Genomic DNA, 128,293 nt, shown 5'->3' with positions numbered 1-128,293 from the left:
TACATAGCAGCCTCTGAAACCCATTTAGTGCCTGCTGGCTGAGGCGATCTACGGGACCAGCTCCAAATCTTTCTGTACCAAAATATGTAAAAATACCAAAATTAAATTCTAACTTGAGTATTTTAATTATACGCTTCATTAAACTTCTACTCTCTTTTATTATATATGTAGTTACTTTGCAAATCGTATCTGATAAACATGACTAATATGGATTGTTGTGGTAAAGAACGCAGTAGTAGGTAAAGGTACAATAAAGCTGTTTCCTCATGCATACACTAGTATTGATGAATGAATGAATGATACTTTGAATGCAGGACTTGTAGTTGTAATGGACTATTAAGACACTGTGGTATTGCTACTTTTATGTACTGTAAGTTCAGCATGGTAATACTTACATGCAACACTACTTTTGATCATGTTCAATTTCCATTCCCCCGCTAGAATGCCAAACAAATAAATTGGACTCGACAACACCCTTGGCGTACACACTCTCACATATGTACAACAAATGTGCACAACACAGGGTTTGCAGGTATAACTGAACCCAGACTTCAAAAGTGGGCACTAATTCAAGCCCGTCTGTCTTAGCGTTCATATTCTCCCTCTAGCGCTGCTGAATCATAAAGGCTAACAGTCAATACACTGGAACGGATGAGAGTTTGGAAGGTGGCATCTGTGGTCGATTTTTGGTTCACACCACCTGACGAACACATGCGACGGCTCCGCTGAGTGTGGTCCTTGTTTTCTTTTCTGCACTGCAAATAGGTGCAAAGAGCCCGTCTGCTCCAGAGAGGACCTAGAAGTGATGCAGCCTCCCCTGCCCGGCCACCCAAGTGTACAGGATGTGAACTAATACTTTACAGTAAGGAATCATACTCCCTAGAGATAAAAAAAAAAAGGCTCAGGGATGAGTCTGGAAGGCACCCAAAGGTCTGTCAGTAGTTAATGCTAACTGACAGGAAAGTCCAACAGTAAGAGCAACAGGAAGAGGAAACTCTCCCCCACAACATCCTGGATGGCCTGCCTATGTGTGAATGGATATTTTCAGACACTGCGCAGGGTTTCCGAGTCTGTATTTGTGCTTCACAGCTGGTATTGACATGGCAAAGCTTTACTGTCTCATTAGTGATTTAAAAGGATCTGTGTTCCAGTTTGTGTTTGTCAAGTATTACGCAGTGGTTTGGAAAGTAATGTTGTTCTACGGACAAATATTTGCAGTTTGTCTTGAACATTTGTGACACAGTTGTCTGACTGCTGCTTTGCTTATTTGTTATTGCTGTCTCACCACATCACATCTCAGCTATTCACGCCACTTGAGACAATTCAGCCCCATTATGGGAGGCTGGGGTGGTTTCCCTCATGATCCGTCTCTCTTTCCACCTTTTTTGAAGGGCTCTGTGGAAGTCCTGCTTCCCTTTTAAGTCCCACAGTCATCTAATGGTCAGAGTATGCGCAACCAGACATCCTGAGTCACTTATGATGCTGGTTCCTTTCTGTGGGGAAGCTTGACCATGTGTGCCGTGCTCGACCGTTCGTTGCTCATAAACAGTAGGAGCACAGCCTGTGATGTAAAATAAACTAGCCGCCACAACATGTCGACGCTACCGTTAACTAGCGTGAAAACAACAACCGCACTGCCAGATGAAAGGGCTGCAGCGCCGTCACACAACTGCTCTGCCAGTGTCGCTTTGATAGATAATCCAAGGGCTCTGTCTTGTTTTATGAGCTCGGCTGCTAGAGGGTTGCCGTCTGGCACATTAGTACAACTGTGGGATGTGGGTGTGATGCAGGACCTGTCACAAAGCTGCTGTTAACTCCAGGTGACACGAGCAGACAAATACTGCACTGTCTGACTCCAAATGAGCTGTTGGTGTCCAGAGAATGAGAGAAATAAGGTGATCTGTGACTGGGCGAGATCATGTTTACAGCTACAGGGTGCATATTATGCAAAAAGGACTTTTAAGTATCTTTTCAACATAAATATGTCTTGAGACAAATCCTTTGTCTTTTTTTCCTGTTCCATCTTTCAGTGAAGGTGTGCTGAAATGCTCCGTTTTAGATTCAGTCTCGTTTGTCACACGTGTTTATGTATGATTATTATACTTGGGACTGCTTTCTTAACGCAGGCTGTAAGTGGTACGAGCTCCAAAATGGATCGTCACCAGCTATCTGCGACCTGACGTCAGACCGTGAAGCTGTACGTTTTACTGTGACTTATGTTGTTTTGCAGTTTATTTTGCAGGTTAGTCTGTTGAACCTAGTGTTAGCATGACGATCGGCTAATGTGGCTCCCCTTCGGAGCTCAGCTTGTGCTCTGGAGACGCCACAGCTGGTGGGCAGTGCCTTCTTAAAGAGTCAAAAGAGCAGTCTGCACAGTATGAGAAAAATAAAGTGTTTTTTGGAACATCACAGCATGATGTGAAGATTTTCTGCCTGAAAATGAGCAGAATATGTCTCCTTTAAATGAAAGTTTTTGTCGGCTTTAGTAGGATGGTTGATGTCATAGGGCGATGTGGTGCAGCGTCTGGGGTGGTCATCGTCTATAAATATCGTATTCGGGGTGTTCCTCCTCCGTCTTTCCTCACGCTCACGTACAGTGTGCGACAACCTTTTCACCTCAAAACATTTGCAGCCTCTTGATTGAAAGCGTCTATTTCACATCCTCCACCGTCTGCCCTGATCTATCCATCTGCATTCCTCCCTGCGAGTTTCTGTCTCTTTCTCCGCGAGGCACACAGACTTGGGTCTATTTGCTTGAATTTCTCATTTCCTGTTTGGGGTGTGTATCCGATCCCTTGTTCTCGTGCCCAGCACACATCAAACACTCTTGAAATAAGAAAAAAAAGAGACACAAAAGGAGGACACGCAGAACGCATATAAATGAGAGAAAGATGGTATAAGTGCATGTGAATGGGAGAGAGGTGTGTTTGTGTGTGTGTGTGTGTGTGGAGAAAATAGGGATGAACATGTGAGGACAGTTGAAGAGAAAACAATGACTGATGACACAGACACAGTAAAAACCAGTAAAATACAAAGGTGGTAATATCCACAGATATGACCAAAGAAAGCCAAACGTTCTGCAAAATCGTTTTTTATTCTAATCTAATTTATAAGGAATCTGGGCTGCTTTCACTTCCCGTAGCAATTTAATTTTATCCATTCTAATTATCTGTTTAGTTGGTCATTTTCTAAATTTCCTTTAACAAGGCTGTGGTGCCAGTCGAGAGGGGGTCTGCTGGGTATAGGCCATAAAAAAAAGTCTGCTTCAAATTCCCACCGCCAAGAACTGATTCCATTCAGGCTGTGTGTGGGCTCACACTCAGGTATGGAGCCGTGGTTTCAGTGGCTAATGCAACTTCACTTATTGAATTAGGTTGTGAGTCCAAACTGCCTGTTTGATTGGGGAAAAAATTCCAAAAAAAATGAGCCACATGCCAGAACAAACTGTCAGACTGTTCTAGCAGCTAAGATAATATAAAGCCAACTGTTCTGGGTTATCAAAGTTACAGCCCTGAAATGAACTGGTATGTTAATGATGAAGGATGGGAGAGTCATTAGAGATTTTCAATTTTTTACGAATATCAACTTTTTTTAGTGGAGAGAAGTTTCTCTGTTTTTACAGTGGAATAAAATCTGATCCAATATCAAACAAACTCCTCTGAAACGTTCATTGTTTTATCAAACTGTGGATAAATACGAGCAAAACTCATATTCAATCCTCATAAAATGAGCATAGAGAATAACTGGACTGTTATTTTGGGTTATTTGTTATACTAAAGAGCAGTGGTCACTGCCCTTTACTACAGCCCTACTGAATATCCACATACGCGTCTAAAACCTGCAATTAAATGCAAAAGTTTGAAAACTTTTATGAAAAAAAAATCCAGATTCTTCCACGATCATATCACCTCTCCAGGACTTAGACTACAGCCGATTTTACTGCAGGCACCGAAGGTAACAACCTCACTTTATACTTAAAACAGCCCTATGAGAAATGTAAACAGACGCTCAATAAAATATAAACACAATTGCTTTCTATACCCTCCTCCAGTCCCCATCCAGAGCCACCCTGGTTACAAGTCCAAGAAACACAGCAGGACACAGAGGAGGTTTTAATGTGGAAAGGTAAAGCCAGCAGCAAGCTTTTTTTAGGCAGGTATGCATCACGTTTCTTTTTCCAATTACATGGAATTTCCAGCTCCTCACTCCCCTGTGGCGCAAATAACTTTAGTGAACATGCGATGTGTCATTTCAGGATGTTGATTTGCACACTGGCTGATGGCTGCACTGATCAGCAGGAGGCTCCACTGGGACACGGAGGAGAGGCTTTGTAACGCTGCAGACTGATGTGAGCGATCGCTGCGATTCATCGATGACCCAAAGTGACTTTCACGCTAGAAAACACTAGAATTCAGTGCAACCAAGCGTCCTCACCAAGCAGGGGCACAGCAGAGAGGAGGAATAAGAGGAAGGGTGGAGCTCAAGAAGATGAGTTTTGTTTCCACCGAATTATCTTTCATTTTACTTGAAGTCCTTTGCCCTGCCCGCTAGAACAACATATGGCTCAAATAAGTGCGACCCCCCACAGACGGCCTACAGTCATGCTCTCATTAGTGAATTATTCGGACCGAGTGGAGGAGAGGAGGGGAGACGACAGCGCTGCGTTTTCAGCTTCTACCAAACACCGGCAAAGGCAGAGACACAACGGTTAAAAGGGTGGAGTAAAGGAGTAAAAGGGGGGGTTCAAATCACTCACTATGCAGTGGTCTTACATGCTACAGGATGATAAATAGTAAGAAGGTCTGGTGTAACATACACTGCACTCACTCTGAGGCCTCATCATTCATTGGCTCGCGACCCTGGAATGTCACTCACATTCCCCCTGACCTTCATCTGTCTCTTTCTCCGGTTGCTCGTATATCTCTGCGCTCCTCCATTTGTGTTTGTTTTAACTTTCTCAGGACCCCTCCAAAGCCCACGCTCATGCATCGTGCACCCAAGAGGACGGCAATTTCCCCCCTCCGTCCTCCCAGCGAGCCAGATTTTCTCTACCTCTCTCCCTCCCACACCGTCTCTCCCACTCACTGTCTGCGTTTACTCTCAGGCTGTAACGTCAGCTCGTTCTCAGTCAACCCCGTCGTGGTTTTTATGTTTTTTTTTCCGCCCCCCCCCCCTCCTCACTTAAGCGCTACTAGTAAAACCATCACAGAACTAGACGTGTTATGGCTCAGAGAAAAAGACGAGTCATAGGTGATCTTGCTAAGAGAAAGTGAGCTCACGCTCTGGGGTAAGTGTTCGATGGGGGTCACGGTGAGTCACCCGACTGTTTGGCCTCTTACTCTTCACTGCGGGATGCTGCTTGTGAGTCAGGCCAGCAGACTGGACTGGGCTGTATCCTCTGTGTCACTCTCTGTGCTACTCCTCTTATTCTGGTGAACTCCTAACCCTAACCATCTAAAACCCAAACACACCAAACCACAAACCTACAGCTTGACTGGTTGACTTTTCCTTTCTGCTACACAAGACAGATGTCCCTCTCCTGACTCCACTGACCCACGGCGCTTTGTGACTACAGACACTGGAGAGTTTCTGGCAGAGGAAAGATGTTTCAGGATGTGCTTCTCTTCTCTTTAAAAGTTGCGTGATGTTTTTGCAAAACTACTTATTTGGGGCTGGGGTGCGTCAGATGCCATGTGTGAGTGAGTAAAGTTGTGGAGATGTGCACCTGTGCCATGTTTGTCCCCTCATTGACATTTCTGTGGTGGCTGGAGGCCGATGCTGCTGCGTTTCAGATGGCAGGAAACTTCCACTGCAACATCCTCGAGCCTTGATGCATCTGGAAGAAAACCAAAAGGCCCTGTGAGTGAGGCGGTACTTTTGTGTTATACGAGCCTGCATTTTCATTAATTAGAATAGTACTGCGGTGCAGTCAGAGAGGCGGAGACTTAAGGACAGACTATTACTCTAAATTAAAGTAATTACTCCTGACAAACCATGGAAAACTGGCTCCCACATGAATCATTTACCTAATCCTAAACTAATGATTCAGTTGTAACACATTACTCACCATCAGCAACATTTTTCTGGTTAACCTCACATGAACGTATTCTCTCTATCAGCACTCTTATGGCTGCCTACAAACCCAACCGGTTATGCTGCTCAATTTCATGAGCATTTCAGGGGGAATTTAACGAAGGTCCCACACTGACCTCTGCTGGTCCACAAACCAGAAGAACTGCATTGGAAATATTCATATATTATATTTTCTACCTTTAGTTTTTAAATGTCATTGTCAGTGCCTCTCAGTCTCATCCACACATTTAGCTTTTATTCAAATAAGAAAGACTTTTATTGGACAAGCAAACAGAAAACTTTAACCTAAAACCTGCAGGTTCCCTCTCAGGCATCAGGCCGCAGTTTAACCTGAATTGGTGTGTTGACATATTCACATTAGGTTTAACAAGATTCTTCATATTTGCTTATGCACATCTTGGTCTTATCTGCCCTCACCTGTTCCCATTATGCACATACACAGTCAGATTTACATTATATTCCACTTTATACACACTGTATTTGGTTTCTGTATTCTAACCCATGCACTATATTTAATTTAGATTCTTTTATTTGCACGTTTCTCTTCTTTATACATGTTGTTTGAGCATTATTGGAGGCTCAGATTTAAAGATTTCCATTGCCACTGTGTGTTTCTCTGTAATTGCTGTGCACGTGACAAATAAAGAACCTGAACTCAAACTCATTAAAGTTTTTAACAACAAAGCACGTTTGGGTTTTTCGAGAAATAAACATTTCAACAACACTTACCGCTCAAATAGTCCTGCTTTTCCGCGCAGAAAGACTATTTCACACGGACCTTTGTGCTATTTTAACATCACAAATTGCTGGAGAGCGACAGAAGGGGGAAAAAAGTTTTACGACCTTTGCGACAGTTCAGTCAATGGCGCACGAATCGGAAAACGGCAGTGACAAGAAGATGGCGGAGGGAGTTAATGATGCAGAGCTGCTGAAGGAGAAGGCGAATACGTACTTTAAAGGTATTTTCACACACCTGTCAGGTCCACAGCTTTCACCAGCAGCGTGTAACAGACACAGGTGTGAGCACTGATTACAACAGGGGCTTAAATGTGTCGCGACACGCTCCAACAGCAGCCGGTCGCTAATGTTGAGCTAAGCTAACGTTGCTAACTGTGGGACCCATTCATTGGATTACTGAATTGAATCGGCACTTAGCATGTTAAGCTAGCAGCCTGTTCAGCATCAGCGCTGCTGTTAACCCACGCTGTCGCCAGTGCGCCGCTAACTTCAGCTCAGATTTGGTGCTTTCTCCCGGTTTTAACCGCATGGGCCCCCACCACCCCACCGCCATGTGTCCCCATCCATTGTGTTTGTTTTCACGTGTGCTGCCAGATTATTGTGTAGTTTGAACTGAGGCTCAGAAAGAAACTAGAATTTTCTGTCAGGCAGCGGATCCATGTGAGCCGAGCCTCCGTGTGACAGCAGCACGATGCTCAATTCTGCTTTTAGCTGTTTTTTCCCTTTTGCACTCACATTGTAAAATAGATGTGTCCACACTGCTCATTTTGAGAGGAGGTTTATACTAAGAAGGATCAAATGAAAATGTAAACAAAAAGACAGAAAAGATATACATTTGGAGCATTTTAATCACCCTGCTGTTAAAATTAACACAAAAGATTACAGGTTTTTATTAATGTTTTGCTATAAAATACTATAAAAAGTTGAAGTTTGGGATATGTAGAGGCCTGGGCACTACCAGGACACCTGACATCCTGCTGTGTTGTCCTGAGATTGCCGGGTTTTTTTTCCCCCTGAGATAAACTGAATTAAATAAGCATCAGAACAAGGGGAGACACTTACTCATAATCACTCAGTTATTGGGCAATTGCAGATTGAATGTGCCGTCATGTACCCCAATATAAAACGTGTGTCTTCTTAGTCTTCACGCGTCAATCCAGTAAATTATGGCAGTTGTTGGTGTTGACTGCTTCTGTACAAATGCCGTATTTTGTAGATCACCATGGAGTTGTTCCCCTTACTGGGAGACAATGAGGACTAAGAGCGGTTCAGGATCAGGATTTTTTTTTTAGGCCGATCACTAATTGCTGGAAGCGTTATCGACCAATACCAATCACCCAGGATCTGTTTGAAGCCTTCCGTTTATCTTGTGGCATTATTAATTAAACTACTCTTAACAACATTGTGTAGTAAGTATCAAAATATCATGAACTGACAACTGTCTTTCTCTTAGAGACACCTTAAACCACAGCAACTTACTCGTATTTATTGGGGGCAGCTTAGAGCTTAACAAATAAAACTTTCCTCATAAAATAATTATATATATACTGAGGCAGCAAAAATCAATTTGAAGTGTGTATGATCTGCTGCATAACATTTGCTAGTGTGTGGGTTAATATTAGTGATTTTCTGCACACTAAGTGAATGCTGTAGATTCTTGAGACAACCCGATGCTACAGTTTTCACAACTGTAACTGCACGGCTCTGTTCAGTGGCTCTACTACTATACGGCTCAATAGGTTTGCCTAAATGACATGTTCTATCAGCTGAGAATCACTCATAGAGATTATCATCAGGGAAAAGACGGTGGTGCTTTGTGCAGCTGATTTAAGGTGCAACTCCAGCTGAAGTAATGGGGATTTAGCCAGGTTAAAAGAGAGGCACCTTCATGACATTGTAAACCCGACTCTAGGCTCAGCATATCTCGCAAACCCACTAATCTCGCTTTGTAGTCCACCCCCATGGGCTAGCTTCTGTTGTACAAAATCTGTCCTCTGTTACCGGACTGGAATTTAAACGATGTATACACACGACAAATGTTAGTCCTGTCGCCGTAGCCTACAAGGCTAAAAACAAACTTGAGCTCACCATTCCTCCGCTCACCTCTGCACCAGGATGCAGCAGCTGTCTCCTTGTTGCCCGCCTCGGGACCAAATTGCCCACTGCCTGTCAGTCAAACTGGAGCTGTTGTGCATCATCTGTTCGGCCTTTATAGAAACCAACGATCAACCTGTTTAAACAGGATATTGGATGATAATAATAATTGTTGGCTTTACCAAGAACAGCACGCATCATGTCAGTGATATGAGCCACTGCACTGTTTGCATCCCACACAGCAGGTCACACAGAGAAGCCTCCATGGCTACGGGGGCATGAATACACAGGGATGGTGGTGTCTGCCTCCTCATCGTATGCATGGATTAAAGGAAGTTTTACATCAGGGCTTATGATTTAGTTTTTTCCCCCAGCATAGGGTGCAGAGTTGTCCATGCACATGTGTTAGAGTGTGTGACCTGGAGCTGAAATATTGTATATCAAAGCTGTAAAAATGATAACATGAGCCCAGATGTCATCAGGGTTCCTGATTATTGTGACATTGTGATTCAGGTAAAATGTTTTTTTCCTGGATATATAATATATTTCCAGATAAGTGAAATGAATAAGTTCTGCTCTACTGACAACTCTGATACACCCCGCCACCCTAACCGTCAAAAACCCAAACATATTCAAGTCACAATGATTTGAAACTAGGAAAGCAAATCTTTTTGAGAAACTGATACTATAAAATAAAAAAATAAAAATTCTTTAATGATTTGTTGATGGTCATTGATTAATTATCTGTTGATTGACAAGTCATTTGACTAATTGTTTCAGCACTCATTTTATTTTGAGCATTATTATCCAGCTCTAGTATCGACCCAGAGGGGAAATAAATAATGTACCTGTTCTGTCTGCAGTGTTTCTGACATTTCTTAGAAACTTTCTAGAACCACAAACTCTGTTTTCCAGTGAAGATGTGGCGTTTGTTTTTCAGAGAAAGACTATGAAAATGCAATCAAGTACTACACAGAGGCTGTGGAGCTCAATCCATCCAATGCCATCTACTACAGCAACCGAAGCCTGGCATACCTACGCACAGAGTGCTATGGCTATGCCCTGGCTGACGCTACGAAGGCCCTGGAGATAGACAAAAACTACATCAAGGGTTACTACCGCCGTGCCACCTCCAACATGGCACTGGGCAAGTTTAAGGCTGCACTTAAGGACTACGAGACGGTAAGAAATGTTCCATCTTTGATTGTTAGACGCTGCACACATATAACTGCCATGTAGTCTAAACGTTTCTGATGGGCCAATTGAACAATTGACTCCTCCCTTCTTCCAGCCTTTGTCTACTCTCATTGGCCCATAACCCTTTGCGTGGGTCCTCCACCCTTCCTTGACACTAGATATTTAGCCTTCTCGATATCTTTCAGGCTTCTGCACACACACATTGCGATTGAGCACTGATTTGTGAGCTCTAAGCGAATCATATCTGGGGCTTTTTATCTGCGATCTTCAAAAACTGTCAGCGAGTGAAAAGAATCAGGGCTGCGATCCTGTAGTGTGAACGTGGCACACACTACACACGCAGCCAGCCTTAGTTTAAAACTCGATAAGTGCTTCATTTTATGATAACATTATATCTCAGTAACTAAAGCAAAACAACCAAATCTAAAGGGAGATTCACTGTTGTACATCTAACAAGTCACCAGAATTGTAGAATAAAGAGTTAATTTTATTTTCTGGCTGTTGAGCCACTGAATAGACCCAAGGGGCCAGTAAAACCCTGATCTTCTGGTCAAGAGGGCCAGTGGGAGAAAGAAAATGTTAGGGTGAACCCTGGCCTGATTTTCTCAAAAGAAAGCACCCTCCAGCCCCATCTGTTGATGTGTCACCATGAGTTAGGCTCCTCGTGTTGCCTTAACAGCCTGAAATGGGGATCATCCTTTAATCCAGTCATGATGCCAATTAGATCCAGTGTGAAGACCCTCATACCGCAGCTAATTTGGTGTCCATTGTTGCTTGTGCTGTTCTCACAATAAGCAATATAAATATAGCAGGGCTGTGGCAGCAAAGACCTCTGAAGCTCAGCCACAGTTGTAGCAATGCACTGCACCAACTAGACCAAGCACCATGAGAGAAAATGAGTTAATCCTTATTAAGTTATGAGAGGTTAGAGGTAGATTTACATGTATTTATAGTTGTCTGGCATGTATCAGGCGTAGCAGTGACTGACAGTGTGTTTTTACCACAGTACCACACTGAGCATATTTCTCATACTGATTACATGATTAAGAAATTGAAACCGTAACATACTTTTATTACCGCTTACATCCTGGTCTTTGCGGATACGCCGATCAATTTCCTTATGTCTGCCTCAGTGGTGGTTGATGATTAACCAGTGTGGTTGTGTTGTATCATTTCCCTGTCCTGATGATAGGTGGTGAGAGTTCGACCAAATGACAAGGACGCAAGGATGAAGTATCAGGAATGTAACAAGATTGTGAAACAGAAGGCTTTTGAGAGAGCCATCGCCAGCGACGAGATCAAAAAATCTGTTGTCGACTCTCTGGACATTGAAAACATGAGTAAGTTTCCTGCCTGTCTGTCTGTAATGATGATGAAATGCACAGACGTGAGCGTTGTGTGACACATTTGATCCGTTAACTGTACTATTTGATTTGTCATCTGAAAAGATCAAAATAATCTTGTATTGCAGCGATTGAGGATGACTATGTAGGCCCCAAACTTGAAGATGGGAAGGTCACATTGACGTTCATGAAGGAGATGATGGATTGGTTCAAAGACCAGAAGAAACTGCACAGAAAGTGTGCTTATCAGGTAAACATGATTGTTCATATGAAAGACACTCACTGACTGAAGCTCGTGTGGAGTTAATCGTTTTGTTTTTGTATTCTTTCAGATTTTGGTGCAAGTTAAAGATGTTCTATCGAAACTACCAAGTCTTGTTGAAATCACATTAAAAGAGGTGAGGACTTTTCAGATGATAACCAGATTTAAAGTCGCTGTCAGTTCATGTACAATGAGTGCAACAGTATATTCTTTATGTAACAACTCTATGATCTGACAAGCAAAACAGGACTGTAATAGTCAAGCACAGGAGTAAATATAACAGAATATTCCTGTGACTCTGAAAGATGTTTTTCATGCTTGTTTTAATGGAGTTATGTTGTTTTTTACTGTTATTTAAAGTGTTCTTTTTTTCTTTGTCACAGACAGAAAAAGTAACCATTTGTGGCGACACCCACGGGCAATACTACGATCTCCTCAACATCTTCAAGCTGAACGGCTTACCGTCAGAGACCAACCCTTATGTATCTTTAATCTTTGCAGACAGACTTTGATATTTGTGTTGAGTGCGGTCATCCTCCTTGTTTGTGCCGTTCTTTGTCTAAACAGCCAAAAGTCTCAAATCCAGAACTTGTGCGTCATAATGCTTAACCACAGAATTCAGCTGTTCAATGGAGACTTTGTGGATCGCGGCTCTTTCTCTCTTGAGGTCATTCTTACCCTCTTTGGCTTCAAGCTGCTCTACCCAGACAACTTTCACTTGCTTAGGGGTGAGAGCACTCAGTGTGTCTGTGGATGCATGTGATTAATGTGCACATGTGTGCTGTCGCACAGTTCAAAGCACAACACTGAAATTCATTTATTTCATGTTCACAGTATTATTTTGATTGTAAATGTTACATCTGGTACACGACAGGCTTTGTACTTTGTATGAAGCTCTCTAAACTGCATAGCTTACCATTGTTTTTTACCTGCAGGTAACCATGAGACAGACAACATGAACCAGATGTACGGATTTGAAGGAGAGGTCAAAGCCAAGTACACAGCCCAGATGTTCCAGCTGTTCAGCGAGGTCTTCCAGTGGCTGCCTCTTGCACAGTGTATCAACAGCAAAGTACTGGTAAGCAGTGGGAGTTGTGAGTTGACAAGCGGTCACAGCATCACACATTTAGTTTGTTCTTGTTCACACGGTCCAGTCTGTGTTAGACAGCAGAAGTCTGTAACCAGGTGAGCTTGTGTTGTTTTTCAGAAGGATTTTGGGATCGAGTAGAACCTGAAAAGGGGGTTTGGGTTTATAGTAGATGAATGAAACTAAGAGGAATTATTTTATTTATCCTGCAGAGATGAATTATAGGGGAGAGGAAAGCAGATGAAAATAGCAGACTCCCACTGGCTGTCTTCATTTAGAGTCCGTGTGTCTAAATGCATGTTTCCTTCAAGAGACCTTTACCAGGCAGTGCACCTTGTGATGGATTGTTATTATAACAAAGTGACTATTAGTGACCAATACTGAAGACAGTGTGGGTTTACTAACAGCCATAATTTCCTGTGTCTTGCTGATGATTGCTGTCATTATTAATGACTTTTGCAACCCTTAACGGATGCAGCAGTTTGGTATTTTGAACCATGCACTCAGTGCTAATAAGATTCTCCATCCCAGGTTATGCATGGTGGACTGTTCAGTGAAGATGGCGTCACATTGGAAGACCTCAGGAAGATTGACAGGAACAGACAGCCTCCAGACTCAGGTGGGGTCACACTCTGACTGCATCACTGCCATGAAACTAGTCTGACTCACAGGATGTGGGCTGCGGGTATGAAGCCAACTATTTCAGCCGGCGTTCTCCTCCATTCTTGGATCTGTGCGTTGTCATTTTCAAAGTCCCTGTTCGTTAACATGAAACCCCTTTTACTGTTATTAAACTGATGTCACCAAAGCTTTCTGAAGAGGAACAGATCAGTTTGTTGGTCTAGTCGGCATTAGTGGTGCATGCCGCTGCCAGTTAAAAGATGCAAAATCCACCCTGACTGATGATGGTTTGTCAGAAAACAGATCAACATTGAACTTGAAGGAGTTTGGGCTTTTCCGAGGTGCGATCATAAATTGTTGTGGTCCATTTCACTTCGCCCGAGCTCCTGTGATACCAGTTTGATAGCGCTCACTAAGTGCTGCTGTTAAAGCTATTTGCCAATCTATTAAGTCTGTGGTTTTATGAGTCCATTGAGCTCCTCCAAGGCCAAAATACAGGAATACTTCATCTTTAAGGCACCAATGTTTTAAGCAGTGTTACTGTCTTTTTCATCAGTAAAAGTTGTATCACATAGTCGACACACTGTACATCTTTCTGTGGTGTTTCCGTTGGTGAGGATTTAGCTGTTTTAATGCCAGGACTCCCTTCCCCACATCCAAATGTTCCCCTCCAGCCATATTTTGCAGGGGGCAACCTGGGCTGTGTGCTGTCCAAGACGGTTCAAAGAAATAAAAACATGCCAGAGTGATGTGTTGAGTTCTGTGTGAGACTATTATAGAACTGGCTCTAAGAAACCATCCGTAGAAAGGAAAACAAGTACATTTCAACACCTTCTTCTGTTCTTTCACAGGTCCCATGTGTGACCTCCTCTGGTCGGATCCACAGCCTCAGGTCAGTTCACGCTCACCCACTACCTCATCACGTCTATTTGCTCTAAATGTCCAGTGGTTTGTGTTCGAGCAACATTCAGTCCACTTCTACTTTAGATCAAGAATGAATTTGTCCGTCTCTCTCCGTCGTGCAGAACGGCCGGTCAGTCAGCAAACGAGGAGTGAGCTGTCAGTTCGGGCCAGACGTGACTGAGCGCTTCCTGGAACAGAATAAGCTGGACTATATTGTGCGTAGTCATGAGGTCAAAGCTGAGGGCTACGAGGTCACTCACTCAGGGAAGTGCATCACCGTGTTCTCAGCACCCAACTACTGGTACGTAATCGTGCGGGCTAACTTGGAGGTGTTGACTCAGAGGTTAAAGGGTAAAGCTTTTCACTTTAACTGTTGTGTGTTGTCTTCTGCCCCCCCCCCCCCAGTGATCAGATGGGAAACAAAGGAGCTTATATCCACCTCAGGGGATCAGACCTCAAGCCAGAATTTCACCAGTTCACTGCTGTGGTCAGTATCATGTCCTCTAAATTGTTACGGTTAAAATATGTATTTATTGAATGCTGCCGACAAAGAGTAAAATTCAGTCCATGTGCGCAAAGTCTATGTATTTAACGTTTGGTGAAATCAACAATCCTTACAAACACCTGCAAACATTCCAGTTTCTGTGGGTTTACTTTCTCTCCAGCGCTTCTGTTTAGCCGCCTCATTCATGCCACTTCACCCAACTCAAACTGGCGATTCGCGCCACACTGTGCATCACACATATCCTAGTCAGAATATACATACAAGGAACAATGTTGGCGGACAAATGTGTGGGACACGTTGCTAGGGAAGTAACCTACCAACTTCACCAATATTTTGGTGAAGCTGTAAAAAGTAAATAAAACGTTGTAATCAACAGGAAACAAGACACAACTTTGCAACAGGCTATTAATGATTAATTTGTGATTCTCCTTCACAGCCTCATCCGAATGTCAAGCCCATGGCGTATGCCAACACGCTAATGCAGTTGGGGATGATGTAGAAGCCACGCGAATCGGTCTGTGACACTGACGACCTCCCATCTGACCTGAACCATCCCAGTCACCTCACTCCCTCCAGTGCTCGGACATGCTCTCGTTCATGCTTAGCCTAAGGGATCCCTCGCCCCGACAAACCTCCGCTAGTTGTACGCAGAAAGCACGTGGTGTAGTTCAGATGGGAAGAGATCACTTACACCAGCCCAGTTCAGAACTTGGGTGTGTTGTTTCATGTTATCAGTTAAAACTGGAAAAATCCCCATTTCTGTCGTCTACTTGCCCGTTCATGTGTTCCATCACTGGGTAAAGAAAACAACCCTGAGAATTTCAGATGGAGCTGCTTGGTTTTTAAATATTTGATATACTCAGCAGATGGGATCGAGCTGGTATGTACCAAAGATCTGTAATGAAAATGATTGTTCAGTTTTACAAGGAGCATCTTGTGACTGATGCCTAGCATTGTACTGTTGGCCTGTGTACACAACTTAGAGCATTGTAAAATGGGTTAAGAGCAGCATGTCTATCAGTGTTTCTCAAACCATCCTACAGTTTCTTTCTTTTTTATTTTACAGGTATACAAATTATGGTTACATGTATGATCCCAGTCAAAAAATAGAGAATGATTGTCTCTGGGTACACTCTTAAAGGTGCTGTTTGCCATTAGTGGTGTATTTACTTGGTTCAGTCATGTAGCTGGTAACATTTATTTTGCACTGCTGCACTGCTCCCTGTTGAGGAAGATTCTGCTGCTCTCCATGTTTTCATCCTTGACCGTCATTGTGCCACTCGCCCGGCAGCTCCCGCACAGTCTACTCTCCAAACTAGCTTTGGTGTAAGGCAAACACTGATGGCACTCTTAGTCCCCGATACATGTTCGATTACTGGTGATCCTTTCCTCCTCCTCCCCCTCATACGTGGATTTCTTCTGTACACAAACGTCCAAAATGCAATCCCGTCTTGAAACGCACAGCTGCATTGTCCAACGGCCCTCAACTTTTTAGATAATAAAGATACACTGATGTGTATGTATATATACTGTATCATTTAAAGATTCCGTGTAATGTTTGGAGAAAATTATTGAATAAAAAAATCCAGTCCAGTGATTTTAGAAACTGGTATCTTTTTATTTATGTCAATTAAAGATGGTCTTGTGGTGTAACACAATGTCCTTTGAGGGGGGGAGGGGGTTAACAGCTTCATCTACATATGATTAAAAAAAAAATTACTTCATAACGAATGAAAGAAGAGCTATTTACGGCTACTTCCTGTATTTTTTTTTTTTGAGCAACTGTCGCGTTCTTGTGACGTCACGAAGCGGAACAGCTGATCGGCGTGTCGTCAGCTGTGCGCCGCAGCTTGACGACAACACAGCACGAGTTTCACCTTGTTGTGAACCCAGTTGGACACGAAGCGACAAACACGAGCGGCCTGAGATGCCGAAATATTGCTCGGTCCCGAACTGTAAGAGTGACTCCGGCAGCGGCGCCGACAGGAAGAGCTTCTACAAGTGAGATGATTGTTTTTAACTTGGTGATATTGAGCTGTCTTTTAGCCAGTTTGGCTAACTTCGCCGCTCAGTTTGTGGCAGTAGCGTCATGTAACTTTAAGCAACTAGTTCGTGTTTGATGAGTCACCATCTCACAACGTCGAAATGAACCTCTACAGCCATGAAATAGCATCTGAGTGGCCTGATTTTGACCTTTTAAGACAGTTTGGTGCCTGATTAAATCATAATTTGTGATTGTTAGATGTATTTTACATATTGTCTTCTGGATGTCTTCCTAATCCTGGAGCTGATCCGCAGACAGAACACCTGCTGAGACAATATGACAGCACTCATGAGGGTTTTACCTGCAGTTATATCTGTAATACTTAACAACAGGTGGCTCTACATTCAAACTAAAACCAGTGCTCACAGCGACCAGAAGAATAGAAACCTATTTATTATAATATGAAGCATTGCATTAACCAATTTTGCTGCCTTTCTTTGTTGAAAACCAAGAGAGATTCCAATATTCTGAATATTAGAAACAGGTCTCAGTGTTAATGTGACCACCTACAGCACGACCACCAGCCAGGGCCTCAAACATGAGCAGAGCTGAGTCCAATGACGCTGCATTACAAGCCAAAATGTGATGAGTCCTCAGAGTCTGTCCGTCACCTGATCAGTTCTGATGCGCTGATATCTTGTTTGCTTTTCTGTCAAATCATTGGAACAAGCACACAGTCAATTCTGTACTAGCTCACTCTTTTTTCCCTCCCGTTTCTTTTTTGATTACTTGAAGGAGCCCAAATGTCACATCTGTGGTCTTTATGGTGTCCTAGGTTCCCTCTACAGGACCCGGTCCGGCTGCAGCAGTGGCTGAGGAACATGGGACGTGAGCACTGGACTCCCTCTCGACACCAGTATATTTGCCACGAGCATTTTGCACCCTCGAGCTTCAAGGTGCGATGGGGGATCCGATACCTTGAGACTGATGCAGTGCCTACAATCTTCCAGGAGGCAGAGGTAAAACGAAAAGAAAGAAACCTACCGCTGTCTTATTCTGGCTGCACTTACACAAATAGGCCTGCACACGTATTGACTGCATTGATTATTTGCAATGTACAAACAGCTTGCTTTAGCTTTAGCTAAACCTGATGACGTCTCTGAAGTCAGTAGGAAAGTTTTATGTTTGCAACACTGCAGTAGCTCCCGGTTGCCTTTGATAAACACTCTCCTGCTTCTTTCTAGAAAAGGAAAGCCACGGATCACAGTGAGAAGAAGCCGAAGCGGCTCAGAGCTAACGCTCAAAGCATAGCGGTGTCGGATGACAGGACGCTGGCCGTCGACGCTGTAGAGACGGGAAGTACGTTGCATACGGTGCACCTGTATGAGATCACTGTGGACCCACCGCAGCAGGGAGAGACCAGCCTGGTGGAGTCGAGTGACGTCGGAGAATCTGACTGCTCTTTTCAGAGAGACCTGAACCCGCTTGCATCAGTGGACAGATTGGAAATGGAGGCGAATTTCCCTTTGACTTTATTCCAGGCAGTAGATGGTCTCAGTCACAGTGGGGAGAACACGGAGGTGGTGGTGATGTCTGAATGTCCTGCTGGTGAAGGGCAGGATGAGCTTGTGAACGGAATCACTGCTGCCATTTTAACTCAGGGCCACGGGCTGGTCGTGAACGACTCGGTGCTCACAGATGAGGGTGGGGCTTCTCTCGGTGTTGAGGATCTGACTTTTACCACAGAGGGGATCCCGGCCGTCCAGGAAGGCCACGCAACTCAAGTCATCGCCTACTTCGAGACCATACCGAACGTTTTCCCCAGGGAAACCTCTACCCCGTTCACCTTCTCCCCGGACACAGTGCTGTCGTCTGCTCTGAGCTCCAAGCCCATCACATCTACTCTGCCTATAGTGTCCAAGCACGTGCCGCCTTCCCCCTCGTCCCTGGTCCTCACTGTGGAAAGACTGGACACAGACGAGGGAGAGGGAGATGACGGTCAGTCGGAGGAGGACAGCGCAGAGCGGCAGGATCACCAGCTGGAGGAGCACTGGTGAGCAACAACTAAAATCAGCATCTGACCATTTAAATGACTCCTTGGTAGCTTTTCCCTCCAATGTTCTCTTCCTGTATTCCAGCTTCAACAGTCTCTTTTCCATTTCTCTCCTCAACAGCTACCACAAGAACAGCCTGAGCAAGGAGCAGCTGGAGGCGATTGTGTCCGAGCTGCAGAAGAAGGTGAAGGTGCTGCAGCAGCGACACCGCCGACACCTGGAGAAACTCCTGGGCCTGGAGAACACAGTCAGCCAGCTGAGGCAAAGCAACCTGCTGAACGAGGAGCGGCTGCAGCTGCTGGAGAGGGTGAAGAGCTCGGAGTGTTTCCTTGAAATGAACCCAGATTTATTTTGAAATCCAACTTCCAGTCGCTATTCTGAAGTTGATTTTAGCTTGAAGAGCTGTTGAACTTACTCTAAAAACACTCAGCGCAGGCAGATGATGATTAGACGCTGAGGTTGAATTCTTGTGCAATCAGTTTTTTTGCGTAAAGTGAATTATCTTTTTGTTTGGGAACAGTGCATTCACTCGTTGCTCTCTCTCTGTCTCTGTCTCTCAGGCATACATACAGACCAGTGCAGCAGTGTCGGACCCTGCTGAGACTGTGACCATCATCTACGAAGAGGACGACGCTGCGTACTTGTACACTCCGCTGAATGTTGATGAAAAGCTGTGACACCTCAGCTGTGCGTCCATCTGCTGCCCACTGTGCCAAAAAGCGTCGTGGTTAAACAAAGTGCTAACTAATTGTGATTTCAGTTTCTTTTTTCCTCTCAGCAAAACGAGATGTGTGTGAAATGTGTTGTCGGGGAGTAATATGGGACAATGTTGAATGTGTTTTTTATGATTTTTCACCCCCTATCCCTTTCTTCCTTCCTCCAACCACTTTTTGTTTGACTTACAAAGTATTTGTTAGTGATGATGTACATATCAAATTAAAACTAACTTCTGTTTAGGTTTGTGCTTCGTTTCTAGACTTACTACGTATTTCAGCTATTTAAAGAATCAAAGATCATGCCATCAATAAAGTACGGTCACAAGAGAAAGACTTTAATCATCATCACTGACAGCTTTGATCTTTTCTCCTTCAGCAGCAGAAACAAAAGAACTGAGTGAACTCTGCTGTCCCATCCTGTGTAGTGGCAGTGAACACATCACCAGTCGCAGGTTTGGTTTGATGAACTGCTGGTTTGATGCCTGCTGCTACATAGTGCCTCACTTCAACAGTAGCAGAGAGGAGCTGCTTGAAGGTTGTGTCAAATAATTCAGTGTTGAGAGCAGTCAGCAGTAGTTTTCTCCGGTGTTTGCCCTATTAGGTAGGTAGATAGGTACTGAAATGTGAAAGAACACCATTTAAATAGTACAGCTGTAGCTGTGAAAGCATATTTTTCCTTAATAAATGTTCAGGAAAATATACTAAAGGTCCCATATTCTGCTTGTTTCAACATTCATACTACAGGTCCCACTAGAGCAGGGGTACAGCGTTTAAACAACTGAGAAGTAGGAAAAGAAATAAACTGCTGTTTACAGAGTGGGCAGAGATCAGGGTCAGTCACACCAGGAAATACTTCAACAGAGATGAAATACTCAACACCTACATCCAGATCCTGAGCTGATTGAAGTCACCACAAACCTTCCTGCACGATCTCATCGATGTCTGAAGAAAACGTGAAAAAAATCTATTTCTCTGTTTCCTTAAACTAAGTTTCCTGGATCTACTTTAGCTCAACCATCAATCCAAGAGTGCCTTTCAGTGTCAGTAAACTGTTTTCTGAATGAGTCATAACAATGGGTGATACATCATAAAGTCTGTCAGTAAGTGGGTCTAATGGCCTTGGACATGCTAATCTGACATTTCCTTGTTTTGCATTTTCAGCAGTAGCTTTCATGACACTTCTCATTTCCTCCACCTCCTCCATCCTGTCTATGAGCAGAGATATAGCAGTAGGTCCTCAGCTGTCTGGCTCCCAGCTGGTCCTGGTGGTGGGTGTAGGGGTGAGGAACAGCAGATGGGTGAGGAGAGACAGAGAGGCGGCCGTTCTCTTGGCAGTGGGTGGGCGGCAGGCAGGGAGACAGATGGTGGCACTGGCTGGATGGTGGCACGCTGGCGCCAACCTGTAAAAAAAAAGATTTACACGTAATGTTTTATTTCTTTGCCCAAGAAAAACAAATGAAGAAAAAATATTTTGTTTCTAGTCATTTTCATTGACTGCACTCAGCTGTTTGAACCCATTTATCATAGTTACAGTCATCTATTATAAGACGCAGTCACTTTAATAGCAAACTCTCTATAAAAATAACCCTGTGCTTGACTTTGGCTTTGTTTACCTTTTCAAAGTTGTTCCACTCGTGCTACATTTATATGTAAAAGTACCATCGCTCTAAGCCAGATCAATGACTCATTGTGTAAACATGTGGCTGTGACTCATGTGGACAAACTATAGGCTGCATATTGTCTAATGCCAGTTATTAGTTTCAAATGATGGCAGATTTTAAACAGCCCCCCCCTCCCAAAAAATAAATTGTGTTATAACACCTACCTCCCTCAAATCTAATAGAAATGGGGGTTTCATAAATTACTTGTGAACAATGTGAATTACAGGAAAAGGGCTTGCACAAGGTTAATCCACTTGAGTCCAGATAATCAAAGGATGTTTGTTATACAAGCATAGTTTCCACGTTTACAAGTCTGTTTGTCTCACTGGCCTTCAGACAAAGAATTTGATTTAGAGCTTTTCTCAGATACACAGACCACTTAATATAAATGCAGCAAAATAGTTTATTGAATAAACATTTTGTACTAATTTACAGCACTAGTGCAGCGCCTGTTTGGAGCAGGCTCTCTGGAAGTGCTGCTTGCATGGCACTTTAGAGCCGCTCACACAAACGGCCTCACACTGCCCTCCCCTGGGTCCTCAGCAGTACACCCGCCGCCATGTGAAGGACAGACGGATAGACAGCAACAGTGTCAGATAACTCTTCCTTTATAGTTGGACGCTGCTGCTACAGCGCCATCTGATGGCCAAATGGCACCATATCTACACCTTTTGCAAAAGCACAGTGTTCAGGTGTTGAGACATTGTTTTTAGAATATAAGCCCATTGCATCTGAGAAAGGTTTCAGGCCCAGATAAAGCACTGCTGTACTGAATATATATATATTTAAAAAAGTAACTTCTTCCAGCTCTGTTCCAAATTTGGTGAGAATTGTTCAAAAGTTGTTGGAGTGGTGAAAAGGCCAAAGGTCAAAATGGTGGGAAATTGGCTTGTCTGGGAAAGATTTTGTTTCTGAAACTAAAGCTTCGAAAGTCAAAGTTTGTTGTTATAGTGCCACCATCTGGGCACCAAACTGCACCAAACTTTACACTGCACTCCCTTGGGTCCACAGCAACACGCCCTGCAAGCGTGAAGCCAATCAGCTGGACAGGACAGACAGACGTACAGAGACTCCTTCCCTCGTAGTTAGATCTACTGGTTTGACAGGCAGCAGCGTTGGCGCCCACCTGTGCTGTGTTGCTGCCAGTGTTCCTCAGGTCGTCCAGGTCGTTCATCCCCAGCTTCCAGCTCTGCCATTTGTTCTTCATCTCTGCCTGCACCTGCAAGGAAAGGATGACAGCGAGAGGAAGGAGAGAGAAGTCGGGTTATTCTGCAGCAGTCAGTGAGTCCATCAGATGTATTTCAAGGCAAAAGGACTTGACACACACACACACAGATGCACCACTTACCTCCTTATTGACAAAACAGTAGAGGATGGCGACAAGTGAACCCTGTGAAGACAATTAAATGCACAAATACCATGAAATATATTTCGTGATGCAGCTGTTAAAGTCTTCTGAGTGCAGGTGGGAATATAATAAGTCCTGACTGTACCTGGAAAGAGTTGAAGAAGAGCTCAAAGAAGAGGTTTACGTTGCGGACGACGCCCTCCGAGTGCTCCTCCGTCTGCACTGCAAAGATCACCTCGTGGATCCCCAGCAGAGGGATCAGGGTCAGGGTGGATTTGGCCAATCTAGAGAGAAGGACACAAAACACACGTCGTTCTTTTGGCCTGCACCTCATTGGGGGAGCTACAGAAATGCACTGATGCCTTTAGATCTGTTACACATTCAATGTTTTGCTCAAAGATACTTCAGCAGGGTCGATGCTTTGCTTTGTTCGTTGAGCAGCTGTTTCCCAGTTAAAGGACAGTCCTGCTGCACAAACCCAGACCAGACAGAGATAAGCAGCAGCTCTGCTTAATAGAATCAGTCTATTTCTGCTAGATATCCATCAGCCTGTGCGTGATGCTGGTAAATGTTATGTCAGAGGCCTCTCCTGCTTCTGCTCTTTGGCCTGTCGCTGCCATATTGTCGCTCAGCTGTAGAAATATAAGTTCCTCTCACCACAGCTCCATTTCCATAATTAAAGTAACAGATGATACTGTTTCGGAGGCTTCCTCAGTCCACCTGGATATGCAGATTACTTTTTGGCTTGGAAGTACAAATACTGACCCTCATAACCCCACACAGGTCACCTGAAAGCCCTGCGAGCCAACACTTGTCAGCCAAAGACTAGAAGGTCAAGTCAAGCTATCAAAGTGCTGACATGGGCTCTGTGCACCTCCACTAATGGGAATTCTGCTCTGATCCTTTAATGCCCCAGTAAGGCGGCTTCCCACACTGCTGGCCCCACAGTGCTCACACGTTCACCCTGTTATTAACTTGACCCACTACGAGTGCCACTTTCCTGGAGCGTGGGGAGTGTGTGTTTGCGTCTTTTACCTGTCTGTAAATAGAACCGTACAACAGCCACGTCCACGTGCCTTACCTGAACTTGTAGTCAGTGTATCTCATCTGATGGGCTTTTAGTTTGGACACAAGAATATGGATGATGCGGATAAAGATGAAGAAGTTCACCTGAAGAGATATTAAAAAAACAAAAACATTGTAAAAGCATTCATGTCGTCAGTGATCATATTTCATAAGAGATAAAATGACAGTCAGGTTTACATCAGTCTGTAAAATAATTGAGTGTCTCCTTGAATGCAAATCTACAGCTTATGACGACGACAAGGTCAGGCACTGCACATGTACACCACTTCCTGAGGGTGAAATGTGAGGAGACATGACGTCAAAGAAGAACAGCACGATGCAGATAAGAGGAGAGACGTCACAGAGAGACACCACGTACAGACCACATGTGCTGCAGCCCACAGGCCTGTGATGTTTCTGCCTGCATTTATATTGACTGGAGAGGCTAATAGACTCTGAAACATCCTGCAGCTGCCACTTCAGCTGAGTGTCTCTATTTGTACGTGCCTGTGTGTGTGTGTGTGTGTGTGTGTGTGTGTGTGTGTGTGTGTGTGTGTACCAGAATGGCGAGCAGGATGGGAGTGCGGATTATCCACCAGTGTGCCTTGTTCCCATTTATCTCCCAGCACCTACGAGCACAAACAGACAAAAAGGTCAGCAATAATACACAAGATACTATTAAAAACTAAAAAGCTGGATGAGGAGCAGAGTGAGAAGTCACAGGTGTACTGGTTTTCCTCAGATGGTGAAATCTAATCCACAGCCGTGGAGCCGGTGCAACGGAGAGGAGGATGAAGAGAAAAAAGGATGGGCTCCTGCACACTGACGGCACACAACTTACTGGTGAAGCAAAAAATAACGATGACTCACCTCGTGTTCTCAAACAGGTAACGTACAGTAATCCAAGGAGCCACAAATAACACCGGGGTGCCTGACACAGAACAGACATGTATTTAAGCATAGACTGTTGAGAGCAAAACTATTGAAACAGAACATGTTTTATTGCCAGTAAACTTCATTTGATTAAAATTATATTAAAGCAAGATTTTGATTGGTGCCGAGCATGAGGGAGCTTTTGAACGTGCATTAATACGCTTTTAATCCCAAATTTATTTCACTTGCAATAAAATATTTTTTGTTTGCAGTGTTTTGCTCTTAAACCTTTTCTGTTTCATAACATAATTAAGACAAATATAAAGGCATAAAGTAACCAATAATTCAATAATTAAGAGTTAAACTGTTTCTTTAAGCCACTTCCTCTATTTCAGCTGTGTGTAACTATTTCTGCATGATTATGTGTGTGTGCCCATTACAGAATTATAAGAATTTTGGTTTCAAACCATCGTTGTGAGGACGTTACTTCAGTGTGAGGACCATTTGTCCAGCCCTCACAACTTCAATGTGCCCTTTTATGGTTAATACTTGGTTTTAAGGTTAGAATTAAATCCAGGTTGAAATTAGAATTAGATTAAGGTTAGAAACGTTTAGGGTGGGGCATGTAGTTATGATGGTTAAGGTTATTTTAAGGGGCTAAGGAATGCATTAGGTCAACTAGCATACTTAGCAACATAGCAACTATAGAAATACAAGAATTTGTGTGTGTGTGTGTGTGTGTGTGTACCCCAGCCTATCAGTAGGTATCCATAGAAGAAGCGATTTTCAGGCGACACCATCAGCACCAGCAGGTTGTGCAGATACAGGCCCTCCACCAGCAGCCAGTAGTAGTTGGCTCCCACACAGTACTGCATCAGCACCTGAGCCACACAGCAGCCAGACGCTGCCTAACGTGTGTGTGGGAGGAGAAAATCAATAAGTTCTGAATGGGTGAGAAGTGACACGTGTTAAAGCTCTGCTTGGTACCAGCGGTGGTCTCACAGGCTTTAGTCTTCATGAGTAGACACCAAGTCAGGAGTCTGTGGATGCTTATCATTTAAATGGCATAACATTTCAACATTTTATTCTCAGACCTGTTTTTAACATGTCTGCCTGTAGTTGTCCTAATTCTTTTTCATGTTTCTGGGACTTTAACACTTTCAAGTCTTTATGGAGTCATGTTTCAATAGATTTAGACCCACAGCAGTCTGTCTGATTTAGTTTAGATAAGTCTGATTTACTGTACGACAAACTCCTACAATGTTAATAAAGTATTAGCAGACTATCATCTGACTTGTATCATTAATGCATTATCAATTTTTATGGCCGGGGGGAAGGCTAACGGTTGAAAACTGCCTTTTGATGCAATGCAGGAATGGAACTGGTTGGAAAATACACTCCGCTCTGTTTTCTGTAAAGTAATACATGTTGCAGACATGCCTGAAATAATCTGTTTCCTCCACTGATAGTATTTCTCTCTGTTTTTCTGTGTGTGTGAGTGTCCCAACCTGCTCACTAAGCACTTCTGAGACGTCCCTGTTGTCTCTGAACTCAGGAGTGTCTCTGCTCAGCAGAGCATCTCTGGTCAGGATGGAGACGGCTCGCAGAATAAAGGATGCAAACAGGTTGGTGTGGATGTAGTTTCTGGTGCAGTGCAGCTTCCTGCAGCCATCGGTGAGGTGAGACATGTCAGAACAAAGTTTTACATTCAGTCGACAGCGGGGGGAAATTTGAGCAGCCCTTTTGTTTAGTTTGATCGTGTAAGTCAGCGAAGAAGCTGAGAAGACAAAGGTTTGTGAATGCAGCGCTTTTGACTTTGCATCTTGTGAGCATAATGTTAGCTCTGTAGCTAATAGAGATCTATGAGGGGACTAGAAATATCTCCCACTGCCAAGTTGTATCTATTTACTGGAGTAATGAGCCTTGTGGGATGATAATGATTGTTCCAGTTACCAGTCGAGCTCTTACCAGGCAAAATTAATTATGGCTTGACACTTTAGATTTTGATTGCAAAACATTTTTCTTTTCTTTGGCAAGCATCCCATGGTCACTCCCTTCAAGTTGTCCATAATCAGGAGTTATGCCTCCACCTCCATTAATTCCTGATAGTGGACACCTCATCGGGCATTGAATGAAGAAAGTAGCATAAGACTTAAAGAACCAAAATAGGTTGAAATAACAAGAAAACAAGGCAAAAGCATGAAGCTGATTATAGAGATGCAGCTTACCTGAAGAACAGCAGGATAATGAGAGCCAGAGAGAGACTGGCCAGACTAACGCAGTAACCCACTGTGTACATGACTCTGAAGTAGGCCAAGATCATCATCTGCTTCTCCTGCACAGAAGAACCAAGATTTAACTCCATTCTCCTATTTCAGCCCAAACTGTGTGTGTGTGTGTGTGTGTGTGTGTGTGTGTGTGTGTGTGTGTGTGTGTGTGTGTGTGTGTCTGTACTGGAGCTTCCTGTTGGCTCTTGTCCGTGTTGCACTGAGAATGGTCCCTCCAGGTGCGGCTGGAGTTGCTGGTGGTCCACTGACCATCAGGGCCGCACTCCCTCAACACGAAGCCGTTGCGCACTACACAAACACACAGCAGAGGCTGAAGCACACACCCCCGATCACACACAATGACACACACCGAAAGTGAGAATAACGTATGTGTGTGTGTGTGTGTGTGTGTGTGCAGGAGTGTGTGTGTGTGCAGGAGTGTGTATTCCTACCTTGGTTATACCAGGGCAGATACCAGGGACACGGCACCTTGACAGTAGAGTTTGGTTTTCCGTCTGGCCAGCAGGCGTACATGTCAAACAAGCGAGCACAAAACACTCCTGAGGAGAGGAGAGGAGAGGAGAGGAGAGGAGAGGAGAGGAGAGGAGGGGAGAGAGGAGAGAGGGGAGAGGAGAGGGGAGAGGAGAGGAGAGGAGAGGAGAGGAGAGGAGAGGAGAGGAGAGGAGAGGAGAGGAGAGGAGAGAGGAGAGAGGAGAGAGGAGAGGGGAGAGGAGAGGAGAGGAGAGGAGAGGAGAGGAGAGGAGAGGGGAGAGGAGAGGAGAGGAGAGGAGAGGAGAGGAGAGGAGAGGAGAGGAGAGGAGTGGAGAGGACAGGAGAGGACAGAAGAGGAGAGGAGAGGAGAGGAGTGGAGAGGACAGGAGAGGACAGAAGAGGACAGGAGAGGACAGAAGAGGACAGGAGAGGACAGGAGAGGACAGAAGAGGAGAGGAGAGGAGAGGAGAGGAGAGGAGAGGAGAGGAGAGGACAGGAGAGGACAGAAGAGGAGAGGAGAGGAGAGGAGTGGAGAGGACAGGAGAGGACAGGAGAGGACAGGAGAGGACAGAAGAGGAGAGGAGAGGAGAGGAGAGGAGAGGACAGGAGAGGACAGAAGAGGAGAGGAGAGGAGAGGAGAGGAGAGGACAGGAGAGGACAGAAGAGGAGAGGAGAGGAGAGGAGTGGAGAGGACAGGAGAGGACAGGAGAGGAGAGGAGAGGAGAGGAGAGGAGAGGAGAGGAGAGAGGAGAGGAGAGGAGAGGGGAGAGGAGAGGAGAGGAGAGGAGAGGAGAGGAGAGGAGAGGAGAGGAGAGGAGAGGAGAGGAGAGGAGAGGAGAGGAGAGGAGTGCTCAGGCATGTGATATTTCATCCTTTACCTTGTATCTTATGTATTTTCTCTGGTGTTTGATCTTTATTTGCATTTGATTCATACTGATATATTTTGTGACTGGTGTCTGTGGAGAAGGAGGGTGACTGAACAGAACATTTAAAAATAAAGAAGAAGAAGCCAGTTTTGTGTGTGATACCTTTGGGTCTGGGTTCTGCATTCATCCAGAGAAGACATTCATTCCTGTAGAGGCTCCATTCCTCCACTGTCTCCTTCACAGTCCTCCCTGTCACACACTACACACAAGCATGAGAAGACACTTAAAGTTAATATCAGTCAACGTGTTATCTATAAGATGTAAATGCAGTAGATTTTGGCTCGCTGGCCTGCAGTCGTGTGGTTAAATGTGTGTTTTTGGACTTCTGTCTGAGCCGGATGCCACAACTGTGAGAACGCTGAGATGCTGACTGAAGCTATTTTATCACATCCTCCAATATTATGCACTTTAAGACATCATCTGCTCCTCATAAGCTGCTGTGTCATCCATGAAATGTCCCTCTTGACACATACCAGAATGATACAGAAGAGGAAGAGGATGAGGAATATGTCACAGGCCTTCATCACTCAGATGTGTCCCAGGATTTCCGCTGGAAGATCATGTCAGAGCTTCAGAGGACACCACAGGGTCACTGAGAGGTCAGCCGGAGGTCGAGAGGAGGACAAAGAGAGGAGATAAGTTACAGATTAATTACCGATCTTCTTACACTCTCCCTTAAAAATCAGTCACTTAAATGTTTTAATCTTATGGCTGCTGCAGCAGGTCACCTGATTGTCTGAGGCTTCCTCCTGTTAAAGGGGAGTTTTTCCTCCTGGTGCTTGCTCATCTCTTAATTAAGTATGCCGTGGTTTTGATTTACTCTCTATCAGGGGTGTCCAAACTACGGCCCGTAATTCTAAAAATGTATTGTAACACGGCCCACACATGGAACCTGCGCTGGACTGTGTTGTACTTCTTAGTCTCACCGCTAGGGGGAGTAACTGTCTTGAACGAGGCAGCTGCTCTATAAAATGAGTAATAGAAGAAGAAATGTGCTACAGGTGACCCAAGATGGCAGAATTAAGAGAGCAAGTGAGTGCAGAAAGTTTCAGACGTGGTGTGCGATGAGAGCACAGCTAATAACTAATGAAGATCACTTCTGCATTACGGAGGAGCTGCTTGATGTTAGCAGGCTAAAGAGCACCACGACGGGTGAGGATGTGTTTGAAGCTGTGCCAGGTGCAGTTGGCATGATGGGACTTAAATGGTATGAGCTGTGTGGAGGTATGACGGATGGAGCTCCAGCTGGGACAGGTGAGCGAATAGGAATCTACGGTGTCCGCCGAGGGACAAGAAAGTGGAGGTAAGTCTGTTAATTTGAGCACCAGAGCTGTAGCACAGACTGTTTCAAGCTTCCCTCTCTGATGCTGATGCTGGTGCTGGTGCTGGGGGGCCCTACCATTCTCATGTGTGCTGGCTAAGTCGTGGCTCTGTGCTGCAGCGGTTTTATTCCCTGAGATCAGAAATGGACCAGTTTTGAAGAGAGCAGGACCTCTTCATGAGCTCAGTGACCCTCTCTGGTTGGTTTTCTTGAATCATATTCAGCTATCAAGCAGAATTTACCTACATTTGATTGATTTTGCCAACTTTAATCCACTAGAGGTGAGGCGATGTACATCACCTCTAGTGGATTAAAGTTAGCAGCATAGCTCACTTCTAGTGAGTGGCCCAGCCCTTTGGATGTTTGTCTGTATGTGGCCCTCAGTGAAAAAAGTCTGGACACCCCTGGTCTATATGAAAGGTGCCTTGAGATACTGTTCATTGTGGCTGGTGTTTGGCTGAGATTGATTGATGGTGACGTAGTGTGTGAAAGCTGCTCGATTGAATTCAGGAGCCAAATGTGAGGCCTTGAGGTAAATTTTCATTCAGTAAAGAAGACAAAAAAATCAAGACATTTGTTAAATGTCGATCAGTCTCAATGAGAGTCATCATGTTTACTTTCTTCTCTCATCATAATGTGCCCAAAATACAAAGTTAATGTTGGTCACTGTGGGGTGAGAACTATGTGCATATGGGAATAATATTGTGGGTACAATTGAACTGGAACTGTACGTGGACACTTGTCAGTCTTTATCTCAAGCTGTACCTTCCAGCCATTGAAGCCTAAAGAGGGAGGAACATGAAACACTGCAGAGTAATCCTGTCTCTAATCCTGCCAATATCGGCGGGTAGCTAATGTAACTGACCAGGAAGTTTGCAAGCTGGCACGTGACCTGCAGAGCCTGCTGTGGTGGGACGAGGGAGAGGATGGAGCACAAGAAAATTAAAGAGGCGTCTCAATCTGCCGGATGTCATTAAAACACAAATCGGTTCATAAAGGATGAGGGAGCGCCTTCTGCATAAAGTTGGACTCAACATTGTTTAATACTTCGTGCATGATTTCCCTAAAATTGCTGCTTGCATGGCACAGCGCAGAGTTAATCAAACAGGATATTTTGGGAAAACATATATATGGCTTTCCTGTACCTCAGCGTTCCATCAGGGTTTTCACATGTTAAAAATGAAGAGAGAAATCTCGATGCAAACTTTGATTTTCCAAAATGTTTCATATCAAACTGAAACTGTAGACCAAGTATTTATAGAAGAAGAAGAAAATACCTTTATTCCAAAAAGACATGAAACCCCTCTTCATTTAATAAGAATAAATGCAGCCATTTGTATTATATATATATATATTAAATGAAGGGGCCTACATAGGGCCCTTTAATGGGTGTAGTCAACCACAACCACAATATTTGTCATCCTTAGTGTCGCTGACAAAAATTCTGATACCTGCATCAGTCATGCAAAACAAATATCACTTAGCTGCTTATCTACGTGTTCCTTAAAGCTTTAGCTTCAGTTCAGACACACAACAGCACAAACACATGCAATCGTATTTTAATCATTCACTTAAACAGCTCCATCTCACCGAGATCCTCCACCAGCCTGGAGATTATAACCAGACTTTTCCAAATGCACACAGCTTTTTAGAAAAATCTACTATTCAGATGGAGCCCAAGAACTGATTATTCAAGTCAGTAATCATGACCCAATGAAAGATTTTTAAGCTAAACAAAGAGAAGCACGTAATAAGGACAGTATTATCCAAGATTCAATATCTCTGAATTTAATGAGCACTGTGAATGCAAACGTGAACCAGCAGTGCAGTTCATCATTATTGTGAGAAAAAGTTCATTAAGTATAAACTATCTAATCATAACTCATACGATATGGAGGGAAAGATCTTAAAATGCCATTTGAATAGAAGGTTTTTCTAATACACGAGGAAGAGCAGCAGCTCTGTGTGACTGAGGTGGTTTGTAACGTCGCCTCCACAACAGAAACTGTGGATTATAGATTAAAATGATGCAAAACTTCCTGAAAATCAACTGTGAATTTCTGCTGTGAATGTTTCTTTTGGTTGGCCTTTTTCTTTTTGTCTCTCAATCACACAGACCCACACACATTCACCACACGATGACAAATTCAACTGCACCCATCTCCATCTGTCTAAACGGAGATAATAAGCTCTTTCCATTTTTAACGAGATCCAAATGCTCACGATTTCCCCTTTCCTCTACTCTACATGAGCCACCGAGGGAAATGTGTTACAAGAGTTAAAGGCGTGCTTGTCCTCATTACACTGATTACTACAAGGACCAGGGTTTAAACAAAGTGAACTAGTACATCTGCTGTCCACTAATGTGGATTTGTTTTATTTGGGTGTTTCCTTTAATTCTTCACCTACCTGTACTTCTAGCACTAAATCACTGTGTATCCCACTTTTATTTTTGCAGGGTCATTTTTTGATCTTATGGTGCAATTAAAAGGACATGCATGCAGGAAGGAGGCAGGCAGACACACACACACACACACACAAGCTGCAGCCAACAGGTCTCTTATGGTTTATGTAACAATACTAGCAGTCTCTCTCTCTCTCTCTCTCTCTCTCTCTGTGAGAGTGTGTGTGTGTGTGTGTTTTTTTTATGTTTTGTTTATCCTGATGCTGTCAGGCTTGCAACTCTGGAATTTCTTTCTGCTTTGTTTTCACTCTCTTTCTTTTTCCATTAAATGCAGTCAGCAAGTTTCTGTTCGATGAAACTCTGAACTTAAAATAAGAATCAAACACTTAACTAGTATTTTACATAAAAAGTGAACTTGAGCCCACAGTTATGTCTTAAAATACCTTCGATTAATAAGTGATAATTAAAATGGTGAACTTTAAAAGGACTCTTCATTCACCCAAACACACACCATTCTGATCCTGTTCGCTGTCTCCCCTCCAAACCCACATTTTATAAGATGAGCAGTCTACGTAATGGTGTAAAATTATTAAGTTATTTCATCGTCCTCGTGCTTCTTAGATATTTATTTCATTAGGAGTTTTGTTTCCTTGTTTACATTTGTTTATCCTTTTGTTTCTGTCACGTCTGTTCATCCTACCAGTTAGCACGCAGTTATCATAAACAATCACAATGAAGGATTTACCAGTTATCACCGGAGGGAAAAGGCACCAAGACACCAAACAGAGGAGAAACTAAATGTTAATCAGAGAGACGAGCGGAGAAGAGGAAATGTGGACCTCACCTTTGGAGATGCCATCTTTGCACTGTTTGCAGCCAAACCCTGCTGAGCACGTCTCCGCCCTGTTGTCCTGAAGGTGATCACACAATGTGATCAGTGAGGTCTCCCTCCCTCCCTCCCTCCCTCCCTCTCTCTCTCTGTCTCTCTCTCTGATATTCACTTGGCGTTATAGCCATGATGTTTTGATTAAAACATGTTGCCAAAGCAGTAAAGTCACATATAAGTATAGACAATAGCACATAAAACAGTAAATGATAAAATGAGATAAAAAGGAAAACAGATAAATTAGAATAACAATATCCTGCCTGCTCTACTAGAAGGATCTCAATGAGTCTGTCTTTTGGAAATCTGATCTCTTTTTGCATTTTGGACAATTTGTGAGAAAACTCTCTTTGTCCTTTCTAGTCATTCTCTCTGTCTGTATTTTTTGAGTCCCTTAAATTATAGATTATATATATATAAAACATGTGCTTTTCTTTTTGATTGCCTAAATATGCAGTTTTAATTTAATACTCATATATCACTGAGATCAGCTGACTAAGAAACTGTCCTAAACTTATAATAACCATACTAATAAAACCAGTTGTGACCACTATCAGCTGTTAGCGATGATGAAACCATGCTCAGTATAGATCTGGATCTATTATGACCCAATGTGATTAGTAGACTTACTGCAACAAATGCTGTGGTGCAGGTGGTGAACATGTGACTGATCGTCTGACTGTATTAGTTGTTATTCAAGGATTTCTCATACTTATACCAAACCAAGAAAGCAGCTTCCCCCACATATTCCCCTTTCGGAGAATCTCCTTTCAGGTTTTTAGTGTGACCACTTGAGGGCAGCAGTTTTCTCTGATAGTCACTGTCAGTGAGACCAATTCTTCTTATTCCACTCCTGTCTTTTGCTGCAATCCTTTCATTTTTAGAAAGAATATTACATGTGTTCAATCATAAACGTCTTGTTTAAATTGGATAAAGAACCCTAAATCTGACTGAGAGGGATTAGCTGGTGAACCATCTGATGTTCGCACTACATTTGTCTTGTGTTTATTAGCCGTCACTCACTTTAATCTCCCACCTACATTTTACCACTCGTGTCATGTTGGTGTTGCTCTCTGAACTAGTATGAACCTCGTATGTTCACCTCCTCTCTCATTAGGCTTCTGTCACCCTACTGTGATCTGTTTCCTTCTACTGGGAAAAATAGAAAAGTGATGCTGGTGAGCCGTTTCTCATCTCTGCTCAAGTGGAGGACATGCTGCTGGAATGCACTGTTAGGGAGGGTTGTGTTCTTTTCATCTGACTGGGAACTTTATCAGCAGGTACGTTACCTCATATCTGCCTCAACGATGAGCTAATAGGCCGATGTTCTACCAAACACACACAAACAGATTTTGCCAGTACAACCTGACCCAAGTAACCCCGTGACTCACATTAACTGGCCTCATCCGCACTGATTTATTGTATTTTTCTTAAAAACAAGTCAGAAAAAAACACCAGTTAGTAGAATAAATAAAGGAATTTAAATTCAGGGTTGTTTATGTCCGCGAAATAGCATCCAAAATAGTTATAACAGCCAAGTGTGCACATTTTGAAGAGAACTACAGTAGTTATAAGGTTATAGGCTGACTGTGCTTCTGTTGATCGTCATTGAAGCTCAGAGTAACTTCCCCCTGACAGAAAGGGGTATTCAGGTCTTTATGTTAAACACTGTTTCTCAGCATATGCATCTTCTGCTTGAGTACATTGTATGATTAAGTGACATTTATTAGCTTTTTTAAATTTTTTTTTTTTTTTAAAGATTCTTGTTTTGGCCTTTATTGGGTGAGAGGTGCAGGCTGGACTCAAACCCAGGCCACTGCGGTTAGACCTAAGCCTTAATGAGACACCAAGTGAGCCACCGGGTCACTCCTACTAATTAGCTTTAACATAGAAACGACTCAGGAAGGTTAGCTGTTAGCTGGTTGGTTGAGATATGATGTAGTAATGATTAATGCTATCTTTAAACACTAACCATGTCCTTTGCTCATGAATATATGTAAATGTTGTGTTTTCCTGCAGTTCCCTCCTTTTAGTGCTCCACCTCTCAGCTCCAACCTTTTCTCTTTCTCTGACTCCACACTGTGACTTATTGTTGTGTTTGTGCTGTAGAATATAACACAGTCTTGTGCGACATGAAGAAGAGTCGAGTATGTGACGCAGCTTCGGCGGTCTTTGCTACAGAACTGTCGTTTTGTGCCAATTTCCTGGACGAGTAGCAAATCAGATTTGAACACAAGTCAGCTCTTTGGCTCTACAGCTGGTAAATATAATAAGAGACTGATTCACAGTCGAGAAACCTTATTGATGTTTTATGTTTTGAATATGTGTTCGACAGTGACAGACAATTATAAAAAGTAAAGCAACAGTAGAGTAAACTTTGCACTTACCAACATGCAGCCATGTGTAATAACTTAGGTGTGACATTTAAAATCAGGGGTTTGGAAAAAAAGGGCCTGATCAGGAAAATGAGATGCGTACTTATGTGTATGGGTATGTTTGTTTATTTTATTTTTTTAAATTGATGTGTTAGAGTCTATAAATCTCCCCTCAGAAGGGAAAAAGTTTCTTTTATTAGGGGAAAGAGAAGCACATTCCTTTGTTGTTCTGCTGTGGTTTAGATCTGGATTTAGATTTCTTGCCGTTGAAGGTAAGAAGCCTCGGTGAGTTTCTGTTCCCACTGAGAGGACACAGTGAGCCTGTGTAGTTTTCGGTGAGAGGAGGTGGGGGTGCGGTCTCTTTCTGACTTCAGGTGCCAGGCAACCTCTCTGCCCTTCACATTCCCCAGTATCGGTCATGTGACCAGAGTTTGGCCAAAGCCAGCCGAGCATGACCACGGAGACTTCACAGAATGCCTTTTTTCTCCCCTCTCTTTCTTTTTGACTGTCAGCCAGGTTTAGGTATTTGATAAGATTCAGTTTCATCATAGACTCGAGATGTTTACTGTCACTTTATAGGTTTTTTACACACTTTAAACACTGAAAAGTGTTTCATACATATAGGCTGTCTCCCGCTGAAACCTAGAGGCAGACTTTTATGTTGAAATATTATATTCGAATGCATTTTCTTGTATCATGGCTACAAGTGCAAAACTTCCTCCTCCCACACCTGTATGGTCGGCACCTGTTCAACATCAGCAACAACATCCACCATTTGGAAACAGGGGGATGTTTTGGGCTGGTTGTAAATCATTCCTGTGGAAGGATCAATGATTAGCTTAATGACAGGTAAACATGCCAGAGGGGCTTAAGCTGGTCACTGGAACAGCACACAGGAAGTGCTGCTCAGCGGTAAACATGCTCAGCCATCATGATGCTCTGTCACGCCTCCGTGAAAAGAGGGATTTATCGGCTCTATATTTTGTGAGTAATGTTTTGGTTAGTTGTTATGTGATGTCCCACACAGGTTTGTCATTTAGTCACAGAATAAAAGATTTAAACGAAGACATTAGGCTCTTTATCATTTAGAAAATCATAATCACTACTTAAGAATATTTTAAAATGTGGAGTTGTGTTATAGGTTGAGTCACCTTGTATTTCAGGATGAGTGAGATCAAGACTTTCTTTTCATTTTTCTTGCAATCAGCAAGTAAATAATTGCATCCTAAATGACCAAATGCCACAGTTTCACTAACCGGCCATAGCATTAGACAGTCTGACCCCACCTGACCACAAATAAAAAAGAAATTGCAAAATGCACAAACCGAAAGATGTTTTCGTGTGTGTCAAACTGTCTTAAAAGAATCTCTTCCTGGAAATGTTAGGAGGTCACCGTTTTGAGGCTACACACATAAAAAAAGAAAAGTAAACTTTTTGAATACACATTGGAATCTAAATGAGCTCTAATCTGTAGTGGCTGTAATCATGACCAGATGTCAAGCAGTTCCTTGTCTTTTGTTAGAGGCGACATTGATATGGGAGCAAGAGACAACAGTCAGGAAGTAATGCGATACAGCACTGAGGAACCTCTCCCATATTTACTATGAGATGTTCATTAATATTTCAAGTGTCTGCTTTTGTCAGGTGTTACTGCATGTGTTTTTGGAACTAGACTGAGAGGCTCGAGTCATGTCTATCATGGAAACACTGGCTGGTAGGTCAGATATATCATCATTAAATAAAGACGCAGAGGTAGCATGTAAAACAGGACAGCAGACGAGTTAATTTATGTGGGAAACTACCAGTCGGCGCCATGCTGGAACAACGTAGGCCGGTAATGAGGAAGAAGCGCTGTGTGTTTTTGCGAGGCTAACTTTACCAGTTCAGTGGCCAACAGTATGTCTGTGGTGATACAGGGCAGCTCCCACAAACAAATGTGTGTAATGGTATAAGTATGTTTCAGGGTGTTGGAAAGATGTCTGCAAGCTCAGCCAAGCATCCGATGATAACTAAAGTCTAAAGGGTAAAAAAACAAATTAATCATGTAACCTGTCTGGAATGACTCCTCTCCTCGGCGCTCACACTTCTCACCTCTGCCCGTTAACTGATCCTGTGGCTAATTGTTTAGAGCGTGTGTGGTTAAGTTGCCAGTTTCTGGTAACGTGGCCCTGTGGATTGAATGTCAGGGTACTCTTACGAAGGCACCTGGATAGGACGCACTCCATCATTTCTGTCACCAGTTTACTGACTCATGCGGGAGTGAATTAGCAGTTGGAAAATCTGAACTGAAGCTTGATCTTAAGCGTGAAAAAATAAAAAGTACAGTTACGGACTGCTGCCGGTGTGCCACAGTGACTCACTGTGATTACTGTGCACACAGAGACACACACAAGCATATAAACAATGCACATTTGCACTTTAACACACACTATACATTATTTAGATCAGCTATAGTCTTATTATATCGTATTGCAGTAATATCAAGGAGCCAAAACCCCCAAATGTTATCCTTTTATGCCTGTAAAAAGGGATGTAACTGTAAAAGATCAGCAATCTTGAAAGTTAATTAATGTTTCTAAGGAATCAAGACACTCAGTATTGTAAAAAAAAAACCAAATGTTTATTTAAAAAAAAAAACATTTATGAGATACATGTATTGCAGTTGTATATAATACACAAAGATAATTCCTGCTATGGATGAACCCAGCTGCTTTTGTGCCGCCACAGTGCACAGTGTAAAGCATTGTCACCTCCTCATCCCCGTCCTCACCACACTGCACTACAAGCTGCGTTGAATACAGTTCAGTCATCTGTCTGGACTGTTAGAGTTGGTAACCCTTACTACAGTATTTACAACATATAATCCTGCTGATAGTCCTGTCGCACCTTTTAGCACGTCCAGTTCTTCCATTTCTTACATGGTAATGCTTTATTATTATTATTTTTTTTTTTTCAAGGTGACACATGAAGCAGTCATGGTGGGTTGTATGACATGTATTCAGTGGTAAACATTAAGAAGCCAGGACTGTATAAAAAGCATGTGATTAATGATAGCATTAGCGTGTTGACCTTTAAAAAGACAAAGTGTAATTTTCTTTGCTTTTCGTTATGAAACATGATTACAGGAAATTTCCACTCCAGTGTCCATTGAATGCTTTTTCAGTCTCTGAAAAACAAAGAGCCTAATTCAGAGATACGTAACATTAAAGGTAAAATCAAACACATCCTTCATTGCGGAGTCTCCTTGTGTCCTTGAGCTCTTTTTCTCAGTACACCCTCAGTTTGGTGTGGAGAGCAAGTTTAGATTCAACAATGTCTTTTCCTCTTTGACCTTCATTCATACATAGTCTTTCCTTTCTAACCCTGGGCCACCTGCGGACCGCGGGGCAGAGTAAGCCATTCGTGAAGAGTTGTATCTGGTCTCACGAGGCGGACAGGAGCAGCAGAGCAGTCCGCCACCAAGAACCAGGAGGGCAGCAGCCGCCCAGCCGATGTAGAGCGCGGCCCCCAGCTCCCTCCGCTGAGCATCAGTAAGTAGAGGGTTGTAGAAGTCCCTGATTATGGTGTTGGCCGACCAGGAGACAGGAATGAGCTGCATGACCCCAGAAACAATGAAGAACACTCCGGAGATGATCATCACCTTGGCCTTGGACGCCTCGTCGTCAATGCAGTTGGTGCACTTGGCCCCAGCGATGGCGATGAGCACGGCCAGGATGGCTAACAGGATGGAGATGACGGTGAGGGCGCGGGCAGCTTGGAGGTCTTGGGAGAGGGCGAGCATGGAGTCGTAGACCTTGCACTGCATCTGGCCCGTGCTCTGGACCACGCAGGTCATCCACAGGCCCTCCCAGATGATCTGAGCCGTCACGATGTTGCTGCCGATGAAGGCCGTCACCCTCCACATGGGGAGGGCGCACGCCACAATGGCAATAATCCATCCCAAAATGCACAGGGAGATGCCTATCAACTCCAGCCCTATAGACATACTGAAACGTCTTCCTCTTCTGCTGCTGAATGTGTGTCACACCTGAGAGGAGATCACAGGAAAAAAAAAATCTGCAAAGAGCAAGAGTCAACCAGAGACCCAACTGCTAATTAAGTTAATTTCAGGCCTCGCATTTGTGAGTGTGTGATGATCTGTTGCCTCGACTTCACCAGTATCCTTTATAAGGCAGATCAAGTGGAGGGGAGGAGTTGTTGAAGGAGCTGACATCACCAAAAGGGGAGGAAGAACGTGGACACACTCTGCTATCATCTTACATGACCGGCTTCACAATGGGCCTGGCCACAAAGAGGCCTTTTACAGCTGAAAGGGCACGCAAGTACAGCATATGTTGTTATAACCAAAGAAACAATTCTAAAGTAGATTAAGGTTTATTGTATGATTTGAAAATAAAGCTTTTTAATTTAACTATACAAGAAACAGTTGATTTATCTAACTCTTTTCCTCGTCATATAAATGAAACAGCCATAAAACTATTAATTGTTGACGTTTTGATGTGTTTGTGTGTGTGCATGTGTACACAAGGATGTATTTAAATATATAGATGTAGGTCATCGTGCATATATGTGCACAATGCAGGTGTTTGTCTTTACACATATTCTTTCTTTCAATATAAAACCAGTGAAAAAAACCTGAAACACTGGACTGCACCAGGCTCAAGTAACTCGTAGATCACTTCCTTATAACTGCTTTTGTAAGAATGGCTGATAAATGAAGAATTCCTGACCTCCATTCCTCAGTAATAGCCTCCTAACCTTTTTATCATCACTTTGTCATCAAAACCTCGTATCTCCAAAATGCCAGAGCTTGTTTTCATTTTAACTGGAGTTCTTTTTTTAAATCGCGGCTAAAGGTTTTGTCATAGGAATACGGACTTTTTAAAGCTTTACAGAAGATGCAGCTTGAGTTTGAGCATCATTTCAACACTCAGAGGTTGGAGTTACAAGGCTCCAACAACAGTGTCGTGCTTGATGGGCTTTAATGACTCTGTCTGTCTGCAGGCTGCCCTTGAAATTCTTCAGGGCCCGGACTGTCTCCCAAGAAATCCCCCCACCCACCCCCAAGCATTCAGTAACCCAGTGTTGACAGACCCCCACTCTCCCCCTCTGACATGAAACAGGTCCATTGTTTGGGAGGGCAGTTCAGATAGTTGAGTGTGGGGAAGCTGACAAAGTAGCGGTTCTTGTTATCATAGAGTCAACGGACATATGGGAGACAGCCAGGTGGACGGCTGCTGTCATAGAGACTCCCAGCCATCAGCCGAATGGCTGCGTATCCACTGAATCTAGTGTTTTTCCAATTTCCCTATGGGTGTCAGTTTTATCATGGTATCAAGGTATGAGTGAACGAATCCACCATGACCTGAAGGCATATATCTATATACACTGTTGCCCATAAAGTTGGAATAATTGTTCAATACCCCCAATTTTGTTAAAGCCTGAATACACAGTTTGCAAAGATTAATTGTGGTTTAAGTTTCACTGTGATATGTTTGGAAGAGTTTGATCAATAAAGTTGAGAAGGTATACACTTTATTTATCAAGAATAAATCACATTTCATGAGAAGAGGTAAAAAACATTTTATTCCAACTTTATGGGCAACAGTGTGTATATACACACGATGGACTCATATTGTGTAATAGAGCAACCAGGAAGTCTCAATAGAATATTTGAACATGACAAAAAATAGACCTGAAAAAGTTACTGATTGGTGCATATTATATGATTTTCCTCCACCTTTAAAATGAATGAAAAAGTCTCTCAGCCTCAAATCTGTCAATGAAACAGGCACCCTGTCAAAAGTATAAATGATCACGATAACTTAAGTTAAAAAAACAAGGCCTTTAATCGAGAAAGTAACACGTCAGACAGGAATTTACAAAAGCTATGGATAACAAAATCCAGCATCATGTGGCTTTATGACAGGCTTCCTCGAACCTCTTAATCAAAACCTGAAGGTAGACAGTCAACACAGTATAAAAAAAGTGGATCACAAAATATACAATTATTTTCAAAATAAAATAGAAAATAAAATATGAGATAATATAGAATAAAATAGGCCTCAGTACTTCCAACAGCTTCAAAGTTACACACAAATTATATGATGGCACGAGTATGGGAGTTTTCTCCATCGTAACTTAAAGACACATATATACGTTTTCCCAGAAGGACCGTCCTCCTCAGTTCTCTTTGAGCAGTATTTTCCATGATGGCAGAGACGTGAGAAAACAGCAGGTGCTCAGACATAGTCTCTCCTGTCGTAACCACTTGGGGCAATCGACCTGGTTTGGGAGTACATCATCTTTGACGGATACCTTTTCTCAGGTTGTGGGGGGCAGCTGGAGCAGAGAATGCCCCCTCCAATGAGCAGAAATGAAGCTGCAGCCCAGCCGAGGTACAGAGCTGCCCCTATCTCCCTCTTCTGTGCCTCAGGTATGACTGGGTTGTAGAACTCCATGATGATCGTGTGCGCAGACCACGACACAGGGATCAGCTGCATCAGCGAAGCCACGATGAAGGCCACCCCGGAGGCTATCATCACCCGAGCCTTGGCCGACTCTTCTTCCACGCAGTTGGTGCATTTTGCTCCCATCATGGCCACCAGGACTCCCACAATGCCCACCACGATGGAGATGATGGTGAGGGCGCGGGCGGCCTGAAGATCTCCGCTTAGAGCCAACATGGAGTCATGGATTTTACACTGCATCTGGCCTGTGCTCTGCACCACGCAGTTCATCCAGATGCCTTCCCAGGTGATCTGGGCTGTGACTATGTTCATCCCAATGAAAGCTGACACTCTCCACATGGGCAAAACGCAGGAAACAATGGCTGAGATCCATCCTAGGACAGCCAGAGTCACTCCAAGTATCTCCAGTCCCGCCGAAGGCATGTCTGAATCGAAACGCACAGAAGTCTTCTGTATCTCAGCAGTCAGACGTGCATTGGGTGGGTGTTCTCTAGAGTGCTGGATGCTCATATAAGCAGCAGATTTCTATACAGCAGAAGGTGGAGTCACTTGGTTATTGGCCAGGAAAGAGTTCAAATCATCTTCTGTCCCCCCTTGCTTGAATGTCTAAAAAAACCCAGCCTTGGCATGTAAATGGCCTCAGTTTAATCATTGAACTTCCTCTGTCCCGGTAGCTCTCCCACCTATTTGGGTGAGGGGAGAGTAAACAGAGGGTGTGTATCTCAGGTCTGAAGTAGTTAAAGAATAACAGACACTGTAAAGATCCGTGGATGAATGATTGAAAACGAAAGGCACTATGTCAAACTGCAGGTTTCTCCTTGTACTCCTCTCTCAGGGATGAGTCAGATGTTTAGGATTCTGGATTTTGAACCGAATCTGAAAAAAAATATTCCATCATTTTATGGTTGTGTTATTATGGCTGCAAGCTGTACAAATGCCTTGTGAATAATATTTTAAAAGGAAAAGAGAGGCGTAATGGAAGTGGTGAAGACAGGTCTGAAATGGGTTGGGATACCAGTAGGAGTGCTCTGATTATCTGATGAGTTTGTCCGTTGAAAGCCTCGGCGTCCTTCTAACAAATTCTATAAAACCAGCATCCCAAGCTAATGGATTAAGAAGTGTGGGAGAAACTTGGATCAGTGTATCAGTGCTATCAGTAATCTCACCATACGGAGCTTAAAACAGTACTTTTCTCTTGACAGTTGACAAATAGACAAATAAAGACACAGACTGTATAACACAGACTGGACGTAGCCTCCAGGTCTGAAGTGCCTTAAACCATCTCATCTCATCTCATTCAGAGTAAAATTAATGATAAAGCAGGGTATAATTTAGGACAGGGCAACTTTGCTATTGACAAGTCACTACCACAGCGACCTGTAAGGATAAAGTCAGGATATTATGGCACTGTGTTCATTTGGTTGTACTACTAGACACTAAGAAGTCAGCCATTCAGCCATCCCAATTAATATCATGGTTTTGTGAATCATGGATGCATCTTGTTAGGTAGTTCGCACAAGCACCAGCTGATAGCTGGTAAACTAATGGTATCTGGCTCCACCCGGCTAGATTACCATGGGAAGTTTATAAGTGAGAGCACATGTTAAAAGTGCAATGCAGATAACACCAAACCCCTCTGAGTGCACAGTATCTGCATGTGGAAGGCACCCAGGACTGATTAACATTGTATTTCTCTCAGGACATCTTTTATTGTGATGATTCCAAGGACACAAACTGAGAGCTGGCCAGTGTCTTGGAAGCTTAATAGTCTGTGTGCATGTGCACAAGGGGGGTTTTATCAGCGTCCTTGTTCTGAAGGTCACAGTGCATCACAGGTTACAACCTTAGTTTAACATTTGCATGTGCCACACTCAACCTTCAGTAGTTAAAATAAAGAGATCGATGAGGGAGAGAGAGTGCTTTACCGATGTGATGCAGTTTCTGTAGTCATGAGTTTGTCTTTAAACACGGCGTGCGTTGCAAACGTCTCTGATGATTGGTTGAGGGCATTAACACCGCCAACCCTGACAGTCGCTCTCTTTGTCATGAGGTGATGATGTGCTCGTGCACACCTAACTTGTACAGTGTTTCTGCAACAATATCATGGCCGTTGTGTTTTGTTGCAACTTGTTTGGAGTGGGAGCTGTTGCTTTTACAGTAGTTATTGCTTTTTGGGTTTATCTCTGACCGGGCTGTTGCACTTTCCCATTAACACATGACTGCACAGCTGGACTCAGTAACACAATCCTATCAACAGGGTCTGTGGTCACTCAAAGGGAGTTTTCAGCATAAATAGAGACTTATCCGCTTGACCATTAACCCTGCTGCTCTAAGCCAAAGAAAGTTAAGACAGCAAGAAATGTTTTCAGCCTGGGTATGTAATTCTTTTTCTTTGGAAGTGTTGCTTATGAACTAAGAGTAGTGAAGTGTTGTGCCAGTCTGTGTATCTTGGATACACTATCGTAATAATATGATACACATGCTTGATATTGTGTGACTGAAGTTGTTAAAGATTCTAGCAGTCTGACATTAAAACAAGGTTTGCCAAAGCACCTGTCACATGTTGGCTGACCTCTAAAGGCCCACCCTCTACCTGCTAAAGCACTTTGCATTGCCTTGTGTCTGAATGGTGCTCTGTAAATAAATGTGTCTTTGCCTTTGCTGCTGTGCTGTTGAGGTCTCACCAAGTTTCTACAACAAATGAGGCATTTCTTTTCTACAGCACCTGCTTTTGGTTTGCTATTTAGATTTCTGAAAATTTCAAGTGACCCTGTTAGCATTTAGATAAGCTTTTATTCAAGCGAGTCCCACCTGGGGAGGAAGGTAAACAGTTGCAAACCACCTGATCAATAGGGTCTTTGTTGCTCAGTTTGGACTCAGTTACAGTGCAGGTTACATCCCCCTGCAGATGGAGACTTTTATCTCTGACTCAGTTTCAGTCTTGCAAATGGAGAACAGGCTACAGTGGAAGGGAAGCATAAGCTGTTCTTCAGAAACAAGCCACCCATTGTTTCTTTCCAGTTACATTGAAATAAAATACCTGATTCCGACGTGCACCAGTACGGCTCTTATTGGTCAGACTCTGCTGAGCTCTACAGCTGGTGTCTGCTCCTGTTTTTGCATATCAAAGAACCTATGCAGACACAGTGATCATTTTAAAATGAATTAATTTCTGGCACTGTGGAATGAAGGTGCAGAGTTACAAACTGTATCTTCACAATGAAGAAGGCTCCAAGATGAGTAAATTCTTCATCAAGTTCTGTTCTTTTATTCATAATCTTGTGAAACTTGCTTTAATCAGAAATAATCTGCATAGACATTGTGAGTGTATTTAAGATCAGACACCATCTTAGTGTTTCTTAGAAAAAAATCTACAAGCAAAATGCTTATGGTTTAAAATATTAAAAGCAACATAAGATGCCCACCGCTACAGAAAAACAGTCTTAACAAGAGCACATCATGCATCAGTGATTCATACTTTATGTTCAACCCCAGACATCCACCTACTGAGCACAGATGTGCTAACACTGGTCGTCGTATCTTCATCTGTCACATGTTCATACATAGTCCCTCCTGGTGTATCCATTGACTGACATGGTCTTGACAGGTGAGTAGTCCACCCGGGGAGGCACGGAGCCGCCACCACTCGGCGCTGTAGCCGCTATGGGTGGGCAGGAGCAACAGAGCAGGGCTCCCCCTAGGATGAGCAGGCAGGATGAAGCCCATCCAAAGTACAGAGCATTACCAAACTCCCTCTTCCCCGTCTCCTCCAGCATTGGGTCGTAGAAGCCCAGGACGATGGCGTGCGCTGTCCACGAGACCGCCACCAGCAGCAGCAGTCCAGCCACCACGAAGGTTACTCCAGCAGCCACCACCAGCCGTGGTTTACTGCTCACGTCTCGGCTGCAGTTGGTGCACTTGGCACCAGCCACTGACAGACCGATGCCCACAATGCACAGCACCATGGAGACAATGACCAGGGCGCGAGCCGCCTGCAGGTCCACTGGCAACCCAAGCATGGAGTCGTGCACCTTGCAGTGCATCTGGCCTGTGCTCTGCACCGAACAGTTCATCCATAAACCTTCCCAGATCACCTGGGAGATGACAATGTTCTGACCGATGTAGGCGGCCACTCGCCACATGGGCAGGCCGCAGGTCACCATTACCCCCAGCCAGCCGGCCACGGCCAGGATCATCCCGAGGATCTCCAAGCCTGCGGAGTACATAGTTGGAGCTGGGGATGCAGAAGGAGCTGAACAAGAGTCTCTTCCAGGGCTCAGTGGGATAGAAGGCCCTCTGTGTCCGCAGACTCAACCCTCCTGAGATGAAGGCGATATCGGATCCCGTTGGCTCAAAGTCCTGCGTAAGACTTTTAGTGAGAGAGAAAGAGAGAGGGAGAATCAGATTCTACCTTCTTTATACAGCTTAGACGACTGAAGGTGGAGTCAGCTTAACGTGGCATCATGTTTACCTTCAAACTACACATGCACATGAGGATACTTTGATATTTCATACAAAATTGCATTAAAATGGAATTGGTGCCGCATGGGGAAAGTGTGTAAATCAGTAAACATACTTTGTTTTCAGAGAGAAAATACCTGTAGAGTGTTGGATAACAGTAAAGATATTACATACAAATGGTGGATGGTGCTTCACACGTCATCAATTTATCAATCAGCATCAATCATTTATTTACTCAGTTCTGATTGTAGTATACCATGAAAGATACTTATACTTTTCAGTCTGTAGAATTTAAGAAAGAGTATGTATCTGACACGTGACAACCTTGAAGAAAAATGCTGAATCACCACCTGAATGAGATCTCTGGGCAAGGAAAAAAGAGCAACAATGACGGGCCTTGTTTTTTGTTGGTCAGCTACGTAATCCCTCCTCAGAGGGGAAAAAACCCTCTGGGTTTGAGTAAACAGGCCTCATTGTCAGTGGCCACGCTTCAGGTGCTTTTCTTAAAATGGTAAAAATGGTTAAATATCTAAATAAACTAAAATGCACTGAGATTATCAGCCAGTCTATAAGCAGACATAAGCAGACAACACTACTGCAACAGCAAACAGGCCGTCTGTGGAACTAATTCCTTCAGTAAATGTATATGATCATTTTTGAGAACCTTAGAGGACAGAGACCGAGTCTATTTATCCAAAAAAGAGCTAAAGTCACAGTGATCTTGTATTTCATATGAAGCTGAAAATGCACAGACTGGACATTTAAGCAAAAACAAGCTGCGAGAGGCCCAGAAATAATCTGCTCTCTTGAAAACATCATCCCTTTTGTCATGCTGAACGCCGAGTGAGTCAAAGAATAGCTCGACGGGCGGGAGAATCTTCTAAATGTCTTGTTGTTTGATGGACAACAGGGCTGCTGAGGTCGGCTGACAGACGAACTCCTCATCATCATGAGCTTTCCTCTAATTAACAGAGGTCACCTGGGATCAGCGGTCAGGATGAGTATCTCTGCTATCTTCTGGTCAACCCCCTCCACACACACACACACACACACACACACACACACACACACACACACACACACACACACACACACACACTTATCCTCCCACACAAACACAGACACACTTGACAGGAGCCTTTGCCTTTGAACTATTTAATTGGTAAATTATGTAATTACGATTTTTGCATTACTTTCAGCTTAGTCATCATAGAGGAAGGTCAGAAACGACCACCTGATTTTGAGTGTGGGTTCGACTTGAGAGACTCACCACAGTCCTGCCAAGAGGTTGTAACTGTGAAAGTCCATTTTACTGTAAGTGTTTGTTTTTACAGGCAGGGGGCGCCACTGCTGCAGAGAACGCCCTTCATTAGGATTTTGCTGGTGTCTGTTAAAATGCTGTTATAATGGATTAATGTGTGCATTTCTGAAATCAGATCAAAACAGTTTTAGTGTTTACCCACACAAAAATCAGCAGCCCCTTAAAGCATACTTACCAGAGAATTTATCCTGATTTTAGTTGTGTACTTGAGTTTCTATTTTTATTTTATTTTCATTATCTGTTTGTCTGTTTTTATCTGACATTGCTAGAATTAGTTTTGTCAAATGCATCACGTGTGTGTATAATGATTTCATAATTTTGACAATTTTAGTTTGAGAAGTCTTTTTATATGATGATAAAAGCACTGCTGCTTCAAGGGATGTGATTGTCGAAGAAATTTCTAAACTTTATCGCAAATTTTATTCAACCCTCAGCTATTTCTGTGCCCGACACACGATTCAATGCATGAGTCAAATGTAGTTTTCTGCCTGTGGATTTAATGTGCAGCTGGCAGCAGTCCCTAGGCACTAGCTGTGCTCGGTTTTAGGGAGTTTCTACTTTCAGGAAAAAAGATATTTTTGTGTCTTGGAACCCCAAACAGCCTGTGTTCATACCATGGTGCAGATGAAGTCAGATAAAACCAGATGCAGCTTGAACAATAACAGCAGCCGTGATTGGTTAATTTGTCCACTTGGGTAGAGGACGAGGCCGTGGAGGCACAGGCGCACTCGGGTTTTAAACCTTTATACGGCAGCGCTTAACCAGGGATTGGTTTTCACACCTGGCCAACACCCCAGTAACTAACTCTCTCACTGTAACTGGTGAAAAATGTATAAAACAAGCAACACATAACTGCTCCACTCTGACAGTACTGTTACTTCACAGCAGTCATTATTGTGAAACATGTATAACAGAAGTATCTCACGTAGTAACTGTGTAGTAACTCTGGAGTACGCTGAACAGCACTTAAACCTGAATCTTAGGCAACACAGATTTAGCCTGAGGCAAGACGTTTGGGCGTTGCTATGGCCAATTGATTACTTAAGTTTCAAAACACACCAATAAATCATGTTAACGTTGGTCAAACAATATTTTACTCAGTCTGACACTAAAACACAGTTTAGTTTCATCTTATCTTGACTCTTGCAACACTCTTTTCACTTGACTTTGTGAAAAAAGTACAGATTTATAGTAAAGCACTTAAGAAATATTACACTGTATTACATCTTTGCATCTGGCTCTGTGTTGCTGTAAGATTTTAACTTTCATTATACCTTCATATTTAGCTTCAAGGATCTTGTTTTGCTTACAGCTGATTATGCACTAGATTTAGATAGTAAAAAACATATGCCTTTAAAGTATATGTGGAGAAGTGAGGAATGGCATGCTGAGTTACATTAACTCTCCTGAAGGCAATTTTGTTTGCACTTTCTTATGATTTTATAAGAGACAGGCATTCATCCAACAATGCATTTAAATTTCAAATTCACCAGAGTTAGTTTCAGTCGACTGGAAGTCACCGTCTCTTTAGCGACAGTCATCCTTTATTATCACGTGTTGTTTGCTGGATGCAACAGATGTCTACAGTAGACCTCCACAGAGCTTTATCTCTGAGTAACAGATCATTTTGTGATGTTTCTAACCACACCAAACGTGGCCATTATTCAGGGAGTCCACCATATGTACTGCAGGTGCAGCCACTTCATTAGACCATCCCCTGGAAATATACATGTAGCCACTTGCAGAGCATATTGCTAAATATTCACCTGTTGTGGGAGGGAGAGCGAGTCTGACCGGTTTCTGTGAGTTACTGGAGTCAGCTGCAGGTTGTTTCTTCACAGTACACTTTCCTTATTGATAAAAACTATTACAAAACTCTCTTTTTTTCTGTAGATTTTTGGTGTTATTGTATGTGTTTCAGCACTGATATATATATAAAGTACAATAACTGAAGCCTATATAATGTGATCTAATGACTGGAAGATCATATGACACAACTGATTAGTAAAAAGGAAGTAAATGTTGTTCCTGTGTTTTGTTCAGAGGCCAGAACATGTAATGCTTCTGCTAACAGTACGCACTAAAGAAGAACTGAACTTGTCCCCCACGTGCTCCTGACATGTGACTATGATATATACACTACCTGACTTTCACACATTTACCTGACACTCTAACTTAACAACAAACATCAGCTGAGCTCAGCATCAAGATGAGTCCTACATCATCAACATGACAAAAAAAACCAGTCTTTAGGATCTGAGCCATTGTGTTTGATATGAAAAGATTCTACCAGATCATCTATAAAACTTTTCTGGAAATCTCTTTCATCCCGTCTGCAGATTTCAGGTTCCTGCTTTTGTCATGTGATCGTGTGTCATGTCTGAACACGCATGACTCACTGAAGATCCCACAAAGATACCTGCTGCGCTTAAATTACCCACTGAAACTGTGACTGTACCTGTCAACAATGGCCTCAGGGCTCGCTGTGATGACATCACACGCCAAATACAGACACCTGTACAGATACACACACATATTTCCCTCTCTGATACATGAAACCATCTATCTCTGGAAAAACTAAAACAGTGTAACTAGGGACTAGCCCTTTTACATCACAAAATATTACTATTTTGATGGAGAGCCAGGGCCAAGTCCCCTCATTATATCACATTGTTGGACTTAAAATACAGTCTAGTAACTTACACACTACACAACTTAAAACACCAAACGCACACACAGACTGATCAACATCAAATATACAACATGTCACTCATTTATGTCAAAATAAATTGATTATTAAGCATTTTTTGATCATGTGTTTCAGTCTTTCACTGAGTTTTCAAATTAATTTGAGAGATTAAATTACCAAAAACCCCAAACCAGAGAGGAACAGCACAATGTCACTAGAACAGAGGGGTACAGTGAAGCAGCAGAACCACTGCAAGATAATAAATCTGGTTTTTGAAATATGTCGTATGTCTTACAGAAGAAGGAAAACAACAACAATGTGAAAATGAATCAAAACATTCAAATATATGGTGAATGAAAAGGAAGGCAGATCTCATGGGCTCCTTGTCGAGTGTGGGCCCCTTCATCAAAAACATGTAAACACAGCCCTTGAATGTACCGCATGTGTAACTTTGTGTTGATATGCATGATAATAGCCCAGCTAGTTAAACTGAAGGGTTGGACTCTTGAATGGGATCCAGAGGCAGCCGTTACTGTGAAGTCTGGGCTTGCCTCAGACTACCTGCTAACACTTGTCTCTTCGGCTCCCTCTGGCATTTTCTCACGGCTGCAGGAGTCGAGTCTTTCACCTGCTGCTGCAAAATTCTTACTGTTCACTTCTGCAGTTGTCTGATTGAGGAAACTTGAGGTCTTCATTATACACTACTCACAAAAAGTTAGGGATATTCAGCTTTCAGGTGAAATCTCAGGATGAACCTAAAATGCATTCTAACCTTTCCAGGTGAACTTAATGTGACCTTCTCTAAACCTTTGAATGCACATGTCCAACTGTTCAGTGTCTCAGTACTTTCTGCACCAGTTGCTGTTCTCTAACAAGAAGCTTAACAGCAACATTCACAACAGGTTTGATCCATGAATCCACCAATACATTTCCTGCTTCAGTTAGAATTGGTATTTAAACAGTCCTCCTCATCCTGCTGTTCACATTCTGACATCATGAGACCAAGACGACACCTAACAGTTGATCAGCAGCACCTCAACACTGGAGGCTTCAAACAGGAAGTCCTCAGACGGAGGTGTTCACTGAGCTTAGAGGGTCACAGAGTGTCATCAGGAGGTTGGAACAGTGATACAGAGACTGGAAGAGTCACAGAAAGGAGAGGAGTGAACGTCCTTTGGCCACGTCCCAATTTATTGAGACACTGAACATGTTTTGTTGTGGTATACCTACCACTGTTGTTAGATTTTCTTTCAATAAATTGTTTAAGATGAATAAAACTACCATTGCATGCTTCTACTTAAATGCCCTACTTTCATGATATAATATCACTGTAGCATTCACTTTTTACATTTTCCATATATTTCACCTGAAAGTCGAATATCCCTAACTTTTTGTGAGTAGTTTTTTTTCCATTAATTACCTCAACAAAACCCAAATACTAATTTTGACACTATTCACACCTTTAACCTTCAAAAGTTTCTCACTGCCATCTACATTTAGCATGACTTCATTTTAATATCAGTCTGATTAAAAAAACAAGCATCCACATATTATTATTGAGATACAGTGCTGCTGAATGTGTGTTAGTTCCTTGTTTACATAATGGGAATTTAACAAAAACATGAGATGTGATTGTGGCCTTTCTGAGGCCTATCAGGACCTGCACATCAGGACTAATCTCACCCTGAAACCATCTCTCCTCAGATTCTTAATTGTGGAAATTCCTGCCTGCTTCCTTGCGTGTGGAACCCAATCTCCATAGCCAGGCCGAAGTAGCTTTAATGATCCTACCTTGGATAAAATAGAGGCATTATAGTCCTAACGGCAGTTTTGGCTCTTAAACACTACCTCTATTCATTTCTGAAACAATCTGATTCTCTCTCTGCCGCTCTTTGCCCCCTCTCACTATTCCCTCTTTTAGCAACAGTCAACTGGAATCACTTGGCGTACTGTTTGCCATTTCCCCAACATCTCCCTCCTGCCGTCGTCTCACCGCTGTGGAAAACTATCGATAAACCAAGTGGGACCCCTGGACTGCAGAGTGCACATATTTGTCCCAAGACAACCTATAGGAGAAGGCTGCAACCTCTTAGCCTTTACGGGCTGACATCACTGCAAGGTCAGCGTTGATCTGTCTTCTTTTTTTTACTACACTACATCTTTTCTGCTCATGCATGCTCATATGAAGTACTTATTTGTGTACGTAGAATAGGATGTGATATGTACTAAACTGATACTTGCAATAAATAGGATACTGGGAGTAATTAATATCAGAATGGTCTGAGCGTTTACCCCACCAGCTGGATTCTGTACTTAATAGTTTATCAAAGTAATTATGGTGCGTTTCTATTTGTGACATCAGTGGTTTGTATGATTTTGTTTTAGATTAGCTGCAAAAAAAAAAGCCAAAAAGTAATTAATTAAATGAATTATTTATAAAACTAGGAAATAGAGAAGTATGGAAGGGAACATATTCTTATGCACTGTATTTATACATTTTCAGTCTATTTGACTGAGTAACTGTGGACAAAAGAAGTTTGTGTGTTCTGTCATTGTTTGAAACTGAAACTCCCACAGCTGAAAAGATCAGAGTCAACGATTAACAGACACCATCAGCAAACTAGCAAGATCCTGACAAAAAGAAAGAAAAAAATCAAAACTTGAGACTTCCTTTTTTTTTTATTAAAGGCTTTTTTTCAGCTCAAAATGTTAATGACAGACTTAAAGTAACTTAAATGAGTGTGTTACATCAGAGGTTAGAAATCAGCCTCTTTGCTTTATCTCTTGTTTTAATCACAGGTGAAATACTATGCACAACTAGATCTTTCGATCTGGGAGAACTACTTTGATGAACTAAAAAAATGCAAAGCAACCATATTCAAACAAAGCTTTTTCATACATTTTGTATGTTTTCACATGACAACAGTTACCACAGTAAATACAAGAGAAAAACAGACCCGAAAAAAGCTTCCTAATGGCCAACGGCACTTTTTGAGGGTGTGTCTGATGGTGTTTTTTTGTCTGCTTAACCGACCTCAATGCCTCTGAGTCACAGTGTGGCTATTCCACCTGCAATGATTATTTCACTGGTACAAAAACTGACATGATGACACATGCCCACGGCTGGGAGTGGGGAGGTGGGGGGAGTCATCACGTCACAGCTCTGTGTGACAGTGTGTCCCCTCCCGAGTTAAGAGTATAAAAGACCTGCTCCAACCTTGCCCAAACATGTACTCTTGGGGATAACTCAAGCGAGACTTCATTGACTTCTAGAGACACAGCTTTTGGAGCTCTTTTTTTTGGACAACTCTACAAGAATCCTCCTGAGGAGACATGGTGTCGGCCGGCCTTCAGATAGTGGGCATTGCCCTGTGCATTATTGGCTGGATTGGGACCATTATCGCCTGCGCGCTGCCCCAATGGAAAGTGACAGCCTTCATCGGTCAGAACATTGTGACTGCTCAGATCAACTGGGAGGGCATCTGGATGAGCTGTGTGGTCCAGAGCACAGGCCAGATGCAGTGCAAGGTTTACGACTCCATGCTGGCCCTCGCCAGGGATCTCCAGGCTGCCCGCGCCCTCATGATCATCTCCATCCTGATTGGCATCCTCGCCGTCCTCCTGGCCATCGCCGGGGGCAAATGCACCAACTGTGTGTCGGATGAGAGCTCCAAGGCCAAAATCGGCGTGGCATCTGGTGTGATCTTCATCATTGCTGGTGTTCTGTGCCTCATCCCCGTGTGCTGGACGGCCAACACTATCATAAGGGACTTCTACAACCCGGTAATGATGAGCTCTCAGAAAAGGGAGCTCGGAGCCGCACTCTTCATCGGCTGGGGGGCCTCGGCCCTCCTCATCATTGGTGGTGCACTCCTCTGTGCCAACTGCCCACCCAAGGATAACTACTCTGCAAAGTACTCAGCTGCCCGTTCAACTGGACCCAAGGACTACGTCTGAGGAGAGGAAAACGAAATGACAAGCCCAAGAGACTAAAAACAGACTGCTAAATGCCTTGTGGTCCATGAGATTGATTCATATTGCCACAATAAGTTTGATTTACATTTCACAGGGATTTTGTTGTGGTCACAGTTTAGTTTGATGCTTTTATGTTGAGCTACAGCACTTCAGGATTAGTTTTATTGATGCCAAGATAAAGACAGGTGCGCCACACCCAAACAACTGCTTATGTGGACTGAGCGACAAAATACTACATATGATGCAACATATGTTGCTGATGTTGATGTTTATAAATTTTTCAACATAAATTTTCCTTAAGTTTTCATCCATTTGTGGCTTTTATTGTGTATTACTGTTTACGTGACTGTCTGAAACTGTAAATAAAGATTTTTTTTATCAACATTATCATGTTTCCTATGTTCCCTCAGATTTTATGCACATGTTGGTAAAGTGGCTTCCTCTTATGCTAAAATGGAGGCTTCAGAAAAAAAGACATGAGGTGGGGTTCTGCTATACACTGCACATAGATTTTAGCTGATTAATAACTAAAAACAATGATCAATGTTTTAGAAAAGTAAAACAAAATTCTACATTTAGTCAATTTATCTAATTCACCTAACCTGAAAAAATCTGTTTCCCTAAATGTTCCTAGAATGTAAAGCTAGATTGTAAACATAAATATGTATGAATGCATATGAATAACTACTTCTCTATAATACAGAATAATGATGAAAACAACAACAAAATACTCTCCAGATTATACGCACATCTAATACAAACATAAATTAGACTTTTTCTAGAACCCTCATGATTGTGAGAAGCACTTAGATTTGTTTTTCTTACAGGAAACTCACATTTTATTAGATATTATCTGTGCAACACTGCCCCTCGCTGTGAACAAAATAACACTTCCTGCAGTTTGTCTCACATACAATCATGTGAAAATACCAAGGTAACAATACTTTTATCACCTTCAGCTGTCACAATGTTAGAGATGAAATGTTTTTAAGCTTTGCTTTTGATCCACTTTAAAGATCACCTGTGTTTCTGGCGTTTATTCTGGTTCAGACTTGAAAAATGAATCCACAATTTAGTAGTTGTATCCAGTTGTCCTTATTTACCACATAGTGTTCACAAACAAAGACTTAAATTAAACATCTTTTGGGAAAAGTGGGTCAGTTTCTCATGTGTCATATCGTGACTGAAGGTTTGTAACGGTGTGATTTCAGAAGAAGCCTCGTTTTTTTATTTTTCCTTAATTATGTGCAGTAGCCAAACTTTTTTCCTTTTATACCTTCATCAATTAGAGAATAAAAGGTTGATGGACGGGGAAATGATTTTTCCTCTGTTTGTTTCTGACCTTGGAGCTTTGGATTCTGGCAGGTCAGCGATAGTAAAGGTCACCTCTGTTTGTGTGTAAACTCTTCACAGCCAATAGGAGCTGAGGAGTGTGGTATCGCACACCCTCATGTCTGTGTCCCTTCTTCTCACTATAAATACAAGCTCACATCATCCCACTTGTCTTGCTCGTCGGATTTCAATGCGTGGCGAACAAAGTCGGCAAAATGGTTTCTCAGGGGATTCAGATGATTGGTATATCGATGGCTGTGATTGGCTGGTTCATGGCCATCGTGGTGTGCGCCTTGCCCATGTGGAAGGTCACTGCTTTCATAGGAGCCAACATCATCACAGCTCAGACCATCTGGCAGGGCTTGTGGATGAACTGTGTGGTGCAGAGTACAGGCCAGATGCAGTGTAAGGTGTATGACTCCATGCTGGCTCTGCCCCAGGACCTGCAGGCCGCTCGCGCCATGATCATCATCTCCATCCTGACTGGGATTTTTGGAGTGATCTTGTCCATCGCCGGAGGGAAATGCACCAACTGCATCGAGGACGAGCGATCCAAATCGAAGGCTTGCATCCTGGCTGGAGTTTTGTTCATCGTCTCAGGGTTGCTCTGTCTCATTCCAGTCTCCTGGTCTGCCAACACCATTGTCAGAAACTTCTACAACCCATTGATGATCGAAGCCCAGAGATATGAGTTAGGAGCGGCGCTGTATATCGGCTGGGCGGCTGCTGCTCTCCTGCTGATGGGAGGGGGGCTACTGTGTTGGAACTGCCCGCCCAAACACCAACACCCCCACTACGTGCCCAAATTCACGCCTGTGAAGTCGATGTCCACATCAAGAGAATATGTATAGGAGGGTCAGCACTTCCATCATGAACTCTTGGCATCACGGGAATGAAACAGAGAGAAATGACTACTGAGTAAAGAGACACTACAGGTGAATGGTGCAAAATGTTTAGGTAATAGATATCACCCTCAAGTTTCTGAAATGTTATGTTTAAATATTCAAATATTCAAATGAGGAATGATCTAAGTAATAACGCACTCATTTGCACACACTTTCACAACAGAAATCTGAAGCCAGAAGTCAGGGTCAAAATTCTTGCTTTATGTGACATATTGGAGTCAAAGGTTTTTACAGAGGGGATGTTTGATATATTTTTATCACTGCATTAATCAGAAAATGTTACATGTAATATTATATTGTCAGATATTATAATGCTATATTATAAATCAGGCTTTGAATGATATATGAACAAAGTCCACTGTGAAAAGGTTTCACTTTTCATTTTGAGAAAAGGGCCTTTAATTATATGAATTTAGGAGAAAGTCTAGTAACATAAACACCAAAATGTGTATTTGGGAGGTTTTCTTTCCACTTGTCTGAAAGAAGACTTGTTATGGAAGCAAATCCTCAAAATTGACCAGGGTGTGAAAAAACAATGTTTTGCCTTCAGTGTCTCACCTTCAAACTTAAACAATTATTCACTGCCTATGTAAATATAACATGTATTCATAGCTTCTGATCATGGTTAGTATATAATAATAATAATAATAATAATAATAATAATAATGCATTTTATTTATTTATTAAGGTTGCCGTACAAAATACAAATAAAAGTGTAGTATATTTGTCAAAGTGACCTTTCTCACAGCAGACAGTTCACATTGTAGGCTGGCTCACTGCCATCATCAGTCTTACCACTGTGCTCTTCCAACTTAGATGAGTCAAAATGTCTGTGGGAAAAAAATGTGAAAAAAAACAGGAACCTGGCTCAAGTTCATGTCTCAGTCTAAACTGTAAAAATGAATGAGGCTTTTAAACCATTGAATCGATGCTGAATTCTGCCTGATTGATGAATAACTAAGATTTGTATCATGATTCTAATTAATCATTGTTATTTTCACATGGTAATATTGTAACAAATAAAAATACAGCTGTCTTTATGTATAACTTCTGCTTAAACAAGTTTTGCATTGATTACTATCTTAATAACAATAATTCTGCACTTTTTTTCATTTTCACACATCCTGTAAATTCCACATTTATATGTCTTTGTTTCTTGTATTGTTCTGTTACTGTAAATAAATAATACATTCACTGGATGATTACCGTCTACTTTCTTCTGATGAACTCAAAGCATATGGTACATGGTAAAATATCACATGGTAAGCTGAAGGGTGATTATGCAGCAATTCAGTGGGCATCATACAACCATGATATTCAAGGAGTTTACTGCGGTGGTGTAGTTTCCACTGAATAAATGATAGAGGATCAATCCCCTCCTTTAAAAAACAAGTTTGAAGTCATTTGTGATCATTCACAAAAGAAAAAAACAATTTACGAGTGCAGGTTCGACCTTATCTGGAGCTCAACAACCTGATCGCTCCTCCAGTTGACCTTTGAGACAGTTCCACAGTGGTGGAATAGGCTGACGGCTGATGTCTCTGCTCTTTTGATTGGTCACTTTCAGCTCCCACAGTCTCCTATGAGAAGCTGCTTGGAACAAAACTTAAAACTTTACTTGCACATAGATACATATATGTGATGTGATATGAGAGGCCTACATATATATATATATATATATATATATATAGTACACATGTGTTTACGTCACACTCATATATACTCACCGTACGCATCCATGTGAAACAGTGTGTGAGTGTCAACTGTTTGCTTACCCAACACTGTCACTACCCATGAAGTGTGTTTTTTTAATGACTGGCTTCCTGTGTCTCATCACTTCATCGAGTTGCTTGGTATCAATGCTGAAACAGATAATCTCTCTTCCTCGGCTCGGGGCTGATCATCTGTCTTAACTTGCCTACATCTTGTGTCCTGACATGGCTCCTGTTGAGGTCAGACTGCCAGAAAGCGTATATTCAGCATTAGGGATACAATCAACTGGTGGAGTCTGTGCAACAGGAAACACTAATTCATTATGTGTGCATTGTGTTATCTATTTCTTTTTTATCTCTGCCTCAAAAACCTCTGCTGTGATTGTATCATAGATACTATTGATGCTATGGTTGCATATTGAACTGTCAGTAAAGCAACAAGTTAGTTTCCTTTGATCAAACCAACTGCTGACAAAGTTTTTTTTCTAAAAACACTTTACAGAAGGAATAAAGAAAAGCTCAGAATATCCACAATAGTGTAAAATCTAAAAAAAGTTTCTGTGCAACTGTCAGAGACTTTTATAGTTTCTTTTGGTGTTCTGTCTAAAATAAAATAACATAAGCCAGCTTTTTATTGTGCTTTCTTATCAGTTGTGTGTCGTGGTTCAGCGTCACGTTAAGATGCCCTGCCACTGCTCTCATTTTAAATTAGCGAGTTTGTGTGTGAAAACAAAAACAAGACTGAATTTGATTTGCCGTCTTTCACAGTCTGAGCTGGTTGCGGGACCTTTGAAGTCGCTAAGTGGTTGTTACTCGAGCCAATAATCTCATCTTTACTGCGGGAAAATCTGCATATGAAAGTGTGTTTTCAACAGAACAGAAGTAAGGCATTGTTTAAAAACCGGTGTCACTCCTCCAGCTCTAGTAGGAGGAATCTTGTTTGTCTAGAAGAACTCACCTGACGGCAGGACAGCCCTCCTCCTGTACATTCTCTGACAAACAACAAGTGAGAGAGCTGTGTCATTCGAAGGAGAGCCAGACCTGTGGGCTGAAACGCTTCTCGCTCCTGCCGCAGACAAAACCTCTTCACCATGGGGAGGATTGGCAAGGAAGTGGCAGGTCAGACCATCACCTTCATAGGCCTTGTTGGGGTGGCGGTGACCTGTGGGATCCCCATGTGGAGGGTGACCTCCTTCATTGGAGCCAACATTGTTACAGGCCAGATAGTGTGGGACGGCCTGTGGATGAACTGCGTGATGCAGAGCACCGGGCAGATGCAGTGCAGGCTGAATGAGTCTGTTATGAGGCTGTCAAGGGATCTGCAAGCCGCCCGCGCGCTGGTCATCATCTCCCTCGTCTTCGGCTTCATCGGCTTCATTATCAGCTTCATTGGAGCCAAGTGCACCAGCTGCCTGGACAAAGATTCATCAAAGGCCAAGGTGGTGATCATAGGCGGCTGTCTCATCATCGTCTCCGCCATCCTGGTCCTGATCCCCGTCTGCTGGTCTGCAGCCATCACCATCACAGACTTCGAGAATCCCCTGACCATCAACACACAAAGAAGGGAAATCGGAGCCTCCATCTACATTGGCTGGGCCTCAGCTGCCATTCTTCTGATCGGTGGGATCATCCTAACCACGTCCTGTCCTCCTCAAAAACCGGTGTATGGATACCCAGGCTACCCCCAGGCTCCGATCTACCCTTACGCACCCCCGGGGGCAAACCCGCCAACGTATAGCCCTGTGTATGTTCCACCGTCCAGCCGACCATACACTGCTTCTGGAACATATGCACCCGGCAAACCGTATGCAGCACCAGCTACATACCCTGCTGGACAGTACCTCTAACAACTGAAAGGACAGAAAAAGGACAAAGACTGTGATTTCTGCCGTGATGGCTTCAAGAACTTGTTGTGAACTTGTTAGAACTTGTTATGCCAAGTTTAATCAAAATACAGTGTGTTTCTAGACGATGGTATGTATTCCAATGTGTTGTTGGAATTTAACATTAATTCACTCAAACAATCGCTGTGACCTTTGATTATGATGAATCTTTCATAATAATGTTTACTCTTTTGGGTTGATTTTGTGCTCTTAAGTAGAAATCCTTCTAGTGAAGTCTATGAAGTCTTGCATCAGCATGGCAATGAAAGTTTCAATGGTTTTCATGAGGAAATCAGTGTTGATATATTTATTTCCTCATCATACGGAGCAGATTTTGTAAATAGTGATTCGTGATGTGTTTCTGTAAATGCCATTTTAGTTTTGAGATTATTGTAAAGAACTTCAATAAAGCATTTGTTTTATATCCACTTATCTATTTGTGGTGTCAATATCAAAACATATTGTTACTATTTTATGGGTAACAATATGTCATGGTTAGAGCCTTTCTGGGTGTCTGTGAATGGGTGAGAGTCATGTATATATAAATATATTTTTTAAAAGTATTTGTTAAGTGTGATCCATAAGTCTAAAGTCTTTGAAACACACAAAGGAGCATAATAAAGCTTGTGAAAATAAAGACAAAATGCACAAAAGTGGTCTTTGTAGTGATCACAAGTCAATCAAGTGCGTTGATCGATACAAGTATTATCATTCTGATTAAAAAAAACAAACAAATAAATTCTTGGAATAGTCATAGTATGATGATTAAACAGAGGTAAAATGGAGCCATACATGGAGGCTCCTTCGGCCTGACTTCCGGCGATACCATCCATGTTGGGGTTTTTCTTTAAACCTGAAACCAGTGACCGGACCTGATCTTCCTGTAACATGTCCAATCAAAGGTTGGCCAACGGCAGAGCATTGTTTGAATGACGTGCTTTGTTACGGGCCTCATTTACATAGAGTCGTATAAAGCTGATGTTCATCTTATCGAAAGTGCTCTCTGTCTACATATGAATAATGTGAAGAATCTGGTTGGGCCGGTCAGTCACTTAGCGCACTAGTTTCAGGTGAAAGGGAAGGACGTTCTGACTCCACCTCCAGCACAGACAACCTTATAACCAACGTAAATGTGCCACAGTCTTTATTCAACCTGAAACCCCAAACTGAGCTGACCTGCTCCCGAAAACCTTCATCCGTTTTGCTCCTGTTCAGTTCCAAGTGACTCAAACTAGACCTCATCATGGTGTCGATGGGACGGCAGATGCTGGGCTTTGTCCTGGCCGTCATCGGTTTCCTGGGAACCATCATTGTTTGCGCCCTGCCCATGTGGAAGGTCACGGCCTTCATTGGAGCCAACATTGTGACGGCTCAGGTCATCTGGGAAGGCTTGTGGATGAACTGTGTGACGCAGAGCACTGGTCAGATGCAGTGCAAGATCTACGACTCTCTGCTGGCTCTACCCCAGGACCTTCAGGCTGCCAGAGCTCTTGTGGTCGTCGCCATCATCGTTGCTGCCTTCGGGATCATCCTGGGCATTGCGGGAGGCAAGTGCACCAACTTTGTGGAGGACCCAACTTCCAAAGCCAAGGTGGCCATCGCTTCTGGAATCATCTTCATTTGTGCCGGTGTTCTCATCCTCATCCCCGTCTGCTGGTCTGCCAACACCATCATCAGGGATTTCTACAACCCCCTCTTGACCAGTGCCCAGCGGAGAGAGCTGGGGGCCGCACTGTACATCGGCTGGGGCACTGCCGCACTTCTACTGCTCGGTGGTGGCCTCCTCTGCAGCTCCTGCCCACCCAAAGAGAGCCCAGAGTATCCAGTCAAGTACTCCGGAGCCAGGTCTGCGGTCAGCAGCCGAGCCTACGTCTGAGGAGTCCACTCTCCTGAGAAAAAGACTCCACATTATTTTACTTTTCTTGAGTAACTCTCATTTGTCGTGAGTTTCCAATAGCACCACAAGCTGTGTCTCCATGGGATGATACACAGTAAGAGTTAATTTCTGAGAAATTCAGGTTTCTTTAGTGGAGGCAAGAGAGAGTGTTTCTTGAGAAACACAAAATAAAGATGTGGTGTGAAACAACAGTGCTGGAAAGAAAATCTCCCAACAGCATGAAGGACTGAGTGAGAGCTGTTCTATATAAAGCTTGTATCATATCTAATTTTCCACTGAATGTCTGGTAAATCTAAGCTGTGCTAGAAGAATATTAATGGTCAACCAAAGACTACTACAATACTAAGCAACTACAATACTTGTGAATATGTTTTATAGATTATTATTGTATTGAATGTTAGACAAATATCTTTGTTCAATAGCATTATGAAAAGATTACTTTTGTTAACAGAAATCACTGATTTAAAAACTTATAAATAAATTATATTCAAAGTATATACTTTTGTCAAAGTATTTCTTTTAGTTCACCTACATTTTGTGCTGTTCTTGTTTTTGCTGTGTTGAAGCCGACAGTCCAATTTAAAGACAGACATAAATGCATCAGTTGAATCAAATAATTCAAAGTGTGCATTAATTAGGAGTTTAAGGGTATGAGACACTATATATATAAATATATATAACAAAACATTGTCTTTAAGGACATACATGTCAAGCACATTTAAAGACAACGTGTAGCAAAAACAAATCCTCCAAGTTGACCATGTGAGGAGGGTTGAGGAATGCAGTGATGATCCAGATTATCATGCAACACTACCTGCGGCAAATAAAGCTGTCATGGTTTCCACTAAAAGAGGTCACAAACTAGAAAATGATCAAGCAGAAACTAATTCTCTTCAAAAACATCCAGCAGGTTGCTTGACTTTTTGCACAGAGCTGTTAAACTAGTTGAACCAGTTTCCCAGTGTTGAGTGCCAGTTCAAACCTTTTCACAGATACAGTCTGTTAGTTTCAGCATGTGTTAAGAGCCATACCCACACCAGCATTTATTTATATTTGAATGAAGAAAAGACTAAATAAATCTAAAAGTAACATACTGGAACATTTTGAACACTCCTCAGACAATCCAATTAGCTAGTGACCAGCTGCTAATAAACATTTTCAGGGATGTATTATAGAATAGCCTTTATTGTCATTGCAGTACAGTGAAATTAGGATTATCATTATTTCTCCCATAGACGTTACTGTAGACGGGGACACGTCCTCCTCTGTGTTAAGATGAATCCACAGTGCAGTCAGTAAATACTAAATAAAGATGTTTCTGTTGTGTGGGCAGATAATAGATACACATTGGCGCCATTATTCAACAATGACCATGAGGTTTGAGGATCGTCCCTCAATTAAAGGGCATTGACAAACAATATTAGCTCATTTTGAGGATTTATTTGTAAATATCAAACACTGAATTGCATCCAGAAAATGACTCCTGTATTTCTATTGTGTTCTGAAGACATTTCACAAACATGATGTCAGCAAAGCATTACAGGGTGTTTCTGTGGTGTGTACACACCCTGGTCTGCCTAGTTTCACATTCCTGATGATGCCCTCTGTCATCACAGAGAAAATCTACCTGAACTTGTTATGGATTAATGATTGAGTGGCAAACTCACTGTTGTCAAAGACGACAATGGAACAAATGCATTATGGTCATTTCACATTATGTAATGATCGAAAAATGGGTTTCAGTAGATGAAACGTTAAAATCATCCTTTCAGTGATATGAAATATCTTTTTATATTTGTTATACCTCATCATGTTGCTTGGTCTGTAATACCTTTATGCATATTAATGGTTACAATTATGTTTATAATCTAATCAGATATAATCTGAAACTAAAACTACAATTACAACTAATTACAACTACGCTTAATTAAAAGCAAAATTTCAAACACATCTTCATCACCTACCTAAAGGTGTTTTGAAATATGACAAACAGGCCGAAGCCCCAAATGTCAGCAGATACAACCGTTTTTACCTGGTGATGATTAAAACATGGCAGGAGGTGGTAACGCATATTGATTTTTGTTAAATAATCCCACGATACACCAACATCTGTGGGTACTTTGAATTTCTAAAAAGCCACGCATTTCCCTTTTCTTTCCATTTTGTCCCTGATAGCATTTCAGTGAGTTCGGGTTGCCTCTCAGAGTGCGTCCGGTTTGTTTCATTCACAACCAGCAGTGAAGTGAGCACATGCAGACACTCGTATGTACATAAAGAGATAAATCACTGTTTGTCTGTGCAGTGAATGGCAGGATGGATTCTTTTAATTGTCACTGTTTGCAGACTTGTGGCCTTCCCTTCGTTGTGCTCTATGTGCTGTCTCTCAAACACTCCACTCTGCATTCAAACCGACTATTATCAAGTTGGTGCATTTCTGTCACACGTTGTTGGTACCAACAAAAACTTGTGTAACACAATCCAAATCTCCATCCAGAAGAGGGATTGAAACCCCAACCTTTTTATTGTCCCAGCGCACAAAGAATCCTGCATGGCTGGTATTCTTTGGCAGGGCCTCTAATGTGTCCTTAATAGCTAGGCTTTCACACGTCCTTCTTCATTCTGGAGGCAGATGCACCACATAAACACCCGATCAGCTCCTGATATTCTCTCAGAGACACTCAGGGAGAGAGGACGATGACTTCCAAGGGGATGCAGATGGTCGGCTGCGCCCTGGCCCTTATTGGGTGGATCGGGGTGATCGTTGTCTGCGGCGCTCCCACGTGGCGGGTCACTGCCTTCATTGGCAACAGCATAGTGACATCCCAGACCATATGGGAGGGCATCTGGATGAGCTGCGTGGTCCAGAGTACAGGCCAGATGCAGTGTAAGGTGTATGACTCCATGCTGGCTCTGGGCACGGACCTCCAGGCGGCACGGGCCCTGGTGGTTGTTTCGATCGTCACAGGCATCGTGGGGCTCCTCATAGCTTTCGCTGGTGGAAAGTGCACCAACTTTATTCCAGAAGAGAGGGCCAAGGCGAGGGCGTCAGTGGCCGCAGGTGTGGTGCTGATCATCAGCGGACTCCTCTGCTTTATCCCTGTTTCCTGGACTGCCAGCATCATCATAAGGAACTTCTACAACCCTCTGATAGTAGACTCCCAGAAAAGAGAGCTTGGGGCCTCTCTTTACATCGGCTGGGGGGCCGGGACGCTGCTGGTCTTAGGAGGAGGGCTTCTGTGTGCAAACTGTCCCCCCAAAGAGGATGACACCCCCTCTGTGAAGTACCTCATACACAAGTCTGGAGGAAACAGCAAAGTGGATTCAGTCAAGTCTTTCACACCGACAAAGACGTATATCTGAGATTTCTACAGGGACAGAGAGAGGACTGCTGTTGTCAAGAAGTAAAGGAGGCTTCGAGTTTAAACAGTCAAGAAAAAGGACATACACACAAGCAGCCCACAATGAAGGGAATATGCACTTTGTTCTTATATGAGAATCACACTTTGGATGTATGAAGATGCTCTTTGAATGCTGTTATTGTTACTCTCGATGATGAACATGTGTATGGGGTTAGTTTAAATGATAGAAACTGTGTTTTACATGTGGCTGGTTTCAGTTAAACTTTATAATTGCACTGTGCATCTTTTTGTTCTTTGATATTTGTCTATAGTTTTTCCCAATAAATGACCCCCTACTGTGAGCTTTTCTTCCTCTCGTGCTTCTTGTTTATGTATATTTCAAAAATGCACCCGTGGTTATTCAAACCAAACACAGAGAGAACCTGTTTGTCAGGTACTTACCAGAGATCACTATCCAGGGAACAAACGTGGTGACTCAGGGACTTAAAATCCTGTGTTCAATAAAGTGTGACTTTCTTTTAAAAGTTTCATCCATCACTGTCAAGGTTTGCTGCACAGATACTGGAAGAGGAAATAGATTTAAGTAATCAGAAGCAGTTTCATTTTAAATATGTCACAAAAGTTCAAATTGTTTTTTGTCCCCATCGACCTGAGGGGAGTGCAGTGTTTTCTCGTGTTATCAGGCTGCAGATCAGACAGGGGGGAGAGTCACGCTACTCGGATGGGACAGGAAGTGTCTGAAGAGCTTTTAGTATTCCTGCTTTCTCAGCGGTTTCCTTTCACATTTCTCCCCACAGCAACTTTCTGTAATCTGAGAACAACGTGAGAATAAAGACGAGACCTCCCAGGTGTTAGTGAAAGAATGAAAAAAGTTAAATTTCCTTGAACAAGTCACTGTAATCACATAAAATATACAGTGCAAGTGCATTTATGAGACTCATTATTTAAAGACACTGAACACACAAAAAACACAAATGAAGCCATTAAAAAAGGATGTTTTTTTTCTTTCCTCAGGCATTTTTTAAATCTGAAACATCTGTAAAAACCCCAAAGAGTGATATATCCCTGGAAAATGACATGCAACCTTATGAACATTCTGTTGAAAAGGTTGATTTAAGGCTGACTATTCAAAAAACACTGGGATACGACCCTCAAAAAGCACAAATACTATTTGTATTTGATCTGTGAAAGTCTGAAAATGACACCAAACTTTGTAATTTCATGTCAACAACAAATTGTTGAAACAGAAGATGGCACTTTTTTTTTGTGATTTCTTTTGTCTTTTTAAAATTACAATGTGTAATTGAAAGAGAAAATGCACCTTTTCGTTGTGTTTGTCTTTTGTGACACAGTGCTGCCTAGTGGCCCTTTGCCTCCATGGCTGGAAAATCTCTGCGACATCTGTTACAGGAAACAACTTCAGCTGTACGGAAAAAAAACATCACTACAGTTCCCGTTATCACATCTGATAACTGTGAACACAGCCGTCATCTGCACTTTGTATCTTCTGTCTGTCTGTCTGTCTGTCCGTCACTACTTGTTTTTCTTTAGTTGACCTAATAGATTGAAATGAAAGCCTTTCATGAACATCACGTTGACCTGATTCAGAGGAGCACATTTCAGTTTTGTAATAAAGAATGAAACATAACACTGAGATCACTCACTTTATTCCACTAGCAACATATCAGGATGTGATAAAAGGGAGATTACATCTGTATATTCTGAATAAACACTAAAATGTTTTTGTTCCTCTCCACCCTCTGTGTTTCCCAGGGTGTCTGCACAGTGTCCCATGGCCCTGCAGGAGCTGGGGATCAGCCTGTCCATGATAGGCGTCGCTGGGACCATCCTGATCTGCGCTCTGCCCATGTGGAAGGTGACAGCATTCATTGGCACCCATCTGGTGGTCATGCAGGTGTTCTGGGAGGGTCTGTGGATGACCTGCGTCAGCGAGTACACAGGTCAGCTGCAGTGTAAGCTTTATGATGCCCTGCTGGACCTGTCACCTGACCTCCAGGCGGCCCGCGGCCTCATCTGCATCAGCCTGGTGCTGGGATGTTTGGGATTCCTCATCTTCCTCCTGGGAGCTCGCTGCACCAACTGCCTGAGCCACCCGAGGATCAAGGCTCGTTTAGTGCTGAGCTCTGGGGCCACCTTCTGCCTGGCAGCCCTCACTGCCATAGTTGCTGTTTCCTGGACTGCAAACTCCATCATCAGTGACTTCCACAACCCACGCGTCCCTGAGGCACTGAAGAGGGAGCTCGGAGCAGCCATATATGTAGGCTTTGTGACATGTGGGCTGCTGTTCTGTGGGGGAGCCATTCTGTGCACAAACTGCCCACCACAGAGGGCCAGGTTCCCCTCCAGTGGGTACACACGGGCCAGGACACCCACACACAGCAGCTACGCCATCAAGAACTATGTGTGAATTGAGAACACAGATCAGTCCATGTGTTAAAGTTACCACTTTAGGATAAATGTATTGGACTGGGTGATATAATGCAGTTGGCCAAATGTAAAAAATAACACTTAAGTATATGAAAGGACCCTTAAGGTAGATTTGACCATTATCAATTAGGTTACTTTAAGGTTACTTTACTCTTTGTGAGTGTCAGGAGACGTGCAGTTGAATTATTAGATCTCTATATAGTGGAAACAGGCTTCACTGTATGTCTGAAACAGCTACAATTAACCGATATCTCAGCTTTTGAAATAGAAATATGTCAAAATGAATCGTGATGTGGATTTCCCTGGTCTTGTGACTTTGCTACCAAAGAATTGAGAATGGATTTGTACCCCTGTAGCTGAATGTGCATGCATTTTTATCCAGTAGAATATCGTCATTAATCATGTTTTAGTTACCATTTTCGGTGAAATTATAATCAGAGAACATTTGCCATGCTAAAAGCTTGTGTGCTTGTGATTTGCATCTTAGACTTGGAAATAAACACAGTGGAGTGAACACGTGCCAGTCGAATCAGTATTCTGCAGAGAGAAGAGTTGTACATTGGAATAATGTTTGCATTAGGTGTCATTGTTGTTCTGCACCCAGTAGCTCCATCACTCTGCAGCCACACTGCTACTGTTACAACACAGGTCCAAATGTCAGTAAGGGACTCGTGGCTCTTTAAATGAAGTTCTCTCAGAAAGATGACACAGTGGCTGAAAAATTGGAGCACAGGGGAACCTTTGTTTTCCTCCTCTCCACAGAAACTGGGAGAAAGGGATTGTTTTGAAACCATAGCAGAGCAAACAGAGGGATTTCCCTCCTCCACCCAGCTGCGGCTATGCTGTGCTTTCTTCGGCCATGAATTCCAAAGAACCGGTTTCCCCTTTTTGAACACACATGCAAAACACACACACACACACACACACACACACACACACAAAGATAGTCTCTGCCTCACACATGCACACACACGTTAAAAAAACACCCCACCCTGCTCTGCTGCCAGCTGTTTCTGGTTAGGCAGTCAGGCCTGCGGTGGAGAGGAGGAGCAGGCAGGCCGGAGTCATGGAGTGGCAGCTGGAGCTTGCTGCCCTCGGTCTCGCCTTCACAGGGTGGCTTTGTGCCATTCTGACTCGCTGCCTGGCCCTCTGGAAGGTGAGTGGCACACTGCACAACAACACGGCTACCCTTCCTGCCTACTGGGACGGTGTGTGGCTGGAATGGGATCACTGGGACTTGGCCCACGATGGGAGTCTCCACTGCTCCTTCTACCAGTCTCTCATGTCTCTTTCTGGAAGTTTTCGGACATGGAGAGCCCTCATCATGGCAGCCATCGGAGCCGGGGCTTTTGCTGCGGTGATAGGAGCAGTGGGGGCTGTGTGGTTCCCTTTGCGCGGCCAGATCAAAGTGGTTTCTGGTACTCTCTTTGTTTTGTCTGGGATCCTGCTGCTGGTTCCCACAGCCTGGACGTGCCACCACACCAGTCAGCCACTGGAGGGTGCTGTGCTGCTGAGGAGAGACTGGGGACCTGCGCTGTACCTCGGATGGATCTCCTTTGGTCTGATGCTGGCAGGGGGGCTGTTTCTCACCACCAGATGCCCCACTAATGGGAGGCAGCCGCAGCCTGAAGAGAGCAGGAACCCAAACATAGGCGAGGAGGCCAGTCACCCACTGAGCAGGATCAATAGGACCGCGTTCACAAACAGCCAGTTTGAGCGCAGATCAGGGCCAAACTGAGGGGACTGGGACGTAACGTTTAACTGTGTGAGCGATTAAAAGTGTTCACAGCAGAGGAAAACCTCTGGCTGCACATGTGGAGTAACGATGCACTGGCTAAAGTGATGTGTCATGTGACTAGTTTAACTGATAGGGATATGGGTGGGACTTTGAATTTACATCTTAATTGCTGTGTTTCATTCATTTCTATTGAAGCTAACACACTGTACTGTATATAATGTAGAGTAATGTTTTATATTAAATGCTCATTTCCCCGTTTGAACATCACTGTAAAACAATACTGTGTTTGCCTTACTTGATGCAATAATTGATACTAAATCATTGGCATCAGGACATAACAGCCTTAAATGTGAACACGGTAATATTGGTCTTAAAAATTAATTACTGTACAAACATCTACATCGCCCTACAGTAGAGTGATACATTTCCTTATTTGTTTTGTTGAGAGTGACAAAAGCTGTTTACATCTGAGATGAATTCTTCTGCACAAAAGGACACTGTGGAATAAAGCATGGCAAATGATTCAGACGTGTCTGTGTTCAAAGGTTCTTTGAGTTTTAATCGAGTATCATCGTGGTTTTAACTCTTGAGGCGTTATGGAAAGGAAGCAGCGGATGTCTTGTGTGTGTTGATACACTTACAAACTAGTCACAGCAGATTGTAAACTGATCAGAGGTGAAACTAAACTTTTCAGACTTCTATTTGCAGCTGAACACCAGACAGCATGATACACATTTCAGAATAAGGAGTACACTAACTTGTCCAACTTCACAGTGGACATCAAAGATGAAACCTGATGGGAAAATATCAGTTTCTCCTGTTTTCTTTTATAACTCAGAGGAGCTACATTTCTCACATTTCTGATTTGGATATTATTCTACACTCTGAGCTCCTGTCAAAACTTTCAAAGACATTTCTTTTAGTTCTGCATTTTTACACCCTGGGCCTTGTTTTGTTGGTTTAATAGCACAAAACTTTTTTTAAAATGATTTAAAAACATAGCTGAGGGGGTGGGGGTGAATTCCATATTTCATTTGTAATAAAAGTAATGTTTGGCAATATTTACAAACACTGTATTCTAGCTTTTTCTGAACATTGTGAATATAAATCATCGAACAATATTCAAGTTAATATCTGTATAATTCTATATTCTATCAATAAGGGGTACAGATGAGATGGAAATGTTACGTTTCTGTTAACTGTGTGTATAAGATAAGCCTTTACTGATCTGATATAGTGGGGAAATCACTTTGTATACACAAAAAAAGAAAATATTTTGTTAAATATTTATTTGCTACACAGCAAACTCATTCATTATGACAAAATATAAATTATTAGGTTAAAGAAATTAACCATAAAAGTAGGATGCATGACCTCATGGCACACAAAGTCAGATGGAAGGCAGAAACGAGCTCAGCCAGAAGTTCTGTTAATGGTCTACATGTATTAATGCTCAGGCACGCAGTCAAAACTTCACCCAGCATGCAAATCTGGCAAATAATATAATAGTCAAATGAATCCTTTAAACACAGAGCGGCTGGGAAACAGGAATGACGGCAAATTAGAATGAATCTGCTCATGAATACAGTCTCTTAGGTGGGTTTGTGAGAGCGGTGAAGCCTGTTAGTGAGGAGAAGGTGCAGAGTCCTGACGGCTCGGGCGACTATAGTTTCTCATCTCCCTCCTCCACATCCTTCAGACTGAGAACCTCCAGGGAACCTCGGCCTTTAGTCTCACAGCGGATCAGCTCATCGATCTCCCTGAAGCAGCCGGGGTCCACCAGGCACACCTGAGGGTGAGGAGGAGGAAGGAGGCACAGACGGGAAATAAAGGCATCGCTCCATACACAAAGACGTGTCTCATCTGAACCTGGTGACACGGCTAAACTCTGGGTGTCACTCTGGACCAATAAGTCACCTGTCACATTCGTTCTTGTTTTTTTCCAGCTGAGAAACAACACAAAGCTCAGGCCCATTGTGTCTCAAGCGGACACGGAAATGTTAATTTTTGTCTTCACCTGCCTCAGCACAACGTCCCCAGGTTGTTTTGCGAGTGGTCCTTAGGTCATTAGGCTCTTGACCTCCATAAGGCTTGAAACTACAGGAAACAGCCCTTTAGACGCTCTTCCTTTGATTTAAGGTCTGTGGACTCTTTTAAAAAGCAGCCAAAGACCCACTTGTTTAGAATGGCCTTGTGTCATTTCTCTGTTTGGTTATAAACACTGACTGATGATTAGCATATTTACTCTGAAGTGCTTTGAGACGTCTCTGCTGTCAGAAGGTGGAATATAAATAAAGTTACTTCCTCTATGAGCCAAATATTAATAGGACAAGTTAAATTCCTTCCTGTTATAAGTATTCTGTCAGACTATGTGGCTGCTCCCTGTGCCCTCTGTGGCCTGGCGTCAGTCGTCATTAGTATCAAGTGTGCAGAGTGCACGCAGCTTCAGGACGCCAGGGCTGTTTTTAAAAAAAAACCAAAAAAAAAAAACCTTCCCACTCTTTCATCAACTGGACTACAAATAACCTGCTGAATAACTTTACTTCCGTCACTCCAACCTTGTTCTGTACATTTCTTGGCAATAGAAACGCGGCTATGATGGACTTTAGGAGGTAGTCAGAACATTTTCTTAATTATTTAATACAGAAATAAGGGAAATGTTACAAAACTGAAGGAAGAGAAAGTATGAGCTTTAAGTTTAGGAGGATTCAGCTGATTCTCAGAGATCTCTAGTCTTGAAAATGTATTCAGTGCCTGCAGATAAAAAGAAGCTAAAAACACCTTAAAACCTTAACGCTTCTCACCATTTCCAGCTCCTCATCGAAGTCTTCACTCTCCACGACCTGCAGGAGCGGCTTCAGCTTCTCCTTCAGCCTCTTGGCCTCCTTGGCGGGCAGCACCAGTCGCAGCCTCATGTGAGCTCTCTGGATCTCCATGGTCTCCTTCAGCTGCCGGATCACCTCCAGAGCCTGGGAACAACGGGACACATCAGACTGTCGCGATCGCACAAAGACGGGATCACCATTCCCCGCGGCGACGGCCGGAATAAAGTGAAGGAAAGAACATCAAACTCTCACAGCTTGATTTCTCCTGCATGAAGAATTTAAAGTCAAAATCTGATGTAATCAACATTAACCATCCTTGTGAATGCCTTATCTTCAAATCACACAAACTCATTCCTTTCATCGTGTGTGTAATTCTTATGGTTTGAGCATCACAAATCAAATGGATGTGCTACAGCCGATATCTGACAAGAAACATCAAACTGCGGGTAAGATGAGCGATTTATTTTGTTGAATGTTTGAACACTGGCTGCAGGAAATTGCTGTTAAGTGTGTATTTATTCTTTGCAGTTCTCCAACAGATTGAAAATGTACACGTGGCAATCAAACCAGTGGCGTTTAAAGTGGAAAACAATACACTAATCGCTTCCAAACATATCAGTAGACGTGTCAAACTCGAGCAGATGTCCACACATGGACTAATAAATAATAATAAATCGCATTGTGTTGGATAGGAGGAGGATAGGAGAGACGCTGCTCTGTTTATTATGACAAACTTCTGCTGCTCCAGCTCCTCTCACAGGGGAACCACACAAAGAGGGGGGAGGAGGAAATGAAGGAGGAGGAGCACTGAACTTATACATGATGGAGTCTGGCGGTCGTGTGGCAGTGTTACATTATTACTCCTCACCTGCTGCTTGGTGCTCTTGCCCGTCTTCACAGAGTAGTGGATGTCCTTCATGGCCCGCTCGATCAGGTTGACTGTATACGGCCTCTTGGTCTCGGGGTTGACACACTTCTCTGCCACAATCGTCGCTATGTCCCTGTACATCGTCTCCAGCTGGCTCTGCCTTTCTTTGTCGGACACCTGCAGCTCTCCTTTGATCAGGATCTGTCCAGGAGAGAAGGGATTAAACGAGAAATTAGGAAGGAAACAGCTGATAAACAGTGAGAGAGAGAGAGAGGGGGGGGGAAACTACCTCTCACCTGTTTACAGATTTCTGTCTGATCCTCGGTCCCAAAAGATTTGGTCAAGTCATCCTTCTTGGCCACCTGCCCTTTGGACACATTCACGAAAACAGAGTGCGTCTGCAGGACCTCATCCAGGTCCTTCTCCCTGCAGGAAAACACACAGTTTGGCCCTTCAGCTGTTTGGTGTTTGCTGCTTTTCAAACTGAGCGGCTTTAATTGGACATTTTGAAAAGCCCAACAGATAATAAACAGGACGGAGTTCAGTAAACTTTGTGGGTGTCGACATTACAACATCACTCACGCTCCTGATCTCCAGCTCATAACTTTGTTCTTGTAGCAGGCGATTTCAAAGCGCTTCCCTCCTTTCTTCATCCTCACCACCGCCACGTTTGTCAGCCGTATTTGATTTGTTGGCGTGAATATAGACATGTTTCAGGTTAAGAAGACGAGCCGCTGCTGCTGCTGTTGCTCAGAAAAATCTACTGTCAGATTACTGCGTCGTTGGTGCGCTCCGAGTGCGTTCGTCAGGAGTGTCCCCTAAGAAACGTCGACCTGAAACAACAGTTCCGCTTCTGTTTAAATTGAATAATTTACTGAATTATGGTGCTTTTTAAAATCCATATAATTTATAAAATATGTTACATATTATTTATTTCAGAATATATATATAAAATAAATCTTATTTTACTTAAAACATATTTAATGTTTCAGAAATAATTGTGTACAGTGCATTCCAAAGGTCACACTGCATAGTTACACATTATATTTTTACGATTTTAAATGTTCACAAAAAGATTGACTACACTAGTTTGGCTGCCTTACCACTTGGTAGAGTTTATGTTTGAGTTGACATATTTATAGTCATGACTAAACAGTATGTCGGTTTGGCAATTTTATTTTGATAGTTAACCGGAAATGTTAACCGGTACGTTGCAGTTAAACATCCATTACTCTTAATACAACTTCATCGGCAGCCGCTGACTCTACAAAGAATTAAGGATCACAAATTATCACACTAAATATTTTAGTGAACATTTTCAAAACAACATTTAATGGACAGAGATGGCGGTCAAGGCAGACATATTATATTAGCAACACTTCCGGTGAACACATTCAAAATAAAACTACGCAGTGGCGTAAAAACGCGCCGTGACTTCAGGAGTGATTGCATTAGCAGAGCTGAGAGAAGAATTTGTTTTTTTTGTGGGGTATCGATCTATTTTCGCCTCGATACATCGGCTCTGAAAGTCGCGTGACGTCAACAACACGAAGAACTCCACTTCCCAGCATGCCCATCGGCCAAACAACATGGTTGCACACAGTACTACCTGCAGAGGACTGTGTGTTTAAATGTACCATTTGCAGCGATGCTGGGTGTCTTTGCTTTTGTTTTGCTTTTCGTGAGTTCTGTGTCAGCCTCGACCCCTAAAGGTGAGATTATTGAACACTTTAACGGAACAGGAAGCTAGTTTGGCGTCATGTTTTGGCTAAGGCATTTAACATTGTTAGCTAGCATGTTCTGCTAATCCGCCCTTTATTTGCTGCAGGTGACTTCAGGTTTGGTTTTAATCCTGCTGCCTTGTTGCTCCTATAGGATTTGCAATATGACATTAACAAACTCAGCTATTTATTATTCATGTGCTGATACCAGAGGACTGAGTTTGATGTCTTGTCTCCCTCCAGCCTCTCAGGATGCCCACAGTCCGAGTGAGAGCTACTTCATGTCGCTATGGCACAACAGGCTGTACCTGTACTCAGCTGCTGCTCTTGTCTTTGGGATCTGGTTCTCATTTAAGATGTTACTGACGAAGGTGAACTGTCATTAAAGTGCTGATTCTTGCAAAACTGTGTTTGCAGAGGCTGCTGGTTTTCTGTTTTTGCACGTTTGAGATGTTTGTCCTTGCAGATGAGACAAAGCTCCACATGCACCTGTCGTGTATTTGTCTTTGCACTGATTGTCTTCCTCTGCATGCTTGTAGAAAAGCTTCTCCAAAGAAGTGGGTTTGCTGGTCTACAAAGCCGTGAAGAAGGATGACTCCTCTGACAGAGATGCTGTAGTTCACGTGTCCGGAGTTAAAATCCTCTATGGCTCACAAACTGGAACAGCAAAGGTAGAAATACAGTTTACTGAAAGCTTAAACATCCTCACGGCCCCATAATATGAACAGAAAGATACCATGATGCTGCAATATGCTCTTAAAATCCAGCATGATATTCTTCCCCGCTGCTTTTTGTAAACAGAAGTAGACAAAACATCCATCCATCCATTGTCTGTACTGTTTATCCTGAAGTGTCGCAGAGGGGGGCTGGAGACAATCCCAGCTGACTTTGGGCGAGAGGCAGGGTACATCCTGGACAGGTGGCCAGACAATCACAGGCCCAACACATACACTGCTCACAAAAAGTTAGGGATATTCGACTTTCAGGTGAAATATATGGAAAATGTAAAAAGTGAATGCTACAGTGATATTATATCATGAAAGTAGGGCATTTAAGTAGAAGCATGCAATGGTCATTTTATTCATCTTAAACAATTTATTGAAAGAAAATCTAACAGTGGTAGGTATACCACAACAAAACATTTTCGGTGCCTCAATAAATTGGGATGTGGCCAAAGGACGTCCACTCCTCTCCTTTCTGTGACTCTTCCAGTCTCTGTATCACTGTTCCAACCTCCTGATGACACTCTGTGACCCTCTAAGCTCAGTGAACACCTCCGTCTGAGGACTTCCTGTTTGAAGCCTCCAGTGTTGAGGTGCTGCTGATCAACTGTTAGGTGTCGTCTTGGTCTCATGATGTCAGAATGTGAACAGCAGGATGAGGAGGACTGTTTAAATACCAATTCTAACTGAAGCAGGAAATGTATTGGTGGATTCATGGATCAAACCTGTTGTGAATGTTGCTGTTAAGCTTCTTGTTAGAGAACAGCAACTGGTGCAGAAAGTACTGAGACACTGAACAGTTGGACATGTGCATTCAAAGGTTTAGAGAAGGTCACATTAAGTTCACCTGGAAAGGTTAGAATGCATTTTAGGTTCATCCTGAAATTTCACCTGAAAGCCGAATATCCCTGACTTTTTGGGAGTAGTGTACATGGACAATAGAGTACATCCACACAGAAAGGTTCAAGGCTCAAACCGCAAACCTGCTGGCGAGCGGGTTTGAACCCAGACCCATGTTGCTGTGACGCTGCCCCCTATACAGTCATATCTTTACATTTTAATTAATCTCTGCTACAGTGTCAACAGAGTCTGAACACATTAAGTTTCACAAATCTAGAATTTATTTCAGCTTTACAGACCATAGCTATGAATAAGCAAATATTTTACACATCACCAAAGCTGAAACTCCAGTCATGAGTGATTAGTTCACAGCAGCTCACACAGAATAAATGTTCCATTTTGAGACGTCTGATAATCAACTGAGACTCTTCTTCTGTTCAGGGCTTCGCAAAAGAGCTGTCGGAGGAGGTGAAGGCTTTGGGTTTACCGGCAGAGGTGATTGACATGAAGGACTACGACCCAGATGATCGGCTTGCTGATGAGGTGAGTCGGGTCCAGAGAGAAGATCCCTTTTCTTTTTTCAGTCGGGGACAGAAGGACGATAACGATAACGATAATACCTCTACTCCCACTCCTACTAATAATAATGGTAATAATAGTAATAACAAGGATACAAGTCGTCGACTTCAGGATATCAGTGTGAGAGACTGTGTCCTTGAACAAAAGCCTAAACTGTTGCAGCCTTCAGAGCTGCTCCTCTCAACGTAACCCTTAATTTTGACTTTGTATAATGTGACTAATCAATGCTTCCTTTAATTGTTTCAGCTCTGTTGTGAGAAGAACCATGTTGTTTTAGAGTGTCAGTTAAATCTCTCAAACGTAACTTCAAGCACATACGATGTGGCGACAGGTGCTTACAGGCAAAGCTTAATTAGAGCAGAATTAACCAAAGTGAACTACTGTTTTTTAGTGAAACCTTGCCAACAAACAGTTCAGTAAGCCTTCAATTCTAAATGTTCCAGCTCAGCATTTCCTTCATTTTTCACTGATTTGATTGCGATTGAACGGCTGTCACAGAGGACAAATGTGTTGCACAAATCCTGCTCAGCTGAAGAAAGATGGATTATTTTCATCAGCGTTCCCTTTTTATTTTGTGGGCACAGGCGCCGTGCAGTGCCGTGAGAGATGAATAGGAGATTGGTTGGCTGGTGCACAGCAGGAGAGTAAATGGCTATTTATTCAATAGGACAGGGATACAGTTTTCAGTGATGGAAAGTCTGCACAAGAGAAATGACCGCAGGCTTCAGTCGCTCCCCAGATGCAGCTGATCCTCTGCACTCTGACCCGCTGGCAAGCCATCACCGTAGAAGACACGATTTGTTTGGCAGCTTGGACACTATTAGACATGAAACAAGAGACTCCTGGAGATTCCAGTTTCTTAACGCTGGGCCAAAGAGGTGATGTGTTCTTACTTTAGAAAAAATACATAGAGGCAAGTCGTTTTTTCTGGGGCAATTTGGTGCTCTAGTGCTTTGCAAGATTTGTCTTTGTTTGGCTACGACTTACAGTAGGTGTGCAGATTCTGTATTCCACCACGCCGGCTACAGCTGTGGCCAGAGACATACAAACATCTGCTTGGACACAAGGATGAACTGAGTACAGTTTGATGGTCAAAGCATGTTTCTGGCAGAGTTCATACGCTAATTATGACAAAATAACACATGTCCAATAGGACAAAATGATGAAGACATGGCAGTTTATAACCAAAACATCAAATCAGCTTCATTGTGACATCGTAATGTTCTGCAAAAGCAGGAGCCGGAGATGCAGGTAATAATAGATAATTGTAGTTATTTCTTAATTTCTATTTTTGTGTGTCTCCATCCTGCTCCATGGAGGTCAGAAATCAATTATTGCATAATGTTGTTACTCACATCCAAATTAACAATCGTCTTAATACTGTTGTTCAAAGTATTCAAGAAAATGTCTTGGATCAAGTAACTTATGTTTTCAAATGAATGTATGTTAATGAAATGCTCTCACTTCATCATTTCCGTGTCTTCCTTTCATCTGTTCAGTGCACCAACAAGTCAGTCTGCGTGTTTCTCGTGGCCACCTACACCGATGGACAGCCCACAGAGAACGCTGAGTGGTTCTGCAAGTGGTTGGAGGAGGCGTCCACTGACTTCAGATATGGGAAGACCTACCTTAAAGGCCTCAGATATGCAGTGTTTGGTCTGGGCAACTCTGTCTATGTTGGCCACTACAATACGGTAATGAGTGGTTTCTATATCAAGTTAGATCACAACTATAATACTGTTTAATTTTATGTCTTAAAATCATTTATTGAAAGAATATCCAAAGCTGTGGGGTTGACAGCTGTAGCTCAGTGGTAGGAAGTTGTCTGAAGATGCAGCTCACTGAAATGTCACCTCATTCAGCATTTAGTAACTTTTACAAAAGAGCCAAACTTCATTTGTTGAAACTCTATTTAGTGACTTGTCTTTCGTCTCACCAGGTGGGTAAAAACGTGGACAAGTGGCTTTGGATGCTGAGTGGCATGCGAATCTTGACCAGGGGAGAGGGCGACTGTAATGTGGTGAAGAGCCGTAATGGCAGCGTCCAGGCAGACTTCCTGGCCTGGAAGGTCAAGTTCCTGAACCGCCTCCAGGCGCTCGCCAAGGGTGAGAAGATGAGCTGCAGTGGGAACTGCAAAACTGGAGGCTCCTGTAAGAACAAGAGGAAAGACAGACAGGAGGAGGAGGAGAAGGTAGCTCTGCAGAGTAACCACTCCGAGGTAATGGCAGATTTGATTTACTTTCTTCTATATGTTAACAGTGTTAATTTGTTGAGCCTGTGTGTGTGTGTGTGTGTGTGTGTGTAGCAGGAATAGCAGGAATATTGATCAACTTTTCATTGCCTGTCACACATCATATCTCAGTTGATTAACTGGGCATTGCTTATCCAGTTGAACTCAAAGTAAACTCTTTACTTTAACAGGGACACTACGATAAAAGATTTTCTAACTTGTGAAATCCACAACTGTATTTGTATGACCCAGTTTGAGTGGCTTCTCAGTAGCAGTAAAACACACACAGAGAAGCACACAACCATGTTCATCAGACCTTGAACAAAATTAATAGCTTAATTAATTCAGCACGCACCATAAACTGAATCAATAGCCTTGTTTTGAGAGATGCTGCAACGGATATTTGCCAGCTCACTTGTGCCCAATGCACTGTTACATCAGTCTGAGCCAGCAGATATCCAGGCTAAGACTTCCTCTTCCACATTCTGGTCATTGTTTAACCCATATACCATTTATCCCAAGCAGATAAATGAAAAAGAAAAGCTAATTAAAAGCTAAATCAGATGATAGCCGATGGGTTTCTGAGATTGCATTTCAGGCCAGTGCGTTCCTCTTATGCTCTCCACACAGACTTTTTACCTGCATGCAACCAAAGCCGGCTCAAATGCCAATACTACAAAACCGATATTTATTCGCAGATATCTGTTTAGTCACACATATGCTCCATCTTGTCTCCCTTGACCCAGGAGACAAGTAAGCAGGTGAAGACAACCAGTGAATATAAGAAAAGGAAAAACTAAGTAAAATATATAGCTGCTGTCTAATTAGGAAAATGTCTTGTGGCTTATGAGGATTTTATTCGGTTCTTATTTAGTGGCACTGATGTATAGCTTTAAGAATGGTGTTATAAATGTTCCACACAGCTTACATACAATTTGTCATCACTGTTCATGCTGCCCATCAAGTCAAAATATTAAAATAGCTCTTAAATCACACAAAAACAAACACAAACATGGACATACTGTGCATGTGCACACACACACACACACACACACACACACACACATACACACTAACTGCTTTCATATGCATCACAGCACACCCAGCTGACCAGTTGTCATGGTAGCGGGCACCTCGGAGCCAACTCTAGCTGAGACTTCTTCCCCTCTGTCTGTAACACTCGGTGCGCTCAGCAGAGGTGACATTCAGCCGGAACCAAGAGTAGCTGAGAACTTTGGCAAGGGGACCATCATCATGATTTATCTGCACACTGTACCGCTCGTGCACTTTATGAGCCGCCGCACATGTTGGGCAGAAGCTCTGACGCTGAGCCTGCCTTGTGATAAATCCTCTGAAACGCCATAAACGTGCATATGGTTTTCTCATTCAGTCCGACAGCCCAAGAGGAGATAACGATTTACAATAAATACGTTCCATATGGGCTCCCTCACTTAATCACGGACAAGTTTTCAATTGTTTAAGGGTCGGAACATATGGGATTCTCTTTACGATGGAGTATAATTTACTTTCTCCACCCGATCGTCTGCCCTTGACCTGCTTTTGTTTAAAACGGCCTATTTTTAACCATATTTATGAATAGAATAGAATAGAATAGCCTTTATTGTCATTGCGGTACAATGAAATTAGTAACTAAGCATTTTGGTGGTTTTGCTCTCTTCTTTCTGGTTTCAGGAGGATCTGATGGAGTCCAGCAGCGATGAAGAAGAGTCTGGCCTGCAAGATGAGAAAAAATCTGGTTCAGTGGTTGACATGGAGGACTTGGGCAACATCATGAACAGTGCCAAGAAATCAAAGGTCAGTCTGTCCACCAGCACAATGACACGACTTTTTAGTTCACTACAAGCAGCTGCTTTCCTCTCCGGCCTAGTCAGCCAATGATCTGCTACAAAACTGCTTGCAATGAAATGAAAAATGAAAATAAGTACTCAGAAACGGTTAAAGTATGTGTAAATATTAGTTAAACAGTATTTGCTGCCTGCTTTTAATATGACAGTTATGTTGTTTTGAATCTTTCTAAACTGGAGCTCCAGTCGTCATCCAACAGGTCTGTAAGCAGGCACTATCACAGCATTAAGCTTCCACCACCATATTCCAGTCAAAGTGTGTTTGCTAAGGAGAGAAAGCGGTGTCACTGAAGGAGAAGTGGCAGATGGGTTGATAGACACCAGACCCCGGCAGGCGAGAAGCGGAGGCTTGCGTAAGAGCGAGGACGCCCACTTCACAGACTTGTGAGGAACAAGAAGGAAGAGGCATTATCAGTCTGCTTTATAATCTGTAGAAGAAGAGAGACAAATGGAAGGAAAAGAAATGTAGGCACTCATTGTACCTGAGCTTATGAGTGGCAGGTCATTGTGGGGAAGTCCTCTTGTAATTAGAGGAAATACTTCTGAAATTAGCTGCTCACTAGTTTCATTTTGCAAACACAAATCAAACAATTAAAACACAAACTGCAAACCGATGTAGCAATAAAAAAAAAAACATAACACAACATAATGCTTCAGGACAAAGTTGGTGTTGTACCGTGTCTCACACAGACAAAGAACTTGACTTCTACAACATATTCTTCCAGGCGTGTCCGCAGCATAAATGTCTGTGACAGTAATATTACAGTATATTGTGTGTAAGCTCTGTGAGGTTTGGACATGCCTCTTTGTAAGCCTTTACATTACTGTGCTGTTTGCATCTCAGCTGGGAAAGTTTGACACTTCAGCTGATGACTCAAGGTGCTCAGGAAGCTCAGCGCTGTTCAGTCATATCTGCCGCAGTGGAGGGAGCCAGACTTGTTTTTTTTAACATTTCATGAGGTATTTTCATTCAGTTTTTATGGGTCTGTGCTGTGGGTTCCTATTGTCATAATTTACCCTGAGGACATTCCCATTTGTTTTTGTGATGGCCAAACTCAGATATGGACATTAACTTCATTTTACCTGCTCATTTAATTATGCTAATGCCATTTAGTCTAACTTGTATTCTAGATATAGTTTAAGTAAGTGTGTGTGTGTGTGTGTGTGTGTGTGTGTGTGTGTGTGTGTGTGTGTGTGTATATATATATAAATATATATATATAAAGTATAATTACAAGTATTTGCTGTGATGTGTCGTCACACTTGGATGTCAGGTTGACAATTCTTCTGTGTGGCGGTAGTAACAAATTGGTGTTTTTGCCTAATTTGGTCACAGAGCAGGCAGTGCAAGATGTAATTAGTTTGTACACTAAACATTTGCTATTGCCAGGAGACAGCAAGTATTTAACCAAGCAGCAAATTAAGTGTGAACAAGGAAATTCCCCTGACTGGAACATGTTAGTTACCTAATTTACAGTGTCGAGCCAGCTGAGGTCCAGTAGTTCAGTATCTGTTTTATGTCACCTCCTATTAATAAGCTAAACATTGTGACGTGTATATATATATATATATATATATATCACAATGTAACCCCATTGTTGCAGTATTGGAAAAATGAGCTGGAGATCAACTTCTCACCATAACTGCAGGTGGAAGCTCACTCAGGCTGTCTTTGACCACTAGGTGATGGCAGAGACTCTCTGCAGGCAACTCACATCTCTGAGTGAACCACTAGTCTGACGCTCTTTTACATCCTCAGCCTTTTTGTAGCCAAACTGAAGCTAAACCTCACCGATTATTACCGGAGTCTGACCTGAAGCAGTGAGAAGGAGGTGAAGGTTTTTAAGTGAACTGCTATAGATTTCGATTCACTGCTAACAGTTTGGATCGTATCTCGAGGCTCTACTCCCTTTTAGTCCAGCGGTCAGGCCTGATACTCAGATTGTCAAACGTATTCTCTTAAAGGTGTCCGAAAGGTTGCGTGTAGCATTAGCCGATGAAAAGTCATTCAATTATTGAGCAGAGGAGTGATTTTTAGGGACTTAATGTCCCAGATTGAGGACAAAAAAAGTGTTTTCATACAGTGTTGATGAGCCACGCTGGTTTTGATCTGGGCTGTCCCGAGATTACAGATGTTTTCACCCACTAATGAGTTTCATTGGTTGTGGCACTTCATACTCTCAAACCCATTACACTTAAATAAGCATTCATCTCCAGTTGAGTTTTATCTTGCAATTATGGGAATAACTTCTGACAGCTACTGACACTCCAAAGCTGTCTACTTTCTTTATGAATCATCTCTCACTTGGATAAGTAAGTTACCTCATCCAACCCTGAATGCTTTTTTTTTTGCCTGTTTGTTGAGGCTAACCCATAAAAGCAGAAGGCTGTAACAGCTAAATGTGGCACTGATGGATGTGTCTGTACTGATGCCACTGCTGCTTGTAGCCAGGCAGGAGTGAGGATGACTGGATCTCTGCTATAGTTGATGATGATAGATATTATCCAAAAAACAGTTTTTCTCCAAATGTACCCAATAGTAGATTTACATGAATGCTGTGATTGGCTCGTTTCACCAAACCTCAGTCTGTAACAGTTTGGCTGTTGTTCTATTTATATTCTGCCAAGTGCCAATAAGCTTCACTTCCATTGTTTCTCTAATTGATTTAGCACAAATGTTCAGTGCACTGGCATCTAAACCTTGTCTGAGGAGGTTTCTGTGTTGGATTGGTCCATTTCATGCTGTGGGACTGCTGCCAGATAGGAGTTAGTGTGAAATGGATCATTAACTTGGGCACCAGACAGTTTTCTGGGCTGGGTTTGGACGTTTTCAGCTCAGCGTCCGGAGGGAGAAAGCGGACATGAGCTGATGCGACTGTGATTTAAAGGGCCGTTGAATTAACAATTAACTCAAACATCGTGTTGACATGCAGTTATTTAATATGATCGGGGTCTGTTGAAAGTCTGGAAATATTTGCTCCTTTTGGATGCCAAATATGTGCCAATTAAAGGGCAGAGCAGAAACAAAAATGGATGATGTGGTCAAACAGCCTTTTTAACAATACAACCATACTTTACAGTCGCTCTATAAATGTTCAAGACATTAAGTACTTCACTTTGAAATGATCGTGTTTTTTTCCCCACAAAAAAGTTCCATTATCCTCATCAAAGTGTTTCTAGTTTCCACAGCACACTTGTATAAATTGCATTTTGTAACAAAGACTGGCTTCAAACTAGTTCTGATGATACGAACTCCTGCTCATGGACACAAGCCATAATCCCAGATTTAAGGTGAGCGCAGAGAGTCGTGTAAAAACAGCCTTCTTTTCTCCAACTCTGCACATGCATCATTCAGCGCACAGCGAAGGTCAAACATCCAGGTGAAGTAACAATAAAGCAAAATGCATTTTTGAGTGGAGATAGACTTAAAATTTTCTTTTGAGACACTACTTTAGTTGAGTGAATTTTCTGATGCATTTTGAAAATGCATTATTTAGTGGTTTTGTATTATGTAATGTAGTTTGTATTATATTGAACGTTACTTCTGATACTTTGTCCACCTCGTTTACACACGTAGAGGTAAAGAAATATAAGAAAGGTTGGACTTGTTACGAGGTAGGACTTATAAATGTGCACCTATTTGATCTTTTACATTATTTTAATTAATATGATAATTTGATTTATTCATAATTTTGGTAACACATGACTTTACTAAGCAAACTTGGTTTTTGAGGTTCTCTGTGGTTAATTTACTGCCAAACCTTCTTTCTGTACTTGATCCTGCTCTTTTGTGCCCTCTCCTCCCACATGTACCTCCATGTTTGTCCCTTGGTCACCTGCTTGCCCTGTGTGTTATCGCTGCACCGTCCGTCTGCATCAGCCCCATGTTGTGTCATGCTTCCAGAGCTCAACATGGTGCTGTGAGATGCCCCAGTTCTGTTAGTCCAGACAGGCCCAGGCATGACTTGATGTCTGTGAGCTCTCAAGCGAGGGTGAAAGCCGAGCAGTGGGAACCAGAGATTGGGGCCAGATGAATCGCTAGGGCTGCATGCAAACACCGCAGGGACAGATTGTTGCACTGTTGGCTACATGTTGTGTATGCTGTCAGAATTTTGCATGTCACGAATGCAGTAAGTGAAGGTGGACATTTGTGCCGGCTGAGAGAGGGGAAACTAGTCTTCTCCCATATTGGGAGGCTGATGCTATCCCAGATTGACTGTTTGAGTTACTGTACACTTGCAGTGATAACTGGAGTAGAGCACGGCTTACTGCATCCTTTCAAAGTAAAGCGTCATCCAACATAATCTGCACAGATAAATGAAGTTTCCAAATATCATCCAGCATAACCCCAAATCCATTTCCACTTTAGAAGGAGATGTAGGAGACTTCTGACACCGCATGATGGCTCACTTATTCACGGCTTCTCCTGTCCACAATAGAGCTGCTCTCCTGAGGGGCTGCTGCTGCTGGAGCCTTAACCGTACCTGGGGCAGAGGCTGGTTAATAGTGGGCACACATGGCCTCAGCTGCACAGAGCAGATAAAGCTGCTAGAGAGCTACATGGGCTTGGATTGCTCCAGGCGGAAGGTGAAAGCACACTATTGTCAGGTTTGTCAGCAGAAACAGATGAGCTCTGAACACCTTAGGTCATGCTCAGATGCACAATGCTCGAGCTGTGTGTTTACACATGTATGTTTATGTATGACTGATGCTCAGTCTCCTGTTTTGGAAAGTTCGTGGGATGCCAAAGGCAGGTTAAGTTTGCATTTTCAACTTAGTGTCTTCACTCTGTTTTTCACATCAGACATTTTGGTAAAATGGACAAATCCATGCAGATTATGGCTGCAACCAACATTTTTCTGATAAATTAATTAGAATTATTTTCTTGATTGAATCAATCTCTAGGACATTGTGACAGGCACTGCTTTAATCACATTTCATAGGCCAAGTGATATCTGATCTATGAAATGTGATTAAGACAGTGCCTGTCACAGTGTCCTAGAGCTGAGGTGACTTCTTAACAGTTAAATAATCAACTCAAATATATTTCACACCATATGCAGATTTGTCTTTCAGGCAATTTATTGGTTAACCAACTGAATTCAGCTTTAACCCACATCGTGTTTTTGTACAAACCAGATCTTTTCCTAATGTTAAGGACAAAAAAAGTACACCAGAACAACGATGTTATCAAAACTACAAATCTGTATGTCACTTTCCAAAAGGATTTATTTTAGGGGTTGTTTTTTTTTCCTAAGTAAAAGATCAGTCAGCTCTGGAGATCACAGACTCCAAACACACAGATCCGGGGGGAGCTATTTGGAAAAGATAGAAATGGTCACTGCGAGGGAACCCAGGGATTTTCAGTAAATGTGGCTGATGTTCACACAACATTGAATCAAGTGTTGATCAGACTGGCTTGGCTGAAGCACATAAAGCTTATTTCCCCAGCGTTCTTACAGCCGTTTTTAAGGCTCAGTGGGGCATTTGTATAGCATTTAGAGCTGTCCGGCCAATGAACAGGGGTTAATGCCCCACAGCGAAATGCACAGGAACCAGTGAACTGTCTCAGTTCTTCAGGAACACACACATACGAACACTTGTCAACATTTGCTGACAGAGTATCGGCCCCTCATGAGTGCTGCTGTGCTGAGAAGATGACATATGGATCCCCATAGACAAGCAGAAGCAGTGGCAGCAGTGCAGTAATTGGATGGAGCTGTCACTTAACATGGTTAATCTCAAAGGCACCTCGTCCATTACTCCTCTCTGAAAAGCAATACTTGTTCCCATACACTGGGCAGCTTTTCTAGCAGGACTTAAACAATCCTCTGTTGTCTTTGCAAACAGTATATCTGGAAGATATTTAGATCTGCATACAAGCACTGCAATGATATAATCCTGGCCTGAAGGAAGTTGTTAATCTCTCAAAAGAATATGCTCCTGTTGTGGTATAAAATCCAACAACAGTTTTGTTGCACTTCACTGGACCCCTGAAGGACCTTAAACCAAGACGAACCTCTACGGTCCAGACAGGACGAAGCCTTTTATGCAAGAATGATCATGTCATGCAGTGGTTAATGGTTATGTCACACACAAACTCATGCAAGGACTGCAGAATCACCACCCTTGATCTTCAGTCCTGTCCCACATCAAACACTCTGGAGGAACTCTTTGAATTTTTTGCTTTCAACTTAGTTCCTTAAAATGGTGAGCATCAAATCATGTGGAAAGTCACATTCAAACTGGCTTTTTGTGCTTTTTCTGGATGCTGTTTCCTACTGTTAGAGTCCAGTAAAAAAAAAAAAATCATACAGTACAGTGCGGTTTCTGTTGAACTCTCTTTATTCTGTTGACCTTCTCCAGTGCTATATATGTAACATTTCAGAACTTTGATCTTGCATCCTGCTGTGGTTTATTCAATATCAGCATTTTAGGACTTGGGGTGTATTGCAGTGACGTGTGTGTTAATGAGCCGGCTGCAGAGCGGTGTCCTTACACGTGTGTCCATTTGTCAGCATTGTTCTGCAGGGAATGTGAGAGCTTTTGAGTCAATGTCACCCACTGACTGCTTACTAACCCGGACGGTTTGGTCCTTGACTAATTTAAAGGTGCAAGTGTAGGATATATTGGCATCTAGCAGTGATGTTGATTGCAATCAACTGAACACCCCTCAGCTCACCCCTACCTTTCCAAGAACGTAGGAGGAACCCATCGTAGAACTTGTTTATTTGGTGCTGCAGGTGAGAGAACAATTCACAACAATTCACTCTTAAATGTATTGCTTTTGCTTGTCAAAGTTTGGATAGAAGATAACAGCTATCAATGCACGTGAGTTAAGAAACTGAACTGGTGTAATATCTTTGAATGTTACTCAGTTTCAAGCCTGCAAACCTTAGTGTGTATTTGTGCTGTTCTTGTTTGAGGTATTTCAAAAACGAGGTTTGAAGGGGGTGTCCCGAAGTGAAAGAAGTTCTTGGCATCTTTTCTGTAAGATGACAACATGAATTCCTAGTTGTGACAGATGTCTGCAACAGAGCCCATAGATACCATCATGGTTAGAAACAATAACTGACCCTGACCCTTTTGTGTCTGCCACAGAGCAAAGAGGAGGGTCAAGCAGACGGCCGACTGGTGAAGCTATCCAAGTTGAATGGAGTGAAGAAGATTGAAGATGAAGGGGAAAGACGAGAGATGATCACCCCTGCCCTCAGAGAAGCACTGACAAAGCAAGGTGAGGTGGATTCAGTTTACATGACATACAACTTATTGGAAACAAAGATGGAGAGAACATCAATATGGTCCAGAAATGACGCTGCTTCAGCTGGTGATGAAATATTATACATTTTTGACTTGTGTAAAACTGTGTCGCTTTTCCCAAAGAACATCTGCTAGGTGTCACTGGTGCCTCTGGATAATATATTCACATTATCTGGCTGAACAGCTTTGCAAAAAATAAAAAATAAATCACATTATAGACCCAGCACACCAGATGCTCGTCAGCATATTCTTAACCTTGCTCTTTCCATGAGGGCACTTAAGTTGTTATTTACATTAAAGCATGAATTATGAGTCATGTCATTTCAGCAGTAAGTCAATGGACAATGTGTTTTTTTCTGAAAAGTTTTCACCCATGACAGACGTGTACCTTTACAAACTCACTTACTTTTTTTGTAATCCATCAAGTATCCTGTTTACTGACCTTAACAGATAATTTCTTTGACAAAAAAAAAGAAATAATAAGAAAAATGAAGAAGAAAGAAATAATATGTTTGGTCCCCTGCGTGCGTATGTTAACGTTAATTAGCTGCTGAAATTGTTTCCTGTGTTCCAGCCTGTTTTCTGACATCCTGAAACTGGCCGGTTAAAGCCAGTCAGAGTTTCTACATGAGGAGAAATGTGGAGCTTGATTGTTTGTTGTCTAATTGCACTTAATGATGCATTGAAGTCCAATTACCCTCTCTGCCTCCTCACATCCTCGGGGTGCAGTCCCACAGGGCTTCACTCCTCTCCGCCCACACCGAAGCCTCAACAAAAGTGCTCCTAGGTGGTGTCAACGCGGTAGTGCTCATAAAGTTCTTAATTAAATGTCCAGACAATGTAGTTCAACGGAGGTACTGTGGTCCCTTTTATTAGAAACAGTCCTTTATGTGTCCATCTTTGTTTTGTTTTTTTTTGTCTATTTCTTTTGAAATAGGTATAGTTTGAAGAAGTATGGTCGTCTACGTCTCCGATTATTCACGCATACCTGATATCCCCAATGTACAGGCAATATCACAGTATTTTTCCAGTATTTTTAATGTTGGATATTAAATTTCAATTGGATTAGGAAGATGTTAGCGCTGCCGGTGTCGATGGTTGAGACTTACTGTGTGTCATTATTGCTTGAAGTCAAATCTGAATGCTTAACTTTGAGTATGGTTTGGTATTTATGCTATTGCTCCTTGTGTTTTGGTAAGTGAAGCTTCATATAGTGTATCCATATGTTCTATGTGTAGGTGTTTGCCTCCCATAAAGACTCAGAGCCCTGGTTATTGACTCATTAGCTCAATCTGAAAGATTTTACTACCTCCTCTCTATTTATTCTGGCCAGTCATTTCCAGCCAGAAACCCCCTACTGTTAGCTTACACAACACTCTATAAATAGGGCTCTGTGAGCAAAACTTCTCTTCATTTGACCAAATGTTGACCTATTTCATGTTAGTTATGTTGGCAGCAGTCGCTCCCCGTAGACAGTTTGTTTTATTTGCAATAATAGAATGAAGGATGAAGGTTTTGGCATTGTTTTAATGATACTGGATCTTGGAAGGCTGTATTTTCTGTATAGCCTTTTTTTCTGGCATGACATGGATGCAAAAGTCACTTGAAAGTCTTGTGTAATGTCCAATAAAGTTTTAACATAGTGCTGCACATTCAAGAGAATAGTTTGCTGTCAACATGGCTCAGGAGATTAGAATTTTCAGTGTGTACACCTGTACCTAAAATCTGTGTCTTTTAAATTTGTATTTGTGGAGTAAACATAGTGGGCAGACATCCATTTGAAACAGTCATTGTAATGAGTTAGGGCACATGTATCTCTCTAACTTCTCATGATAGAGGAGGAGGAGAGTAGAGGTCGGCTAAAACAATATCATTAAGCAGGTTTTATCTGTGTCTAAAAACAAATAAGGCTGATTTTCCAACTCCTTGATTAAACACATCTTCTCCCCTCTTATTTTATTTCCTTCAGCTTGGAGGACAGAGCATCACAGATCAAAATATAAACTGTTTGCAGCATTGTCAATAGTGTTGCATCAATAGACTGTATAGAAGAATGGACGTGGCCCCCGAGTCTGAAAAGTGAAGCCCATGCAGAAGTGCTTGAAACCTGCATTCTTCCCAGCAGGGTGTCGACTCCGCTGGCTAAAAAGAAAAGAGGTCTGATTGTGTGGAAGTCGATGACAAATTGAGCCTACTGCTCGCTTGATTTATTACCTCAGTAAACATTGTGTTCATGGTTTCAGTCTTCTTCAGTGCAGCATGATGTTCGTTGATGTCCCATTTCAAGTGAAATGGACAATACAGCAGGCTATGCTTTAGGGTGGGACTACCTAGACATAATTCAGACGTATCTCAGACCTTAGTCTAACCAATCAGAGGTGGGAAAAAAACGTGTGTGTCACTTCTGCCTCCAAAATTAAGATGTTGACAGCTGTTAAACTAACATTGCGATTTTGAAAATGCTCAACTTGAGGCTTCAAAACGTGTCCGTCCACAAAATAATGGGTGACATCACGGTGGCTACGTCCACTTCTTATATACAGTGTGTGGTTGTGCTATACAGATTAAAAGCCTTATATGTAAGGACTTGCTTCTATTCACCAGCCATTTGAAGCAGCAGGCTACCTGTGAGCCTGCAGTTGATTAGTTCTCCGACAAATTTAAGGCCTCTTTAAAAAGTTGGGCAGAGAAGCTAATATAATCTTAAAAAACAGATGTTTCCAGTGCTCCAATCATTTGCCATACCATCAAATGGGATTTGATGGTAACACAGAAAGAGGAAATGGAAAGACCTTTCCTTTCATCTCTCCATCCACCTCCCCCTCACTTTGGCTCAGTCCTCTCCACTGACACATGAAAGGACGCGGGGGCATTGGAAATCGATTTCTCTAACAAACACAAGAGGGGAAACGTTGGTTACATTAAGATCATTAATAGTTAAATAAACTGCCAGCAGTACCAGTTCCTCACTGTGGTTTCCAGTCTTATTGGCTATGGGATTATATATTTCTATGTGTCTTGCAGTTGCTAGGAGCGAGGTTAGAAGAGGACATGTGCTCTCAAGGTATTTTCAGGTGGAAAAACAATTTGATGCTGGTCAGCATGTTTTTGCCCCAAAGAGAAAAAGGCACAACAAATATTAGGCGGTCGAGAAAAAAGAAGTTGAATCCTTTTGTGTGTGCATTTGTAGTGAGGGTGATTTTTGTGATGTATCAGAAGAAGATCCTTGATCAATAGCAAGCTGTTTCATTCAGGTGGTAAATCAAAAATGAGTATTTTCACCATTCAGTCTAAAACAGCCTTGATGAACTGCATTTGGGTTTGACTCATCTAGCATCAAACTTGAGATCTGTGGAAACACTGAGAGCTTATACACACCCTGACACCAATTTCATGCTGTGCTTTAATTAGATATTTCAGCTACAGGGATTTAAAAGCAAAATGAGTTTAAGGTTCCAAATAAAAAGTTTCCACCTTAATTACACATCAGGCTGCTCTGCTTCCTGGTTTAACTAGAAAGCATCTTTAAATGTTGGACTTTAAAAGTGAGCCGTTTTTGATTCCATCCCAAAATCATGCTGTGGTATGTCTTGAGCCGATTTAGCGATACAGATGAAAGTATTAACTTTGACAGACATCACAGAAGAGGATTTATGAAAAACAGACCTGCAAGGACTCATCCAAACGTGACCATTTGTAGCCAGTGGTATTAGGCTGTGGTAATAAAAGGGATAGAGAGGCAGAGTTGTGAAGAAAGGGAATTTGAAACACTTTATCCCCCTTTTGTGCTGAAATGGAATTTGAAACACTATCCCATCCCTCTTACTGTGGACGTGCCCTTGAGCCACAGCTCAACGCTTTATCAGAGGTTCTCAGTAGCCCAGCAGAGGACTGTGAATGAATATGGCTTTGTGAATGTTGAGCATGGCTTTGTTGATGTACCACTCAAAAGAAAATGTAATCTCCACGTTTCTATGTATTAATTATCTGCTGAATTTGGCCTATGTGGTTCTGGGTCAAAGAGGTGTTTACTGATTGAGAGCCTTATTCTTCTCACATGTTTCTGCTTCCGTTCAGGGTACAAACTAATTGGAAGTCACTCAGGAGTGAAGCTTTGTCGATGGACCAAGGTAATGGAATTTACTCTTCTCAATGAAGCCTTGCACTTCTGACAAACTGGAGGCATGAATCATATTAAAGGTGTTTGTTTCTGTTTGTTAGTCTATGTTGCGAGGGAGAGGAGGCTGTTACAAGCACACTTTCTATGGTATTGAGTCCCATCGGTGCATGGAGACCACCCCCAGCCTTGCCTGTGCTAACAAGTGTGTTTTCTGCTGGAGGTATGTACCTGAAGAATAAAACCACCACAATGTTCAGGGGTCAGTTTCACAAAGACAGACTGTGATTATGGGTGAAATCAAACTGATCTAAACTCTTGCGTTACATAAAGCTGTCTGATCCTGACTATTTTAAGTAAGACTAATTTGCTATGTGCACAGGATAAGGTAAGTGAGCGACTGTATCAAATTGCCCACATGTTTGCCTTTATGCAAAGCACAGAGTGTAACAGTGCAATAATAAAGCACAAAATCCCAGCACAGACCTTTATCAGAGCTGAGATGCTTTGACATCTTTATATAGGAGGATGGCTAACTTTTGCTGTTACCTCATCAAAGACTCAGTAGTTTCCCTGGACAAACAAAAATGAGTGCGCTCACTACCATCTCCTGATCCGTCAGCTATCGTCTGAAGTCTAAAATATCTTCGTGAAACTGACCCTTGCTGGAAAATGTGTTTCTTGTTGGCTGTTTTTGTTTTCCTCAACTCCCTCTCCATCAGATCGTGTAGTGACATGATTAAGGAGAATCGTGGGTAGTAAAATGTAATTAGCCTTTTATCCTATCAATGCCAAATGGCTACCGAAGTGGCTGCTGTTCAGAAAAAGTTAAACCTGTTTGCTTAAACTCTGATTTATCAGAGTGACTAGGCAGGGCTGCAAATGATCATGTTGTCTTTGTGTGAGCACAGACTTATCACTAATGTTTTGGTATCCATTTAGTTGCATTCCCTTACTGATTTACCTAAAGCTGTTGTTCAAGATTATGTTTTTCAAGAGTGGTATATATGGCTACTTGAACTGTAGAGGAATCTCAGAATGGAGCATTTTGGGATTATTGCCTACATGCTATGTTTTTTTTTTTCTTCCTTCCTGAACCTAGCTTGTTTACCTCGTTAGTCAAGATGACTCCCTGTCATTGAGCTGTCTGTGGCAAACAAGTTAATGATTAACGCGCAGAAGACTAATGGCAGCGTACCTGCGAGGCCATAAAAGTGGACACTGATGCATCATGACATTGGCGAGAGACTGGGCTTTTTACTCCCCTCAAGTTCCATTTGAAAAGGTGACTGCTTTGAGCACTGAAAGGTCATTGTCAGAATGGGCTGCGGTGAACTGCTTCCCTGTCACCACAGATATGCCAGTGTCTCTTAAGACAGCTATGTGGGATGACAGGAAGTAAGCAGTTTCAGGGCACAGATGTGATGTTGCAGCTGCCCTCTCCATCCACCTCACTGTAGCAACAGGTGGAATTAGATTTGATGTGCAAGGCCAGCATGCGTGGTGTGAGTGTCTGCATATGCATGGCCAGACTGTCTGAAATTTGTGATGCCTCAAGATTCGTTGTTGCACCTAAACATCACACATAGACAGTCAGAGGGTGCTATCAACACCCAAAGGAGGTGCAGTGTTTTACAGCAGGATGCATTCTTTCAATTTATGTTTTTTATGTGGTGCAAATACACATGGCCCTCATAATTCACTTTCAGTTTGTCAATTAACTTCTTTGGTGTGGATGTTTGACACCTTGATTTTCAAATATGAAATATGTTTTTAACTTTAACTTTGTTTGTAACAAATGACCCCAGTCTAATAGCTGAAATCTATCTAAATCAGAGAAATGCTGGATCTTAACACCACAGGATGGTGACTGTAACACACAAGCTGCAGGAAGTACACTGCCCCCCTGATACCTTCTATCACAGAGGCGATCATCTCACATCCCATTAGCTGTTCACCTGGCTACTTCAGGCTGCAGCCAACAGTATTCGTTCTCTGGTTCATGGTACGTGGTTTGTGAAAATCTTGATATAGATTCAACCTATTTACTGGAGTAGTGAGCATTGGATTGCATACAGCTCTTATCAGACAGGTGTTCGTCAAACCCTCAGGTGTTACCAGGGAAACTGAACTATGACTTGTGAAAAACTTCAAATTAATGGTAACATGATACAAGTGGGATAATGCACTCGTCCCTGTCGTCCAGTAATTCCTGATAAAGGACGCCTCATCATTGTCATTGCCCCTAAAGGCCATGACACAATATGCCGTCAGTAAACATCTGTGTCCCTAGTTTTTCAGACCCACGTCGTCAGCATTAGTTGGACTCCTGTCAGTGGCTTTTAGGGTGATTCAGCATGTCGAATTTCTTCTCACGCACACGCAGAACGTACGTGCTAGTTGTCTGTGGGCTTTAGTCTTTGCGGTGTGTTTTAGTGCATCTTCTTGGACGAGATCCACGCGATGGGAGGCGACACAGCAGTCAGCCTTTGTTGCTGTGGTTCTTCCTCCTGAATGATTACTTTGTGTCTGCTGTGTTATTCCCCATCCGTTTATCTGTGTGTCCCACTAACAGACATCACACCAACCCTGTGGGCACAGAGTGGCGCTGGAAGATGGATCCTGCTGAGAAAATCCTGCAGGATTCCATGGAGAAGCACCAGAGTATGATTCGACAATTCAGAGGTTGGTGCTGTAGCAGATCACGCGTGCAAACACGAGCGTTCCCTCCTGTTCCATCTGTTTGTGGTACTTTGTTTGTCCAGCAGTCTCTCTGGCTGTTTATCTATCATTCAGCTACACTGTTGAGTGCATATCATACATTTTAATCCTTATAGAAATAAGCACACTCACACAAACACAGAACATCTTTACTTCTTCATGCACACTTTGCCTCCTTACTGTTGTCAATTTGCTGCTCATGACCTCTTCTAACCTGTTAGTAATGGAAGCGCTGTGGCAATCAAAATGCTGATGGTCCATCTGCTGTTTCTTCACAGTCTTGCAATACTACTTCATCAATCACTTCTCAACCAACACACACACACAATTTAATTTCCCCATCTGGTACTTCCACTGTGTCTTATTTGTCACAACTTTACTCTTTTTTTTTTCACTTTTTTTTACTCGATTTTCTCAAAACATTTGAGCAGTACCCTCATTTAGGCTTCTACAGAATACTAGCTAAAGTGGATTTACAACATGTAATGGTTTCTCACAAAAGAATTAGCTCTGTACCCACATTTTTGGGCTCAGTTTATACTACTTGTACAAATACTAATAGTGTTGGCATTTGGGACGTATTTTCTCTGGCTGCTCACAACATTGGCTGAGGACGTCTGGTCCGGTGCCCAAAGCTCAATCAAAACAGAATTTAGTGATCATCCTGTATTCCCTTAGCAGATCTTCTTTACAAGGTTTGGAGAAATATTGTCAAACATGGTGGTGACACATTTGTCAGATATTTATTAAAGCAAACACGTACTGCTGGAAAATTGTGTGTACTCCAGGTGGATTTAAACAACAAACAAGAAGATCTTCACGGCGCCTAATGTATGTTTTTATAACGTTATCTAATCCTACATGTCTCAATTCTCTAACAACTGATGATTTAATCTATAAAATGATGAAAGAATGAACTAGATGATGGTTTCACATGTTTTGTTTTGTCTGACCAGCAAGTCCTAAAGCCAAAGATATTCAGTTTGCACTTATATAAAATAGAAAAAACACCATATTCTCACTAATAAGAAGCTCTTAGCTCTGAATAGTTTGTTCTTCACTCAGGTGTTTGTTGTTTTGCTGTTGACCTGCTCAAAGGGTTACTGATATTTTATTACCATATTTTAAAAGGACATAATTATCAATCTTACATGCACAAACAGTATAAATGGATTTCTCCTTCTCAGCAGTGTTGTGTTTTGAGCTTCCTTCATTTGAGCATCAGCTGCATAGCAATAAGCTCCTGCATTGCCTCAGTCCTAAGTACATCCTGTTCATTATTTCACAGGTATGCAGCAAAGTTAACGCTCGGTTTTTGTGACATGACTGTGGATGTGCAGCCCGTTGAGACTTGGAACTAATTTAGCTGGCAGAAACTGAAATAGAAGCCAGTACCTACACTTTCCTTTAGGATCCATAGTCATGCTTAGTCGACATGTATGACTGCACCTCCAGCCAAAGTATCCTTAGGGTCTGGCTTGATCCTGAGACCTTGCAGTCAGAGGGCTGCCTCTCCAACCTCAAAGCCACTGCTGATCTCGTTATAAAACAGAGGAGAAATTGTACTCAGGAAATGATATAGATGCCAAATGCTGAAAGCTTTTGAGGCATATCCTCTTCAAAGGGCTATTTTATAGCTAATACCATTCTCAGAGCAGTCATTCATGGCGTATTATAATGCATGTCATCATAGAAAATGCGATTTCCTGATGTGATTATAATGGAACAATAGCACACATGAGCTTATACTGACAGTAAGCTGCTTCTTAGTTTACTTAGAGTAAAAAAAACCCGAAACATTTGTCATGAAATAGATTAGAGTTATGTTTTGTGCAGAAAATAAAGAGCCAAATTTCAGATGCTTTTCCAAAATAAAGCTTTGCAATTCTAATTGAAAACATACTGTAGCAAAGTGTGAGCCTACATGCTCATTGTCAGCCATAATTTTCTTTCCAGTGGCACTATGAAATCACATTAGACAGCCTTCAGCTCCATTTACCATTGACAGTGATACATTTTATAATGCCTAACACAATGACCTATCCAGACACTGCCTCTGAAAGCCCACAGTGTGATTCAACAAGTTGAATGTGGTTGGATATAAATGTGGCTTTAGGTGCTTGGATGCACATTTTATTGAAGCTCTGTGGTGGTTGGGTGAGTTTATGGCTGTTAGTTTGTTTGATTAGTTTGTTCATTTGATGATGCTTTTTACCTTTGTTAGTACTTAGGATATCATGCAGTACTCACTCACTGGGTGGCACTTAGCTCTGTCATGCATGAGTGTCTGCTCTGGGCAATATGGTAAAATTCACATGAGCATGACTCTACTTTAGTCAGTGTGCAGTACATTTGCATATCAGTAAGATGCTTGGTGATGTTTTACTTTTGCAGCTAAGTCGGCGCATAAATTAAATATTTTGCTCTGTGACTCTCTTAGCTAACACAAGACAGGACTTTTAATTTTTTAAAATGACTCACTCCAGCCATGCATACATTACTTGTACACTGTACCATTCCATCCAAGGCACCTATGTCCTTGTTTAATTTTATCATGTGAAATCATCGTGCAGACGGCGAACAACGCCACCGGGAAGTGTTCAGTATGTTTCCGTAATCATGCACCATAAGCAAATCAAACAAACCAGAGGATGATGACTTCTTAACAGTCTTCTGTGAGTCTTGATGAGTCGACCCATAGGACATCAAAGGTCTTTGATAATACTTGTCTTCCCTTGAATCAATTTTGTGGCTTCCAATCCAGTAACCATCATTATACAACTTATAATAGAGCCCCATGCCCCTGCTGGTGGACTTTATTCTTATCCGAGTGATTCACTTCACTGGACCTCTGGGGAGGAAATAATGTGGGAATATAATCATATTTCACATTACTATTACCATTAGACGTATACATTTAATGAGGTTCCACACTCTTGTCTTAAACATGCACCGTCCTCCTCAGCTGGTTGTTATGAACAGAGTTAAATGGGATTTCTCAAGGGTTTGGAGATGATGGGTGGGAGGGGGGGGTTATTGACGTCTTTGCAGCTGTTGCAAGATATAATTTGTCCTTGAAAGGTAGCACAGTATCACAGCTGATTTCTGTGCAACCACCACAAATAAATGCTTGAGGTTCATCAATAATTCATGTGAAGACAACAGTCCAAAGTTTTATTTGATTAAAATTCCCTGCATGTTCTCTTAAATTAAACAGTATCTGCTGCAGCTACAACATTATCACATCAAATCCCCATGACAGTGTATGAAGCTTTTCCCCCCAAAGCCTTTACCATTTGTTTATTCTGTCGCCATGCCACACAGCATTTAACACTCTGTACTATCAGCAGGAAGCAGGCGGACATGTCGCTGCTGCATAACATTACTCGACACCCCCAACATCCCAAACCCCCGTCAAACCCCAACAGCTGACTTGATCACATCACAGATTCTATATATCTACATGTTCGACTAAAGTCTTGCGTCGTGTCTTCTGCTTTTTTTTTTCTGCGTCATGTCCCAGGTGGTTGTGGCCAATTTAATTTTGTTTGCTTTGTCTGTGAATCGAATTCATGGAAGAGTTTATGTAAATTCAGTGGCCTATGGTTGTGATCCAAATGTGGACTTTGCTCAATTGGACGGTCATAATTTCCTTTGGAGCAACTTAAGCTAATGGAAACTCAAGCAGGATTGATTTCTCACTCCTAAAGTAATTTTATTGGCTCAAGTCAAACGAGCTTACAGCAACATGGCTGAGGTTTGTACTGTGTTTAATGCTTCTTAGTTGTCTCTTCAACTCTTACTATGAATGCATTTTTGTTTTCTTTTCTTTTCTTATTTAGTATTCTTAAAGTTTAATAGTAGTAGAAAATTAAACTTTATAACATTCATCCCAACAGGGAATGTATGCTGAGCGTATTTTTACAGCACCCTGTAGTCTGTGTGCTGTTAGATCCAGTTCAAGACAGTTCAGAGAGAAAGAGAAGACGGGGAGTAGAAGAGAGATGGACTAGGCTCTCCTCTCCTCTCCTCTCCTCTCCTCTCCTCTCCTCTCCTCTCCTCTCCTCTCCTCTCCTCTCCTCTCCTCTCCTCTCCTCTCCGGTTTGATGTAATTACTCAGTTTGACCTCACTTCAAAGCCTGACCTCATGCTGTTATTTCCCACAGCTTTTTGTTGCACGTTGACTTATGCTTCCACATGGGAGGCCCCTCATTTTATTGTTGGGAGACTCTGATTAAGACAAAGATGTAATTGACTTCAAAATCTCTCTCCCTCCAGGTGTCCCTGGAGTGAAGCCCGAGCGGTACGAGGAGGGCTTGGCAGTGAAGCACTGTGCCCTCTCCCTGGTGGGTGAGCCAATCATGTACCCTGAAATAAACACCTTCATCCGCCTCCTTCACTCCCACCACATCTCCAGTTTTCTGGTCACCAATGCGCAGTTCCCAGAGGAAATCAGGTAGGAGCAAAGAGGTCAGACACACCTTGTTTGTGTGGGTGTTGCTAGTTCTTTGTTGATCCTAAAATATCCATTCTGGCCAATCTGCTTATTGTTTTTCTGGAGTATATTTTAGTTTACTGCTTCTGTAAGCTCTTTTCTTTAAGTCTGGGAGGATGAATTGGAAAGCAGGGAGCATAAGTGTGTTGTAGCAGGTAGACTGTGCCCTCGCAGGAAGGATCAAAGGTTCTGACTCCACAATTATAAGCGCTGTGCGTGTGGATTAATAAGGGTACAGTACTATAGTGGATGGAGTTGTTTGTTGTGTTCAAAACATATCGTCAAATTAAACTTTCAGAGCTTTGGGCTGCACAAACAAAATTCCATTAACTTCACTTGTATTATGTGTCAGGAGTTTCAGAGGCGGACATGTCAAAACCTTTGCATATCAAACTAAAACTGTGTGACCAGACGCTACTAAGGATAAGATATTTATACTGTTTTCTGTCTTTATTTCATTTCATTTTATTCTCCTTTTATCTGCCTTGTCTGTTTTCATTTTCTTTTGTAAAGCACTTTGTAACATTGCTAAGAAAAGTTCTATATAAATAAAGTGTATTGTTATGAAGACATGAAACTGAACACTGCAAAGTGTACCCCAGACTAGTCCCCACATCAGACTCAAACACCACTAAGCTTATGCAAGAATCCTGGGTAGAATTCACTCAATTTACAGAAAATTTGACCTGTACTGTTATCTGGGTCTGAAATGACCCGAATCGGGACATGAGATTTCTGTCATATCACACAGCCCTACCATGGCTTTGACTCAGCACTCTGTCTGCTCATTGCTGGAGCTGTGCACCTTTGTGCAAGGAAAGTAAACCAAAGCCTTTTCCCATCACATGTGCAGTACGTAGAGTGAAGCTTAGGAAGAACTTGTCGCATTAGCATGCACTAAGAACAGAGCATCAGGTCGCATGAAAAAGCTGACATCTACTGTCTTGATAATGATGAGCTCAAATCTAATTCTGCTCTCACAAATCCGTGTCCTAAAGGATTACTTGCAGACTGAGTAGAGCCCAGATTTGTTTTGCACTCTCTCAAATCTTTCGTTGTCCGGATTCTTCTATGAAAATATAGTATACAGTTGCCACTTTCTCACCAGCCGGTACTGTAAAAGCTGTATGTCGCTCGACCTGTTTGAAATAAAGTTTTCATGTCCAGATGTTTACTCTGGTTTCTGTCACTCAACATGCCTGTTGACCTTAAGTCTAGGTACACCACTTTGTCCACAAGCCTTACAATTTGTCATCATGACTCACACTGACAGAGCCGATATGTCCGCTAACTTGCCTGTCACAGGCTGATGATATACTTATGGAGCAGGTTTAATTCAAGGACAGCAGCCTTCAGCCATTTTATTCCTGTGTGCCAGAACCACGTGGTTGGAGAGGAGCGTTTGCAGTTTATTGAGTCTCTTCCAGTTCTGCTTTGAAAAAGGGGGAGCTGTCACATTGTTGTTTCGGAGATTCACCAGAAGTAGATAGTGCTTTTCTTTATCTTTACATAATTGCCTTTCTTACACAGCAAATGTTTTTATCTTCCATGTAAAAACACAACAGGCCGCTGCTCTCCTTGTCTCAGTTTTGTGAATCTTTCACTCGTTTCTGTTCTGTTTACCACCACAGCTACACGCAAAACAAGTTAATGTATTTCCATGTTTAATATTGATGAAAAGCACTTTTAGGTTTTCTCAAGCTCCTCGTTTTCCTTCATCTGCCTACGTAACAAATGTGTTGCATTTAGCACAACTACATAGTGTTTGACATCATGTATATTATTGAATCAAGATGGGAAAAGAAAGGTACGCTGAGTGGAGCTGAGAGACAGATCTATATTCAGCCCAAATGTTTTCGGTCTTGTCCTTCAGGGAGCTGACAGATAAATACTCATGCGTTCTTAGGAGTAAGTGCAGGTTTGATGACATTGAGGGGGACTCGATTTGAAATTTGAAACGTTTTTTTCTTCTTTCATTCTTACCTTTCCTTCTCCTCCATATTTCCGTTAATGTCTAGGAGCCTGGTGCCAGTTACTCAGCTGTATGTTAGTGTGGATGCCAGCACCAAAGACAGTCTGAAGAAAATTGACCGGCCACTTTTCAAGGACTTCTGGCCCCGCTTCCTGGACAGCCTCAGAGCCCTGGGAGAGAAGGTAAGCTGCCCACTGAGCTAGTTTGGTTTCCAGTGAGAGTGCTGAGCTTGTGAACTAAAACTCATTGGAGTAAGGTGTTCAAATTTACCCACATAAATAAGGTAAAATTCAGAATTCTTCTCTGAATTATTCAGAGTGGGTGTCACTGAATGCACTGTATGGTGTGGATATGTTCACTCGTTGTGATGGCACGCTTCCGCCACAAGTTAAATTGCTCCTTTGATTTCTTTAAGCTGGCTTCATAGTCATTGTTATAAATAATATTTTATCAACATGTTTTTATAAGCATGGGTGTTGGCTCCAAAAAACCTTGTGCAGCACCCCGGATTAAAACTTGCTCATAGATTACTCAGTTGGTGTGCCAATGCTTGAATTCTCAAGTCCCATCAAGCCCCCAGAGTTGTATATATATATATATATATATGCAGCATTTATTAAAAGCAGGACTTGATATTTATAGAAAAAGAATTGAGTGTTTGAAAAAAATGTGAAAGCTTTTTTTGTCACCTCGGTCACTGTAACAGCACACTTGTGATGATAGTTGGCAGGTTTACAGAGTGCCAGCTATAGTAGTAACAGTAACGATAAACACTTTCCTCAATGGCTCTTATGCCACTTTTACTTTCTGTCCAATTAAAGTAAAATCAACATCACTGTAAACAAACTGCACGCTTGTTTTATCGCCCATTAGCTCGCTCAAAGTACCTTATTTGATCAAGTCCATTGAATTACTCGCATCAGTAAGTCTACCTCACAGGTAATCTAAAGATTTCAAAAACCTCCAGAAGATTGGTCCCATCAATATGTGTGATCACTGTCATTGCTGTTAGTGAAATGTTAAGTTTTAGATTTCTGTATCTTCTCTGTCGATGTGAGCTAAACCCGATAAATGAATGGGAACGGCTGTGCAGCTTCTGACAGCACATCTGTTTTATCAACAGAGGAGCCAAATGGCATCCTGGGAGTTGTCCTGTCAATCAAAGTCGGTGCAGGAATGCCAATCCTCACCATTGTCTGTGTCATTTACTATACTTCAGACTGTGAGGAATGAGAGGAACGCATATGCTGCAAGCTTTGACACCCGTGTTTACATTGTTTATCTTGCTATATCACGGGGAGAGATGCAAAGCCTGCAGAAGTGTCCACACACATCAGTATCCTGCTTTATTTTACAGTTAAGTTCATGTAAATTATGGAATTCATAATTGGAGCCCAAACAGGAATCTTGTTTCTTGCCCCCTTAGGATGTGACCGAGGGCTTGGTGCACAATGGTCACACCTTTTTAAGCATGGAGTTTCTTTTATCTGCTTTGACTGGAAAGCATCGTTGTAACAACTGATGGCGTTTCCGCTCTCTAATGATCTGCTTTTGTGATGGTTTCTTGTTCTCTTCTGCTCACAGAAAGTCAGACACTGGCTTCGCTTGATAGATTGTATTGGATTGTTGATAAACAGATGAGGAATGCTGCTTCCAGTCCAGAATCTTTTTTCAGTGCTTGTTGGATTTACTCTTAGTTCTCATAAAAACAAAAACAAAAAAATCTGACTCAAATCTAGCGATGCAGAGAAATAATTTTTCTCTACATCGCTAGATTTGGGGGATTGGAGGCAGGTAATATTTTTGATGTGATTTAAAGTTTTGAATAGAAAAGGAACTTTGTCTACAGTGCAATCCACTTTTAAACTATTCTCTCACCCTGCCCTCAAAATCTACTGAAACTGAAGAGCTTGACAACTCAAATTTATCTCTGGGAAAACTGTGAATAAAAATACGCTGTTGTGGTGATTTTTAACAAAAGTAATCTCCTATCTCCAACTCACTGTCAGACTTTTGGAAGTGGCAGATCCTTACCTCCTGTGCAGACTCATCTTTTTTGTTTTGAGTGAATCAGAGCAGCTGATGAAAACTGTAGCCAGATTGAGTCGTCAGCATGGAGATGCCAATAAACGATAAAGACACTCTCACACTTTACTCAAGTGGGGAAGAGTGGCTTTTTATTGATTGTTGAAACTTTGAACACTTTGGCTCAGTCAGAGTTGAAATGCCACTGCCTCCACCGGAACAATGAAAACACCCAGAGGTGTACATTTCTGTTAGTGTGTGATCTGTGATCTTTCTTTACAGATACCACATAACAGTTTAAAATAGTGCATCTAACCTTGTGGTCCATTATCACAGCCTGCATCTAGCCACCAGACCCCTTGTGTAAATCGATTCTGTCTGTTATTGTGTTCCCTAAAACGACAAAAGGAGGATAAAAATGGTGTTTGGGTGCACGGGCACAACAGCTTTGAGAAATGGGGGCTGTGAAGTCTCTTAGAGGGAGCCTCTATTACACCTATCTGTAATGAGCTGGCTTCCTCTTGTTTAATGCTTTAGCAAACAATGGATAAACTCATTACCACTCAGCTTGAGGTGTTGGTGACTGCACGGCTTGAGGCAAGTCACTGGAGATGGATCATTACACGTTGATTGCATCCAGATCACCAGTTTCACCACATGCCAACAAGGAAATATCAATGTGAAGTAACTGCAGGAGTGGCTAGAATAACAGTGGCCTTGCAATAAATACCACCATTATAGGGCTATGATGTTTGCATACAGCCTCATAAAGCAGTCTAGACTGTAATTACTGTATATAATATACTGTATTGTGACAGTTTTAAATATGCAATAAATGCAGAGCAAACACCTCATGCTTGATCAAGCTCTCCATATGACCATTTATGATGAACCTCCATTCAAACAAGTGGACATCAAACTAATCTAATGTAGGATGCTGGTCTTATTTTAGTATCACAGCATTGCTGATCTCTTCCTGACTGAAGGTTAATCCAGTTTAGGTCCGATGGGTGACAGTAAAGTCCTGGTGGAGCAGAGGCTGACACTTCTGCCCGCTGGCACGTTCACTGCAAGCTCCCTGCTATGTCATTATTTTGACTACTGTCTGACAGCCAGAGGAGGCATCAATCTGAAGAATTACTTTTGAGCATGGCGTCAAACAAATGTCTGATTGCATCAAGGTTTCCTGCCTCAGCATTTTCATGTGCATACCACATGTTAGACATACAGGGGATGACACCAAATGTACAAATCTCTGTATTTTGTGTCAGCAACAACAATCATATGCACAGATCTCAGTCTATGCAACTTATTTTCTCCAGAATAAAATTTCTGGCATGAAAATGTACATTTCAAGTGTGATGTATTTGAATTGCTGTTTCTGTCTTTGATCCTTAAGTGGGACAGTGACCTCTTACTATCTGCCATGGATTTGCATGATTGTTGAATGGGGATAAATCTGAAGCAGTCATGATAATTTATGGTCACATCCGTGGCAGGACATGGTTTAACCCTTGGGATGTTAAGCATGGATAGACTGAACCGGAGAGCGCTGCATATATTAAAGTGCATATTTTATAGATTCTTTAAATATTGTATCTTAAAGTTAACATTTGCATATCAGACTCTGGAGTCAATGAAGTTGCATGACCATATTTCACCCAAAGAGTTGTATATATATATGTGTGTGTATAGTTTATCTGTGTGCAACTTCCAAGCTTTCCAAAAATAAACTCTCTCTTTCTGTTCCCATCACCCCCCAGACTCCCTCTTTCAGCTCCATATTCCTAAGTCTCCATTTCATGGTGGGCTCCATCTCCATCCTTCCCGAGCGCTTATCCCTCTTTGTTCTCCGTTTGACAGCTCTCCTCCCCTCCTCCACCTGGCCTCCCTGGCAGTGCGTTGGGGGATTGATAGAGTTGTGCCTCAGTGTCGGATTTAGAATAGAGGCAGCTTGAAATACCTCACCTCCCTGCTTCCACTGGCCAATTATCCCCTCCCCTACTGGGCTGAAAGGACCTAGTGTTATAGATAACCTTCCAGGGAGAGAGGGAGGGAGAAAAGAGGGAAAGAGTGCTCTACCTTTTTCCATTGTCATTTACTTGTTTCCTTGTATTGTCCATTTCTCATGTCCTCTGCCCTTACCATTCCCCTTCTTTCATCTCCTCTACTCGTCTTTCCTCATCTTTCTTCCTCCATCACATTTTCAAAAATCCTCTTTTTCCTGCCATACAATAGCAACAATAGCCTGAATCTACACCACTCAACTATGAGTAGGACTTATTTCAGTACTTTTACTGAGAGTGCTTTCCAGATCAGGTTTTCTTGGCCTTGTCCTCAATCCACATCTGTACTTGGTGTCTGCCAATCTAATATCTTTTTCACTTATATTTACGTTTATTTATTTGTTAATAAATCAGCTGCATATTGCACAAACTACACAAAGAGGGCCTACATTTACATGTGTTAATGGCAGTTGATTAAAGGTACATTGAGGAAATATAGCCTAGAGTCCTGTAATGTTTGTGTTAGTGTGGTAGCTTCTCTTCTCGCCAAAAATCGTGAGGTGGAAATGTAATTTTCTACTATAAAAACAGCTCTTGAGTGAAATTGTTGCAGTTTTTCAGTGTGCTTCTGCTCACATAGCTTGCTTAGACATCCCTATATGGTAATAATAATGCTAATCATAATAATAATCATAACAACAATAACTATATGAGGGTGCTAGCTGCTCTGTAATTATTTTCCTACGGTTACCTTCCTGCTTTTTCACTGACAAAGCTGTGGAGGTCCAGTATTTTGCGGAATGCACAATGAGACGTTTTTGACAGCTTGTCTACCTAACTAACAAAGTATTGGAAATGTAATTAGAAAATGTGTTACATAGCAGATAATATTCCATAAAAAGTGCCCGGGTTGGCCTGATCCTCATCCTGAAGATCATCTTCGGGAATCATAACATATGCAGCTCTGTTGAGACGCAGCATTAATAAACATGCAATTCTTGCCTAATCACTCTGTTATAATTCAGACAGAAAGTAGGTGGTTGACGGGACATCTGTGAGCTGCTGTGTTGCCTGTTGAGGACAGATGTTGGAAACAACAAATTGCCATGACTATTGATTTCAATAAAAGACAAGAAGATGAGTGCAGAAATTTAAACGCTTGAATACAAAATACATTATCAGCAGAACCGCGATGGGGAGCACAATTCTGAGGCAACAATTAGTGATTTTACACTAATGTGTTCCAAAGGATTACAACATATCGTCTTCCCTGATTTGAATGAATAACCCATGCAGCACATGTCCAGGTCAAAGAGGTCAAAGGGCTTTTTCATTTCCAAACAAAGCCATTGTATCTGCTTCAATCAAGTGTACTATAGTTTTTTTTTCTTTGTTTCATTTGTTAAGTTGTTATATTGGTGATTGGACCACCCCATCCAAAACAGAAGTTATGGCAGCTCACACTGTTATAACACCTAATCTAGTTCTGGTTTCTAACAGTGCCAAAGAAACCCAGTGTGTGAATTCAATTTTAAAGATGAGGCTTTTTTACTAAAGTGGAAAGTTAGTTGAAAGTTTCTCAAAAAATCTATATAAAATATTGCACAAATGTGTCACCAAGCCTCTGATGGACAATCTGATTGACTTGATTTTTATTGAATGTGGCTGGAAGACGATATAGGAACAGTACACCAATAATAAATGAAATATGAAAAACAACTAATACTACAACAACGTCATGTTTATGCCCTCACTTATCATCTATCCCCAACCCGTGTGTCCATCCAGAGACAGAGGACGGTGTACAGACTGACGCTTGTGAAGGCCTGGAATGTGGAGGAGATGCAGGCCTACTCGGAGCTCATTTCTTTGGGCCAACCAGACTTCATTGAGGTCAAGGTAGGGTTCAGCAGCATGTACTTTTATATCTGTTTGTGTTTCCTCTTTCCCCTCTCAGTTAATGTCTCATTAACAGTGTACTAATACTCTTCATCCTTGCGCCAGACTTCTTTTTCCTTATTTCTCTATTGGTGTCCCTGTTTGGATATTATTTTCATTCCCCCATTCCTCCTCCTGTCTGGGAGGAATTTCTTCAAATTTGGCACAAACATCCACTTGGACTTGAGGATGAACTGATTAGATTTTGGTGGTCAAAGGTGTGTGTGAACACATTTTTGGCCATGAATCAATAATTCATATAAACTGATTATGATAACATTTCACACAAATATGTACTGGGATAAACTGATGATGTGACATGTTATATCCAGAACATCACTGTAACATCATAATGTTCTGTATAAAACACTGTTTGTCCATTCTTCAACACCATAACTCAGGAACAGAAGGGAAGAGTGTGACACTTTTAGTCAGATACTGAATTGGTGACGCTAATGTTTGAGCGTACACTTTGAAACTGTGGTGATCCTCCTCAGCAACATTCATAGTTGAAACACTGTCTATTGTTAGAGCTGCAGAGGGGGGGGGGCTCATAGTTAGTGGTCTCCACTGCTGCTGTACAGTATGATGGCAGTGGGCACAAATGAGCCCCTGGTGCACCTGTTGTTACACCTGGGCGAGATCATCTGGTGGCTGAATGAGCTGCCACAACTAATTGTAGGGAGTTTGAGAAGGGTTACCCACGATGGCTTTGATTGTGTCCCCTTACCTCCTGTACGCCAACCTGATCAACTAGCTGGCCTTTGTTCACAGCTTTTTCAGACTTCTGGCCTCCAAGCTTTAATGTCACTATCCCAGCAAACCATTACGAAGAACAGAGCACTGGCTGCTACAGACTGATAGAAGAGGGATCTTAGTCTCCTCAGGAAGAACAGTCTGTTCTGTCCCTTCCTGAAGAGGGCTTCGTGTTGTGGGTCAAGTCCAGTTTTTTATTGATTCCTCTGCGTGTGGGACAACCAGGACAGGGGGTCACCTGATACTGAGCTTCAGCTGAATGTCATCGTACCATGTGACGAAGCTCTCCATCAGTCCTCTGTACTTCTCTGTCAAAACTGAAGACAGCATGTTTCTCACTGGGAATTATTAACTGGAATTATACATGCCAGTATAGTAATAACTTCCATTTCCATAACTTGCCAAAAAATACACGTTATACCCTGTAGTAAACACTTTCCAAGTCTTCCCTACATATATAATACATCTCTGGACAGACATGAATGAATGAACTGCCACTTGGCTGGTTGCGAGGCGATAAATCGAGTTCTCTACTGAGCTTTGATGTGTGTCTAGAGTAAACTCTCCTAATAGCAAAGCATGTCGCGTTTGCTCCTCATTAATTAGTTTTCTAAAAGCAAATGAGCCAATGGCACTGGCCACCAGACTGGTTTTTACAGCAGTAGTTCTTTTAAGAGGGCGTCTTAGCGCATGATGTCTTCTACCACATTCATGTCATCTGCAATTACTACCAAGTTATGGCGTCATATGAGGACAGTAGTGTCTCAGACATTTAGTTTTGTGTATTCACAACTGACAGGAAACAAGTAGAATTGAACAGAAGTTTGATGGGCAAATATTTGTATTGAACTAGTTCAACAGCCCTTTGACATACGTGAATATTTCTAATGAAAGCAAATCAATCCACCAGTTTATACATCAAGGCAGCAGGCTGAATAAATTACCAGATATTCAAATTAAAGTTGAGATTCCTTCAAGCTATTTATTATTTCTAAGTTTTATCTAAAATGAAAAAGCCACAATGAACCTTTCTAAATATCACCACTACTCTCATCAAGAGGCAGAATTACCTTTTCAGTTATTTGAAGCTTTTTGTTATTTAATTTATGTTTGTCGAACTTTATGAATTATTGACTTTAAATTACTCAATTTGTCTACAAATATGATTAAATTTCTCTGTGCCTTTGTTGGTGAAGGACTTTGTTTGTGAGTTTGCCATTGGGTTTAGTTTGGTTGTGAACAACAGATCTAACTTGATAGTTTCCACCAAGTAAGTTTGAACCTTCTGTTGCAGATTATTGGATAAATAGTTTCCCTCAGAATAAAATTCTCTGACCGATTTAAAAAGATACTGATCAGAACGACATGTTTTAATGACATCTACAGTTATTTGGTGCCGAATCAGAATCAGAATTACTTTAATTATCCCCAGGGGGACATTGCTTTTTGTTACATACAGCTCCAAAAGAATACGAATAACAAAAACAAAAACACTGCTGTTATGCTGACACCCTGCAGGATTTATGGAGCAGGGATTTAAGTCCATATGTATGTCATCAGATAAGTGGCACAATGCACACTGGAATGGTGGGCTGTGTGGCACAGTGACCTTATCCCGGTCATTTGGCGGACACGGTATTATTAACACGGGAAGGGGTACCTGGCAGCAGTCTGAGCTGTGGTTGTCATAGTGACAAACTCATCTACATCCATGTTCATTATTCAGTTCATGCTTAGAAGTTTGTGGAAGGATGCACATTCAAACACAATAAATCCTACGTGCTGTCCAGAATAAATATGAAATATAGAGTCTGCACACTAGATGAAGCTCCCATGAGCTCTTTCTTTCTATTATTCAGCAGAATCCCAGTAATACTGGGGACAGTAGTAGATGCAGCCTCCAGCCTCTTCCTGCCTCTTAGTGATGAAAACATCTGCACCAGAATGTAAGATTTTTTTTAAGATTTTGTATTTAAAGTGTCCTATTACTTATTTCATTTCAATAGTCTGCGGTTATTTCCTTCTTGAGAGTGTGTTACACTTTTTGGAAAGCACCGTCTTGGTTTAACAGAATTATTAGACTGTGAAAGTGCTGCATCGTCTTGCGTTGGAGTAAATTCTACTAAAACACAGACGTCTGATTTAAGCACCTGTATTGTGTAGCGGCTTCATATCCAAAGATAATTATCAGTGTTTGCTTCTCTGTCTGGTGTGACAGCTGCATTATGATTTCATTGTGTCTGTCTATTATATTAACCTCCGCTCCTTTTTAAACAACGCCTAGACTCTATAAAAAGTAGGCCAGCACAATTACTTGTCTGCACCTCCATATAGCAGAGGTAATGGAGAGCCCTGACCTTTTTGAAGTTGATCTTTAGAAAATTTGGTTGTATTCTGTTTTCATTTCACTGCAGGGGTGCAAGCTAATTGGTTTGATGATGTGATCTTCTCATTTGTCAGGTCTCATTCTACCTCTCACTCACACACACACACACACACATGAATACGCACACTGAGACACACCCCACCCATCCCCTTACTTGTCCCATTACATGCTTCCCCTCATCCTAAATGTCCTGCTCAAAAGGCAAAAGAACAGGTGAAAGGCTTCCTACAGACAAAATTAGCATACATGAAGCACCTCTTCCCACATGGAGCCCCCCCTATGGGAATACCTTCCCACATCCTCTCGTTCATAATCCAGAGCACTTCTCATTCCTGCACTACCTGGTAACAGAGTTCCACCACTGGCCAGTCTCCACCGGGATCACACTGCTCCCAGCCATTGCTTTACTTTAACCTTCAATTTCCCAGGCTTGGTTTACTTAGCCGTACGGTCTTATTCAGCAGCCTGCTCACAGTTACACAGAATCACACCTGGGAGCTGTCTTATCTGGGGGCCAACAGCACATAGGAGCATTTGGGGGTTAAGTGCTTTACTCAAGGACACCTTTAACAGTAGGTAATGAGGGTGAACGGTCCAAATGATACATCAGTGTGGCCTATATATCAGCCAGCTTTAGCTTATCTGAGAAAGAGATCAGTGACAAATTAAAGGGGAAAAAACAACATCCAGATGGAAAATAAAGACATTCTTCATTTGATGTTTGACATTCGATCGTTGTGGAGAGCATTTTCTAACACATCAGTCCAACATTTTCCACAGCACACACATTGTGAATAAGCAACAGTAAGCAAAAACAAATGTATGTATATATATATAAGTACATTTGGGATAACATAGACCACTTTATCTTGATCCATCTTTCACAGAGAATAAAGAGCACTATTTATTTTTCAGGTATAAAACGCTCCTTGCAAGAGGGACAAAAAAAGATCCTAATAAAAAACAAAACGAATATTTTTGATGTGCGACTATTAGAATTTTTAAACTCTCTTACATCCATGTCAGACGTCGGCTGGGTTCTAGCTGGAGGATGGCTCCAGATTATGCCTTGTTTAATTTAAGTTGGGTACAGGTGTCCTGCCTGTAGCTCTGGAGAACATATTTAAGCAGGAATTGGAGCAGGACTTACAGGATTTACTGTCTTACAAAGAGAGTTAAGATACGTAGGGTGAAGTACCATCATCTCTGAGGGAGAGAGAGAGAATAATGAAGACATTTAATCGCAGAAGAACACTGTTTCATTAAAAGCTAATTGAAAATATGCATTTCGTTATTCAATTTTTTGCTGTTAATCAGCCGGAGCAACTTGTTTATGTCTTCCTCTCTTTCTGTGGTCTTTTCGTCTGGTTTTGCTGACGGTGCAGAAACAGGAGCATATATATAGATATGACTCAACTCATTCTGTTTAAAATGTGCAACAGATGCAAGACTGGCAGTGACTGGAAGTAGTAATGTTGTAGCCACGAGTAGACTATTGATTTATTGATCTGCAGATGATCAGTTAGCCACTACTGCTGTAAAAGGAAAGGCCGACCAACGAGGATAAAACATATTCACATATTCATTCTAACATGTCACACTGACAAAAATTTGTGATATTTAAACAACAATTAAGTCATTGAAAAGACACAGAAAGTGTGTACTTGCATAATACAAGCACAAGTAGTTTAGTTATAGGTTTTGACTGGTTTCATGACAAACGTTTGGCCACCAGGCACACAAACCAAACACATCAACCACTTGATCACAGTGCAAACGGAGCCTGTGACACATTAATACTAACACTGATATGGCTTTAACACTAAAACACCATTAAACTTTCAGCACTGTCAGAAAACTGCAGCAGTGTACAAGTTTTCTACTCAAAATAATGAGATGAGAAAGCCAGTGCTGTAATGAGGGGTTGCTATAGTCGGAGGCTCGAAGCATGTGGTGTGGAAACCAAACAAAACTTTCTGAAGGGCCAACAGCAGCAAGATTGTGTCTGTGTGTGTGTCTGTGTGTGTGTCTGTGTGTGTGTCTGTGTGTGTCTGGGGGTTTTGTGAGAAGGTGTTTTTCACTGAGCCCCTAATTAAGTTAGTTTTTAGGGAATCTTGCTGCTTTGGCAGTACGTTCGCATATTTAAACTAACAAGCTCACACTTCTCCCATCAATCCTCCCTATAGTACCTCTTGTGTGTGTGGTGACGCACTGTGCTTGTCTTTGCTGTTTGTTGTCCATCCATTGAAATATCTTTGCACCCATTCATGACGCGCGCACAAAATGGAAAGCAGTCATGCATCATGTGAACGTCTTTTTGAACCTTTGCAGGGGGTTTGCCTGTCTGCAGCCTGGAGAAGCTTCCCATTGTGATTTATATCAGATTTATATCAGGCACAATGATGACGCATGACATCTGTATCCTGAATTGAGTCTTACAGGCCCAATTCTATTTGACTGGCTACTTAGTCTGTTGCTGGATAATGCTTCAGTGTGTTGCTGTAAGCGAGACGCAAGCTAGCAAAAGTTTTGTGATTTTGAGGTTAGGTTTGGCAGCGTGAAACAGAAACTGTGGAGTTATCATCTGATTTGTTCAGGAACAACTAGTTGGGTGATTAAGTTTTGATAAGAGCATTAGTTTCAGGCCCTAAACTAAAAATTCCTTCCCTAAAGCACCCTCAGTGTTGCCAGTCTGACATGCAGATTCAGCCAGTCTTTGTCCGCTCTGGGCCTCTTGTTAGACTGCATCTTAAACAGCACTGCTAGAGGGCAGCAGGATGCAGCCAGGCTCATTGAGTTACCAGTGTCGATACAAGCATACAAACCATAGAAATTATGCAGGATGTAGGCTCAAAAAGACACAGAGGATAGAGCAGTCATCAGATTCACACAGCCAGCAGATAGAGGAATTAATTACGGTCAGGCCTGAAGTACATTCGCTTCACTCTCTCCCAAGAGTTTGCTTTCTCTTAGTAATTCTCTTTCTTCTCTCTCTGCTTTACCCTTTGTTATTTAACATATGGTACCGGGTCCTCGTCTCTTATGTCTATACACTGTATAGACATATATAATTCCCCAATTCATCTCCTTTTGCCTCCCTCAATCCTTTTCTCTCTCCCTCTTTCGATTCTGTTCCTTGTGTTCAAATCTGCTCTTGCACTCAAATTTGTCATGTGCCGTAAATGTCAAAGCAATTTTTTGCCATCTGTGACTTCGACCAGCTGTGTGACAATTAAAAGATCCCTGTCTGTATCTCCTCTGTCTTTCCTCCACATTATGCTAATCTTCCCCACTTGCATGCTGTGTTTTATTGCTCCTTAAGTAATCAACAATTTGCCTCAAGCAAGTCTATGCTACATGATAAGAGTTTACAATGTGCTGTTAATGGGTGAAAAACACACTCTTCCAAATCTAAGTTGTCCCTCGAGTCTTTGCCTGGCTTTTCTAGTAAAGATTTTTCGTAGGAGTGTGCATTGATCCAGCACTACATGGCATTTCACTATATCAGAGAGCACAGCACTAACAAGACAGCAGGGAGCATTGGATTGGACAGGTAATCGGAGATACCCATCAAATGTGACTGTGTGGTGAATACAGACTGACTTCACTCAGGAACCGAGGTGTTAATTTAATTAAGCTCCTCTCACATTTTCCACATTGTCCACGTACTGCTTGCCTTAATCACAATAAGAGAGGAGCGCAAGAACAAAAAGCAAAACACATTGATTCTTGGCGGTGGACACCAACTCGATGAACATCACAGACGCCTGCGTCAATCAATAGTTCAAACAACAATTATGATTATAAACTAATGGCAAGTCGTTTGTCGTTCACTGATTCCATCTTCTCAGATGTAAAGATTTGCTGCTGCCTTGATTTTATATCATTGCAACTGTGATTAGACAAAACCAAGTCCAGCAGTCATTGATAACATTAGCAGCATTAGTTTCAGCGCTACTCCCTCATAAACATGAGATTAGATAAAATAAGATAGTACTTTATTAATCCCCAAGAGAATAACCAAGTTAGTGGGTGTGATAGAAGAATATTACATTTTCATTCTTGACCTGGCATTTGTCCAATAAAGGTCTACAGTTGGTAATGATTAATGCCTTTTATAAATGACATCAAGTGTTTCATTACCTCAGAGTCTGACCTTCAGGACAGCAAAATCACAGTGAAATCTTCCTCTTATCCTGATAATCAATTATTTAAGCAGTCTCACTGTTACGGGTAAAAGGGTGAACTCCCTCTCCCTCTGTCTCATATCTTTCTTGTCTTTGTCCCTAAATTATCTCAGTTATCTCTCTGGCCTCCACTTCCTTTCTTCCTGCCCCTGAGCGGTACGTCGCCCTTTACTGAATAGATGAACACCCCTGGCTGCTGAGCTTTGGGCAAACTATTGACTTCAGCTTCGTGTCCTCAGTTAATTAGTGCAGCCCAGGATGAACCGGTGACAGTGCGATAGAGGGAGCTGCTCCGTCATATCACCAGTCAAATTAACCCCCACTGCTGACTGAACAGAGCCAGGTGGCATCAAGTCTGAGAAAGGGCTTCATTAATAGTGATGATATTGTTGTTTTTAATATAAATATACAGTATACTAGGGATGTAACTAACAATTGTTTTAGTTGTCGATTAATCTACCAGTTATTTGTATTATTTGGTCTATAGAATACCTGTCTGAGATTCCCAGAGGTTAAGGTGACGTCTCCAAATGTTTCTCAAAGTTATCCAGTTTACAATGATCTGAAACTTAAGGAGCTGGAGCCACAAATGTTTTGGTATTTTTGCTTGAAAATAAATTTAATGATTATTTGATTCTCGAAATAGTTGCCTGTTTCATTTTCTCTCTATCGATTAATCGACTATGGCTTCAGCTCTATAATATACTTTATAGTGAGAAAAGCACAGCAGCTCAAATACATCATAACCATGATTGGACACACTAAACAAAACACTTTTAGAGAAGTCACAGTTCTAAACATGGCTCTCAGCTAAGAGTGAATTTAAGCTTGGATAATTCCAGTATTGGAATTCATGGACACCTTTGGTCAATTTCTAGGGACTCAAAGGTAAAATTGTCTTGTGACAGATTACAGGTAAGAGATTAGGGGCATAGAAGATCAGTGATTTCAGTAGAAGTGGGATCAACAGATATTTCTAACCTAATTAGTAAGATTTTAATTGAAAATCCCCTGGGAGCAGGAATGCTAAAATGGCAGATATGTGACATTCCCTTTATGTGTGTAGTTAAGAATCTGTCTGCTGTGTTTTAATTTAGCTGGAGAAGAAAGCGAGCTTCATATCCACAGCCAGAAAGCAAGGAATTGAAAACCCGTCAATTCAATTCAAAGCTTTACAGATTCTGAAAGTCTCTGGAGAGACGGCACCATTTCTCCAAAAGACATTCCCTCTTTCTTTCTTTTTGTGGGGGGGTGGTGGTGGAAGTGGAGAGTGCTGTCCAAAGTCTCACATAGGTGTTTAATAAGGTTGAGAGGAGGCCGTGGCACACGATTCACATGACTCCTTTCCTGTGGATGCTCACATGGTCACCCTGGAAGAGATCTTGTCTATCAGGATGGAGGTGATCACTTCGAATGACTCTCTACTGACTTGCAGCTAGTGGACCTAAACCATGCCAGGAAGAGGCCTCCATGTGGGCGCATCCACATTTGTTATGGTTCTGCTGTCGTTTATTGAGGTCTTCCCTTAGATTTGTCACCCATCTCTCTCTATATATATATAGACATGAGTGCGTGCATTTGATTAAGATGAAGTGTAGATCCGTAACAATGATGCATCGCTCGGCTGTGTGTGTCCAGCAGCAAGTTCTTTGCTATTGACCCATTAATTATTAGTCCATCATCTTATATGGTGCAACACATTCTGCCTGTGTAATTTACCATCCACTGTCCAATTATTGTCTGATACGTGATTTATCATCTCAGCGCTGCATCAATACCACTTACCTGCCGCTGGTGCCTCCCTCGCCCTGAGAGGAAATGGATTACTAAAAGTAAGAGAGAGATGGTGGTGGTGGTGGTGGGGGGATTGGGCAAGGACATAAATGTACAGAGATAAATTTGGTAAAACGCACATGGGTGTATGTCGCACACAGCAAGAGGGGCCTTGAGGATCAGCATTTATGATTTCCATTAAAGGCAAAAGACATAGATTATTCGTGAACAGGTGAAGGGCTCTCTCTTTCCCTCCCACTCCCCCACAGTCTCATAACTTCCTCAGTGATACAGTTCATTCATTCCCTCTGTATATCTCAAAGATCTTTTCCCATCTCCTATTGCTCCGTCGTCCCGCCTGCCCCGCCTGGTGATTTATACCGAGTCCTGGATAGTTGATCTTTATTCAGCGGGCCTCCAGGCAAGGCTGATAACACCAAGGTCCCTCATCAATTCTGTCCAGTGCCCCTGCCCCGCCTCGCCCTTAGCTGCACCTTTTTCCTCTCTCTCCAAACTCAATCCCTGAAGATATGTTTCACTTTCTGTGCAGTGAATTCGCAAGCAGCCCTGCAAGACATATGTGGTTAAATTACCGAAGAAATGGCTGCAGTCTGCGAAGATCCCCTGCGGCTGCTGAGTGGACAGGTTCGAATAGATGTGAATGGCACTCTTGAAATAGCTTTGCCAATGGGAGAGATCAGTAGTTAGAAGGTTGCCATGGAGGAAAACAAGTAAATACCCCAAAAGAAAGAGATGAGTTTTCTGTTTCCTAAGACAAACCACTTAATTCATGGTTATAAATTCTGCTTTTTGCATTTAGGAAATTGGCCTCAGCCAACAGATCGGTGAAACTTTGATGTCTGCGTCCCGCAAAACGGCAAAACTGGTATTTCATCTTCCCTGGGCATGCCGTGTGTTCAGAAGTGTTTAACTTCCCAGAAATCAAAGTCCTAGTGATTACTCTCACAAGTCAGAATAGTGCTCAGGGAGAGCTCATCGCCTCTAGCTGAACAACTTAAAACAGTTTTAACCAATTGAGACTTTCATAATTTAGCACCACTTCATGTTAATTAAAATAATTTAAAATTTATATTGCATATTAAATCTTCAAAGATGGGAAAACTGCACAGTAAATGTGCTCAGTGAGTCTTGTCAGCTGGTCTTGCCAACTTGCAAAGTCCTGTTCAGTTCTGATTTTTCTGAGTAAGCAAAGTGATTGTAACAGTTAGTGGGGCTCATCCTAAGATCTTTCAGTTTTTTCATTGACATTCACCAAAGATCCCTCTTAAGCAAGTGCAAATTTTGAGAGCAGCTGGTCAACACGGGAATATTATACACTGCTTGAGGCTTAAGGCTGTACAGCAGGGGTTGGTTATGAATGGTCGACTCCAATAATGGGCTTATGCACTGGTCTTTACATTTACAGTGCAGAGCTTTTTGTTTGCTGCTGTTTTTGGATCATGCAGTTCCCTGAAGGACAGAAGGGAGAAAGGCGAGATGCTTGACTACATTTTCAACATGCTCACTAACATTTCCTCTCTCAATCGTGCAGACATACACATGGACATTTACTCTTGTTTTTCATCTATGGGATACCTGGGTGAGGATCAGACACCGTTTCTGGCCAACAGATCAGAGAATTATGGTAGCACAGCTGCTGCCTTGGCTCTGCTACAGCACACTGACACACGGGTGCTGTGTATGAGTGTGTGAGTGTGTGTGTGTGTGTGTTAGTTTGCCCATGCATTTGTGTACAAAAATTAAAACATCTTTAAATCTTTAAAGCACGATTGCACCTGAATGTGAGAGCACTATGACACACACCATATCACTATTATGTGGGACACCTGTGTTGGATCTCTCCAGCACACATTCTTGGTGTTACCTGGTCACATACAGAACCAGATTTGGTTAAAGAAAAAAGTTTCTGGGATCATGTTGGTGCTGTGTGTTTCTAAAGCCTACTGCACGTCATCCATCTCACGGTTACCTACACTTTCCCGTCTTTCATATCACTGAACTGTTTAAAACCAAAATGTGTGTAAGAACCCTATTCTGGTGTTATATTGCTCTATTATTCCAAAATAATGTGATAGTGTGTGTCATCAGCTCACATTTGATCAATTATTGCATTAAACTCTCCTGAAAACTTAATTGCTCCCCTGGCATAGACTCTGAGAAGCCGATTCAATGTTGAAACACTGAAAAATTAAATGCTACAATATTTTCGGTATGCACTTTAGGAGTTTTGCCATTGAGAGAGATTTATAAACTCAAAGGTCTTTGGGTTTAACTGCCTGGCTCCATAGTTGCAGCTTGACCGTGAAAAGCATAAACTATAAACTACACAAACATTTGACCCATGTGATTATAAATAACACTTTGAAGTCCAAATACTTTTAAATCTCTGTTGAAAACCAGCTGCAGTCACCTCATTCAGTCACACGGGCAAAAATCTGTCAAAGATATAATTAGCACCCAGCAAGAACAGCTGGAACACAAAAATGGTTTCACACTGAACTTCCAACAAAGATTAACTGGACAGATATTGTGAATAATGTCCAAAGTATGGAGAGAATTACTGACGGCTTGATAAGTTGTTGCTGGACTGGGAGAACCTCACAAGAGGATTACTGATCCGTTAGTGTTTGTGCTGATATGTATTTCTATAAGTCTTTGAAATAAATAAAATATAAAAAAAAAAACCCAGCTGCAAACAGTAAGGCTGAATCTGATTGCCGATGGAGGTTTTGTATTGGAGGACGCTGGTGTGAAGCCTGCTGTGGATTCCTTCGGTTCGTATAAAATGGGCATCAGAGACGCGCTCCCTTCACGGCTCCCTCACATCTCTCTCCCCTCAGCCCAACCCGTCAATAGTTTGTCTCTGCCATGGGGAGTCGTTGTCCTCCTCTCAGCGCCTCTCCTTCCTCATCACTTGTAACCACAGCACAGATTTGCCACTATTGATCAGAAACACTCAGCGTCCAGCCTGCTATTTGATTGATTTTTGTAGCCAAGCAGATGGTTTTTCACTTCCTACTCCATTTTTCTTCTCCTGTTGGAATTGGAAGTCATACGTCAGTTTTACAAGTGATACTGTGTTGCTGTGTATGAAGCTGTTTTGTTAATCACACACTACACACCACCACAATATGTTTTATTTAAGTCGAGTGCAACTTTTACTTCATTACTTCAATTATTTTGGTCCCATTTTAGCTATAGTTGACCTGATGAGCAAATTAGCCTCCATGGTGCCAAATAGCAATGACGATAAGCCATTTTCTGTTTTCTAATTTGACTTAACTTTATTTTGATCTTAAAATGCTCACATGTCCAGTGATCGTGGCTTACAGCGGCTAGGTGCAGTGCTGTTCTTCTTATGGTTCCTGTCCTCTTGTAGTTTCACATTTCCACGTGTTAATGAATTGTAAAGCCTTTTGTGTGCTCGTGTGTGCAGGGAGTGACGTACTGTGGGGAAAGCTCTGCCAGCAGTCTGACCATGGCTAACGTCCCCTGGCATCAGGAAGTGGTCGCCTTCGTCCAGCAGCTGGCTGACATGCTGCCTCAGTATGAGATTGCCTGCGAACACGAGCACTCCAACTGTTTGCTCATTGCACACACCAAGGTAAGGACCCCCGCTTCAGAAAGCCATACATGATTTAACTTGTCTGCAGATTTTAGCTATTGTACCCACTGAACACATTCAAGCACGTTAACATCTCAACGTAGAATTTAAACATTCTTCTAATTGGTTTTAAATCCTGAGTTTATGAGACTTTTTTTGGCTCAGCTCATTTTACATCGGCAGCATAAAATGAAGAACACTGAGCTGATGAAGAATCATTTAATCATCGTAGCTACTTGGCAGCATAAGGAGCATAGATTCATCTATTAGTCAATCAAAAGGACATTAATTGGCCACTATTTTGATTTAATCCTTCTTTTTTCCAAATGTGCCAAAGATTTTATTGCTCCAGCTTCTCAGATTTCAATGTTTTCTGATTTGCTTGGTCTTCTATGATAGTAACTTGAATATCTTTTAGTTGATTAAGTGAGAAAATGAACAGCAGGTTAATGAATATTAAGAAAATGTTACTTGGCCTTTTGATGATATAAAAAGATGTATTTAATGTTACTTGCATAACTTCTGTTAGTGACTGTTAAGTTCAAGACAAACTTATTCTTTGTTTGGTGATAACATGTGTTTATCTTCTTTTTACTCTTGCTATCAGGCACCAAATGTCATCTTTAATTTAGACACCAAAAATAGATTTTCAGTAAACACTGTTTTGGCCACAGAAGGATAAATTCATACTTTCAGGACAAGGACAAAAGTTAGTGGTCTCTGTATCCTTTACTTCACACAGTGCAGCTAAATTAAGAAGTAGTTGTAGTGTTTAAGGATACAATGGAGACTGTACTCTGGATTATTAGGTGCAACTTTCTGGCTAGAGCTGTTTTTTTTTGCTTATTAGCATTTCTAAGTTATCAGTGGACCCAGAAAGTAGATACTGCGTTAGCGTCCCGTCACACATAATAATGAATAATGTGTACCTTGAGACGTCCTTTGCATCTGTTGCCACAGTTGCATCTTTCATCTTTATTTTCTGAAAAGTAGTTTTCCAGACAGCTCAGAAACGTACTGCAGGTTTCTAGTTTTGAAATTGGTGTTTTGATTTAGTCTTGTTTTATTCTATTATTGTATAATTTAGTCTCCCGCCTGCCTTCCTTTCGAAATATGCAACCATCAGAGTGGTTTATTCTGGCAGAGGCTCACCTGCACCGGAAAGTATCAGTCGGTGGTGGGTTCTGCCAAGGTAACTGTCCGTCAATAATTAATGAATGATGATTAATTGCTGTCTTGGCTCTCTGACAGAGATTCAAGCCGGGCAGCTCGGCACACACACCTCCATGTCAGACGCACAAACACGTATAAACATTAACGGTGTGCTCGATGTGTCATCAGAGTTTATTTAAGGACCCAAACTCTTAATCCTCCTCTGTCTGTATTTACTGGAGCGTTGTTTTCATGGGACTGCTTACAGGCTTATTTACCTCTGTGGAGAATGTGGGCTCTTTCTGGGCCGGGAGGAGAGAGGGAGACGGAGAGAAAGCACATACTGTTTATTCCTCTGGTTTCTGTTATGTATTTCCACAGTGAATAGCTTCTGTCATCTATTTTTCTCTCACCACTGGCTAGACTGGCCCAAAATATGGTAAACACACTTACCAAACAATGAATGCCGATGGCGTTGGTGATCCCCGGACGTTTCCTTTAATGACACCATGGTGTTAATGTCTCATAAACTGTAATAACTTTCATAATCTTACTTTTTATCGAGCACCTTTTTTTGTGCTAATCAGTAAATGTCATGCAGGATAAGGTAAATAAGGTGAACATTATAGGTGCTCAACATCAGCATGTTGTCATTGTGAGCATCGTGGCATGCTGACATAAAGCTTTTAGTGCAGCCTCACAGAGCCGCTTGTTGTTTTTTTAACTCTTTTTAAAAATGAATGCACGCACGCTCTGTTAGGTGTTGGTCCTAAAATGCAATTTAAATATGTGCCTCTGGTTTGTACAGATAAAGTGGCATGCTGGGCCACGGATGAACATAAACAAAGATCATCATCATCATTGCTATCACTGCCGTCTTGGTGAAGACACACACACACACATTTGCCTGAGATAAAAAAAGGCCACTTGTTCACTTAATTCCTTGCACCTCTTACACACCAGCAAGGATGCAATCAATATTTTACTAAACTGATTTCCACCCTCCTCTTTTCATCCCCCGCTCCTTCTCCTCTTCTCTCCTCATCTCGTCTCTTTTTTTCCTCAATCATTCTCTCACTATCACAAATATAACAGTGGACGTTTGTGCAACTGCTTCAGACACCTTCATTCATTTTCACCTCCTCGTCTACAACTGTCAGTATTTCTTATTATACACAGTCACGCTCACATTTTCCACTTCCTGCTTGTAGCCACGCAGATTGCAGTATTAGTGCCTGATTCCCTGAAGCAGGATATTCTATCTGCCTGTTAACTAATGGCTCTGGCTGAGCCGGCGTGAGACGAATGAACAACGTTTTGCACTCACTGCGTCTTTTTAGGTGTTTTAAGCATTGATAAAGGCTCTTTAAAGAAAAAACAGAGCAGCAACACACACACTCTACCTCCAATTATGCCTTTTCCCCAGTGTGTTTTTCTTTATACATATGTTACTGCACGTATACTTCTACTTGAATGGAAAATAAATGAAATAGGATCATCTTTAGTCCACCCTGACTATTCCTGGCTCACACAGACACTGATGACTTTCTGTTTTTAATTGTGTTGAATAAGTTACTCTGCATTTTTGGACACTCATCAATAAACTAGCAGAGTTTGGGACCTGGAGGCATTTTTAGATTCCTCCTGTGAATGGGGAGTCTGGAGTGGTGTTTTTTCTGTTAAATGTCCTCTGTGTCCTGAATGTCTTTGTGCAGCACAATCTCAGCAGGAGGGGAATCCAGAATATGAAGTGTTCCAAGTTTTAATGTTAACTTACATAACGGCAGAGTTTGAAACGCATCACAGGAAAGCACATCAGTCTCATTTTGCATGTGTGTGTGTGTGTGTGTGCACACTCTTACTGCACAGTCCTCAGATCTTCTAGTTCCATTTGAATGATATCACTGTTTGATGTCCTTTAAAAGACATCAGAGCTGTGTGTGTGTGTGTGTGTGTGTGTGTGTGTTTGAGAGAGAGAGATCACTTTTTAGCGGCAAGTAGCGATAGATCCTCCCCGCACTAACACATCATCATTAGTTTCCTTTTTAACCCATGGGATCTTCCCATTGATAGGCATTTCTCTCATTTTCCATATCTCTGCCTCTCTCACACCTCCTTCTGCTTTCTCTGCCAGCGTTTTCTCTCTTTCATCTGCCCTCTTTCGTCTCTCTCCCTTCCCCCATCTTTTTCCCCCCTCTGATTCTCCATCCATCTCCTCCTCGAGCCATCTCAGTCCCATTTCTCTCGGAATTAAAACAGCGCAGTTGAAACACAAACCTCCCAGAGATCATCTTCCTGAAAGACCTTTTGACTTACAAATCAGTGCCATCAGTATGTGTTTGTCTGTCAGAGTCCCAGTGAAGTCGCCCCCTTTTGCGGTCGACACTCGGTCTAATTTATCAATATTTCAAAATGTCTTTCCAGATACATCAGAAATGCTCCTTTATCCTCCAGCTTGGACACGACAAGACAACTTCAGGGACACCACTCAGCATCTAAACTGACCAACCACAACACAGAGGGAAAAGTTTTTATGCAGTTCATAGAGCTGCATCCAACAAGAATGTTAACTACCTCCAGCATCTGCACTTTTGCTGCATTCAAGCCTTGTTGGTAGACTAGTAAGAACAGGAAGAACCTCTCTATATTACAAAATAAGAGCACACGTGTTATGACAAGATTGACATACAGTTTTAATCCTGTTACATAAAGTATTTATTGACAAGTAAAACCAGATCCAGTGTGTAGCTAGCTCTCAGCTGGTTGAACCGATTGTGTTGGCGTTGATGTTTAAGTATCAGATATTGTAGCTGTCAGAAATTCTCCCCTGACTACAATTAGACAGCATATGTGAAAGGTTTTTCACACGTGGCTGCTCATCTGTACTACATGGCATCCATTTATTCGTGGCTGGTTCAACAAGCCAATGTGCAACACCAAACATGTGCTCCTGTTTATAGATAAAAGGAAGATATTGGCTTGAAAAATTCTTTGGATTGTATTTCGAAGTCTAAAAGTATTTAATTGGCTGTATGAATTTTTTATGCAAACAACACAGCTCTATCCAGTATTCAGCATGGGAGGGTGAGCCATCGCTAAACAAACGAAAAATATATATTTATATAATGAGGAATTTCTCCCTTTTGCGTGCTAATTTTCTTTACTCCAAAGGGAGCACGGGGGATCTAATCTTCAGAGCAGACGCGTCCCTGCTGTAGCAGAAAAAGAATGCAGTTTAATTTCTCGAAGGCACCTCCTGTGGTGCGCCATGAAGAGGCTGTCCTCAGCATCCTCAGTGATCTTCAGCAAAGACACTGTTAGTAAAACAACAGGCCGCCTTGTTCTCCTTCCAGACAGCACAGCTTTTCTTTGTTGCTTAGAGACCGAATTTGTTTGCCGAGATGCTGGCTGAACAAATATCATCCCTTCTCATTACCAGAAACATTAACTCCCAATATGCGCTGCTTTCTCCCCCCCCCTCTTTCTCAGGCCTCATTAGGAATGCGGCAGGTAGCTCTTCTCTAATGGCTGAGGCTGGCACATCTAAAAGCTAACTCTCAAACGCTTAATGTCGCTGCTCCCTCAGTGGGCCGTCATCTCTGGCAGGAAAGTCTTTAACTTGGCAAATAAATGACAGTCCTTCGGGAGTACGTTTGGTGTCATTTTGGGTGGCTGTTTTTTTTTTTTTCAGTGGTGTAGTGGAAGCTCTTTTCCCCTCCTGCTGTCTGACTTACAGCAGAAGAAGCAGTTTGGTGGAAGTCTCTGAATTTTAAAGTAAGCCCCAGTGCACACATGGGGTCCCTGCCAAAGCAGCCATGAACCTGGAAGAGCTCTTAAATGCTAAAGAGCTAAAGCACAACAGCGGTCTCCAGTGACAACTTGGCACCATTTTGAATCCAGTAACAGCTTATGAAAAACCTTCAAGTTCAAGTCATCCAGGACCGTTTTAAAGATCAAACTTTGCTACATGCTTCCATAAACAACACTAAACCTCAGAGAAAAGGTTGTGCTGTCTGTTATTCCTACTTTGCTTGTGCTCGGTTTCTTCTTTCCCACTTTTACAGACAACAAGGGAAACATGGTGTTGTATCACTGTTGCATGGTGGGAAAGTAGGGGTCACACTCTTCACCCCTGCGCTGGTTTGGGAAAACAAGCGGGATTAGAGAGGTGGAATGATGTTACAGGCCTTTTCCTCACTGTCAAACAGTCGAGCAGTTCTCTCTCTCACAAATAAACACCAACACACACACATTTCCTCTCCCTGCTCTCTCCTTCTGTCCATGTATTCCCCTTTTTTTCTCCCCACTAGGACAGATTGGGAATTGGTTGAAGGAGTAAGAAGCCTGTGATTGATAACAGGAGATATTTGAGGAGAAGGGAGGAGGTGGAATCCACAACCCTTTTAGAGAGAGGCTAAACAAACCGGAGGCGGAAGATGTGGAGCGAGAAGCTCTGAAATCACTGTTAGTCTTTTTGATCACATCTGTAAATTCTTTGTAGCTACGCATCACTTTTCTTCAGGAGCGATACTTCCCTTTGTGGTTGTCCATTTATTTCTCTGTCTGTGTCTGAGCGTGTTGCTTTGCAGCTATGTGTATGAATAAAGTTTGATGTTTTTGAGTTACAGTTTATCTGCAGGTCTTCCTGCAGATAAAGTTTGTTAACTAATGATATAAGTCTCAGGCTGAGAAGTGATCACAGTCTTTTAAAGGTCTGCTTTTCCCATCATGTCACGACAGATTCATATATGCACTTAGAACTAACTATGCTGCTGATTAAAGCTGCACGGATGCTGAACCTGAGTCTGTTGGGTGTATTTAGTGCACAGATTAAAGACAACATTGTGGGCCGTGGTAACAGGTGGACATGGTGTAAATATTGGAAAGGTTGATTGACCATTTCTGTTTTTAGCCTTTCAGCCTGACAAATAGACTCTGTTAAATGCCACAGTTGCTTTCTGACGGTCATCATTTCACCAAATTAACGCAACTTTATGCAGAGGCTGCTTTTAATTAGTTCTTAATGATTATTAAAAAGGCCAAATAAGATTTTTTTGGTTTCTCTGTTTTGTTGGTCAAATTAATCTTTAATGAATTTAAAAAAAGGCTGTTAGGGGCCTGCAGTAGTTCCTTTAGTGCTGCTGGCTTGTTTATCTGTCCCTTCTTTGTTTGTGCTTTCAGTTCAAGGTGGACGGCGAGTGGCGGACGTGGATCGACTATGAGCGTTTCCAGGAGCTGGTCCGGGCTCACGAGGAGAGCGCCGGGCAGCAGAGCTTCTCGGCGCTGGACTACATGGCCAAGACGCCCAGCTGGGCTCTGTTCGGAGCCCATGAGCAAGGCTTTGACCCCGCCGACACACGCTTCCAACGACGCAACAAAACCAAAGACATTTCAGGATGCTAATAGATGAGAGACGGAGAGGTGGGATGAATAAGAGCGAGTGCTAATATCTATAGCAAAAAAAAAAAGAAGAAAGTAGGGTTTAATTTTTTTTATTCCCATGGTCTTTGAGTTTCAAAATTTCCTTTCACTGGAAAGCTTTTTTTTTTTACTGTCCACAGCTGCACTAACTGTCATGTGAACTCTTTCTCCCTCTTTTCATTTCTCGTTAATTTAATTTGGATCTTAAACTTTATTGGCTGGACCCCTAAGGTGAGCCAAAAACTGCCAGTATCAATTTCCTTACGGTAAATTTCTAGACATTCCCTTTCACGTCTTCACGTCTACTTTATGTGATTCGTTTCCTTCGCTTATGTACATAGACCTTTGATACTTCCCTTTTTTTTTGAAGGGGTCATTATTTTAAATGCCGGTGGGTTTGATTTGGCAGCACTGTGGACAGATCGCACTGTTAAAGTTGGCAGCGGTTTTATCACCAGCCTCATTTCTGACTTGTTTTACAGTCACGGTTCTAGTTAAGATAGCTCAGGACATGATTAGCATGTAAGGAGCAGCTCTTCTCCTCGTGTCGTCTGTGGGAAAGACACATCTTTCCCAGACACCTTTGCTCTTCCTCCTACTCATTAGGACAGCGGTTGTATTTGCTTGGTGGTGAGAGGCTCTGCGAGAGGAGAGAAGAGCTTCAAGGCTGCGTTTCCACTGGGAGAGTTAAGCTTCTTATTGCTTTCTTCATGTGCTTTTTTTTTTTTTCTCTAGTCCAAAGGTTGCACTGTTGTACATCCCCACCAGTGTAAACGTGGCTTCAGTGCTCTGAGCCTGGATGTTAGAAAATATTGCAGGTTTTGACCTGATCTACCCAGGATCAGGTCTGAGAATGAAGAACAGCATTATGGGTGCTGATGTAGCTTCATATCGGTCTTGTATGTCCAGTTTGCCAGAGTACTGTCTTTACTGATGTTTTAGTGAGTCCAAATGTAAAAATCGAGTCAATTTTAGTTTCTTTTATTTGAATGTGAGTCCACTTTGATTTGTTTTTCTCCAACGTCGCAGCTCCTCCCTGTTGAGAGCAACAGCAGGCGTGTGGTTATAGCTCTTTAATAAATGTATTTGGAATACTCTGCTTTGTCATTTGTGAGTTTCATCTGCAGCACACACACACACACACACACACACACACACACACACACAGGTGCATTAAGGCACATGTGTCACGCATCCTTTTGTTTTTGGGGTTTATTATTTTTTTACCGGCAACCAAATGGGAAGTTGGCATTTTAAGGCAAACAACAATAATTGTGGCAAAAGCTTTCTGAGCTGCACTTAGCTGCCAAAGAAGAGCTCTGATTGAACGGGGATGGAGGCAGAGGTGAAGTTCAAAAGTGATGCACAGTAGCTCTGCTTTACTCTGATGTAACCTTTTATTGTTGT

General features: G+C 42.2%; 13 protein-coding genes across 13 annotated transcripts; 9 read left to right on the top strand and 4 right to left on the bottom strand.

Moving 5' to 3' along the window:
* Window positions 1-6,955: 6,955 nt before the first annotated feature.
* Window positions 6,956-16,440, top strand: ppp5c (protein phosphatase 5, catalytic subunit). Its single transcript, XM_070829792.1, has 13 exons — window positions 6,956-7,052; window positions 9,866-10,107; window positions 11,315-11,462; window positions 11,594-11,715; window positions 11,798-11,863; window positions 12,111-12,209; window positions 12,350-12,455; window positions 12,663-12,805; window positions 13,346-13,433; window positions 14,287-14,327; window positions 14,461-14,639; window positions 14,744-14,825; window positions 15,280-16,440. Exons 1-13 carry the CDS (start codon window positions 6,956-6,958, stop codon window positions 15,340-15,342), a joined length of 1,476 nt encoding a protein of 491 aa, XP_070685893.1. The 3' UTR covers window positions 15,343-16,440.
* A 247-nt stretch (window positions 16,441-16,687) lies between these two features.
* On the top strand, window positions 16,688-19,822 carry LOC139200210 (THAP domain-containing protein 5-like). Its single transcript, XM_070829452.1, has 5 exons — window positions 16,688-16,844; window positions 17,663-17,846; window positions 18,072-18,880; window positions 19,002-19,188; window positions 19,442-19,822. Exons 1-5 carry the CDS (start codon window positions 16,771-16,773, stop codon window positions 19,556-19,558), a joined length of 1,371 nt encoding a protein of 456 aa, XP_070685553.1. The 5' UTR covers window positions 16,688-16,770; the 3' UTR covers window positions 19,559-19,822.
* Window positions 19,823-20,748: 926 nt separating this feature from the next.
* Window positions 20,749-32,813, bottom strand: gipr (gastric inhibitory polypeptide receptor). The gene is made up of 14 exons (XM_070829332.1): window positions 32,799-32,813; window positions 28,332-28,428; window positions 27,264-27,371; window positions 26,999-27,120; window positions 26,773-26,879; window positions 26,053-26,206; window positions 25,293-25,452; window positions 24,542-24,602; window positions 24,231-24,300; window positions 23,688-23,776; window positions 22,752-22,890; window positions 22,607-22,648; window positions 22,385-22,477; window positions 20,749-20,997 (listed from the first exon to the last, which is right to left on the bottom strand). The coding sequence occupies exons 1-14, from the start codon at window positions 32,811-32,813 to the stop codon at window positions 20,755-20,757; spliced, it is 1,500 nt and encodes a 499-aa protein (XP_070685433.1). The 3' UTR covers window positions 20,749-20,754.
* A 5,511-nt stretch (window positions 32,814-38,324) lies between these two features.
* On the bottom strand, window positions 38,325-42,111 carry LOC139200150 (claudin-3-like). Its single transcript, XM_070829385.1, has 2 exons — window positions 41,615-42,111; window positions 38,325-39,207 (listed from the first exon to the last, which is right to left on the bottom strand). Exons 1-2 carry the CDS (start codon window positions 42,103-42,105, stop codon window positions 38,550-38,552), a joined length of 1,149 nt encoding a protein of 382 aa, XP_070685486.1. The 5' UTR covers window positions 42,106-42,111; the 3' UTR covers window positions 38,325-38,549.
* A 3,128-nt stretch (window positions 42,112-45,239) lies between these two features.
* On the bottom strand, window positions 45,240-45,908 carry LOC139199633 (claudin-4-like). Its single transcript, XM_070828704.1, has one exon. It carries the CDS (start codon window positions 45,906-45,908, stop codon window positions 45,240-45,242), a length of 669 nt encoding a protein of 222 aa, XP_070684805.1.
* A 7,495-nt stretch (window positions 45,909-53,403) lies between these two features.
* Window positions 53,404-56,311, top strand: LOC139200178 (claudin-4-like). Its single transcript, XM_070829414.1, has 2 exons — window positions 53,404-53,985; window positions 55,668-56,311. Exons 1-2 carry the CDS (start codon window positions 53,487-53,489, stop codon window positions 56,309-56,311), a joined length of 1,143 nt encoding a protein of 380 aa, XP_070685515.1. The 5' UTR covers window positions 53,404-53,486.
* Window positions 56,312-59,135: 2,824 nt separating this feature from the next.
* cldnf (claudin f) lies at window positions 59,136-60,532 on the top strand. The gene has a single exon (XM_070829215.1). It carries the CDS (start codon window positions 59,169-59,171, stop codon window positions 59,922-59,924), a length of 756 nt encoding a protein of 251 aa, XP_070685316.1. The 5' UTR covers window positions 59,136-59,168; the 3' UTR covers window positions 59,925-60,532.
* A 594-nt stretch (window positions 60,533-61,126) lies between these two features.
* LOC139199654 (claudin-4-like) lies at window positions 61,127-62,310 on the top strand. Its single transcript, XM_070828740.1, has one exon. The coding sequence runs from the start codon at window positions 61,204-61,206 to the stop codon at window positions 61,834-61,836; it is 633 nt and encodes a 210-aa protein (XP_070684841.1). The 5' UTR covers window positions 61,127-61,203; the 3' UTR covers window positions 61,837-62,310.
* A 2,241-nt stretch (window positions 62,311-64,551) lies between these two features.
* On the top strand, window positions 64,552-65,297 carry LOC139199626 (claudin-4-like). The gene has a single exon (XM_070828695.1). It carries the CDS (start codon window positions 64,552-64,554, stop codon window positions 65,215-65,217), a length of 666 nt encoding a protein of 221 aa, XP_070684796.1. The 3' UTR covers window positions 65,218-65,297.
* Window positions 65,298-67,008: 1,711 nt separating this feature from the next.
* cldnj (claudin j) lies at window positions 67,009-67,644 on the top strand. The gene has a single exon (XM_070828696.1). The coding sequence runs from the start codon at window positions 67,009-67,011 to the stop codon at window positions 67,642-67,644; it is 636 nt and encodes a 211-aa protein (XP_070684797.1).
* A 1,011-nt stretch (window positions 67,645-68,655) lies between these two features.
* On the top strand, window positions 68,656-69,906 carry LOC139200465 (claudin-4-like). The gene has a single exon (XM_070829767.1). It carries the CDS (start codon window positions 68,731-68,733, stop codon window positions 69,400-69,402), a length of 672 nt encoding a protein of 223 aa, XP_070685868.1. The 5' UTR covers window positions 68,656-68,730; the 3' UTR covers window positions 69,403-69,906.
* A 770-nt stretch (window positions 69,907-70,676) lies between these two features.
* On the bottom strand, window positions 70,677-73,863 carry sbds (SBDS ribosome maturation factor). Its single transcript, XM_070829278.1, has 5 exons — window positions 73,678-73,863; window positions 73,392-73,521; window positions 73,096-73,296; window positions 72,207-72,371; window positions 70,677-71,191 (listed from the first exon to the last, which is right to left on the bottom strand). Exons 1-5 carry the CDS (start codon window positions 73,803-73,805, stop codon window positions 71,066-71,068), a joined length of 750 nt encoding a protein of 249 aa, XP_070685379.1. The 5' UTR covers window positions 73,806-73,863; the 3' UTR covers window positions 70,677-71,065.
* An 817-nt stretch (window positions 73,864-74,680) lies between these two features.
* On the top strand, window positions 74,681-127,983 carry tyw1 (tRNA-yW synthesizing protein 1 homolog (S. cerevisiae)). Its single transcript, XM_070828992.1, has 16 exons — window positions 74,681-74,807; window positions 75,060-75,187; window positions 75,356-75,487; window positions 76,820-76,921; window positions 78,457-78,651; window positions 78,897-79,175; window positions 80,880-81,002; window positions 88,154-88,286; window positions 92,390-92,442; window positions 92,534-92,652; window positions 95,005-95,114; window positions 99,429-99,606; window positions 101,664-101,799; window positions 107,437-107,547; window positions 120,146-120,313; window positions 126,647-127,983. Exons 1-16 carry the CDS (start codon window positions 74,744-74,746, stop codon window positions 126,866-126,868), a joined length of 2,253 nt encoding a protein of 750 aa, XP_070685093.1. The 5' UTR covers window positions 74,681-74,743; the 3' UTR covers window positions 126,869-127,983.
* Window positions 127,984-128,293: the final 310 nt, after the last annotated feature.

The sequence above is a fragment of the Pempheris klunzingeri genome, chromosome 4, assembly GCF_042242105.1.
Source record: "Pempheris klunzingeri isolate RE-2024b chromosome 4, fPemKlu1.hap1, whole genome shotgun sequence".
Classification (NCBI taxonomy): domain Eukaryota; kingdom Metazoa; phylum Chordata; class Actinopteri; order Acropomatiformes; family Pempheridae; genus Pempheris; species Pempheris klunzingeri.
Note: the sequence above shows the minus strand (reverse complement) of the source record. Positions and strands in the feature narration are given on the sequence as shown.

Coding starts and splice junctions, on each gene's coding strand:
- LOC139200150 (XM_070829385.1), bottom strand. CDS start 42,105: ATGCCTTCGGCGGGACTGGAGATACTTGGAGTGACTCTGGCTGTCCTA. Junction 39,208..41,614: donor AGGGAGATAGGGGCAGCTCT/GTACCTCGGCTG, acceptor CAGAAGAGGAAG/ACGTTTCAGTATGTCTATAG.
- cldnj (XM_070828696.1), top strand. CDS start 67,009: ATGGCCCTGCAGGAGCTGGGGATCAGCCTGTCCATGATAGGCGTCGCT.
- sbds (XM_070829278.1), bottom strand. CDS start 73,805: ATGTCTATATTCACGCCAACAAATCAAATACGGCTGACAAACGTGGCG. Junction 73,522..73,677: donor ATGAGCTGGAGATCAGGAGC/GTGAGTGATGTT, acceptor GTTTTCCTGCAG/GGAGAAGGACCTGGATGAGG. Junction 72,372..73,095: donor GCAAGAGCACCAAGCAGCAG/GTGAGGAGTAAT, acceptor CGTTGTTCCCAG/GCTCTGGAGGTGATCCGGCA.
- LOC139200178 (XM_070829414.1), top strand. CDS start 53,487: ATGGTGTCGGCCGGCCTTCAGATAGTGGGCATTGCCCTGTGCATTATT. Junction 53,986..55,667: donor CGGAGCCGCACTCTTCATCG/GCTGGGGGGCCT, acceptor TGGCGAACAAAG/TCGGCAAAATGGTTTCTCAG.
- LOC139199633 (XM_070828704.1), bottom strand. CDS start 45,908: ATGTACTCCGCAGGCTTGGAGATCCTCGGGATGATCCTGGCCGTGGCC.
- LOC139200465 (XM_070829767.1), top strand. CDS start 68,731: ATGGAGTGGCAGCTGGAGCTTGCTGCCCTCGGTCTCGCCTTCACAGGG.
- tyw1 (XM_070828992.1), top strand. CDS start 74,744: ATGCTGGGTGTCTTTGCTTTTGTTTTGCTTTTCGTGAGTTCTGTGTCA. Junction 75,188..75,355: donor TTAAGATGTTACTGACGAAG/GTGAACTGTCAT, acceptor GCATGCTTGTAG/AAAAGCTTCTCCAAAGAAGT. Junction 101,800..107,436: donor TCAGAGCCCTGGGAGAGAAG/GTAAGCTGCCCA, acceptor GTGTCCATCCAG/AGACAGAGGACGGTGTACAG.
- LOC139200210 (XM_070829452.1), top strand. CDS start 16,771: ATGCCGAAATATTGCTCGGTCCCGAACTGTAAGAGTGACTCCGGCAGC. Junction 18,881..19,001: donor CACCAGCTGGAGGAGCACTG/GTGAGCAACAAC, acceptor TCTCCTCAACAG/CTACCACAAGAACAGCCTGA. Junction 19,189..19,441: donor GGCTGCAGCTGCTGGAGAGG/GTGAAGAGCTCG, acceptor TCTGTCTCTCAG/GCATACATACAGACCAGTGC.
- LOC139199654 (XM_070828740.1), top strand. CDS start 61,204: ATGGTGTCGATGGGACGGCAGATGCTGGGCTTTGTCCTGGCCGTCATC.
- gipr (XM_070829332.1), bottom strand. Junction 22,478..22,606: donor ACTGTTTTGTCAATAAGGAG/GTAAGTGGTGCA, acceptor CTTTCCTTGCAG/GTGCAGGCAGAGATGAAGAA. Junction 20,998..22,384: donor CTGGCAGCAACACAGCACAG/GTGGGCGCCAAC, acceptor TTTTTTTTACAG/GTTGGCGCCAGCGTGCCACC.
- LOC139199626 (XM_070828695.1), top strand. CDS start 64,552: ATGACTTCCAAGGGGATGCAGATGGTCGGCTGCGCCCTGGCCCTTATT.
- cldnf (XM_070829215.1), top strand. CDS start 59,169: ATGGGGAGGATTGGCAAGGAAGTGGCAGGTCAGACCATCACCTTCATA.
- ppp5c (XM_070829792.1), top strand. CDS start 6,956: ATGGCGCACGAATCGGAAAACGGCAGTGACAAGAAGATGGCGGAGGGA. Junction 12,210..12,349: donor CGTCAGAGACCAACCCTTAT/GTATCTTTAATC, acceptor CACAGAATTCAG/CTGTTCAATGGAGACTTTGT. Junction 14,640..14,743: donor TTCTCAGCACCCAACTACTG/GTACGTAATCGT, acceptor CCCCCCCCCCAG/TGATCAGATGGGAAACAAAG.